At 51.8% G+C, this 143,426-nt stretch overlaps 4 protein-coding genes and 1 pseudogene across 5 annotated transcripts in view; 3 read left to right on the top strand and 2 right to left on the bottom strand.

Annotated features, from left to right (window-relative positions):
- The window catches only part of LOC136573214 (alpha/beta hydrolase domain-containing protein 17A), a 22,520-nt gene extending 9,559 nt beyond the window's left edge, over nucleotides 1–12,961 (top strand). The window contains exons 2-5 of one of the 2 annotated variants that reach the window (XM_066574495.1): nucleotides 3,179–3,373; nucleotides 6,767–6,946; nucleotides 9,823–10,052; nucleotides 12,596–12,961. In XM_066574495.1, coding sequence (XP_066430592.1) covers nucleotides 3,179–3,373; nucleotides 6,767–6,946; nucleotides 9,823–10,051 — 604 coding nt within the window. In that variant the 3' untranslated portion in view covers nucleotide 10,052; nucleotides 12,596–12,961. Of the gene's footprint in view, nucleotides 1–3,178; nucleotides 3,374–6,766; nucleotides 6,947–9,822 lie in introns of both variants that reach the window. The other variant, XM_066574494.1, reaches the window with a different exon arrangement.
- Nucleotides 12,962–35,006: 22,045 nt separating this feature from the next.
- LOC136574153 (U2 spliceosomal RNA) lies at nucleotides 35,007–35,175 on the bottom strand (annotated as a pseudogene).
- A 21,877-nt stretch (nucleotides 35,176–57,052) lies between these two features.
- LOC136573687 (zinc finger protein 892-like) lies at nucleotides 57,053–103,076 on the bottom strand. The gene is made up of 3 exons (XM_066574950.1): nucleotides 102,822–103,076; nucleotides 68,034–68,139; nucleotides 57,053–58,415 (listed from the first exon to the last, which is right to left on the bottom strand). Exons 2-3 carry the CDS (start codon nucleotides 68,083–68,085, stop codon nucleotides 57,517–57,519), a joined length of 951 nt encoding a protein of 316 aa, XP_066431047.1. The 5' UTR covers nucleotides 68,086–68,139; nucleotides 102,822–103,076; the 3' UTR covers nucleotides 57,053–57,516.
- A 6,412-nt stretch (nucleotides 103,077–109,488) lies between these two features.
- LOC136573213 (DNA polymerase epsilon subunit 4-like) lies at nucleotides 109,489–116,098 on the top strand. The gene is made up of 4 exons (XM_066574492.1): nucleotides 109,489–109,749; nucleotides 111,198–111,282; nucleotides 114,422–114,463; nucleotides 115,091–116,098. Exons 1-4 carry the CDS (start codon nucleotides 109,516–109,518, stop codon nucleotides 115,102–115,104), a joined length of 375 nt encoding a protein of 124 aa, XP_066430589.1. The 5' UTR covers nucleotides 109,489–109,515; the 3' UTR covers nucleotides 115,105–116,098.
- Nucleotides 116,099–139,915: 23,817 nt separating this feature from the next.
- LOC136573686 (uncharacterized) lies at nucleotides 139,916–143,400 on the top strand. The gene is made up of 7 exons (XM_066574949.1): nucleotides 139,916–139,979; nucleotides 140,231–140,326; nucleotides 140,453–140,595; nucleotides 140,771–141,038; nucleotides 141,231–141,409; nucleotides 142,912–142,970; nucleotides 143,240–143,400. The coding sequence occupies exons 1-7, from the start codon at nucleotides 139,916–139,918 to the stop codon at nucleotides 143,388–143,390; spliced, it is 960 nt and encodes a 319-aa protein (XP_066431046.1). The 3' UTR covers nucleotides 143,391–143,400.
- Nucleotides 143,401–143,426: the final 26 nt, after the last annotated feature.

Raw genomic sequence — 143,426 nt, 5'->3', positions numbered from 1 at the left:
GTCTAGAGAGACGTCTACTGGCCATAATGTAACCAAACTTGGTGGTAATACCATCCAGAACATGCAAAAGCAAGCCATGTGACAAACACCACGGCCACGGACTGCATGATAGTTCCATGTGGCTTATTTCATTAATCTGAACATTCTTTGCTTCCATCACATTTCACCTCCTCAGGACCAGAGATTATATATATATGTTTACATGTTTTGGTGGCTGGTATGTGGGGATTGGTGGAGTCCCCCCAGATGTCAGACGCTCCGCTATTTAAATGTTCTTCATTCTTTTGCTCTTGTAATACGGCCTGATGAAGAAGTAGCCCGAGTAAGAAGGATTCTTGATCCCCTCTGGCTCCACTGATAAGACAGCGCCGTTACGCCTATAATCTTTTCCCTACATTTACTGTTTGGATATCCTGGAGCCGCTGCGGCGCCCCGACTGGAGGTAGGCTGCCGCTGTCCGGTGGCTGCCGCTGTCCGGTGGCTGCCGCTGTCAGCACATCTGCTCGAAATATTTAATCCTCTATGCTGGTCTGTCTGCGCTTTGTTTCTAACTTGTTCTCTGGTTTCAGTCGGCTCCACACTGTCATGGTAGCTCAGTGGCACCCCGGATTGCGTTGCGAGGATTGCCAATGGGGCGGCAGGAAAGGGTCCCTCCTACTGACTATTTACATACGTGAACAAAAACTGGGGGGGGCTCAAGGGCCCATTAGGGTTAAATTGTAACCAATCCCACCACAGCCTTGGCCATAAGCTGAACCCTCAGTTGGGTCCCCTAAAAGTTCACCTTTATTGATATGTGATAAGATATATTATAGTAGCAATGAATTAAAAAGATCCGAGTCTCAACGTAGTGCAAGTGTGATACAAGAGGAACCATATCCTGCCCTGCTGATCAGGCCCAAATATCAGGGGCACGACCAACGCTGCAGCTGCCGCACGCTACCATGCAGCCGTACACCGCTATGTGCTAAAGATATGCCAAGTGATTGGATCCAGCAAGTAGGATGAAGGCTGCCACATAAACGAGCTCTGATATGGATGAGGGGCAGCCTCTCTTTGTCTTTAACTCCTTAATGACTGCCCGTACGCCTTTTGTATACCCATCACTAATGGACGGTATTCTTAAGCAGCGCCTTAATACTGGCACGTGTCTCCAGGCCCGGAAGGAACAGGGACCCGGCTGTCTAACAGCAGTGATCACCGAATACAGCGGGAACTGCCGGTTAATGCAGCGATCAGTGCAGCCGCAGAAGGCTGACTGACAGAGGCTAGGGGTTGCCTCTGGTGCCCATCAGACCCCCCAGTGTGATCATGGGGTCCCAATGAGTTGCTATGGCACCCAGAGGCTTGAAGATGGTGTCCAGGTCCGTTATCTATGGTAGCCCATGAGCCTCCTAGATCAGTATAATACACTGCAGTACTGAAGTGTTGGAGTGTATTGTCCCATGATCCCATGATCATATTTAGTGAAGTCCCAGGTTGGGTCGAATATGAAAAAAATAAACCCCACATTTCCCCCCTTTTTTATTATGTTTAAAAAAAAAAATCACAAATTTAGTATCCTCATGTTTGCCGTGACCCATGGAAAACAGTAGATTATTTTATCCGCACGGTGCATGCTATGGGTAAAAACCTGGAATAGAAAGTGATCGAAAAGTCACATGGATCACCAGATGCAGGGGATATCAAGTACAGTTTGTCCCACAGGAAAAAAACAATATTAGGAGTGACCGTACAAAAAATACATCTTTTTTAGAAAAACTGTGGGGGAAAAAAAGAAAGGTAGCTAAATACTAATAAAAATGATATAACTTTGGTATCTGGGTAATCGTAGCGGCCGGCAGAGTTGATGTCAGATATGATCTATACTGCATGGTGAATGCCACGGGAAAATATGGCCGGAACTGCAGATTCTGTTAATCCTTGCCTCTTGGGAAAAAAAACTGAATAAAAAGTGATCAAAATGTTATATGTTCCCAAAAATGGGATCAATGAAGATGAGAACTCCTTCCTAAAACCTAATCCCTCATGGAGCTCCATCGATGGAGGAATAGTAACATCAAGGCTCCTGAATGCGGCTGCACAAAAGCAAATCTTTAAAAACATAAATAATAGTTTTTAATGTAGAAAATAGCAAAACATGAAAAAACTACAAACTTGGTGTTACCGAAAATACAGCTTGTCCCACAAAAACCAAGCCCCATACAACCTCGTCAGCCGTGTGCCCAAGAGGCCTGTGTGCTGTCCGCCCGCACACACGGACAAGCGGAGGGCATGCCAGGAGTTTTTTCCGCACTCCGTGTTTGCTTGAGAAAACTGGTCAGCGTATTATGGGTCCGCATGCAGAGAGAAAGCGCCGGCGTGCCGGAGGTCCGAGGGCCCGCGTGCCGGAGGTCTGAGGGCCCGCGTACCGAGAAACCGTTCAGATTCCTGCAGTCAGCCATAAATCATACGAACTGAAGGACGGGTCGGCCTTGTGAACGGAGGAGGCGGGTGGAACGCTTCTCGGCTTCCTCCATTCACTAGTGATGCTCCTGTGTAATATATGGTTGGGCCAACTATCGGTCATACGGGTCATCCTGTGTTATCTCTGAAGACCACTTGCAGCGCCCTCACAGGACTGTGCCCCCCTCCATATAGTCTAATGCCCTGGAACCCGTCACCCCTACATGCACTAAGTTCTAATGCTGCAGGATGTAGTTTATATACTCGCCCGCTGTCACCCTACGAAGATGGCATGGCTCTGGAAGATGTGACTCTCTGAGTGCCTGCGGTCTCCTATAAAAGTCTATGAGAGAGCACAGCCTTCATAGGGCGACGGCGCTGGATTGTGAGAGCAGGCGAGTGTAACAACTACATCCCCCGACTCCGTCACCTCCCCTGCGGTGGGAACAGGACTGGTTCCCTCTATTTAGCCATCCTTTCCGTGTGTAACGTGCAGATTTTGCAGCATTCTGCGTGGATTTTCACCTGTTGCGTTGGAAGTGGTGGCCTCCCATCCGCTTGCTGCTGTAATCCGCTCAAACCCAGAGTTGTAACCCACAGCCCCCTCATGGTGTGCTGATTCACCCTGTAGATCCGCGAGGCTCGCCGTCCGATCGCCATTCGCTGTACGGCTCCTGCTAGAACACGGATTTTGCTGCGGTTCGTACTTAGACATTGTGTTCTCTTTCCGCAGGTTCACCCTCCTCTTTTCTCACGGTAATGCGGTGGATTTAGGACAGATGAGCAGTTTCTACTTGGGCCTCGGGACACGCATCAACTGTAACATCTTCTCCTATGACTACTCTGGGTACGGGGCGAGCTCAGGGCGCCCCTCGGAAAAAAACCTGTATGCAGATATTGATGCAGCTTGGCAAGCTTTACGTACAAGGTGAGGCAATAATATGTTTCATAGATAAACTTAAAGCAAAGTTCATGTAACTCTTTGGTTACTTTAATCCCTTAGCGCAACGGGACGTAAACTTACGTCCCGAGGATCTCGTAACAGATGCAATGCATCATCGCCATTATAGCGGTCAGGGTTCAAGTGCCCTACAAAATAAAAATGGTGAAAAAAACACATTAAAAAAACAACTCCCCTCCCCCTTCCTTTTTGCGCACTTTCCCCTGTTTGTACAAAAAAAATGTAAATCCTTGGGTATCATCGTATCTGTAACAACCTGTACAATACATGAAACACACGATTTATCCTTCGCAGCAAAAACCATAAAATGAAAGCCTAAAACACAGTAAAGTGATCCCAAAAGCCGTATGGTATAAAAAAAACCACAACTCGTCACGCAAAAAGCAAGTCCTCGCAGAGCTCCGTCCCTGGAAACAATAGTTATGGGACTTGGAATGTAGCGATATAAAAAGAACAATTAAAAGGGGCGTTATTGTGCTAAAAGGGGAAAAACTAAAACAATAACAAAAAAACCTCTTGGTATTGTGATCATACCGACCGAAACAATGTATCCAGTCATCTCTGCTGCATGATTAACGCTGTAAAAACGGCAGAATTGGCGCGTCTTCTCTCTCCGCCCTCCAGAACAAATGACTAACTATAAATTATAGGTGCATAAATATTGTGCCAATGAAAACTACAACCAGACGGAAAACCGGCTGACTAAGGGGTTAAATAGTTCAGTATTGTATGTAGTGTCTGGTTGTGCTCCTGTGCCCTCTGATCTGTGGAATACGTTGTCACTTTGTCATCGTTACGTTCTATCCAATATGCAGAACCTTACAGTTACCCTGAAAATAAGACCTAGCATGATTTTCCAGAATTTTGGAGGATGCAAAATGATTTTTCAGGCTTTTTGAGGATGCTTGAAATATAAGCCCTACTCCAGAATTAAGCCCTGTTAACAGTTAATTAAAAAGGTCAATTTAAATAGTGTCCAGGCAGCTATACATGTAAAACGGTTAAACCTTTTTGAACAAAAATTAATATAAGACACTGTCTTATTTTCAGGGAAACGCGGTAGCAGCGTGCCCAAACATCCAGCTGTGTAACATCCTCTTTTGTGTTAACTACTTTACATACTTTAGTATCACCTGCAAACAGTGCTATTTTCCTTTAAGATCCTTCTACAAGGTAGTAGATCTCTTAGAGGAAGTAGCGCCCCCCACTGACTCCTGCATTCGGCTGTTTTGATCAGATATTACATCTCACTGATACTTTGGCCGTGTGTTATAAACTGCCGTTTAGTTAATGCTACTGCTCTCTCAGATGCTGATCTGTAGGTAAAGGTAGAGTCCCCTGGTGCAAGCACTGAGTCAGGATTGACTCCTTGGGTGGCGTTTTTATGGGGTCGTTTGCTATTGCCTTCCCCAGTCATCTTTTACCCACCAGTAAACTGGGTGCTCATTTTACTGACCTCGGAAGGATGGAAGGCTGAGTTAACCTTGAGCGGCTACCTAAACCAGGCAGGGATTGAACCTGTAACCTTCAGGTCGTGAGTGAGCGCTTAGGACTGAACCTGTATGTTCAGGGGTCTATGCCCCAGATTAGCTCTTAATTGTACTTAATGAGGCATCCAATCCGTGTTGTGTCACAGGGCGATGAGCACATTAGTGTCATATTGACCACAAGACCTTGTTGGATGTTTGTGTGGGCCCCTCTCCCCCATTCTCTCCCTGGATCGGGGTTCTGTGATTCATCCGGCAACTCCTAAGATAAGTACTGTGGTTTATTTCATGGAGTTTGTTTGCACCCTGGTATTTATTCTTCCTTCATTTGTTATAGATTTGCAGGGTTAGTGAGTGGCTGGGGGATGAGGGTGGGTGCGTCCTCATCAGGGCGGATGCGTCCTTATCAGGGCGGGTCATCTAGTGGGAAATGTTGTCTTTACCAGGTATAACTAGTGGTCCTGGTAGTGTGGAGTGCCATAGAGATTCCTTTTTGGTTTGCCGTTGCAGGCATGAAGCAGACGTGACGTCTCTAGACCCTTGTATAGTTAGAATACCCGTCTCCTCTGTTAGGGCTGAACGAGCAGGTCTGTATTCTGGGTTATATTCTTAGGATTATCTGCATACAGCAGCAAACCCCCGGCTATAGTATTCTATAGTATTGGATCGGCCGTTTTTAGATGTTGAACTGAAACATTTTCCAATAAAAACAGTTGAAAAAAATTATAATAGCTGCTGCAGAACTGCTTGGAAAATCTGAGCTGCAGTATTCTTTACGTGTCTATTTGTTTTTCTGTTTTGGAAGCTGTTTTTGCTCCGGAGTACGACAGATGCCATGTGTTATATCCCACCGCTAGTCGGCAGTCCGAGGGGGCGTTTTCACAGGGCAGAAATGCTTCGCTTGTTCTGCAGCTGAAAATTTTTGCTGCAAAATCCGCAGCATTTATGCAAAAGGCAGAGAGTCAGAATCTGCAGCGCCGGGGGCATTTTGACTGGTAATCATCTGCACTTCTGTGGCTGAATGAAGATGATTTTCTTCCAGTAGAGAACTTCTAGTTCTTCTTGCCTGTTGTCAGCCGGCAGCACGGCTCTCTCAGGGTGATGGCCGGTAGTCCCGTCCGCCTTCTGTTACCATGAGAGGTTAGAAGAGCAGCCGGCATTACGGAGTTGATTCTGGCATTCCGGCGCTCTGCACCAAGCTCCATCTGGCTTTACAATACAAGTAAACTCCACTATGGAAAATGCAGAGTAATTCACATTATAACAGGTACTAGAAGCTGCAATCCCACCTGTGTGTGCCCCTGGCTGCCCCCCTGCTCCTCCCTGTAGATGTCTATGGGCAGTCTTCAGTAGGAGGGGTCAGTGCACAGACTACCTGCCTCCCGCAGGTCACAGAGCACGTCTAGGCCAGTCACCCGTACCAGTCGGTGTGCCCGCTCCTGACCATTGTGTGTGCCCCTGACTGCCCCCCTGCTCCTCCCTGTAGATGTCTATGGCCAGTCTTCAGTAGGAGGGTCAGTGCACAGACTATCGGCCTCCCGCAGGTCACAGAGCACGTCTGAGCCAGTCACCTGTACCAGTCAGTGTGCCCGCTCCTGACCATTGTGTGTGCCCCTGGCTGCCCCCCTGCTCCTCCCTGTAGATGTCTATGGGCAGCCTTCAGTAGGAGGGGTCAGTGCACTGACCCCATCTGCCTCCCGCAGGTCACAGAGCACGTCTAGGCCAGTCACCTGTACCAGTCAGTGTGCCCGCTCCTGACCATTGTGTGGCCTGGATAGTGTAAAGCGCTGGTGTCAGACCATTCTCGCAGCTTCTGTAGTCTTGTAGAGCTGGCAATGAGTTTACCAATCCATTTATGTTTGTTCTGCTTAAGGTACGGGATCTGCCCTGAGAACATTCTGCTTTATGGACAGAGCATTGGCACTGTGCCCACAGTGGACTTGGCATCTCGTTATGAGTGCGCTGCCGTTATTTTACATTCACCTCTGACCTCTGGAATGAGAGTGGCGTTTCCCGATACGAAGAAAACTTACTGTTTTGATGCATTTCCAAAGTAAGTAAAGTAATAACTTCCATTTGTCTTCTGCCTAATATTTCCTAGTAAGGTTCGGTTGAGGTTCCTGCACGCTGCGCCGTTCCTCTGCTGCCCCACTCCGTTCATTCTGTCGTGTTGGCATGAAAACTACAAATTAATAAATCCTAAAATCCAATGGAAACAAGTGCAATGTGATAAACGGCGGGCCGAATACAATGTACTCTTTATGAAGGGTCTCCAAGGTCTTATGAGACAGCTGCCCACAACAGAGGTCCTTCCAGAGAAGCACCCAGAATCCTCCAGTCTTCCTCCGGTGGCCCCTCGTCACGCTTTAAGGTATAATCGCCCAATTTTGGGCTTTGAAATGTATCATCACTGAGCATTGATATTACCTCCACTCCTCGCCCCGATTGTAGTTGGCGCCTGCGGGGGTCTCATTAGCGGGCTGGCTGAGACCTGTAGTTCCTTGCCCTTGTAGCACGATAATGCACTGTGTCCTAAGAGCTCCAGGTACAATGGCACGGCGGCTGCCACCTACCTGCCCTTTAAGTCCACCTCTAATTTCTCTGTCAGTGATCTTGGCTTCTTCCTCAGGCCGTTCGTTCGCCATTGATCTCCCTCCATGGGTTGTATAAAATGTATGAACTGGATTCACTAATAGGATTGTATGGCACAGCCAGAATCTGACCTGATCTGAGCATTCTGTAGGGAGCATCGGCCCAACCCAAGAAAACAAGAGTCTCCAAGAGTCCTCCACGGATCTCCCACTCAAGCACCATTTTTATTTCCCTGACTGCGTTCCCCGTGGGGGTTAATAATGCGTTTCTTTGATAGATCGGACTTTTACGGACACAGCAATACCAAATATGTGGGGTTTGTTCATTTTTTTTTTTAATTAGAAATGTGGGAAAGGGCTTTTTTTTTTTTTGGATAAAACTTTTTTAAACCTGATTTTTCTGTGTATTTTTTCTAGTTCCCTTATGGTAGATGAATGTGCGATGGTTGGATCGCTCCTGCAGTATAATATGATAACCATAGTATTACATTATACAGCAATCTGTCATGCCACGCCATAGGTATGGCTTGTTGGGCAATCTGCCGTGGCTCAGAAGGCGCACAGCTGCCATGGCAACCAAATGGCACCCGGTGATCGCATCACAACGGGCCATTCTGGACGCCCGAACTCCAATATGGAGCATTGACTTGCCACTGTCAGAATTGAGGGCGGCATTTAAAGGGTTAATATTTGTGATTAGTGAGAGCACTGAGTGCAGCTGGGCGGCTGTAGTATGGAAGAAACAGCCGGCACCCGCATTGTACGGAGCGGGATCAACCCCCGACCCCTTCCATCCAAACCCCGAGTGATGCAACTGTACATCATGGAGCGGTAAGGTGTTAAAGGGGCACTCCTACTTCAGCTAGTCGTGGCTGAGATGAGAATACCACCGGTGGACTACAGAAACTGCTTCTTGGGCTCTTCTACGCTGTTTGCCTATATGTACCATAGGAGGTAATAGGAGTGGCATACATGGCTTCACAGTGTGCGCTGCAGTGGGGTACGGGAACAGCACTGCACCGCCATGGGGGTCACAGAAATGTTGTATATGCTTAATCCTGGCCACCTCTGGCGACAGGGAGCAGAGGAGTTAAATAATTTTGGGGGGTCCCTGCATCTTTCTTGGGGGGTAATCTATGCTATTTGTACATGTGGCGCCACTTCCAGTAGACTGGTTGTGTTTCCGGCTCCCGGCCTAACATCTACGGACGCCTTACTGATGGAAGTCCGCGGCTTTTTGGAAGCGTCGTGGATTGTGTGAATATTTTTGAGGCTCCATTGAAGTTGATGGGGGGCTACTTTATGGAATCCGCGTGGATGAGCCTGCCACGGATTGTGTTTTTGCTGCGCAGGCAAAGAAGTCTTGTCTTTTTTTTTTCTTTAGAGCATGTGAAGGATTCATAGAAACCCAATTCACGTACGTTGGAGGTGGATTGGGAGATTTGATGCAGATTTTAGTGCAAAAATCCACAAGGAGCTTAGCGTAAGACGAGGCTCCCCGGAGTGTACTTCTCGTGTGGTGTATGCATGTTTGATATGCGGTAAATCGCAGCCAATCAGATACATGCATGTTCTATTCTGCAGAGCGCATTGTTCTCCATGGCCGTGCATCAACAGGCCCATACGCAATTACATTGTGTGTGGGTGGCGTGTTTATAGGCGCCGTTGCAAAGTGACAGCGTGGGAACATTTTAAAAGAAAACCTGGGAAGACTGCGCATGACGGCGTGCGTGAGATACTGTCATATGCGGCACTAGGCCGGGCCTCCGGCAGCTCCACACCAGTAATACGCTGCGTGACCCATGCAGGGTTTATGCATACAGACGTGTAGAGAAAAGGAAGAACCCCGGGCAGACTGCAGAGAAAACCCAAACCCTGCCCCGCTAAAGTACCCTATATGGCAGTGAAATAGTTAACCAGAAGACCTGAAAGTGTTTCTTGGCGCTCACACCAGAGGCATGTAGGCAGTGAATCACGTACTTGCTTCCTGCCCACAATCCCCATATACTAGTAATATGCATGAAGATGGTGCCCGCCTCAACCTTTATTGCATTTTGCGCGGTGTGACTATTGCGCGTGTATAATACGCCACCGCATCCGCTCGTGTCCAAAGTGACAGGGTGGTTTTACACTTGCGCTGGGAATTCCAGTCCGGGAGCAGGCAAGAGAATCCGTGCGGGACCAAACAGTGCCAGGCGGACCCCCTTGGCTGTAAGGGGTCCGCCAGTTTGGGCACGGAAGTGCTGCATGCGTTGCCCGCTCCTCTGGGATTCGCTGCCTTAGTTGCCTTTTATGAATGTTTGTTTCCACTTGATGTCTGAATTCGTTTATTTTGCAGTATTGAGAAGGTTTCGAAGATCACATCTCCTGTGCTGATCATCCACGGGACCGAAGATGAAGTGATTGATTTTTCCCACGGCCTGGCACTTTATGAGCGCTGTCCCAAACCCGTGGAGCCCCTGTGGGTGGAGGGCGCCGGACACAATGACATTGAATTGTACAGTCAATATTTGGAACGTCTGAGACGCTTCATTTCTCAAGAGTTGCCCTCACAGAACAGTAACTGACGTGAGTCAAGTCTCACCAACACTTCCTTGGATATTCCAAAATGAAGATTTCTCAATCCCCCCCCCCCCAAAAAGATTCAAGGGCATTTTTTAATCAGAAACCTGGATAATAATGTACAGTTGCTATTTTCTGTATGCATAATTGTCTGTGTTGTTCCTAATGGGGCTTATGGAGGTCATAGAGGTCGTCTCCTGCCATGACGCCTTTTTATTGGTTATTCAATGTGTGCCATGTAATGCCACATTTCTCCTGTAGTAGTCGCTACAGTTGAAATGTGCGGCTGCTGGTAGCTTCCTCTGGTGAGTATAGTTGATTGATGGGGTTCCTGGTGCTGGACTCATAGCAATCAAATGATCCCCAGCCAATTAATCATTTAGACAAAAGGTCTACCCCTTTAAAGTCATACATGACGTTCACAATTAAAATACTTCAAACCCACAACGCCATTTTCCTCAATTTAAGTCTTGCTGCAATGCATGTGAAAGTAGGTGACAACCAGAACGTGACCTGGTCAGTAGGTTAAACCACAAATGGCAACGGGTCACTCCATTTATCATGTAGCTACCCCTTTTCCCTTCCTGAGATACATACATACATACATACATACATACATACATACACGTGAGCAAGTCTAAACTTGTTTAGTTTCTTTCCATCTGAAACTCCTGGCCTCCTTTCTCCCCGGGTGGCCATGAGCTGTCAATTCTAACCAGCTGAGATCTGATTGGGTTTGTGTGTTCAGGTTCTAGTCAGTTTCTCAGTCTGTATGATGCTGTGACATTGACAGAAACTGCTTAGAGGTGCAGGCAGACACTTGTCACACTTGCTACTAATGATCACGTGGCTCCTACAAGACAGTTGTAATAGAGGAGATCACAGCTCATCCTCCTGACTGTATGCTTGTGGTCTGTAGCTTATTTAGGTGAATACAGAATCTCATTGCAGTGTTTTCCCTGCAGTATAGATGGCACAGTCTCTAGCTACTCATGTATTGCTGTGCTGATGCATCATGGGATTGATATGAAAGCAGAAATGTTCGCATCAAGATGGTGCCTGGTAAGCCATAGTTAGGAGTCTGCATGGCAAGGAAGTGATTGCAATAAACATAGGAGACCTTTAGATCATGACAAGCAATCACATAAGACAGAGTAGAGATGGAAAAATGTGTTTCCACCTGAGGGACCCCTAACATTTAAAGACCGGGCCATTTAGGGTAATCGCGGGTATTCACTTAAATAGTTTGTCCCACTTCTAACCATTGATGATCTGATCTCAGGATAAGTCAGCAATGTTAGATTGGTGGGACACTTCAATAGGCCTCAGCAACTCCGTACACTAAGACACTGGCCCCGGGGGCCCCAGGCAGGCAGTAACAAATGGTTGCACCATCTTTTCTGACTCCGCATTAGTATGCCCCGACACCGGCTTTGATTGACTAGTGCGGTCTACGTGAGCAGTTTTGGCCGGTCAGAGGAGCATGTAGTGTCTTAGACTACCAATGAATACTATGCACAGGAATCAGGTAGTCGGAAAAGCAATTCAGTCTTTGTTTGCCGAGGCCTGGAGGGTCGCCCTAAGGATTGAACATGATTCAGTAAAAAGCTGCTTTGCTCTATAGAGTTCTCAACCGAATAATGGAAAACTTTAATTAGTCCAGCACTTTCACTGTCCGCATTGGATAATGTGAGCGTGCGTAGGGAGAATGGATAAACAAGCTGTCAATTAATTTATACACTTCCAAGAGGAATAACAGAGGAACGGCACAAAGCAAGTCTTTAAAAAAAAACAAAAAACATTTTCCAGAGTTTCATGGAAACTTAACTTAAAAAAAAAAAGACACATTAGAAGAACTGACAGGAGTGCTGAAGAATATAGCTTAAAGAGGCTATACCTAGATAGGCTAGTATTACCTATCCATAGCATAGATTATAAATGTCTAATCAGTGGGGGTATCGCCACTTAAGGCCCATTTACACCAGCAAATGATCCCTCAAACCACAGTGACAGCTTTGAGCGATCATTTTGCATAAACTATTAAGTAGCTACTCAGCTACTTAATAGCAATTAAATGTGCAACTAAAGCCTTCACTGAATGCAGATAATAGGCCGAGGGCTCTTATCTGCGCTCAGATCCTTTGTTCTCCACAGGAAACAATGCTATGAGCACTTCCCATGGAGAACTGCTGATAAGGCTGAAAGATGATTTTTAGGTTGGACTGAATTCAACGATCAGCTAGCAGTGCCCGATAGGCGCGCCGATGATCGCTAAAACGATCGCCGATTTAGCATTTTTTTCTTAGCCATTATCGGCTGGTGTGAATAGGCCTTTGGACCTGAGAGCAAGAGTGTCGCCCCCCCCCCCCCCCTTCCTCCCACCGATCAGACTTTTATCGTCCAACCTGCAGGTAGGTTATAACGGTCTGTCTTGAGATAACCACTTCAATGTTTTGAATCTGTGTGGCACAAGCTGATGGACACTGTCTGACCTGGGGTATATTTGTTTTTCAGTTTTTAGATTTCTACATCTGCTCTTTTCATTTCAGATGCTTAAAGGGATACTCCAATATAATCCAGTGCTGGGACCCTCTCTGACCTCTAGAATAGAAGTCCCGAGCCCTCATTCCTCCTCACTTATCAACAATGTGAGGAGTCTGAATTGAGCGGCAGTTGAGCATGAGCGCTGCCACTTGTTTCAGAGTCTGTGAGACTGACCTATAGCCGAGGGGTGGGGCGCCTCAGCCATCAGACATTTATCACCTACTTTGATGACATCTTAGAAATAAGATTGCTCAAGGAATTGTATATGTTCTATGAGGAATGAAAATAAAAGAGCAATAACTACAGATCTGTGTATTTGTCTGTATGGACAAAGATCTAGAGGATCGGAGTTAATAAAGTTGTTGACCAATCCCGTGACTTAATTACTTTGAAATCAAGTTAAATTGTACCTGAGTTTTCAACAAGTTTTCTAAAATCTAACAGGTTCTCCTTTACTTCATTTGCTGCTCTTTGCACTATTTCAATGATTTTCAGGTGGTCTTCTCAATTTTTCTGTTGCCCTGCTGTTTGCAATCCGTTTTCAGACAGGCGGTCTGTAGCAAGCCTTACATTTTACCAGTAGTTCACTGTTCTGTACTTCCTTTTACTTACTTCCCATGCTGCACTCTTTTTCTGGTCCAATGAGCAGCGTAGCAGTATCTGTGTGCTCACTGCTGCTTTCCCAGGACAAGTCCTAGAGTCCCAGTCAGTAACTACAGAAGCTCAATACCTAACAACACACAGTGACTTGCAGAAGAGCTGGAAGGGAGACCCCTAAAACAACATTTGTAATGAAAGTACATTACAGGATTGCAGAGGCATACACAGGCTATTACATGAGCATAAGTTATCAGAAAAGTTAGTGCCCCCTTCAAAGGATGCCTATCAGCGCTTTTGCTTATGCAAAGATAGTGAAGTAGCACTAAAAACCTATGAGGAAAATCTAAAGTATGTAAAAAGCAGGGGTAGAGACAGTCTCATTGCCCCAAAGAGTAAAAGGGTTTCTAAGAGATGCTATCCTGGAATACCGAATTGAAAATAACTCCATATCAGAACGGGTTTATGAGGGGGTCACTCCGGTCAAACCAACCTGATCAGCTTCTACTAGGAGGTACTAGACTGGACCAGGGAGAGGCATTGACAAATGGGCCAATATTAAAGCCCCTATCAAATTAAAACATCAAAAGTTTATTAATGTCACTAAAAAAATAACTGAAGGGTATTTACAACCAGAAATGTCCTACAGTATATATAACATTAATAACGCTGCCCCAATCAAATCAAAAGTTTTGTCTCTCTCAACGGGAGCGAGACTTGTATACTACATATAATTCCCATGGGGGGCCGGAGCCAGGACATGCTAAACCATGAACCAAAAGCCAGTCAAACCATCCCGGATCCTTATCTCGCATGACTGTCCTAAAATCCTGGATATTTTTATGTGTCGATTCTGAATTATTTGTCAAATTAAAGCAATGTCTGGGAGGCGGCATTTAAAGCTTTGCCATGTCACATGCTATTCTGTCTATTACCCCACCATTGTATATGGCCAGACCCTAAACTCTCCCTATTGATGCTCCTAAGGCTATAACTTCTGTATTACTTAGTATCCCTTTTCTGTGCAACATTCTAGTCCGGTTTCTGATACATAAGAACACTGAGGCAAGATGAGGCACAGGGGCCGCCTGTCACATTAGCAGGGGTATATGGAGTAGAGAAAAGCCAACCTGTTGGCAGCTTAACATGTCTCATGTGACGGGCTTATGGCTGCAGGTCATATTATTTGTTACAATATCATTGAATTATTGCTACCTTGTATCTGCTGATCTTTTCTGATCTCAACTATTATATGTGAACCAGTAACAAACCTCTGCAAGGCCGCTTGCCTAACTTGGAATTTAGTCAGATTTGTCCATTGTGTGGATTACACTTACAGGCATCCAGAACAGAATTCATATATATTAATGTAGCTTTTTTTTTTTTTTTCAAATCCGGTTTTATTAAGATTTTCAATCAATAAAACAATGAAGTATACACATACATGTGGCTCATAAAACTGGCTCGGGTAGGACCCCCTGTGCCAATACAATCATGCCGAGGAACATCAACAAAATATTTAGACAAGTTGGACAGACCAAAGACAATAAGGAAGGGAGGGTAGGAAGTGGGGGGTATAGAGTGAGTTTGGTTAGCGAACTGAAAAGCAAATATGAGACCTTATCAAAGGGGTCTCTTATTGCCAGGGGAGCGCGCCCAGCCCTGGACAGGACACGGGCCGAAGTGAGCAGGTAAGTCCAACGGGTAGGTAGGAGGCCATCCCACTTTGTATCTAATGACCAGAATGAAGTTTATTCCAGAAATCAGTACGCAACTTACGCCAAGGACTCCATATTTCCAGGAATCTGTCATGCGTACCTTTGGACCAGCTGGAGAGTTCCTCCAGATTGCAGGCCAGATCCACTCTATCCCTCCATTGAGACAAAGGAGAGGACTTTTGAAGTCACAAAAGAAGGATAAGTGCCTTTGCTGCATCAAGTGCGTCTGCTATCAGTTTCTGTTTCAAAGGGTGAAAGCCCCCCTATGGCTTCCAAAGAAACAGGATTTCAGGGGTTAATGTAAAGTTGGGAGACAACCCCCCCCCCCCAAGGATAACCTCCACATCGTGCCAAAAGGGGTTCTGAATCGGGCACTCCCACCAAACATGAAGGTATGAACCCGTTCACACTTCACACCTCCAGCATCTACTATGTGAGGCTAATTTATGATCAAAAAGCCACGGGGGTGTCCTGTACCACCTAACTAGTAGTTTATAGTGAGCCTCTTATGAGAGAATGCAAGGGGCAGACTATAAGCCATTTTCAGAATTGATTGTATATCCCCTGAGGACAGAAATGCGGGGTTAGAGATCAGTGTGGGAGAGATGAAATGCTTCCGGAGGAAGGCAATTTTTCTGGAACTGGGCCTACTCTGCCCTAACGCTTTTTCAAACGAGGAGAGAGGCCTTATAGAGACATATGACCTAAAGAAGTCCCCAAGCACGCCTCCAACATGTGCTAGCTGTAGAAAGGAGAAAGGCTGGTTGGGCAGAAGGGTCTGTATGGCCTCCCTCGGGTTCAAGTGAGCCAAAGCGTGTAGATCTCTAAGGGTCCTGTTTTTAAATTTAGACCAAATGCCAGACAGGAGTCCGAAGGGGTTCCCATGAGGCCGGGTAGTATGTGGAGGGGAATGACTGGAGAGGGCATCCGAGCTAGAGTCTCACTTAGGGAGTCCCAGGTCTCGCAAGGGCCCCATAAGAGGGGGTTGAAGTTCTTGGCTCTGTAGGTAATTTTCCTAGGGAGCCACAGGTCCTCCAAGAAGGAAACGCCATACTTGTTATTTACTAGATGGGACAAAAATGGATCTCTCAGTGGGTTGGTCAGCTCCATCCAGTAACAGGTGAGATGCTAGATAGAAGTCATGGATGCAAGGCAAGCCAATCCCCCCCTCCGAGCCTCTCCTTATCATAAGGCTATATGCCAATCTAGGCCTTCTCTGTCTCCAAATATAGCTTGTCAATAATGAGTGAAGGGTTTTGAAAAAGCTGGCGGGGAGATGGATCGGGAGTGTTCGAATTTTGTACAGGATTAGCGGAAGGACATAGGATTTTAGTATGTTTTTCCTACCGAACCACGAGATGAAAGGCAGGTCGTAGTCACATAAGAGGGTCTTACTTTTAGCAATAAGAGGAAGGAAATTTGAGAGGTACAAGTCCCCAATTTTTGATTAACTTTTTGGTAATTTGACCCCTAGGAAGTCAATCTCTGACTTGGTCCACGAGAACAGCGAGTCGGCCACTAAGGTTCTACGACGAGCAGGAGCAATAGAGACGTTTAAAACTGTCGACTTAGTAAAGTTAATTTTAAAATTGGAGAGGTTCCCAAATTGTTCCAGGCGATAGTTAAGCTTAGGAAGGCCTATCTCTGGTGTGGTGACTAAAAGTACAATATCATCAGCGAATGCCGCAGTAGAGAGCTCCTGCCCCCCCCCCCCTCCCCTCCGTTAGGCCCTGTATCTCCTGATCCAACCTGATGCTGTGGAGCAAGAGTTCCAAGGCAAGAAGGATAAAAAGGGTAGGAGAGAGAGGGCATCCCTGGCGTCTACTATTCCGTATATCATATTAAAGTAGCTCTGAACATCTGCCTCTTTCACACCGGTGTCACTGTGGGTTAGAGAATACTGAATACTGCTTCAATACAGAGGGAGAAGTGGGTACAGCTGATTGACAAGTTTGCAATATATCCTAACCACTCTCAAAATTTGCCATACACTTATTGGTGATATTTAGCATATCTCTAGCCAAAAATTCCTACATATTAGAGTGAGCAGGTAGTGGAGCTTGACTACTGTCTGGGGGCACAATAATCAACCAAGGATTGGCGGTTCTAGACCAGATTATATAGGGTGTGCAATTAGGGAAACTGGGTGGAGCAATCTAGGAAACGGACTGGATCAACATGTAGAGCTGCTGCCTGGAACACAGGAGCTCCTGGATTCGAGCCCTGACCACTTCCTAGGATTGATGGGTTGCCCCATGCCTCAGGTGTGATATCATAGAGTAGAGCGTGCAGGGAGGCACAGGAGTTTACCCTTCCTCCAGATCTCGTCAGTCTTTTGTTCGGCTTCTTTCTTTTGCCACTCCTCCTTTTTCTTCCTTTGAGTCCGGTTTCTTAAATTTGAGCAACAGAGAGATATCCACACCCACTTCAAGTGCAACCAGGTTAACCGCCGTTATCTCATTCAAGGGAAATCGGGCTAATGCTGCTTTGGCTGCTGGGTCAGCATTCTGGATTGGCTTACCAGAAGACTGCATGAAATTTCTACTGCGCCACAAAAGGTGCGAAATCGTGTATGATTTCAAATGTGTACCTTAAGTTGGCCTAAGTATTAACAGTCTTGCCTGAAGCCAGCTTACATGCTGCAGCGAGCGCCATCACTTTAATTTCCTGAGTAAGTTTCCCTGGAGAGTGTTTTTTGTATAATTGCCTCATTCTGTTGGTTACCACTGTATAGGCGGTTCTGTGTGTCCATTTTCATAATATCTGGAACCATCTACAAAAAACTCAAAATCTGCCTTAGCAATGGGAGTCTCAACATAATTTTTAAGACGCCTAGTTTCTCTTTCAATCAATCTCCAGACAATTATCCAGTCATTTTCCTGATGCCCCTCACTCCCCCCTTTCCAAATTCAGCAGAAGAAATGAAACGGCATTTGGAACTATAGACCTCTTGATTGCAATAAGTGAGGGTGCTAGCACGGTGGTCTTACACTTAGAGAGTCTGGCTGCTGAAAGATGTTTAGTTTGTGCCCTATGCAGTATTTTTATGCCCAGTTGAAGGTACATTACATTAAGGGGCCACACCACCTCTGGTGCCGGCATAAAAACCTGCAAATAGGAGGGCATAATAATATCATTACAATTTGCAACCATAAGAGCTGCCCAAATGGTGGTTCATATAGGGACTAGTAACCCTAATACCGTTTGGGTTATATTCAATTGCTGCTTATATTGCTGCAAGGAATACACTTTAAGAAGAATCCTTGTTATTAATTGAAAACGAGATACACTTTTAATAAATCCTTGTTATTAATTTGACTAATGTACTTATCCGGCTTGTCAAGTACACAATTATCTCATTTTAGCATCATAAATCAATAGTATTCAAAAGAAGTAGAACTCAATATTTTAAATACACCATATACTTGGCTTGCATATGCATCAAGAATATATGTATAATATATATGGGGGGCGTGGCTTACCGCGGATGAAGTAAGTCGCTCCTGCCGGAAAAACAGACTCCAGTGCCGCCGCAGACCCGTGAGTCCAAGGGTATGACGAGGAGTAAGACGCCAGAGACCCCCAGCCACCCATTGAGAGCAGCCGCGACAGCCATGGAGCGATTCCTCAGCTCTCCCGACGAGACCCCAGCACCGAGCAGAAAGGGCAAGATAGCGCCGCGCCGCCTGACCTGGGAAGGGAAAGGAGAGAAGGAGGAGGCAGTGCAGATCGCCGAAGCGCCGTACCCACCGCAAGCCAGCAGCTCACCGGAGTTATCAGAGGGAGGAAAGTCGGCGGAGGCAGTCCCCAGCAGCAAACCGACAAGGCAGGCAGGTGAAGAGGGAGACGAGGAGGAAGGAGGGGGGAAGGAGTGCAGTAGCACGGCCGTCAGCAAGGGGGCAGCAGCAGTTTGCAAACTCCCCCATATACAAAAGGCTGGCTTCACTATGAATGAGGGCAATAAAGAACATGTTGTCCTCAGCCCCAAAGTACCCTCTATGCCCAGCCGACCACAAGCAGATCCCCGGGCAACACAACAGAGCCCTAGGAAGCAGGGGGACATGGAAGGGGCCCCAGAAGGCAGCACGGACCGCACCACAGATGCGCAGCGCCGGAGGAGCCCAGATTCTGCTGCCACCCCCCTCCCGCAGAGGCATGGAACGACCAGCGGCCCATAGCACGCCCACGGCTCCAGGAGGGGAAGGTTCCCCTTTGAGGAAAGGGCCAACCGCCTCCTCCCACAAGGCCAGAAAAGGAGATGTACCGAGCCCTAGCCCTGCGCACCAGCCTGGACAAGGAACAACTCTCACTCCCCAGACAAGCGATGACGAATAGGATTGGAGGGCCCATCCGAAGGCCATCCCCACAAAAGGGGAAATGTTCTGCTGCAGAAGTTGGATGCAGCTCACAAACAAGACATAGCAGTCTTGCAAAAGGACATTAGAAATATAGGCCAGAGGGTAGCGGAAGTGGAAGAGACCCAAGACAAGTTTCAAAGCACCCTGTCGGAACATGCGCACATCATGGAAATGCAAGCGCATCAAATTGCAGAATTAATCAGCCACCTGGACGACCTAGAAAACCGTCATAGACGTAATAACATCCGCATCAGAGGGCTTTCTGAAGAGATAGGCAATGGCCAACTAGAAGACTGGGTCACAGAACTATTCAACCATCTACTAGAAAGACCCTTAGACTCCGTCTTAGAGTTAGGCAGAGTACACAGGGCGTTGGACCCGAAACCGTCGGACCCCGCGAGGCCCAGAGATGTGGTTTGCCGGGTCCACTTCTACAGAGAAAAAGATCAAATACTGCAACGAACACGAACAATGGAGGAAGTGCGGTTCAAAGGTCGCTCGGTGGCTTTATATCCGGACTTATCCAAGCGCACGCTTCAACTCCGGAGAGCCCTCAAACCGCTACTGAATGTCCTAAGAGAAAGGGACATCGCATACAGATGGGGATTCTCTTTGCAACTTCAAGCCAAGAAAGATGGGAAAGCGGCGGTCTTCAGACACCTGGGAACCCTCCCCAGGTTTCTGGGGACCTTGGAGCTACCCCAAATAGCAATCCCGGACTGGCCCAAAATAGGAGGGATGTCGGTCCCTCCACCCAGAATGGAGTGGCAAGTTGCAGGCTATTCAAGAAAAAGGGCCAGAAGAGGATTGGCGAGAGAGCAAGAAGCTGAATGAAGGGCATTGGGCAACAAGAAATTTTATGCTAATGCATGTTCTCAAGGCGGCCTTCCGAGCCAAAGACCAAGAAAGAATAATCTCATCATGCCCGATATACTGATCCCCTTCACCCAAGACGTTTAAGGGTCCTGCGCCGGACACAACGGAAGTCTGCAGACAAGCAAATTCTCTCTGCTTTCTACCCCTCTACTTCCCCCCTCCCCCCCCCTTTTTTTTTCTTTTTACCTCCCATATTCATTCTCTCTCTCTCTCTCTCTCCTCTCTCTCTCCCCTTTCTCTCTCTCTCTCTCCCCCCTATCTCTCTTCTCCCCAGAAGATACAAGATCATTATTGACCAGCGGTGAAGGCGGGGGCAGACCTCCGTCTGCAGTTTCCCCTCTCCTCCACTTAGAATAGACAGCTCCTTGCTGCACTAACTGATAGTGTGTTAGTTTCTAGTTGTTTCTTTTTCTTTCTTTTGTTGGTGTAATTTGGTGAGGCCCTGCTAAGGCCAACTAATGCTAAATATGTGTTCCCCCCCCCAACCCTGCCCGGATCTCTCCCGACCCCTCTTTCCCTTCACCCAACCTTGACCTCGCTTACATGATGCTGAGAGTTCTTTTGACAGAGAGACCATGGCTAGCCTGACGATGTGCTCTTATAATGCCAAGGGGTTGAACATGCCCTCCAAAAGGGGACAGATACTTTATCATATGCAGAAAAAGGGAGGAAAGTGCTGCTCTTACAGGAGACACATTTTAAGTCTGGGGAGATCCCCTCTTGCTCTACAAAGACGTACCCATCCTGGTTCCACAGCCCGAACCCGTCCCGCAAAGCGGGCGGAGTATCCATAGCATTTCACTATTCCCTACAGGTTCAGCCCCTTGGCATAATGAGCGACCCTGAGGGCAGGTTCCTTTTTATCAAAGTTGACTTATGTGGCAGATTAATCACACTGGCTAATCTCTATTTCCCAAACCAGGGACAGACCGCCTTCGGAATCGCTGCTCTGAGACAACTATCGAAATTCGCGGACGGTACTTCCATCATCCTGGGGGGAGATTTCAACTTGACTGCGGATCCAGAACTGGATTCGTCTTCAGGTAAGTCCTCTGTCTCCCGCTCGGCCACACGATCCCTGCTGAGGAAGTTGGGGAATATGCACCTAGTGGTCCTTTGGCGGCTGCTGCACCCGGGAGTCAGGGACTACACTTTCCACTCGCTAGCCCACAATAGCTATGACAGGCTCGACTACATCTGGATTTCCCATGCCCTTCTCGACTTCCAGCCCACGAGCTTGTTCGGACCTTTTGTCTGGTCTGACCACGCCCCGGTATATGCAGACTTTGATGGCAGCCTAAAAGGCCCCCGAATACGAGGGTGGAAATTAAATGATAATATCTTGAAAGACCCTCTCTGCATCCAGGAAGTTAAACTGGCCATAAATAACTTCTTAGCCGACCATAAAAATGACCCTACACGGGCCTCACTCAAATGGGAAGCCTTAAAATGTGTCTTGAGAGGTACCCTAAATTCGCACGGGGCGAGACTAAAAAGAGAACGCTTAACGGAACTGAAAAATTTGTTGCTCTCTCTGCAGGAGAGGGAGTTAGCAAGCAAAAAGTCCCCGAACGACATCTGTTGAGCTGAAATATCGACGTTGAGGCAAAAGATCCTACTAATCCTAGATCAAAAGACAATAGCTTTCAGAGATAGGCTCCGCAGGGAATCATACGAGGTCGGGGACAAATGTGGACGTAAGCTGGCGTGAGTGCTCCACCCTAGAACTCAGCAAACGTTCGTTCCTAAGATTCAGAGGGTTAGAGGTGGGAATGCAGTCACCACTAAAGATATTCTAGAAGAATTCCGCCTATACTACGAGAAATTATACGGCATAGAACGGCCATCACAGGTAGCAGACAGGGAGAGTGTAGAGGAAAGATCCTATCTCGATGAGTATGGCCCGGGTCCCTTGGATGCGGGAGAGTCTGGGGCTTTGGAGGAAGACTTCACCTGTGAAGAGGTAGCTGAAACAATCAGAAACCTCAAGATAGGGAAAAGCCCCGGCCCTGATGGGTTCTCGGCTAGATTTTTTAAGCTCTTTACAGAAGAACTATCTCCATTCTTGCCACAAGTCTTTAATGAGATCTCCAAGGCAAGTCCCCCCCCCCAGGCCCTCCAGGCTCACATAGTGGTAGTTCCAAAACCGGGTAAAGACCCCACTTCATGCGCTAGCTACAGGCCCATATCTCTGTTAAATATCGATGTAAAAATGCTAGCAAAAATCCTGGCGAACTGGCTCAATAGCCACATCCCAAGCCTAATACATAAGGACCAGGTGGGATTTGTCCCCGGTAGATAGGCCAGGGAGAATACCATTAAAGCTATTTCCCTGATCGACCACGCGAGATCTGCTGGTAAACCCCTGTGCTTGCTGGCGGTGGACGCAGAGAAGGCGTTCGACAGGGTCAGGTGGAGATTCTTGGAGGGAATCCTCCATCGGGTGGGGTTGGGGCAGAGAATGAGAGAGTGGATAATGGCCCTGTACAATGGCCCCTCCGCAAGAGTGCGAGTAAATGATGGTCTGTCAGACACCATACAGATAAAGAACGGGACACGTGAAGATTGCTCCCTCTCACCTTTGCTATATGCCTTGTCCATGGAATCCCTGGCTAACGCCATCAGGAAAAACGGGTCAGACAGGGGTCAGACGGAGGGTCCCTCTGAGCATAAGTTGGCTCTGTTTGCAGATGATCTCCTCCTGTTCCTGTCGAACCCTAGGGTGGGGCTACCGGTGGTGATGAGGGAATTTGAAAGATAGGGTCAGGTTAGTAACTTTAAGGACCCCAAGAGTTAGAGACGTGGTTTCGCGTATCGGAATGAAATCCCTGGTGGAGATATACGGGAGCGAGACCCCTCCCCCGGGAGCCTGGCTGGGCTACCTCCAAGTGAGGGGCTTCGTGGAGTCCCTGACGCCCGTAGGTTGTGGATGTAAGCAGCTGACGCTATTTGAGTCCCTGTGCATGGCAGCGACTCGTATCGAGCACGGGATTTCCATCATCTACAAGATGTTGCTGAAAAAGGAGACAGGGGACAAACCCCCCAGATACGCGGGGCAGTGGGAGACTGAGCTGGGCGAGAGCAAAACCGAGGCTGATTGGCAGAGAGCATTCTTTATGTGTCATAAGAGCTCTAGATTTGGCAGGCTACAGGAACAGAACTTCAAAATTTTATCCCGCTGGTATTGGACGCCGTCGAGGCGGCACCAACTCGACATTCGGATCCCCCCGATATGTTGGAGGTGCCAGAATGGCCCAGGAACAAATGTTCCACATATGGTGGAACTGCCCCCCAGTCAGAGACAACGAGATGGCGAGATCGGCGGTGTCCATAACAGCGGAGATGGCCCTCCTTTTGATGCTTCCTGGGTCCATTGCTAGAATAAAGGCGGACCTTCTGAGACTGGTCATATTGGCAGTGAGGATGTCTGTCCTTGGTTTGTGGAGATCCACAACTCCTCCCTCGAGATTGCTTTGGACCGAGAAGTTAAACCTACTCATGAGATATGAGAAAGAAGGCTCTGAGAGTAAGGAGGAGAGAATGGGCACCCATGATCTATGAAGCCCATGGATCGCAATGAGAGCCTCGGATCGCTTCAAATCTTGGTTTGAGACAGGCTGCCTGGCCTAGTAGATAATGTCCGACAAGGGTAAGTGAGGTTGCTCCCATTCCCTACACACACCCCCCCCCCCCCCCGTTTTCCTATCTCCTCCACCCTCCTCCCCCCAGTCCTAATACGTTTTGTTTTGGTTTGTTTAGTTAAAATAATTTCCACCATGTGCAATTTTCATTTTTTCTTGGTTAAAAGACACAGAAGTGTTATGTGTTGTTTGAGACATGATACCTTGTACTTAGCTGTGTCAGACGCTTTCCTGTTAAGGTCATGAGAAGGTATTTCTGATGATGGTATTGTTTTTTAAGTGTATAATTGGAAATTTAATAAAATTGATTGAATTATATATATATATATGGATATTGTGGTAGCTTCAGATTATTAGCTCACACAACAGGTAGACACCAGCGGAGGTTAAAGTCCGATATTTTTTTCCTTTTTTTCTCCATCTTTATTATACTTCCAAAGTAACCTCAGCTTGCATCAGCAAGGGAAGAATGTGGATCCTGGAAACTACAGGCCTGTGAGCCTGACTTCTATACCGGGAAGATCTTTGAATAAATTATTAAACAGCATGTATGCAAGTACTTGGATAAAAATGGAGTAATTAACCAGAGCCAGCATGGGTTTGTCACAAACAAGTCATGCCAGACGAATCTAATTTCCTTCTATGACAGAATCACCGACTGGGTTGATCAGGCAAATGCGGTGGATATAGTATATCTTGACTTTAGTAAAGCAGTTGACAAAGTATCTAATACCATACTTCTTGAAAAAATGACGAAATCTGGGATTGACAAGGCAACTGTTAGGTGGATTCACAACTGGCTGAGTGATCGTACTCAAAGAGTGGTCATCAATGGCTGCACATCTAAATGAAAGAATGTATCAAGATGGGTACCATAAGGCTGTGACCTAAGCCCACTGTTGTTCAACATTTTTATAAATGATCTGGAGGAGGGAATTAATGGAAAACTGATCAAATTTGCCGGTGACACAAAGCTAGGACGGATAGCTAACACTAGGGAAGAGAGAGAGGATTCAAAAAGAGCTTGAAAAGCTTGCACAGTGGGCGGCGACTAACAGAATGGTATTTAACAAGGAGAAATGTAAAGTCCTACATCTGGGCAAGAAAAATGAAGAAAGCACATACAGAATGGGAGGAATTGGCCAAGCAGCACATGTGAGAAAGGCTTGGGTATACTAATAGATCATAGACTGAACATGAGTCAACAGTGTGATGCAGCAGCCAAAAAGGCAAACACAATTCTGGGATGTATTAAGAGAAGCATAGAGTCTAGATCATGTGAGGTCATTATCCCCTCTACTCTCCCTTAGTCAGACCTCATCTGGAATACTGGGTCCAGTTCTGAGGACCCCACTTTAAAAACGTAATCGACAAACTAGAGCAAGTTTAGAGAAGAGTTACCAAGATGGTGAGCGGTCTGCAAATCATGTCTTATGAGAAACTTAAAGGATCTGGGAATGTTTAGCAGAAGAGAAGGCTGAGAGGAGACTTAATAGCGGTCTACAAATATCTGAAGGGCTGTCACAGTGCAGAGGGATCAGCCCTATTCTCATCTGTACAAGGAAAGACTAGAAGCAATGGGATGAAACTGAAAGGGAGGGGAGACAGATTAGATATTAGACAGTGAGGGGGATCAATGAGTGGGACAGGTTACCATGGGAGGTGGGGAGATGTATTGCAATGGAAGTGTTCAAGTAAAGGCTGGACAAATATCTGTCTGGGATGATTTAGTGAATCCTGCACTGAGCAGAGGGTTGGACCCGATGACCCCGGAGGACCCTTCCAAACTCTACCATTCTATGATGCTACTTTCTGAGAGAAAACATACAAAATGAGAATTTAAGAGTTCCGCCTTCTCAACATCATTCTTAACCAATTCACCATTGTCATCTTGTAAGTACCTAATGGCATCTTTGACTTTTCTTTTGCTTTGACCCCCCAAAATCCTGTTTTATTGCTTTTGGCTTTTGTTTTAAGCCTCAATTCATTATTACCTTTAGCTTTTCTGACCCTTGCCCTACAGTTTCTGCAGACCGCATTATATTCTTCTTTAGATATTCCCCCTCTTTCCATTTGATAAACATTTTTCTGTGTTCATCCATCCGGGTCTCTTTAAATGCTTCCCATTCTTCCTTCTTTTAGGGATTGGTAACGATTGTGCTTTGAGAATCTCATTTCACAATATTTCCCAACCTTCTTGGACATTTCTGTCCTTAAGAACATCCAGCCATTGGATTCTTCCTTCCCTCTTTCTGAGTTCATTAAAATCTGCCTTTCTGAAATCCATCCTTGAGGTCTGAGTCTTCTCAGGTCTTCCTCCCCTTGTTATCCAACATCCAAGGATATCATGATCACTGTCTCCTAAGGTCCCAGCCACCCTTACTTCCTCAACCATTCCCTCCCTGTTGGTAAGAATTAGGGCCAAGATATCAGATCCCCTTGTTTTTTCTTCTACCTTCTGGAAGATAAAGTTGTCACAAGAGCGGATAAGAATCTGTTGGATCCATCAGAGAGATTCCCAACAAATGTCTGGATGGGTAAAATCTCCCATGATCACTATGTTGGGCTTCTTTGAGAGCTTGGCCATCTGATGTAGAAAGAGTTCCTCCATATCTTCTGCTTGTCCAGGTGACCTATAGTAAACGCCTACAATGGTGTCCTTCTGTTGTTCTCTCCTTGTATTCTTACCCAAACAGTTTCTACAGAACTCCCAGCTCTGAAGCTTGAATCTCTGTGGAGATGAATGTTTTCCTAACATACAACACAACACCTCCTCCCCTTTTTTGTGATCAGTGTCTCTTGCTCTTCTACTTTCCTTCTAATAGCGAGGTTTTCAAATGTATTAAGTAGCTGTATATTTTGACCTGGCCTTTCACTTCCCTTCCCTTTGTGTTTTGCCAACTTGTAAACAACAAGTTTGGATCCGGCTTTAAAGAAGGACAGGCGGGAGGATACAACACAATTTATTAATACAAATGAATAAATGATAAAAATGAAACAAAGTTACAAAAAAATAGGTGATATTGTGTATAAGTTCTGTAAACAATTCTTAAACAATGGTTACAGCAATACTTACATAACCAAGAGCCTTAGGTATACTTCATCAGCTTTGTGCATCAACCGGAGAAGCGGCAGTGAAAAGTCATAGAACAGGGGGCCTCTTGGGAACCACACTGTGAGAGGCCATTCCCCATCACAGGTCCAAAATACTTCTAACTCTCCAAAACACTCTCCTGTCTTTTATACTTAAAGCCCATTTTGACACAACGATTATCGCTCAAAAGATGTCTTTTGAGTGATAATTGTTGTAATTTAAGCGCAAGGTGATCACTTAAATGTTGAGCGATCACCTTGCGCTCCCAGTGGAGGATGCAGAGGACAAACAGGGTGGCGCTTGTTCTCTGCATCCAGCTGTTCCCCACTGGGAGCTCCCTGCTGTCATACAGCCGAGCGCTCCCAGCAGAGGATGCAGAAGAGAAGTGGGGGGGCCCCAGCTGTTTTATGCACAGAGTGCTCAGCTGTTATACAGCCGAGCTCTCCGTCCGGGGTACGGAGAACGCAGCTGGACAGCTGTGTTCTTCATACTCAGCCTGAAACAATAGTATCAGCTGTATCCCGCTGTGAATCCCTGATAAGGCTGATCGTTGTCTTTCAGTATGCTGAAAGACAACCATGAGGAATGGCTTAACAAAAACTGCAGGATGTCCGTGCAGTTAGACACAACGATTATCGCTCAAAAGACGGCTTTGAGCATATTTTCAGCGATAATCGTTGTGTCTAGATGGGCCTTTAGTTTGATCTATTGCTTGAATATTTGTATTGCAAATATCAATGCTTAGAGTTATGTGTTTGAAAAAGATCACAATCTGAAGTGACCATTTCTCAAATAGAACCGGATCAGACCAACAAAACTGATCCTTAAAACAATGGCAGCACTAAGCTTCAAATATGACATCACGAGCTCCTAACAATTACATTATGACATCATAATGGTGTTATTCATTCTATTCTCTTGCTATAAATACATTATGACATCATAATGGAGTTCAACATTGTATTGTTTTTCTATGGATACATTAAGACATCGTAATGGAGGTCTACAGTCTATCACTTGCTATGAATACATTATGACATGATGAAAATCTACATTGCATTTTGACATCATAATAGAGTTCAACATTCTATTCTCTTGCTTTGAATAAATTGTGATATCATAATGGAGATCGACATTCCATCTCTTGCTATGAATACATTATGACATCATAAAGGAGTTCTACAAAACTATCTTTTATCTTTGAATACATTATGACACGATAATTGAGTTCTATATTTTATTTCTAGCTATTAATACATTATGACATCATAATAGAAATCTACTTTACATTATGACACCATAATGGAGTTCTACATTGTATCTCTTGCTCCTACAAGATTATGACATAATGGATTTTTATGTTACTTACTGACATCATGATATCGTAATACTACTCCTACGAGTTCTACATTCTACCCACTTACTTTTGATACATAATGACATCATAATTGAGTTCTGTATTACATTGTAAAATTATATTGGAGTTCTACATTCTGTTTTCATCTTATGAATACATTATGACATCACAATGGAGTTCTACATTCTATCTATTGCTATAAATGCATTATGACATCTCAATAGGGTTCTACATTCTATCTATTGCTATGAATACATTATGACATCGTAATGGAGTTCCCTAAATTTTATGACATCATAATTGAGTCTTACATTACATTGTGACATCAGACTGGAATTTAACATTCTGTACTCTTGCTATGAATACATTACGGCATCATTAAAGTGTTCAACATTGTGTTCTCTTGCTATGAATACATTACGACAGAATTATGCAGTTCCACATTCTATCTCTTGCTATTAATACATTATGACATCACACTGCAGTTCTACATTACATTATGACATCATAATGGAGTTCAACATTCTATTCTCTTACTATGAATACATTATGACATCATAATGGAGTTTTACATTCTATTCTCTTACTATGAATTCATTATGACATCATAATGTAGTTCTACATATCATCTCTTGCTATGAATACATTATGACACCATAATGGAGTTCTACATTCTATCTATTGCTATGACATCGTAATGGAGTTCAATGTACGATTTCTTACTTTTAAAACATTAAGACATCATAATGGAGTTCTACATACTATCTCTTGCTATTAAAACAGTATGACATCATAATGAAGTTCTACATTACATTGTGACATCATAAGGGAGTTTTACATTTGTTCTTGCTATTAATACATTATGATATCATAATAGAATTCCACATTCTATATCTTGCTATGAATACATTATGACCTCATAATAGAGTTCAACATTCTATTCTCTTACTATAAATACATTATGACCTCATAATAGAGTTCAACATTCTATTCTCTTACTATGAATACATTATGACATTATAATGCAATTGTACATTATTTTATGACATCATAATGGAGTTCTACATTCTATCTCTTGCTTTTAATATATTATGACATCATGATGGAGATCTACATTACATTATGACATAATGGAGTTCCACATTCTATATCTTGCTATTAATACATTGTGACTAGAGTTGAGCGAACATACTCTGCCGAGCTTGATGCTCGTTCGAGTATTAGCGTACTCGATGGTGCTCGTTACTCGAACGAGCATCACGCCATGTTTGGCCCTGCTCCAGTTTTTGGCTCCTCCCCGCTGTGACGTGCCTGTTTTGGCCCCTCCCCACCGCGACGCAGCACGCACGTCAATGGCAAATTTTTGGACTGGCAGGCAGGGGGAGAGACAAAGAGAGAGAGAAAGAACATGAACCAAGAAAAAAAAAAAGCTTGGGACCCGGCGTCCCACATACAAAAATGCTCGAGTCTCTCATTGTAGTCAATGGGGCTTGTTACTTGAATAGAGCTCTCGAATTTACCAAAAAGCTCAACTCGAATAATGCGGACCCGAGCATTTGGGTGCTCGCTCATCTATAATTGTGACATCATTAATGACTTCTGCATTATAATATGCAATAATGAAGTTCTATATTATGTCTCTTGAAATTAATACATTATGACATCATAATGGAAATTTAGATTATATTATGACATCATAATGGAGTTCTACATACTATCTCTTGCTCTTAAAACATTATGTCATCATAATAAATATTTAATGAACCTAATTACATCATAGAGTTCTACATTCCTTCCCTTGCTATGAATACATTATGACATCAAATTGGAGTATTACATTCTGTTTCTTGCTATTAAAACATTATGACATCATAATGTTCTACATTACATTATGACATCATAACGGAGTTCTACATTCTATTTCTGCTATTGGTACATTATGACATACTAATGGAGTTCCACAATTTATCTCCTGCTATGAATACATTATGATAAAATGGAGTTCTACATTCTATTCTCTTACTATGAATACATTATGACATCATAATGTAGTTCTACATTCTATTCTTTTTGTTTTAATATATTATGACATCATGTTGTAGTTCTACATTCTATGTATTGTGATGAACACATTATGACATCATAATGGCGTTCTACATTATATATTTTGCTAGGAATGCATTATGACATCATAATGCAGTTCCACTTTCTATCTCTTCCTTTAAATTTACTATGACACCATAATGCAGTTCTACAATACATTATGGCATCATTGGTGCTTAAACAAACAGGGGGGCTGGCTGGGCTTTGGGCACAAGGTAGGGAGCCCTCAGAGGAGTTTGTATCACTAGGTGCAGTTTTCATCCTTTTGGGTTTGCTTCTTTGCACCAACGCCCAAGAGTCCTCCTCCCCCTCCTGCCTCTTAGGTGCAAGTCCTGGCATAATGCCAGCAGTAGGGGAGCACACAGTTCCTGGAATAACAGAGTTTGTAGAGGAAGGCAGAGACAGTTCCATACTCACAGTACCTGTGTCAGGGGTGATGGTGGAGCTGTCATCTGTATCCTCATCATGCTGGGGTTGGGCAGCTGCAGACACTTGTAGCTGGGAGGCTGAGGCTGCCTGATGATCAGCTGTAGTAACTCCCAGGGGGCAGCAGGGGGGGCACTCTGTGCAGCAGGCTCAGCGCTGGAGACCTCAGAGGGCAAACTCTGGGGTACAGGAGCTCCCATCGGGTTTACCTCTGCTGCAGTTGCTGTAATCCCTGGCTGTTCTGGCTGGAGTCCTGAGGTGGGCGCTTGATTTTGCGCAGTTGACCGAAACAGCGGCGGCAAGTGACAGAGGGCCTCAACCATAGGCATCAAATCTTCTGGTTCAGGAACCCCAGTGTCCAGACCACTTTCAAAGAAAACGGGTCCTCTTCCAGTGCGAGCCGCATCAGCATAACTGCGGCTCGTCATTAGTCCCTCGGGGGAGTTCCTTGCCAGGGGCACAGTGGAGCCACACAGGTCACATTTGCGAGGCTTAGGGCATTGTCCAGCCTCATGGCCGGGTACTCCACAATTCCTGCAGCAGCGGCCATTAGGACAGAAGTCTTGTGTGTGTCCAAACTGCAAACAGCCTGCAGTAGCGGGGCTGGCCTGGGTAGGTCAAGTATCCTCTGTTGCCTCCCAGGGAGAAGGAGGATGGTGGGTGCTTTACTCCTCTGATGCCATTAGGGTCTGTGCGAAAACGCACCCAGAAACGCAGCTTGTCATTAGGGATCCCAAAAGCATTCTTCAGCTTCACTCCTCCACGCACATTGCTGCAGTATCTCTGTAGAAAGGCCACCACATGAGAGAGCTCAGTGAAGGGGTTAAATAGATGCAGAGTCACTGGCTTCTCATCCATCTGGAACAGTGGCAGCAGGATGAAGTCGCTCAGCTTCCCTTCTTCTTTCAGCAGCTTGCAGCGTTCAAAGATGTTCAGGCAGAAGCTGTTTGTCTCAAAAGAGACATCAAACAGTCCTTGGCCGGTGTGGTCTTGTAGGCAGAAGATGTCTTCAGCTTCAGTGCTTCAAAGAGGACTTCCTGGACGAAGGTTCCCAGCTCCACTCTTCTGCAGGAATCTGGCTTAGGCCGGCTTCACACGAGCGTGACGGGCTCCGCCGCGTAATATTCCGCAGTGAAGCCCGTCACGGCGCCCCCCAGAGACCCCATACTTGCCAGCGGAAGATAGCGTGAAGACGCTTCCCCGCCCACCGCCGTCGCGTCATGTGACACGCCCACCGCGGCGGTAGGCGGGGAAGCGTTTTTTCACGCTATCTTCCGCTGGTTGCAGCGGGAGATAGTGTGAACGGACGGCTTCCATTGACTGCAATGGAAGCTGTCAGCGCGTACACCCGCGGCAAATAGAACATGCTGCGGGTGAGGACGGGAGATTTCACGGTGCGAAATTCCGCGGTGGAATTCCGCATCATGAGCATTGTGCTATTAGGTTCAATAGAACCTAATAGCAGGGGGCAACGCAGCGGATTTTTGCCGCGAATTTACGCGGCGTAAATCCGTTCGTGGGAAGGAGGCCTTAACCAGAAAGCGGATGGTGTTCCGTATGCCCTGAGGCTCCATTTCACCACTCCAGACGATCCTCTTCTCCGATCCACACGTGATCTTAGCCAAAAGGCCGAGAAGCGATAACCCGAAATAGGTTTCACCTGCAGCCCGGCCCGCCCAACTCCACTTCCAAGACTTGAGGCAACACGCTCAGCCGGCACTCCGGGCGCACCCACAATGCACCCAGGCAGCCGGAAGAGTTTTAAAACTTTGCATAGCCCCGCCCCACGCCTTCTCAACCGCGCCCAGCCTCACACCCTCAGTCCTTCCTCTTGCACCGTGCTCACGCATCCTAGGCTTGCAGAGCCTGCTGCTGCAGGACTCGTCAGCTCCCTACACAGGATGGTTAAGCCGGCGATGACACTAGAATCAAGCACTAGTTTGTCTCTGAAGGTGCAGCGGCCGGTCGGTTTGAGGAATCTCTTCGGCTGGCCGCATTTCGAGTGGGGACGGATGGAAACTTTTTACCCAAAATCAGGGAAATTGGCTTCGGCCCCATAGGGCTTTATTGCCTTCCCCTGGGCCGGCATTAGTAGACCCTAGTAAGGAGAATAATAGAACGGCATGGTCATCCAAAGAACTTAAAAACATACAGCAGGCCTTTTTTTCCCGCCATACATACATAACTACAGATTTTATATTTTTTTACATACATATATAAAAAGAAACAATCTTAAATCTATATCTACAAAATCTATAATTCAGAAATAATCTATATTCTACATAATAAAGATAGATAGACTCACATACATATACACTGTATGCAAATGAGCCAGGTGTTTGGAAGGCTGACGATGTCACTCCATTGTGATGTCATGAGCCAGGTGTTCTCCAGGCTGATGTCACTCCCTTGTGATGTCATCAATTTAGAAGCATAAATACCGGGCTTGGCATCCATGTTAGTCAGTCTCTGCTGCAGCTGGGAGACGGGAGATGGTCTTATCTCCACCAAGAAGCTGCAGAACTACCGGTAACTGCAGAACTACCGGCAACTGCAAAACTACCGGCAACTGCAAAACTACCGGCAACTGCAGAACTAACTACCGGCAACTGCATCATGTTTATTTTATTCAATATAGGTTTTATTGGTTTCATGGAGGGGGGGGGAAACTTTTGCCTTATCTCAAAGCAATGTAAAAATAACTTTGACAATGAAACTTAATAAATAAATTTCGAGTTGAACTATATAATGTTTGTCTGTGATATTTTATAAGGTCTACAAACAGGGGAAGGGGGGGGGAGCGGTAAGGGAGGGTAGGTATCTATGACACGGGAGAAAGAGAAAATAAAAAGGGGGAGGGGGGGCGGGCTCCGGGATTGTTGTTTCTCTTTACGATTGTGGTTTAAACGTGTTACTCACATGCCCCTGTCTGTAACCACCCAGTAAATAGGGGTGAGCTCCGGGCATCTATCCATATCGCCCAGGTGTGATACAATTTATCATAGCCTGACGGCTCATCTAGAAGCCTCATTCTCTCCATATGCTCTATTTCGTGGATCATTGTTATTTTTAGCGGAGTGCATTTTTAATGCAGCCCACAAGGGGGAGACAGCGGCCTACCAAAATCTAGTTGGCTGCTGCTGCGGCTTTTTTAAAATTATTTTTCTACAAAAGGTAAGTTCCGTTCTTCCACGGTGAGGAATAGGCAGGGAGGTTCCGTTTTTGCCAGCTGGGGAATGCTTATAGGCAAGGCCTTATTCCTGGTGGTGCATGTAACGTCAGACCACGTTTCAGACATGCAGCAGCGGCGGCAGCAGCAGCATTCAGTCAGTCAGTGGCTCACAAACGAGCTCCGTGCAAGTTTACATTAAACAGACATTTCTTTCTTTACTGTATTGACTGCGGTCTGTAATCGAGCGGTTGAACTGTTTCTGTGTCCATGCATTGAATAAAGCAATACATCCTTGTAAAGTAGACGTCCGTCCGTTGGAGTTCTTTGCTCCCCGGGTGTTGCTCCATCTGTAAGCGTTGGCCTGGATCCTCATGGACGAATACTGCACATCCCACGTGGAGCGTGTATCTCAGCCCGCGTGGAGCGTGTATCTCAGCCCGCGTGGAGCGTGTATCTCAGCCCGCGTGGAGTGCTGCAGTCCAATGAGGTATTCCGTGCTGCATAGCAAGCCTCGGGCCTGTGTGATTGGGGGTCCGCTGCTGTCTGTCCACTCTGAAGCGCGCATCCGGGGCCGGCCGGGCGGCCGCTTTTCGACTACCAGCGACTGCAGGTCACTCACACAGGCTGGTTGGAATGGCCTAGCATTATCCTGATCCGGAGGAGTCACTTGAAGCTGCGGGGCCCCAGTACAAAGTCTGGGACTGGGCCCCCAAACTATAAAGCTTCTTTGATCGCATTGGTTTACAATGTGGGGAAGAGAGACTTTATGGGCCCCCAAGGGCTCCGGGCCCCAGGTGCGACCGCACCCCCTGCACATACACCCATGACCCGAATACGTGGCGCATACAGACACAGGCTGCCATATGAACTGGTGTGTGTATGGTGTTTTGCTTTCAGTTGTACCTGTGCTGTGCACACTCTGGCAGACGCAGCTGCTCAGTGGATACAATGTTGCGAGCTCCACGGCAGACGGGCTGAGTGTCAATCAAAGTGCTTGGTTGTTAGCAGCCACAGCTGCGCTGCACCTCTTGCACGTCAGTTTTGTTTTTCTGCTTTTGGTAACTGCTGTAGGAAAGGGGGTGCACCGGTCCTGGAGGTACTGCAATACCAGGTCAATGCGCGGAGTGGACAGAGCAAGCTCTTTTTCCAGCTCCCTGTTCTAAAAATCCATTTAATATATGGTCCCCAGATAGGGGACGTATCAGATATTAAACTGAGAAGAACAGATTTTTTTTTAAGTTAACATCCCCATTGCTGGGGTGACTTTATTTTACACAAAGAGTTTTACAATAATCATCAAAAGGAAACATTTCTGAGAACATTTTAAAACATAAAATGCTCTAAAAAAAACCCAACTTTAATATTTACAGATATACATATAAAATGGGCCCTTGGTGGCATCACAAGATGGAACTCCACTCACTTAAAAGCCAGTTCTGGATAAAATAGGAAAGTTTTTCTTATCTATTAAAAAGTAATCATATAATTCACTAAGACAGATAGATAAAACGTCCTGCACTGATAAAATATCATGTTTAACCCCTTAATGACGCGGGCATTTTTCTTTTTCCATTTTCGTTTTTTCCTCCCCCCTTTAAAAAAATCGGAACTCCTTTATTTCTCCATCGCCGTCGCTGTATGAGGGCTTGTTTTTTGCGGGACGAGTTGTATTTTTCAATGGTGCTATTTAAAGTACCATATAATGTACTGAAAAACTTTTAAAAAATTCTAAGTGGAGTAAAATGAAAAAAAAACGACATTTTGCCATCTTTTAGTGCGTCTTGCTTCTACGGCGCACAAATGGCAACAAAAACGACATGATAACTTTATTCTATGGGTCGGTACGATTACTACGATGCCAAACTTGTATAGGGTTTTTTTTACTATACTCCTCTTTTTTTTTTTAAAAGACATAAAATTTTTTTCAATTATTTTCTGCGGTCATTTTGTGCGCGCGATAACTTTTATTTTTCCGTCGACGTAGTTGAGCAAGGTTTCATTTTTTGCGGGATGTCCTGTAGTTTCTGATAGTACCGTTTTGGAATACATACGACTTTTTGATCGCTTTTTATTGCGTTTTTTCTGGGAGACAGGGTAACTAAAAAAATGCATTCCTGGCGTTCTTCATTTCTTTTTTCGAACGACGTTCACCGTGCGGGAAAAATTATGTGGCACTTTGATAGTTCAGACTTTTACAGACGCGGTGATACCAAATACATATTTTTAATTTATTATTTAGATTTTTTAATAATAGATATGGCAAAAGGGGGGTGATTTAAACTTTTACAACTTTTTTTTTTTTTCAATTAAAAAAAAACTTTATTGATTTTTTTTTTTACTTTACTTTGAAGTCCCCCTGGGGGACTTTAAGATGCGATGCTTTGATCGCTCCTGCAGTATGACGTAATGCTATAGCATTACGTCATATTGCTTTTTGACAGGCAACCTATGAAGCCACCCCATGGGGACGGCTTGATAGGCAGTCTGCTAAGGCAGCCCTGGGGCCTTTCATTAGGCCCCCGGCTGCCATGACACATGCACGGCTCTCCCGATCTCACCGCGGGGGGGCCGTGCGGGACCCCCGAACATTGTTCGGGGCATTTAAATGGTTAATAGCCGCGATCGGCCGCGCGGCCGCTCGCGGCTATTGCCCACGGATGTCAGCTGTTATAAACAGCTGATGCCCGCACTGTATGAAGAGAGGTTGCATCGCAACCTCTCTTGATACATACCCCGACGCTCCATGACGTACCAGGTACGTCATTGGTCGTTAAGGGGTTAAACAATAAAATATTTTGGGCCTTCCACAGAGCCGCCTTCACGCAGTTTATGGTCTTCCATGCCATTATCTTCTCGGTCCGCGTGGGGCACTCCAGGCATCCGTACAGCACGGTCTCCATCTTTATTCCTTTGATCCGGGTGATTTTCTTTACCAGAGGGCTTATTTCAGTCCATATGATTTTAGTAAAATAACAAGTCCACATCAGATGTTGTACGGTCTCCTCTTGACATCCTGGTCTTGGGCAAGCGGCAGAGTTGGTCAGCCCTCTTCGATGCTGGAATGCCCGGCATGGAAGACACTCGTGAACGCAGCACCAGGCAAGATCCTTCTGGGGATTAAAAAGAGAGTCGTCATTTACAAGCTTCCATATTTCTTTTGTTTTCTCTTCATTAAAATCCCCTGCAGGCGCCATAAAACCACTTTCCTTTATATCTTTGTATGTTTTTTTACTATTTAAAAGGTTTTGCACAGTCTTATCACTAAAATCATATAAAATCACTATCTTGGCTAAAATCGTGTACTCACTCGCCAGGTTAAAGGAATAGGGGGAATTTAAAACCGTGGAAAACCACCCATGTCTTCTCATAAAATAACCTGTGTTAAAACGAATAAAATACGACCAATAGTGATTCTTAAAAACAGCGCTAAGACACATGCTAAAATATTTCGTTAAAAGAAAAGCTCTAAAATCAGGGAAATCCCCCCCCCCCCCCCCCCTTCCGGTATACCCATCTTCTCTAAAACCTTAAAAAGATAAAAAAAGGCGACACTTTGTCAAAGGCCATTTTGCCATGCCTTGACTTCGTGTCGCTGATGCAGTCCTTTAAAAGGTTTAAGTTATCGTGAATCGCCCTCCCAGGGACGCCACAGACTTGGTTTTGGTGTATAATTTTGTGTATTATCTGCTTCAGTCTGTTGGCGCATATTTTGGCCATGATTTTGTAATCGGCGTTTAGAAGGGTGATGGGTCTCCAGTTTCTGATATCTGTCTTGTCACCTTTCTTGTACAACAGAGACACCTCACCCTTCCGCCATGACCCTGGGAGGCTTTTGGAATTAAAAACTTCTGTAAAAAGAGAATAAAAATCCTCTTTTAAAATTCCATAAAACGTAACATAAAACTCGATGGGTATACCGTCCGGACCAGGCACCTTGCCTGGTTTAAAACTACGGATGGTGTCTAAAATCTCCTGCTCCGAGATATCACGTAATAAAAAATTCTGTGAGACAGGGTCTAAAACATCCGTGATCTCCTCTAATGAGTCCTTCATAAAACTTACATCCACACTCTTGGTGCTAAAAAGATCCGCATAAAAACCATGTACCTTTCCTAAAAGACCCTGTACATCTGTGACTCCGTCCAGGTCATTTAAAACACATTTTTTATCGGTGACTTTCTTAAAACAAATACCTGGAGCAGGTCTCGTTCTCCTCAAGGTGTTTAACTCGGGAACGGAATATGATTTCTTTACCCTTCTGCTCCAGGCATTTGGCGATATCTTTCTTTGCATCTAAAATCTCTTTTGTCACATCAATGTCATGCTCTCTCATCTTGTACAGGGTCTGCAGACGGGTGTTTAGAGTGGAATAAAAGGCCCGTTTCTCTTTGGCTGGTGGGAATGTTGGGATCTCTTGCCCGTCTGCACTCTTTAAAAAAGGTAATAAAATCCGATAAAACCTGCGGATCTTGTAGAAGGGACACGTTCATCTTCCAGGCATTTCTGGTTCTCCTTCTTGCGCCAAGGTTTGCTTTAAAAAATAAAACCTTGTGGTCAGAGAAGGTATTGGTAAAAACATCAGATCTAAAAGGTTGTACCTGGTGAGAGCAGAAGATAAAATCAATCCTGGAGCTGCAGGTGGTGTTGCTCCAGGTCACTCCGGCCTCTTCAGATAAAAGCGGGTTGCATTTTTTAAAAACATCCGTAAGCAGGTGATCTGATACGATGTTCTTCAGCATGTTGGAGGTTTTATCGTAGTTCCTGCTTACGGAGTTAGAGAACCGGCGCTCCCCCCTTAAAACACAATTAAAGTCACCAGCTAAAATAAGGGGATAAGAACTGTTAATAAAAAGGGGTAAAATCTCCAACATTTCTGCTCTCACCTTCTTTTCTGGAGAACCATAAAAATTTAAAAACTGCCATTTAATACCGTTAATTAAAACTGACCAATAAAATTCTGCCTGGTAAAATTTCATAAAAATTTTCAATAAAAATGTTCCCTTTAAAAGAATGGCGACCCCTGCTGATCTGGACTCGTTAGATCCAGACCAGACCGATGGACCGTGCACCCAATCTTTTTCGTATTTCTTATATTGGATTTGTGCGGGATGCCGCATTCCTGCAGGAAGAACACGGAAGCAGCGAAAATGGTTAGATAGTTGAACAGGGCAGCCCGTCTCACTTTGCTCTCGAGGCTTCTTACGTTAAAAGTGAGACATGAAAGGTCTGCCATCATGGAGTGCGTTTAAGGATGGTAACGTATCCTTCCACGGTGCTCAACTTAAAAACCACACTCTCCGGCTAAACCAGAGACCCCGCTGGAGCTCTCATACCCCCCCGCATCCGAATCCACAGTGAACAAAGATGATGCTGGAGAAGAACTCCCATCACTTAGCTGACCCCCCCGGGACACCCGAGGCAGGAATGTTCGACAAATCCCAGATGGATGCCATAGGTAGCGTGTCCACCCCAGGGGTCGGCAAGTCGGCTTCTTGTTGCTCATGTTTCCTCTGCAGGGGTGGGTACTCGGCTCGTGGCCTTTCCTATTTAAAGGCCTTTTGGGACTTTTTCTAGAACTGCTGAAGTCAGAAAAAAAGAAGCAACCATTAAATTGTAAAAGACACTCAGAGTTGCAGCAGATACATCTGATTACTCTAAGAATTACTGGGGCTGGTGCCTGAACAACTTGCTCTGCTCTTAGACCCAATAGAGGGCGCTGTGCACCATTAGCTATTGAACCCATGCCATCCAGCATGATGTGACACAGTGTGCGGCTCCTGTTAGAAATAGAAACTGTAGAACTAGTGTGAACACAGCCTGCAGTGCGGATCACTAAACCCTGGAGCGCTCGCATGTCTTATAGGCGCATCAGGCTCAGCTCACACCAGCAGGTTTGCTTTCAGTTCCTCAGAACAGTCATAGGAAGCAAATGAGGGGGGGGGGGGGGGGGGGGGAAATTAATGGTGCCAGGTACGGCACATAGCAGACAGCGGTACTGTTGTATTTTGACGCCACCGGAAGCTAGGAGTTTGACTGGTCTTAGATAGAGGAACACCAGACACACTCCTAGCTCCTGATTGGCTGGCGACCCAACAAAGCTCAAAGGCCGAGAGCAGTGCTGAAGGAGTTTGTGTTGGGAATGGAGGGTTAGTTTAGAAGTGTGGGCGCTCATACCTTTGGTCCTGCATTTTGGCTGGCCCAAGTGGCTGCTATCTGGCGTGGAGGGGACCGTACATGTCTGTGGGCCGTGAAGCACTGTGGTCGCAGTAATACCGATGCACTGTGACACCGCACGCCCGGGAGCGCAGATAGGAATAGCCGGCAGCCGCAATACCAGACACCCAGTAGGGCAACGTCAGTCCGATGGAGGGAGATGTGCGCCGACAGTGCAACACACGGCGCTAGACCAAGCTGTCAGGCGGCTGCAGCAGTAGCCAGCAGCGGAGATGTGAGGGCCGAATGTTTAAGAAACACAGCAGACCATGAGCCAATGGGAAGCTGGGGGTGTGACAAGGGGCGTCTACTGCAGCTAAGGCGGTCAGCCCCTACCTTCCGGTGTCAACAAAGTACAATAGTACCACAGGCACAAGGGAAAAACACATTGGGAAAATGCAGAAAAAAAAACAAAAAACATAAAAATGTATGGATTCTATTCTCTGCGTCGTGTACAGAAATTTTATGTGCGCAAATACGTGAAGAAGCCCTTTGTCATTCTATCCACATTTTCTAATAGCTGGATAACTAATATCCATCCAATGCTTCGTGCTTGCAATGCTTCTGTTAATCCAATAGAGGGCGTATTTTCTATAACCAGAGTGAAGGGTTATAATAGAATGACAGAAAAGGTAAAAGCGATAGATGGCGCTGTGCATCCCTGTAGCTGAATCAGGGCGTGAGTGTCCTCTGTAAGAGAAACCAAGTAATCTTGTAGATAGAATACCTAAATTATGTTAATGCGAGCTTCTGGACCTCATAGGGTCCTTCATCAAGGCGTAATGACGCAGATCTGAAGAGACATACGTACACTTATGACAAGGCACAGATAAGGTGGGATTAATTTGCACTTCAAAGAATAACAGAAATAAGGTGTGATTGTTCTCAGTGAGAGAAGCCAAGTAATCATGTAGATATGAGACCTTTTAATGTTAATGCGAGCTTCTGGACAACAGAAATGAAAACATAGTTTATGGTCCCTGAATTAGTGTTGGGGGTCACCAGGTCAGCAGTGTTATAGATATGTCATAGTCCCAGTCACACATGAATCCTCTTGATGAATTTAACCCTCTGTTGAAGAGGTCAAAAGTTGTTATAAATTTGTATTCCCAAATTCTTCTATGGCTTTGTGATCTGAAGTTGCCTTTCAGTATAATAACTTCCTTGTCTTCCAAGTTGTGTCCGTGACCAGAACAATGCTCGGCCGCAGGGAATTCTGTCTTTCTCTGTTTAATTGTGTGACGATGAGATCTCATCCTTGCTTTAAAGGGGTTCTCCCGCGAAACAAAGTGGGGTTATACACTTCTGTATGGCCATATTAATGCACTTTGTAATGTACATTGTGCATTAATTATGAGCCATACAGAAGTTTTTCACTTACCTGCTCCATTGCTAGCGTCCTCGTCTCCATGGTGCCGTCTAATTTTCAGCGTCTAATCGCCAGATTAGATGCACTTGCGCAGTCCGGTCTTCTTCTTTTCTGAATGAGGCCGCTCGTGCCGGAGAGCGGCTCCTCGTAGCTCCGCCCCGTCACGTGCCGATTCCAGCCAATCAGGAGGCTGGAATCGGCAATGGACCGCACAGAAGCCCTGCGGTCCACCGAGGGTGAAGATCCCGGCGGCCATCTTCACCAGGTAAGTAAGAAGTCACCGGAGCGCGGGGATTCAGGTAAGCGCTGTGCGGTTTTCTTTTTTAACCCCTGCATCGGGTTTGTCTCGCGCCGAACAGGGGGGCTATTGAAAAAAAAAAAAACCCGTTTCGGACAACCCCTTTAAGTTTCCGTCCTGTTTTTCCAAAGTAAAGGCCCCCGACAGGACATTCACTGCACATGATCAGATGTGGAACATGTAAATGTCCCCGGGATCTTATAGTCCTGCTGTGTGTTGGGGAGTTTCCGTACATGTGAAGTTTGGAGCAGATCCGGTTATACCTGATGGCCTGGCTGTAGACGATGGACTTTTTGATGTGTTTAGAATGGTAACTGTCCCATCTGAGGTATGCCGGCCGATCAATCGGTTTTCGGTACAGGGATGTCTGCATTGAGTTGTTTGGAATCTTTATGGTGGTGTCCAAAAAGTAGATTTTTGTATACGAGTAACTAATGTGAGGTTTATGGTGGTGGAAGGCATTGAATCTCTAATGGAATTTTATTAGTTCTTGTTCGGTGTTGGTCTAGATGATCATGATGTCATCAATGTAGCAGAAGTAGGCCAATGATGTGCTGGGGCAGGAGGCCAGAAAGTCACTCTCCAGTTTTGCCATGAAAAGGTTGGCACATTGTGGTGCCATTTTACTGCCCATGGAGGTCCCAGTGAGTATCTCTTTGCCAAAGGAGAACTAATTGTATGTGAGGATGTATCTTGTGAGTTAAAACATCAATTCAGAGGTAACCCCATTGGCCTCAAGGTGTGCCTGGCTGGCCGTCAGTTCATCTTTGTGTGGGATGTTGGAGTATAAGGACTCCACATCCATGGTGGCCAGGATTGTGCCATCTGGGAGGGGACCTATGGTTGACAGTTTGTTCAGTAGGTCCGTGGTGTCCTGCAAGTAGCTGGTTGTGTTCCTCACCAGTGGTTTGAGGACACCTTCCACCCGTCCTGAAATTCCTTCAGTGAGGGATCCCACATGTGAGATAATTGGCCTTCCTGGGTTGTCAGCTTTGTGTAGTTTGGGAAGCATATAGAATACTCCAACCCCGGGGTTCTCTGGTAACAAGTCCAGAAGTCTTTTGGAGCCCCCAGACAGGTTTCTGATGATCCTTAAAGGGGTTGTCCCGCGGCAGCAAGTGGGGGTATACACTTCTGTATGGCCATATTAATGCACTTTGTAATGTACATTGTGCATTAATTATGAGCCATACAGAAGTTATCAGAAGTTTTTCACTTACCTGCTCCGTTGCTAGCGTCCTCGTTTCCATGGAGCCATCTAATTTTCCGCGTCTAATCGCCGGATTAGACGCGCTTGCGCAGTCCGGTCTTCTTGTTTTCTGAATGGGGCCGCTCGTGCCGGAGACCGGCTCCTGGTAGCTCCGCCCCGTCACGTGCCGATTCCAGCCAATCAGGAGGCTGGAATCGGCAATGGACCGCACAGAAGCCCTGCGGTCCACAGAGAGACAGGATCCCGGCGGCCATCTTCAGCAGGTAAGTAAGAAGTCACCGGAGCGCGGGGATTCAGGTAAGCACTGTCCGGTGTTCTTTTTTAACCCCTGCATCGGGTTTGTCTCGCGTCGAACGGGGGGGCTGTTGAAAAAAAAAAAAAAACCCGTTTCGGCGCGGGACAACCCCTTTAATTCCCTCCCATATTTCTGAGTCGTGTCTTGACCCAGTCTTGTGTAGTATCTGGTGTCCGCCAGCTGTCTGTCTGCTTCTTCCATGTAGTCTGATGTATTCATGTGGACTATAACACCACTCTTATCCGCACCCTTATTGGTGATCTCATTGTGGTCTTTGAGAGCATAGATGGCCCTTCTTTCCTGCATATTCATATTGAATGCTTCCCTTTCCTGCTTGTCCAGTCTAGTAGATTGCATCCCATGTCTAAAGGAGTCTGTATATTTGTCCGAAGTGGGGTTTCCTGACATCTAGTTTCTGCTGTGCTTGAGTGCTTGGAGGTCCTGTGTCCTCTTTGTCATGAAAGAACTTTGAGTGTTAGGCCCCCTGCACACGGGCAGAAATTCCGCGGCAGGATTTCTGCCGCTGGAAGCCTGCATAGGATTGCATTAACAAACGCACTCCTATGCAGACAGCTGCAGTTTGGTCGCGCGGGAAACAAACCACAGCATGCCCTGTTTCTGTACGGGGCTCGCAGATACGTCACCCACCCGCCGCCGGCTCCGGTCTGCACATGCTTGGGTCGGATCCTACAGCGGGAATTCTCGCTGCCGGTTCCGACCCGCCCGTCTGAAGGCAGCCTAAGGCCTCCTTCCCACGAACAAATTTACGCCGCGTAAATTTGCGGCAAAAATCCGCTGCGTTGCCCCCTGCTATTAGGTTCTATTGAACCTAATAGCACAATGCTCACGATGCGTAATTCCACCGCGGAATTACGCACCGCGATTTCTCCCGTCCTCACCCGCAGCATGCTCTATTTTCTGCGGGTGAGGACGGGCTGTACGCGCTGACGGCTTCAATTGCAGTCAATGGAAGCCGTCCGTTCACGCTATCTCCCGCTGTAACCAGCGGGAGATAGCGTGAAAAAACGCTTTCCCGCCCACCGCCGCGCGTCATATGACGCCATATGACGCGCACGGCCGCGTCACGTGACACGGCCGGCCGTGCACGTGACACGGCCGGTGACGCGGCGGCGTTGGGCGGTGACGCGGCGGCGGTGGGCGGGGAAGCGATTTCACGCTATCTCCCGCAGGTAAGTATAGGGGCTCTGGGGGGCGCCGTGACGGGCTTCACTGCGTAATATTACGCGGCGGAGCCCGTCACGCTCGTGGGAAGGAGGCCTAAGTCTCCTGAAATATTCTTCCAAGTCAAGCGTTTTGGTAGGACAGAATGAAAGTTCCCTGGAGAGGACACTGCTGGTTCTACCTGTGTCCGGGTACTATTGGGAATTCTGCTCCTTGCTTCCAGACTCGGGGTGTTCCTGATCACTGTTTGGGGACAGGCCTGCTTGCAGTTAAAGTTTCTTTTCCTTGTTCTGTATTAGACACAACCACAGTGTTGTATAGTAGTGTTGCATTTCAAGTCCTCCATAGCGGCTTCTAGTCAGTAGTTTGGTTTTTTTGTATAAACGCTGCAATATCACTGCATTTTTTTTAATGGAACCTTCAAAAAAAAAAAAAAAAATCGCATCACACGAAAATTACAAAGCATTAGAAAGTCCCACTGGGGGAAAAAAAAAAACAAAAAACCTGCAGTGATGTCACAGTGTTATTAAGGTTTGCATCTCCATAAGGGCTCCTGCACTCTTGCGTTTTTTCATGCGATATCGCTGTGATTTTTAAACCTGATTGTTGATGGGACTTCCTAATGTTAAACACGCTTCACAAGTTTCTGCTCTGCGATTTTTGTACGATGCATTTTTAACATTCGAAAGTCCCATTGACAATCACGTGAAAAAAAAAATCGTGCAAGAAAAACGCAAGGGTCTTATTCTTGCTGTTGTAGAAGACGCGGGTGAGGTGGTCCCGCAGTCTCTCGTGTGGCATAGACTTTGTGCATTAGGCCTCATGTCCACGGGGAAAATCAGATCCGCTGCAGATTCTCCATGTAGAATCTGCAGCGGGTCCCTCCTGCCCCGCGGACATGAGGGCTGAAAATGCAAATAAATGAGAATAAACTCACCTCCCATCCGCTCCGTTTCTTCTCTTCGCGGCGGCGTCATCTTCTCTCGTCGCGGCCGGACCTTCATTCTTCGGCTCGGCGGATGTGCACGATGACGTCGGTGACGTGCCCCGCGCATGCGCCGGGCCGAAGCAAAATGATCCGGCCGCGGCTGAGAGAAGATGGCGCCGCGGAGAAGAGAAGAACCGGAGCGGGTGAGTAAAATATGATTTTTGTGTCCCGCGGATCCGGACGGCTTCCATAGGCTTCAATAGAAGCCCGCGGGAGCCGTCCCCGCGGGAGACCCGCATGAAAATGGAGCATGGTCCAGATTTTTTCATGCTCCATTTTTTTTAAAATCACTTTTATTGACGATCCGCGGGTATTTATCTACCCGCGGGTGGTCAATGCATCCCTATGGGGTGCGGATCCGCATGCAGGAAATCCGCTGCGGATCCTAAATCCTATTTTCCCCGTGGACATGAGCCCTTAGGGGTATTATAGGTGTGTAGAATGGGATTCTTCAGGCAGAGCCCTTTTGAGAATTAAATGTTCCTTCTTGCATCTGCTTACAAAGACAAGGTCGCCGCCAGGGTCTTCAGATGTTTCGGTTCCATTTGTGTGCATTCTGGTATCCTCCATTGGGTGTAAGAAAACAGGTTTGGTCCAGTGTCACCAGTAGAGCACAGTGTGATTGTTCCCAGTGAGCTGAGATCCGTAACCTTTATTTATAACCAATAGAGGGCGCCGTACTTTCATAAAGAGAACATCTACATGAGAAAAAAAAAAGCTGTAAAACCAATAGATGGCGCTGTGCATCCCTCGCGCTCATGCCTTTCAGGCTGATATGCTTGACCATACAGCATAGGAAGCAGTGCCGTCAGGGTCCGCTGTAGACCCGGGGGACACTTGTGTAATAATCTTGCATTGAACGCCTCAGTTCTTCTGGCTGACGGTACTTTTGCTGTACGTGCAAATAGAAAATATGAAGCTCCTAGACCGCGCTCTTGGGTCCCACCATGGGCTGCAGTGGCATGCAGCTCCATCCTTTGGACTTTAACAGTCATGTTATTTAAAACTGCGCCCTCTATTGGATTCTGCACGCAATAGAGAAACAAGACCCGTCGGGGAGCCAGACGATGTTACTGGCATGGGAGAGGCAAGTGTCACTTCTCCTGGTAGATATTTTCTCTAAGGCATTGCTAATGCAGCCTTTTTATTACCTGTTTATGTAGGCAAGTAGCCCATCTGTATGCTGGTATTAATTGTTCCACTACTTTAAGGAGGGATCTATTGAGTTCCTAAGCCCCGCCCTTAATTAACAAAGGCCACACCTACCTAATGGTATCCAAGAGTGATCAGCGGAGACCCCCTGGTAACACTGCTGTACAGGTTGTTCTCCATAATGCTTCACAAAAGTCAATAGAATTCTCGCTACCAGCAGCAGCCACTTGGGGGAGCTCACTGCATACATTGCTATATAGTTAGGTATATAACACCCCTCCTAGGGACAGTTTCCAGCATCATTTTATGGTACTTGTTCCACTAAGGCCGCCTGCAGACGGGCGGGTCGGATCCGGCGCCGAGAATTCTCACAGCGGGACCAGACCCGAGCGCCTGCAGGGAGGAGAGCGTACTCACCCGCGCCCGGCTGCCAGCGCATGCGCAGACCGGAGCCGCCGGCCGGGTGAGTGACGTTTCTGTGCGAGGTTCTGCGAGCACAGAAATAAGACATGCCGCAGTTTGTTTGCCACGCGACATTTCGGGCGGCCGTCTGCATAGGAGTGTGTATTGTAATGCACTCCTATGCAGGCTTTCAGTGGCGGAAATCCCGCCGCGGGATTTCCGCCCGTCTGCAGGCAGCCTAAGGCGGGGGGGGGGGGGGGGGGGGGGAGAGGAGAATTACCACTGGGGTTTAATATTACTGAGGGGGTTATTACTGGGACTACTGTTGGGTCACTATTACTACTGAGGGCCACTATTAATATTGGGGCCACAATACTGGGCCTCAAGCATGCTTGAGAAAGGTCACAATTGTGACCGAAACGTCGCAGGTTTTACCTTTGTTGGATGAATAAAGATTGGAAAATTGTTTTGAAGACCCATCTGATGCTGCCCGGTCTTTGCTGCATATGTCTACTGATTAGTTGGTCGTGATCCTGACTAAGCTGGGCTGCTGCATCCACCTGCTCCTCACCTGCATTGTTTGCAGTGGAATGACCGGGACTGGTCTGGAGTGAATCCATGTGATTGCTGCTGTTGCCTTTATTATTCACTTGCAGAATGATGTTCTGGGACACGACACATGAGCAGGATCACTCCATTAATTGTCAACGGGACCGCCGGAGTCGGCCATCTACAAGCGATTGGCTATTTCCATCAGCCCAATTGCAATGAATTGAGCAGCTGCTGTGTAAAGTCTTACCGGCGCTGGATTGGAGCCCAGGTGTAGTAGCCAATCTGGACTCGAGAGTAGTCAAGTGATAGCCGGGTTGTAAGCAGGTGATCTGAGTTGCAGTATAGAGGATGAGGTGGCTGTGGCGCTGATTACAGGCTGAGAGCTCAATAATCACACACTGAAGGAGGGGCAGGGCTTATATAGGAGGAGCAATCAGGAACAGGGGCGGGGTCAGGACCAGGAGGGAGGAGCTACGGAACTGGCAACTAGGTAACTAGAACAAGGCTAGGTTTCAGCAAGGGCCCTGTCCAAATCCTGATAGCCTAGCAGAGAAAGCTCTTGACTAGCATGCAAGAGGTTGTGGGTTTGAGCCCGGACACGCTGTGTATGAGCAGCCATCATTCCATGCAATGTGATAGAAGTATTTTCTGTTACGACCCCCTTGAGTCTCTGATGCACACAGCTTAAAATTCCTGATAATAATGCTCTTTCTTAGCATTAGTGGGGCTCACGTTGTGTATCAGTGTTTACAGGGATGTTTGTAAAATAGACAAGTGGTGGAATCACTTGGTAAATGAGTCACATGGACTGTGAATCCCTGCCCTCTTCTTCAGACAAAGTGGCACCCAAGCTACAAACAAATGGCGTTTACTACAGTCTTATAGATCCTTTTATTTTCAGCGAGCAGGAAATTCTGAAAGAGAGAGACTACCTGCAACATGAAACCATGGCAGAATAGCCTCCATGTTACTGGCTTGGAGTGGATTGGAAGAGTGGACCCGTCCTATCCGAAAGAAGATGGTACTAGTGCCTGCACCCCTCTTATTGTACTGAGCTACCCAGATCTGGAGGTAAATGTCACTGCAAAGACAAGCAAATATGGATTATCCAGTTTAGAACTCTTAGCGCCCATTCACCAGGCCATATTTCCGGGCGGTGTGCTGTTCGCATATTCCACAGACAGCTCATGGCCCTATAGTAGTGCAGCTTCCAAGGAGCGGGACACGGCCTAGGAGACAGCGGGGTAGAGTTTGGGGCCTTGTCACAGTGGCTCTACTGTCTCCCACCCGGAGCGTAACCGGAGATATGTCCAAGAGCCGAGGGCACATTAATAAACGGGAAACCCACTGCTGGATTGCCTTAGTCCTGTTTTGTGTCACTCGTGACGCCAGTGTTTTTTTCTGCCGCGGGGGAATTACTGGATGGTAGAGTAAACGCACCCTCACGCGGCCTTGGTGGGGGAATTCCTAGTTGTTGGAGTAAATCCACACACACGCATGATGCTTATAAGACACAGCCTCCAGAAACGGACGGGCAACTGGTCACTTTACTTGAGGCAACTTGATTACAACTTCAAAATACACGCCAGTAGGAAAACAGGGCAAAAAAGTGGTGTGACAGGGAGGACTCACGGGTGAACAGGAGAAACCACAGTCTTGTTATCTGTAGGCCCTGATCCCGGTAACATGCTCTCTTCTCTACCGGTCAATACTCACATTTGGTAAAACAGGGTACGCTGCTTGGCGGTTTCTCACCCTCTCTCTTAGTATGGAAGGCGTCCTTTTATATCTCCTGGGTACAGCATGCCCAGGGTAGGCTGTAGATTCCTTTCAGTCTCTTCCATTCTGGGCCACACAGGCTGAAGGTGCCTGTGTGGTCCTCTTGCACTCTCCAGAACTCCAGACTAGACCCAAATTTTGGCAATTCAGGACTACCCCAAGTGCAGGATATATGATGACACCTTAAGGCCTCCCTCACACAGGGCGTTTGCAGAAACGCAGCGTTTTTCAACGCAGCGTTTACTGCAGATCCCGCCCCGTTTCAGCAGCACTGGCATACTTTATGCCAGCGTTTTGGCTGTGTTTTCAGCTCGGCTGAAAATGCAGCCAAGGATGCTGAAAAGAAAAAAAAAAGTAATTCTCACCTAGCCGCTGCAGTCCGGTTTGCGGCCGCTGGTCTCTGTCGCTGATCCGGGCTTCCTCTGCACTCCCAAGTCTATTGCCGTAGGCCAGGTTTGAGAACCCCGCCTCCAGCAATAGAGTGCTGTGATTGGTTGTCGGCGCTGGCTCGATGCCCAATTATAGCCCTTCATTGACTGTCTCAGCCAATCAGAGCTTGCCAGCCCTGTGTGAGCAGCCCCATTGAAATGAATGGGAGTGTTGTACAGCCAGTGCCTAATGGGGAGGAGATGTCATTTGTGTCACTTTTATAATTTTTGTCCCCATAGGGCACAAAATTTGGAGCAGCAAAGGCAGCCCAAGAAACCAGCAGACCCAACCGCAGCTCCCCTAAGGAGAGGAACTAGACAAGATGGAAGTTTCCAATGAACTCACTTAAGAAGATGAAGGCATCCCTAAGAAGCAGAGGCATAACAAGAGGAGGGTTAGTGATCGGTCAATGGGTGTACCCTCCCAGAAACGTGGATCAGAGGGGAAGCCCAGTGAAACCAATCCAGGCCCTCGGGAGATGTCAGATCCGGAGGTACCTGAGGCAGACGATCCAAGGGGAGCTGTTGCCACTATTAAAAGGTAGAAAGGCAAAGTTGTACTCAGAGGTGGTACAGGGGGTACAAAAGTAAGTACCTGCAGTGGCAGTGAAACCGGACGTTCCCCATGAGGTGCCATCTAAAATTGCCCCTCCCCCTCTTTGGCAGGTGGAAGACTCAGTGACTGCCTTCGGATCAGTAGCCAGGAGCCGGGTGGCCACCTCTGCGGAGGGGATAAGAGATGGACAAGAAGCTGATTTGCACACTATGTCATCGATATGGGACATCTCAGGGATTCCGGCCTCAGGTGCTACGAGAGGTCAGATGCAAAAAACTGGAGACCCAGCTCCCTGCTAAACAGTGACTATAAAATCATGTAAAATATGCGCCAACAGACTAGAAACAGTTAAACACAAGATCATCCATCCCATCAAGTCTGCGGCGTCCCTGGGAGGAGTATAGGGGAGAATGTGAACCTTTTAAGAGATGCTATTAGTGACACTAAGAAAAGCAAGAATGGCCATTTATCTGCGGACTTCAATAAAAAGGCCTTCGATAGAATGTCGCATTCTTAACTGTTTACGGTTTTAGAGAGAATGGGAGTTTTTTTTATAAGCCTTTATGTTCCACTATTTCACAGTTCTTGATCTATTCTGCTATTTCTGCAGTGTGATGAATGGGCAGTGGTTCCATTCCTTTCAATAGCACAGACAGATAGGCGTTCGTCAGTCCCATTGAAATGAATGGAGCTGCAGCCACGCATGCGCCCAGCCTCTCCATTTATAGCAATAGGGCAGACAGAGATAGCTGAGCACAGCACATAGCTAATTCTGTCAGTCCCATTGAAGCAGCACTGACAAAAGTCTCATGTGGTGCAGAGTGTAAGCTCTCACCTACAACCTGAAGGTTGCAAGTTCAATCCCTCCATGATTCAGGTAGCAGGCTCAAGGTTGACTCAGCCTTCCATCCTTCTGAGGTCGGTAAAATGAGAACCCAGCTTGGTGGGGGGTAATAATTACCTGAAAGCGCTGTGGAATAAGTTGGCGCTATACAAATAAAGATTATTATTATTAGTATGTACTTTGATATGAAAGTAGAAAACAATATTAAGTTAAAATGAGTAAAAGTAATGGATTCCCTTTGTTTCACTAAATAAATCCAGATTTGTGATGCTTCCCTGGCGCCCCTCCAGCTGATAGAACAGCTTCACACCATCGAGGCATTCTTTCTACAACTGCATTCAGATATTTCTTCCCAACATTGTTGCAGAAGTTCCCACAATTCTGCTGCACTTGTAGGTTGTCCAGTTCATCCCAAAGAAGCTCAATGAGGTTTAAGTCTGGGGACTGTGCCGGCCATTCCATTCTGTGAAGTCCACCAGCTTCTTCTGACATAACCTAGAAGCATGTTTTGGTTTATTGTCTTGTTGTAATATGAACCCCTGACCAACTAGGCGTACACCAGAGGGTATTGCATGATATATCAAAAAGCTGTTATCCATTTTTGTCCGGTGTGCTAATCACCCTGTGCAGGCTGCCAACTCTGATCTGGCAGGAGAGCCCCAAAACTTCCTGTTTCCTCCTCCATGTTTCTACAGTTGGTGTCGCACACTCAGGATCCATCCTTTCACCTACCCGACAGAATACAAAAACCCTGCGTGATGTGCCAAAGATGACAACTTTCGATTCGTCAGTCCATACAACCTTCTTCTACTCTTCAGTCCACTGGAGGTTCCGCTCGGCCCAGGCAAGACTTTATTTTCTTTTGTGGTCTCAGCATGGGCTTTCTTACTGATTCTCTACCCGTCAGACCTGCAGATAGAAGTCTTGTCTTTACGGCTGAAATGGAAACTAGTTTATTTTTTTCTGCATTAAGGTGTGCTTCCAGATTTTGTACTATGAGATGCCCATCATGCAAACTGTTGACTTTTAACCCCTTAGTGACCAAGCCTGTTTGCGCTTTAGTGACGGACCCAAAGTTTGGAAATCTGACATGTGTCACTTAACATAGAATAACTCCGTAAAGGCTTTGCATATCCCAGTGATTCTGACATTGTTTTTTCGCCACATGTTGTACTTCACTTAGGTGGTAAAAGTAGACCGATAGAATTTATGTATATTTATTAAAACTGCCCAAATAGGGAAAATTTTGAAAAAATCATTTTTTCACATTTTTAACTGTAATATCTCAAATATGTGCAAACATACGGTACAAATCTTTGCTATATATTTGATATATATTTCCATCTGTTTACTTTATTCTGGACACACGTTTGAAAAACTTTTTTTTTAACCATTTAGGAGACGTACAAATTTAACATTACTTTTCAGCATTTTGAGGAGCACTTTGTTTTCCTACACCAAGCCAAGATTGGAAAGGCTCACGAGTGTCAGAATTATAGATACCCCCACAAATGACCCCATTTTATAAACTACACCCCTTAATGTACTCACTGAGGGGGTCAGGAGGATTTTGACCCCACAGTTTCTTGTCAGGAATTAATGCAGTTTAGAGAACAAATAAAATTTCATATTTTTGCAAATATGTCATTTTAAAGACATATTTTTTTTCCCATAGTGCCCATGAAAATGAGGATTGGCACCCCGAAATGGATCCCCCTGTTTGTCCCGTGTTCAGAAATATACCCATTGTGGCCCTAATCGTATGTCTGGATGCACAACGGGGCCCAAAATGAAAGCAGTAGTCGGTGGCTTTCAGAACAGAAATTTTACATGAAGGTGTTTTAGGCCCCATTGCACACTTTTAGAGCCCTTGAGCGGCCAAAACGATGGAGGACCCCCACAAATGACCCCATTTTAAAAGCTAGACCTCCTAATGAATTCATCTAGGGGTGTACTGTGTATTTTTACCCTACAATTTTTGAATAAATCTAAGCAAAGCAGAAGGAAAAAATGACGATTTTCATTTTTTGGGCAATTGTGTCAATTTAAAAACAGATTTTTTTGTACAGTGTACACAGGAATGAAGACTTTCACCCCAAAATGGATCCCCCCGTTTGTCCCGTGTTTAGAAACATACCCCTTGTGGCCCTAATCTACTTACAGGGCCTATGGCAAGGCCCATAATGGAGGGAACACCCGTTGGATTGCACAGCACAACTAAATTAATTCTTGGCCCCATTGATCACTTGACTCCCTAAAAATAATCCCTCCCTCCGCGCCCTTTTCGGGGTTCCCCAAATCTTAGATAAAAGTAATAATGTAAACTGTGTTTTTTTTTTCGAAGACAGGGGTAATTACGGGGGGTGGTTGGGATGGGTACATGGAGCAATAAAACCGGGTATCCCCCCTCCTCTCATGCTTTTTGGGGGTATTTCGTGACCTCAGTGGCGGGGATGGGGTGTAGAAAGTGGCGCTCTGCGGTCCCACACAGAAGGCGCTCAACAAGCTGCTCCTGGAACTGCAGGAAGGCGAACGTTCCCGGGGCTTCTTGTAAATTACGTATAAGAGGTAGCGGTCTGAATAACGCCGGGCTCACATGGCCAGATGTGGAATACGCTTGCGGAGGCCCGCAGTGGATCCCAGCTGTAAGCCCGGCCGTGGCGCTGCATACGGCCGCATAATGTACTGCGCATAACTGCCTACTCACACGGGCGGTCATGCGCAGTACACTGTTTTTTTGTTTGTATTTCCCGCACCGTCGCTTAGCGATGACACGGGTACCTGCAGCCCGTATACAATATAGATGTCAAAGCATCCCACATATGCATGACTCTTATTCATGCTCAATAGAGGAAGGGGGCTCCCTCTGTTTCCCGAAGCCCTCCCACCATGAAATCATGAGGTGCTATTGGGGTGTCATAAGAACCTGGGGCCTGAGAGTCACATTTGAAACAAACTTTCCGTCTGACAGCCAAAATTGCAAGTGTATGGCTGTGTTCCCACATGGCGTATTCCCGGTGGAAATCTTGCGGTTTGGCCGCAGCGAAAAAACGTGAGATTTCTGCCAGGAAAGCACTGCTTCAAAACCCATGGCTACGTGCCGCATGCTTTTCCGTTGTGGCTGGCGCTCCCATAGAGGACGCAGCGGAAAAAAAAAAAAGAATCGACATGCTTTGGCCGGGAAATCTGCGCCACAACGCCGGTTTTGCCATAACGGATTCACAGTCTTGTGTGGACGCGATTTCTGAAAAATCTCGTCCGCATGGCTGGCTATTCCCAGGATTAGCTTCCGCAGGCAGATTTGCCGCAGAAAAATGCAAGATGAGAAGGTTGTGCAGAAACGTCACTGCTAACAAAATGCACAAGTGGTTGTATACATTGACAATAGTGCGAAAACAGAGGAGACACGGAAGCAAAATACACATATTAGACAGACACCTTATAGTCACATTCTCATATATATTACTTAACATTGCTGAAATGGGAAGACCACCTTGAGGCTTAAATTCATATACTTGGAGACCCCTCTGTACTCCGCCTGGTATCATCCTCTATCCTACTGATCGCAATCCCTGCCAGCCGCAGTCAACCACCCCCTGCAGTCATAATTTGACCATTGTCTATCTCTATAGCATCCCTCACTCTCCACCCCACCATACCACGCAGATCTCCACCCCGCCATACCATGCAGATCTCCACCCCACCATACCATGCAGATCTCCACCCCACCATACCGTGCCCATCTCCACCCCACCATACCATGCAGATCTCCACCCCACCATACCGTGCCCATCTCCACCCCGCCATACCGTGCACATCTCTACCCCACCATACCGTGCAGATCTCCACCCCGCCATACCGTGCCCATCTCCACCCCGCCATACCGTGCCCATCTCCACCCCACCATACCGTGCACATCTCCACCATACCATGCACATCTCCACCATACCGTGCACATCTCCACCTCGCCATACCGTGCACATCTCCACCCCGCCATACCGGGCCCATCTCCACCTCTCCATACCGTGCACATCTCCACCCCGCCATACCGGGCCCATCTCCACCTCTCCATACCGTGCACATCTCCACCCCGCCATACCGTGCACATCTCCACCCCGCCATACCGTGCAGATCTCCACCCCACCATACCGGGCACATCTCCACCCCACCATACCGGGCACATCTCCACCCCACCATACCGGGCACATCTCCACCCCACCATACCGTGCAGATCTCCACCCCGCCATACCGTGCACATCTCCACCCCGCCATACCGTGCACATCTCCACCCCGCCATACCGTGCACATCTCCACCCCGCCATACCGTGCAGATCTCCACCCCACCATACCGGGCACATCTCCACCCCACCATACCGGGCACATCTCCACCCCACCATACCGGGCACATCTCCACCCCACCATACCGTGCAGATCTCCACCCCGCCATACCGTGCACATCTCCACCCCGCCATACCGTGCACATCTCCACCCCACCATACCGGGCACATCTCCACCCCACCATACCGTGCAGATCTCCACCCCGCCATACCGTGCACATCTCCACCATACCGTGCACATCTCCACCTCGCCATACCGTGCACATCTCCACCCCGCCATACCGTGCACATCTCTACCCCACCATACCGTGCACATCTCCAGCCCGCCATACCGTGCCCATCTCCACCCTGCCATACCGGGCACATCTCCACCTCACCATACCGTGCACATCTCCACCCTGCCATACCTGGCCCATCTCCACCCCACCATACCGTGCACATCTCCACCCCACCATACCGTGCACATCTCCAGCCCGCCATACCGTGCCCATCTCCACCCTGCCATACCGGGCACATCTCCACCTCACCATACCGTGCACATCTCCACCCTGCCATACCTGGCACATCTCCACCCCACCATACCATGCACATCTCCATCCCGCCATACCGTGCAGATCTCCATCCCACCATACCGTGCACATCTCCACCCCTTTACCTTCTGTATCCCCCCATTACTTATAGTATGTAAGCCCGTTGGAGCCGGACCCGCACCCCTATTGTCTCCATCAGCTGATTACTATGTAACTGCGGTTTTTGTATCTTTGTTTCTTGTATCTGTTCTCCCTGTCTTGTACGCGCTGCGGAATATGTTGGCGCTATACAAATAAAGGTTATTAACAGATGAGCCCTCTAATTAGAAGGGTTACTTTAGCATAGGCTTTTTTTTTAAACATCTTTGTGATTTTTCTTCTGTATGTCAACTTGCTGTATGTTTAAACAAATAACAGAGCGCACCGTTGTCATTGAGGCAGCTGGTGACCGTATGTACTATAGGAAGCGTACGCCACAGTTTGCTCTCCGCAGTGTATGCAGTTCTTATACAGTAAAAGAAACAGGTTATGCAGCTACATTTAGGCCTCATGTCTACGGGCAAAAGAAGAATTAAAATCTGCAGCGGATCACCAGCATGCGGATCCGCACCCCATAGGGATGCATTGACCACCCGCGGGGTAGATAAATACCCGCGGATCGTCAATAAAAGGGATTTTAAAAAAAATGGAGCATGAAAAAATCTGGACCATGCTCCATTTTCGTGCGGGTCTCCCGCGGGGACGGCTCCTGCGGGCTTTTATTGAAGCCTATGGAAGCCGTCCGGATCCGCAGGAGACCAAAAATAGGAATTTACTCACCTGCTCCGGATCTTCCCTTCGCCACGGCTTCATCTTCTCTCCGTCGCGGCCGGATTTTTTTGCTTCGGGCCGGCGCATGCGCGGGGCACGCACCGACGTGTCCTGCACATCCGCCAGGCCGAAGAAAGAAGATCCGGCCGCGAGGGAGAGAAGATGAAGCCACAGCGAAGGGAAGATCCGGAGCGGGCGAGAGGTGAGTTAATTCTTATTTTAAGCGCTCATGTCCGCGGGGCAGGAGGGACCCGCTGCGGATGCTCCATGGAGAATCCGTAGCGGGCCTGATTTTCCCCGTGGACATGAGGCCTTAGACTCACATTGACGTTTTGACATCACACGATGTTAACAGAAGTTTTCCGCAATAAATCATTACTTTTTATATTCTCCTGATGTTAATAAAATAATAACTAAACCTAGACCTGCTTTTCCCATTTCCCCAACACACCAGGGCCAATGCTGTGCTTCCAGGCAGCAGGCAGGGCTGTCGCTCGGGGACCCAGGAGAGGTGAGCATAGGAGCAATTGTTAACATGGGCAGAATGAAAAGAAGTAGTAACTTAATGTGGAAACCCCTTTCATATTGTGGGATGGGGTCAAACATGTACCCCCACTGTTTCTGGCAGAGTGACTTCGGCTATGACCTACAAGAGTCTGCTGATTGCTCAGTTTTCTGATGCTCAACAAGCGAGGAATAGTGAAGGAAGCTTCTGCCACACGCAGAGCAGATGTAGAGCCGCCGAGTGTCGTGGGTCTTCTTGTGCTTAGCGAGAGAAGAGCTGTCCGTAAACCCTTTCCCACACTCTGTACACACATACGGCCTCTCCCCGGTGTGGGTCCTGTGGTGGACGATAAGGTTGGAGCGATCAGAGAATCCTTTGGCGCAGGTTGCGCAGGAATACGGTTTTTCACCGGTGTGGACTCTCATATGCCTAACAAGTGCAGAATAGTCTGTAAAGCTTCTGGCACATTCTGTGCATGTAAATGGCCGCTCTCCTGTATGGGTCCGTTGGTGGGTTACCAGATTGGAGCTTTGGTTGAAGCCTTTCCCGCAGGCTGCACAGATATATGGCTTCGCTCCTGTGTGGACCCTTTTATGTCTCACAAGGTGTGAGCGATGAGTAAAGCTTTTCTCACATGTACTACATGCATACGGTTTCTCCCCCGTGTGTATGATCTGATGCATGACCAGATTAGAACTGCGAGCGAATGTTTTACCACAAGTGTTACACTTGTATTGTTTGCCTTCTTTACATGATATGTTTTGTAAGACTTTATACGACTTCATAAGACTTGATGTATAAGAAAGACTTTCTGGCTTCTCTGCGCCTCTGTAAGGGGTTACAAGGTTTTCAGGGGTTCTGTGCTGTTCCTTAGCGGCTAGTCTTTTGTCAGTCCCCACTGCTGAACCACAGTTACTCGGGATCCTTTTTGATATACTGGATGCATCAGAAATGTCTTTATTCGTATGCATGGTGGGACTGGTGGGCTCATCTTGAAGACTGCAGTGAATGACAATGTCTTCCAAAGCCCAATCTATGGAAACATAAAAAATGAATGTAAGTAACCGAATTCAAACCTCTTGGCTATACTCACAGAATAGAAGAGATGGTTAAGGCTAGCTATAAAGGTGACATGTCTCACCGGCATCTAATGTACTGCAGGTCTCCCGGGGTGCTCATCTCCTGGGACATGTTGACTATTTGTGGCCCCTTTAAGGCAGAAGGGTGTTTCTCCCCTTTTCTGCCCTGAATCTGCCTCAAGAAAAGGCTGATCCCGGAGGCCAAGAAGGATCCCATACAAAGTTATAAGCTAGCTGTGGAGTCCATCTGTCTTCTTCTACTCCCCAGCCAAAGGTCTTACCAGCAGCATCTGTACTGGCAGCAATATATCCGACACAATGCTTATCATGCCCTTCAAAGAGAAAACAGCTTGAAGGTTATTCCTGGCCGACTCCCCTCCTGGCCGACTCCCCTCCTGGCTCACTCCCCTTCTGGCCGACTCCCCTCCTGGCCGACTCCCCTCCTGGCCGACTCCCCTTCTGGCTCACTCCCCTTCTGGCTCACTCCCCTTCTGGCTGACTCCCCTCCTGGCCGACTCCCCTCCTGGCCGACTCCCCTCCTGGCCGACTCCCCTTCTGGCCGACTCCCCTCCTGGCCGACTCCCCTCCTGGCCGACTCCCCTCCTGGCCGACTCCCCTTCTGGCTGACTCCCCTCCTGGCCGACTCCCCTCCTGGCTGCCTCTCTTGTGCCACTCGCTTTAGTTTGTCACCTCCAGCTGCCCAGGGGTGGTTTCGAGCTTCTGTTTGGCTGCCTATGAGAAGCAGTAACACCTATGGCAGGGCTTGTAGAACAGCGCAGTTTGGAGACGCCTCTGACAATCTGTAATTAACACTGTTCAGGGGGAACAAGCAGCGGGTGGGTTGCTTAACCGTCAAATTAAATAAGACAAAAAGAATGTTACAATGGTTCAAGAAAAATGAGGCAGAGAGAAGTCAGATGGCTGGGAGCTTTAATGGGGGCAGGCTCCACAGAATGTCGCCCCTTAGTGTGGTACCAAATAAGAAAGCTGTTAAGCTCAGACACAGTCATCATTAGTCTAACCAATCAGCTGAGTCGATCAACGATGAGATCTCAGGAGGAAATAGCAGCTTCATATACCACTTTCAACAAAGCAGATCATTCGGTAGTTCGTGGTGACCATGGTGCCTTGCCAACAAAATTATACTTTGAGTCAGTCTCCTCCCGGTGTATCTTGATTGCTTCCATCTCCTCCAGAGTCACCTGAATTATTTAGCAGTTCTTTTGATTTAGCGTTTCTTTAGAATGGGTTGTCCAGTAGGAGTCAGGCACTTCATTGGTAATACGCTATCTATGGGCCTGTGTAACTCCAGGGTGGTTATACCCGGGCACGTTGGCCATTTTTAGGTATCACAGTTGATGCTGACCACCAAAGTCCATTTGACTTCAAACAAATCTCTGAAAACGAAGACTGATGTTTTCTTACCAGTCAAAAACGTTACTAATTGGCTGCCATCTCTATTGGGCCAGCTCAGGTTTGCTTCCTTAATATTGCCAATGACTAGATTATTTTTTTAATGTTGTTTGCCCAAGGCGATGGCCGGTGTCAGAAAAAGGCATCATTTCATTGTACAACAGGGGAATTAGGGGAGAGCTTTCAGTGTGATAGGCATTCCCGATTGGTTACAATGGCAGATCTTGTTTATGGAAAAGGGAACTTTTTCAGATGGGACGGATTCCATCGGCTATAGCGCCATCCAGTGGTTGGTCGTATGTTAGTAGAGCATTAAGAAAGAATGCGGGTTTCCTAAAAACATGATGCTTCTCGGCGACTACCAAACTATGGGGGCAGGAAATGTACAAGAAACATTGTGACAAGAGAGCAGTTTCATTTTCATTACTATGTATTAACTATTTAGCGTCTAGTTACTTACACTTACTTGGCGTTGGCCTTTTTCAGACATTTTGTTTAGTTGTGTTTAGAGAAAATGACGTTCTTCGTGAACTAAACACTCTTTATTTTTTTGCAGTTTCAGGGATTTCCATCCTCTGGCAGACCTCTGTCCTCCTTCCCTGTGGGACCTACCATTGCTCCACAGACGTTGCAGATACAAAGCTCCCTGTCTTGTGCCATCTGGATGTCATTTTAAGTCATGGAAAGAGTGATTAGCTTGCTCTAGACCTCGGGAGGTGCTGAATGTGGGGACAGCTGACAAGCATAACTCTAAGGTTAAAAAAGGTATTGCAGCTTTTCCATCTGCTGCATTATCATTCCATATGACGATGATGTCATCTATGTACCGAGCCTACCACGTGGCCAAAAAGGGATTATTGTCCGAAAAAATGAAGAACTTCTCCCACCAACTCATGACAAGATTGGCGATTGTTGGTGAGAATGTGGAGCCTATCGGGGCTCGTGCCATCTGTAAATAATAACTTGCATCAAACTGAAAAAAACACCCCTTACAGTGGACAATGGACTGGTATCAAAGGCTTTTACAAGGGCGGGAAGCGGCGCTGGGGAACTTGCATTAAAGCACTCAAAACACAGTTTTAGTAACAGGGACAACACAAGAAGATAAAAAGTTACATTAATTGTGAATCCTCTAACGTGATTTATGTCATTATTTGCACTAAGTGAACCTCAAATATGTTGGACCCGCTATTCACAAGCATTACGGCACATCCGCGACATATAAAGAACGGTAACATCAGCAGCCCGGCTGCAGTTTGTGGAGGAACACAAAGGGAATGGGCAGCGTTTCTCCTTTTATGGGATGGAAAAGGTAAAAAACAACAGGAGAGAATCAGGCTTTAAGGCGCGAGGCTTTCTGGATTCTCACACTTATCACACGGCCTCCAGAAGGGTTGAACATGAGATACGATTTACTGCATATCTATTGAAACTTCTCCAAAAAAATATTTTGTTTTTGTGTTTTTTTTTGCTATTAATATAGATATCATTTTTTCACGCCTCTGATAGATTTATATTCCACCTAGGGCTAATGCGCTAATGTCCACGGCCGTATTTCCACCGAGTGAAACTTTGGGGGGGGGGGGGGGGGGGCGTGACAGACTTCGCTGCGCTTTTCCACTTGCGGAGCCCGTCACGGCCGCGGACACGAGCCCTTATGGTGAACTGTTCATGTTATTTTGAATGTTTATTGTCTGAAACATTTATTTATTAGTTTTTTTTATATAGGAATTATTATATTTAGTTTATTATATGCAGATATTTATACATTCCTTATAACCTATTAGTACGGAATAAAACTTAATATGATTATATATTTATATCAGATAAAGTGAGGAATATATGTGTTTATACTCCATTTATTATATATGATATTTTTTATATCAGATGTCAATATTATCATAGATATAGTATGTATCATTATACACACTTTTTACATAAGGGGTGAAATCGGCATTAAAGGTGGAGCTATAAAAGGTTTTTACATCTTAGATAGCAAAGCCGGCATTATTAAATGTGGTCAATCATCCAATGGAGGTTCAGGAAAGCAAGAGTTAATCATCAGCCGTTTCTTTGTTTTTAATTATGTGCATTTCTTAAGGAAGTGACGCTTATTGTAACATTAAGGTGACCAAGTTTCCCACGGGAACCGAAACGCGTCCCATTTTGTTTGAAGCTTGATATGTAGAGGCGCAGTCTGAATAAGGTAAGGCCGATCTCTGCTCACTACCGGCTCCATCTTTATCCTCTGGACTTATTCTACTTGTATAACACTAAGGCCTCCAGTCCACGGGCGATATATCATTGTTATCTGCGGCAATAATCCGGACGCGGGTAACGCAATGAACGCTTTCCATAGGATAACTATGGGAAGTGCAGCGCGATGTACACAAGCGGAAAATCAGGGTCATCGCGGAAAATAGCTGACTTTAGTGTTTAGTGTGGCTCATGTGGATTCGGCTGCTGAATCCCACAGTCAAATCCGTGCGTGCCCGCAGAAATAGACATTAAAAGTCATTGTCTCACCTCTCCAGATCCTGCGCGGATCTCCTCTGTTGCAGCCGGATCTTCTTTCTTCAGCACGGCGGATGCATCCTGGCACACTGACTGACATGCCCGGCGCATGTGCAGTATACCTTTTTTTTTGGATTCCCTGCTTTCCTGCAGATCCACGGCACGTCCATAGTGACAGCTACAAGCGGGCCGCAGGGGGGATGGCTTCAACTGACGTTAATGGAAGCCGTCCCTGCAGGATCCGCAGGAAAATAGAGCATGCTGCGATTACTTCCTGCGCGTGCGACCCGCACACTGGGTAAAATATCACATCCGCATGCTAAAGACCAGCTATGCGGGCGTCCATGTATCCCTATGGGCGGCTCGATTTGCAGATTTCCCGCACGGGTGCCCCTACATGGGTTCCACAAATCAATCCACCCATGTGAGCCGGGTCACGCTATCTTCCGCCGTAGCACAGTGGAAGATAGCATGTAACCGTTTCCCCGCCCACCGCGTCATATGCTGCGGCCGACGCCATGCACTCTATTGCACATGCGCGCCAAAGTGTCATGCGAGACGTCGGATTCGGAGGCAAGTATGGGGTCTTTGGGGGGGGGGGGCGCCGTGACAGGCTACACTATGGAATTCCACTTGCAGAGCCCATCACGGCCGTGTGAAGCCGGCCTAAATCTTGGGTTTACGCCTCTTACATCGTACAGATGTCCTCTCGGATACAGTACAAACTGTCATTTTATTTCGGGTTCCTCGCCCCTTCAACTGTTGCAACTGAGACTCCCGTAAATATACTTAAAGATTTGGAATTGCCCCCCCTCAGACCTTTTATACTTTTGCAGAATCCAATTTAATTCTTGCAGATTTCTTATTCCATAATTACCTGCTAAATATCATAAAAAAGATTGTGATGGAATCCAAACCGAAGAATCTGATGTAAGAAGCTGCGGCATCAAAAGCATTAGGATAAGATTCCCTGCCAATTATCGACAATGGGAGACAACCCCAGACCTTCAGCGCATCCTCAAACCTTTGTATCACTGCAAGCAAAATCACTGAAATGTGGTAACTGCTCGGCCTTAAGACTGCGAGGGTAACGAACTCCCAAATATTGGGATTCCTTCACTATTTGTAGTTGCATATGTTCCAATGAGTAGCCCACCGCCAAGGGATCGAAAGGAAGAATGACGAAACCTGTTATCTTACCAAATATATCAAGAATAGGACTCATTAATCCCCTCATATCCCGTATCCAACAGTAGATCCTCTGCATATAGTGAGACCCGTTCTTAAATACATTTCACAAGGATGCACAAGTCCCCACAGGCCCTCCTCCATTCTAGCATTGCTATAAGGCATGTAACTGTATCCGGACCAAACATAACCACCAACTAATGCCGTGGGCCGTGATCACACAGTTCATGGTAAATACCCCACCCTACGAACACGAGGAAACAGATGGATTACCGAATGGGAGATCTATTGGAGAAGGTCTATGATGTGCGCTGGAATAACAAGAGGATTGGCGGACTTATCACATAAACCGAATACCTTTAATCAGCACACAAAAGCAGTTGGGGAAGGAAAAGCCACTATTGGGTCTCTATTAAATCAGGGATCCAAGCAAAACTTGGACACAATTAACCCTTTCCAACCCACTGTCTGACGTCTGAAGACATTCTGATTGAAGGCTGTACAGCTTCCGATGTCGGAGGACATCCAGCAGGGTATTCTTACTGTAGATTACTGGCCGCTCTGTTGTTGGGGGCCTCTCCAGCATGTCCCATACCGCAGTACTGGTTCTAGCCAGCAGACGGTGCCATTGTATAATCGCAGAAAGAGAAAACCCCCTAGGAAACCCTGAATCCAAAATTGGATTGCAAAGGGTTAGTATAGAAACAGCAGGGGATATGGCTATAAATTCCATCAGCTTTTTAATACATTCACTGGAATACAGAAGTGATATATATATACACAACTGGCTTGTTACCTGCGACTTCGTCCGCATAGAATTCATATTTTTTTATTTCATGCGTTTTGCTGTATATTGAAACGTTAAAAGTTGAATTTGTGAAAGGAATGTAACTGTAATCTGCTGTCAGCCGCTCTGTACGTTTTTGGTCTTGTCATCTTTTGCTAGGTGTGGCAAGTTGGGGTACACTTGCCTGCGGACCGCCCACCTTTCTAGCTGCAGTGACAGCCACAGGCAAAGAAGCAGCTCCGGAGCGGTGCATTTATCAGGCTCCTGCCAGCCTTGATTTACAGTACAAACAATGTAAACCTAGTTGAGGTTAGGGTGGTCAGGTCACCCCTATCAACCTCTGGCCTTTGCTAGGCCACCAGCCTGCAGCATGTCAGCTCTGCTGTACTGGTCCTCTCTGGCTCTCTCAGCCAACATCTCTCTGGGTGTAGCGGGAATGTACTCTTATATCCAACTCGCTGACCACAACTATGGGCGTTTTCCCTTTTCTCAGGCACCAGAATGCCTGTTGCCCCCTACAGGCCATTCTCTGTAGTGCACCTCTACATAGGATATAGAGGTTTTGTGCACTTTATACACAGGAGCCGACACATACAGCTGCCCATGAGAAAAACATGTTTTTTGTAAATGTACACCTGCTGCCCTAAGTGTTTGCCCTTGAGCCTTATTGATCGTCATTGCAAATGCTATTTTTAGAGGGAATTGCAATCTTTTGAATTGAAAAGGCAAATCCGTCATATTATCGGAATGCGTGGAATTAAGACACTTTCTCCTTTTGCTATTCCGGTCATATTAATGGCTCTGACAATATTTCACCCCAGGTGTGTAATTTGTAACCATATGGTTAGTATCTGTTGCGATACGATCTTTGCTGATTTTCAAAAGAAAAGCCACATATTACCCCGACTTTGTGTTGTTGTGCAGTTGGACTTGCATATTTATAGTTAGGCTAAACTTCTTACCATGCTGCCATGACGTAGATAAACACAAGAGTGTACCAGAGTTTTCATAATTTTATTTTTTTTATCTAAAAACACCCCAATCCTCATTTCCTGCTTCTTTGTTGCCGTTTGCACCCAGCTCAAGCTCTAGCTATAAAGTTTTCTATGTAACGTTTCTCTTTTTCTGCTGCGCTGCTGTTTGCAATCCACTTACAGGCTCGGGTGGGTCCTAAGCAGTCATTCTGCTGTTACTGTCACGGCCAGGACATTTTCTCCTACACTTCCTATACTGCCTTACATTGCTCAGCTTCAATCAGCTGCTAGGCATCATCTGAATACCTGCCCCTCTGTTGCATCTAGCGTCCCCATGTCTCTGCTCCTAAAGAAGCCAAATGCGTAACAACAGGCAGTGGATTGCAACGCCGCTGGAAGGGATGCACTTCACACTTGATTTTTCATGGTAAAAAAAGTTTTTTAATGTAAGTATATTACAAGATTGAAGATATACACAGAGGCTGCTAGATGAGCAGGAAATGTGCATTTAAGGCTAATAGAGAGGAGCATACCGAGCAGGACTCGGGGGTCCCCCTGTGCACTTTGCATAGCATATCCGCAGGGACATTCCGGTCTTGGGCAGTGAATAAAACGCTATCATTAAAGCTACATGCAAGGACACATTCACATTTGTGTCCGTGATTTCCGTTATTCAGGTCCGTTCTGGGTTGAACTACAAACGTACCAGAAGCGCACTGATATAGTGGGATCTGGACAGAATTCATATAATGGCAGACATTCTTTGGGTCCCAGGTGTGACCGGCGTCACCTATGTGCAGGTAGAATCCTCAGCAGCCCCAGTATGAATCCTTGGCACCATCACTCAGGATTCTGCGCCACCTCCCATCCCGTCTGTATCTGCGCTTCCCCTGTATATCAGGGTGGGCTGTTCACATCAGCATCGCCGGTTCTGTTCGGAGCCTCCGCCTGATCATCTCCAATAAAATACAGGAAGAAACAGCACTGCTGTAAAATACCGGACCGACAAAAATCGAACGGAGTCCGTAAGTCAACGGGGTGAGTATGGTGAGTATGGTGGGTATGGTGGGTATGGTGGGTATGGTGAGTATGGTGAGTATGGTGAGTATGGCGGGTATGGCGGGTATGGCGAGTTTGGTTCTGTTCGGTTTGGTCATGTGACAAGTTTCGTTCTTCTACTACCTTAACAAAGCAGGAAAAACAGAAACCAAAGTACTAGTGTGAACATGACCCAAGTACGGCCTCGTCAGTGCTGGTGGGACGCCGGGCTTCAGTAGCATCATGCATCACTTCGCTACGCGTCCCACAGTGACAATGTTTCGACCGCAGCCTGTGGTCTTTATCAAAGACAACCCGGTTCCTCTCTGCGGTGTCCAGTCTCATCGTTCATGACATTACTGTAAACGGAGGTGTGGGCGGGTGTCAGAGGCCGTATATGGAATGGGGGCGACGGCAGGTGTCAAAGGCCGTACATGTAATGGGGGCGACGGCGGGTGTCAGAGGCCGTACATGTAATGGGGGCGACGGCGGGTGTCAGAGGCCGTACATGTAATGGGGGCGACGGCGGGTGTCAGAGGCCGTATATGTAATGGGGGCGACGGCGGGTGTCAGAGGCCGTACATGTAATGGGGGTGACGGCGGGTGTCAGAGGCCGTATATGTAATGGGGGCGACGGCGGGTGTCAGAGGCCGTACATGTAACGGGGGTCGTGAGACCAAATGTCCTGCAGCCAAGCGCCTGGTTCCCAATGCCATTGGTGTGGCGATGGCGGAGACGCTCATGTTGTATCACGCAGGTACATACTGGGTGTTTGATGTAGATGAACAGGGAATTGTACAACGCGCTACAATCTGCAGGTTTGGGGCGTTTTTATTCCCTTTTTAGTGTCCTTTTTGAGTCATTGGCATTTTTTGTAAATTGCAGCACGTCCTAGCTTTCTACGTTTTGCGATTTCTTCGTTGTTTTATCTCATGTTTCCCTCCTTTTTATCGATAAGCAGACTTGCGATTTTCGTGCAATGCATTTTTAACATTAGAAAGTCCTATTAACTTTCACGTGAGAAAATGGCGGGCGGCGGCGATACGAGATTATTGTACGGAAAAAGCATCAGCGGAACAAAGAGGCAAAACCGTGACGCCAGCGTGATGGCGCCATGGGGAAAAATACTACATGAAGGAAGCCGGACGGCCACTCCAGTCGGCTCCGCTCGGCCATTCCACGCCGGCAGCTACTAGAGGAGGTGCATCTTCTTCAGGCCGGCTCCACACGGCCAATCCAGAAAACTGCACCCCGATTCACTGCGATCTGTCAGCGCCGGCGATGCCCCTCCCCCTTAATAATCTGGCACGCACCGCTGCCGCCCGGACAAAAGTCTGCAACAGATTTGTGCAATTTTTTTATCACATAACTTTGTTAAAATCGCAACGCGTGTTTCTAGCGCTGCTATGTGATTAACAGAGGCCCCCATAGGAATCCATGGGAGATTTAGTAAAGAAACACGCAGAAAAATAGAGCAGATCCCCTTAACGTGGCTGCAGTGAAAACATGGCAGATGGAGTGAGACCCTTGTAAGTAATTGGTTTCATATTCTGCTTTTTAACTATCGCAGCAGGCGAACATTGTGTGATTTTGTCGCCCGTGTGGAGCCCCCCGAGGCCTCCCCCACACCGGATGTTGTCACTTTAACACATACTTACCCAAAAGATGGAGGCCGCCTCGATCCGCCTTCAGCTCAGCAATGCAATCCATTATTTCTCCCGCAAATGTTTTTCAGGGTAATTAACCGCTTCTCGTTTGGTGAATCTGAAAAACAGGAATGAACCCAGAGGGGGGGGGGGGGGGTGAGCCGAGAACCAGCACAGCCGAGGCCTCGAAGCACAGATTGGTATAAACTAGTACACGCAGCTTTTACAGGCGTCTCTTCTCCATTCGCACATTTTAAGGCTCCGCCCACATTTGCGCTGGCACTTCCATTGGTTCTAATGGCTTCCATCAGGTAAGGTAGCGCAGCATGTTGTGCCGTTTTGTCTTGGATGTTTGACCAGAGCTATCCGGCCGGCTGCACACGACTGGGTTGTATTCAGCAAGTAGGGGCTCGCAGCAGAATCCGACCCGGCGCTCAACGGCATCCGCACGTAGCGGTCATTTCTCTCCTTTTTCTGTACTGCGGATGGTCCGCACGGCTCGCTGTCAGACATGCGCTGTACGGTTTTTTGGGGGGGTGTTAACCCCTGCCTCTCCTGCGCCGTTGCTAGGGAAGGACGCAGGTACCCATAACCTTTACACAACGCCATTGCAGAAGGGCCGCGGGTCGGGCGGCTTCCATTGAGTTCACTGGAAGCCGTCTGTGCAGAATCCGCACTATAATGGAGCTGCAAGGTTCCCTCCACGAGCGGAAAATCACAAATAATTTCTGCTCGTGGACAGGAAAAAACGCATTTCCGCAGCGTGCATGGGCGGTATTTGCTGCGGAATCCGGAGGCAGACGCCCCCACTTCAGATTCCGCAATGCAAATCCAACCGCGTGCCTTAAAGCAGTGCATTACTTATCTCGCACGGATAAGTACGCAACATCACATGTAGACAACCCGCAGCGAGTACGCAACGTCACATGTAGACAAGCCACAGCGAGTACACAACGTCACATGTGGAGGATCCGCAGCGAGTACGCAACGTCACATGCGGAGGATCCGCAGCGAGTACGCAACGTCACATGTAGACAAGCCGCAGCGAGTACGCAATGTCACATGTAGACAAGCCGCAGCGAGTACGCAACGTCACATGTAGACAAGCCGCAGCGAATACGCAACGTCACATGTAGACAAGCCGCAGCGAGTACGCAACGTCACATGTAGACAAGCCGCAGCGAGTACACAACGTCACATGTAGACAAGCCGCAGCGAGTACGCAACGTCACATGTAGACAAGCCGCAGCGAGTACGCAACGTCACATGCGGACGACCCGCAGCGAGTACGCAACATCACATGTAGACAAGCCGCAGCAAGTACGCAACGTCACATGTAGACAAGCAGCAGCGAGTACGCAACGTCACATGTAGACAAGCCGCAGCAAGTACGCAACGTCACATGTAGACAAGCCGCAGCGAGTACGCAACGTCACATGTAGACAAGCCACAGCGAGTACGCAACGTCACATGCGGACGACCCGCAGCGAGTACGCAATTTCACATGTAGACAAGCCACAGCGAGTACGCAACGTCACATGCGGAGGATCCGCAGCGAGTACGCAACATCACATGTAGACAAGCCACAGCGAGTACGCAACGTCACATGCGGAGGATCCGCAGCGAGTACGCAACATCACATGTAGACAAGCCACAGCGAGTACGCAACGTCACATGCGGAGGATCCGCAGCGAGTACGCAACGTCACATGTAGACAAGCCGCAGCGAGTACGCAACGTCACATGCGGACGACCCGCAGCGAGTACGCAACATCACATGTAGACAAGCCGCAGCAAGTACGCAACGTCACATGTAGACAAGCCGCAGCGAGTACGCAACGTCACATGTAGACAAGCCGCAGCAAGTACGCAACGTCACATGTAGACAAGCCGCAGAGAGTACGCAACGTCACATGTAGACAAGCCACAGCGAGTACGCAACGTCACATGCGGAGGATCCGCAGCGAGTACGCAACATCACATGTAGACAAGCCACAGCGAGTACGCAACGTCACATGCGGAGGATCCGCAGCGAGTACGCAACGTCACATGTAGACAAGCCGCAGCGAGTACGCAACGTCACATGCGGACGACCCGCAGCGAGTACGCAACATCACATGTAGACAAGCCGCAGCAAGTACGCAATGTCACAAGTAGACAAGCCGCAGCGACTACGCAACGTCACATGTAGACAAGCCGCAGCGAGTACGCAATGTCACATGTAGACAAGCCGCAGCGAGTACGCAACGTCACATGTAGACAAGCCGCAGCGAGTACGCAACATCACATGTAGACAAGCCGCAGCAAGTACGCAACGTCACATGTAGACAAGCCGCAGCGAGTACGCAAAGTCGTGTCACATATGGAGGGCCCGCAGCGTGTACGCAGTCGTTTCACATATGGGGGCCCGCAGCGTGTACACAAAGTCACATGTGGATGACCCGCAACGAGTATAAAACGTCACATGTGAACAACCCGCAGCGAGTACGCAAAGTCGTGTCACATATGGAGGGCCCGCAGCGTGTACGCAACGTCACATGTGGGCGGCCCGCAGCGAGTAAATACGTCACATGTGGGCGGCCCGCAGCGACTACGTAACGTCACATGTGGGCGGCCCGCAGCGAGTAAATACGTCACATGTGGGCGGCCCGCAGCGAGTACGTAACGTCACATGTGGACGACTGGCAGCGAGTACATAACGTCACATGTGGACGACCCGCAGCGAGTTCGCAATGTCACATGAGGACGACCCCCAGCGAGTACGTAACGTCACATGGGGACGACACGCAGCGAGTACATAACGTCATATGGGGACGACCCGCAGCGAGTACGCAACGTCACATGTGGGCGGCCTGCAGCGAGTACGCAACGTCATGTCACATGTGGATGACCCGCAGCGAGTACACAAAGTCACATGCAGACCACCCGCAGCAAGTATGCAACGTCACATGCGGATGACCCGCAGCGAGTACGCAACATCACATGCGGACGACCAGCAGCGAGTACGCAAAGTCACATGTTGGCGGCCTGCAGCAAGTGCGCAACATCACATGTGGACGACCAGCAACGAGTATGTATAGTGGTGTCACACGTGGACGACCCGCAGGGGGTACTCAACGTCACATGTGGACAGCCGGCAGCGAGTGTACATGTCATATGTGGACAACCCGCAGCGAGTATGTATAGTGGTGTCAAATGTGAACAGCCTGTATCGAGTACGCAATGTCACATGTAGGCGGCCCGCAGCGAGTACTCAAAGTCACATGCGGACGACCCGCAGCGAGTATGCTGCATGGTACTAACGGATGTCTGCGCTCCCCTTGCTGCTAAGGTACTAACGGATGTCTGCGCTCCGCCTTCCCCTGCTGCTGCGGTACTAACGGATGTCTGCACTCCGTCTCCCCTCGCTTCTGGGTGGTAATAACAGAAGTCTGCACTCCGCCTCCCTTCGCTGCTGCGGTACTAATGGATGTCTGCACTCTGCTACCCTTGCTGCTGCGGTACTAACGGATGCCTGCTCTCCGCCTCCCTTCGCTGCTGCGGCACTTACAAATGTCTGCGCTCCGCTTCTCCTCGCTGCGGTACTAACGGATGTCTGCGCTCCCCTTGCTGCTGCGGTACTAACGGATGTCTGCGCTCCGCCTTCCCCTGCTGCTGCGGTACTAACGGATGTCTGCGCTCCCATCGCTGCGATACTAACGGATGTCTGCGCTCCGCCTCCCCTCGCTGCTGCGGTAATATCAGATGTCTGCGCTCCGCCTCCCCTTGCTGCTGCGCGGTACTAACGGATGTCTGCGCTCCGCCTCCTCCCGCTTCGATACTAACGGATGTCTGCGCTCCGTCCCCCGGTCATTGCTGCGGTACTAACGGATGTCTGTGCTCCCCCTCCCCTCGCTGCTGCAGTAATAACGGATGTCTGCGCTCCCCTCGCTTCGATACTAACGGATGTCTGCGCTCCCCTCGCTTCGATACTAACGGATGTCTGCGCTCCCCTCGCTTCGATACTAACGGATGTCTGCGCTCCCCTCGCTTCGATACTAACGGATGTCTGCGCTCCCCTCGCTTCGATACTAACGGATGTCTGCGCTCCCCTCGCTTCGATACTAACTGATGTCTGCGCTCCCCTCGCTGCAGTAATAACGGATGTCTGCGCTCCGCCCCCGGTCATTGCTGCGGTACTAACGGATGTCTGCACTCCGCCTCCCCTCGCTGCAGCAGTACTAATGGATGTCTGCGCTCCGCCCCCCCTCGCTGCGGCGGTACTAACGGATGTCTGCACTCCGCCTCCCCTCGCTGCGGCAGTACTAACGGATGTCTGTGCTCCGCCCCCTCTCGCTGCAGCGGTATTAAAGGATGTCTGCGCTCCGCCTCCCCTTGCTGCTGCGTGGTACTAACGGATGTCTGTGCTCTGCCTCCCCTCGCTGCAGTACAAACGGATGTCTGCGCTCCGCCTCCCCTCGCTGTTGGGTGGTACTAACCGATGTCTGCGCTCCGCCTCCCCTCGCTGCGGTAGTAACGGATATCTGCGCTTCGCCTCCCCTCGCTGCGGTACTAACGGATGTCTGCGCTCCGCCTCCCCTCGCTGTTGTACTAACGGATGTCTGCGCTCTGCCTCCCCTCGCTGCGTTCCTAACAGATGTCTGCGCTCCGCCTCCCCTCACTGCGGTACTAACGGATGTCTGCGCTCCGCCTCCCCTCGCTGCGGTACTAACGGATGTCTGCGCTCTGCCTCCCCTCGCTGCGGTACTAACGGATGTCTGCGCTCCGCCTTCCCTTGCTGCGGTACTAATGGATATCTGCGCTCCGCCTCCCCTCGCTGCGGTACTAACGGATGTCTGCGCTCTGCCTCCCCTCGCTGCGGTACTAACGGATGACTGCGCTCCGCCTTCCCTCGCTGAGGTACTAATGGATATCTGCGCTACGCCTCCCCTCGCTGCGGTACTAACGGATGTCTGCGCTCCGCCTCCCCTGGCTGTGGTAGTAACGGATGTCTGTGCTCCCCCTCCCCTTGCTGCGGTAATAACCGATGTCTGCGCTCCGCCTCCCCTCGCTGCGGTAGTAACGGATATCTGCGCTTCGCCTCCCCTCGCTGCGGTACTAACGGATGTCTGCGCTCCGCCTCCCCTCGCTGCGGTACTAACGGATGTCTGCGCTCCGCCTCCCCTCGCTGTTGCGGTACTAACAGACATCTACGCTCCGCCTCCCCTTGCTGCGGTACTAACGGATGTCTGCGCTACGCCTCCCCTCGCTGCGGTACTAACGGATGTCTGCGCTCCGCCTCCCCTCGCTGCGGTACTAACGGATGTCTGCGCTCCGCCTCCCCTCGCTGCGGTACTAATGGATGTCTGCGCTCCGCCTCCCCTCGCTGCGGTACTAACGGATGTCTGCGCTCCGCCTCCCCTCGCTGGGGCAGTACTAACGGATGTCTGCGCTCCGCCTCCCCTCACTGCTGGGCGGTACTAACGGATGTCTGCGCTCCGCCTCCTCTCGCTGCTGGGCGGTACTAACGGATGTCTGCGCTCCGCCTTCCCTCGCTGCGGTACAAATGGATGTCTGCGCTCCGCCTCCCCTCACTGCTGGGCGGTACTAACGGATGTCTGCGCTCCGCCTCCCCTCGCTGCGGTACTAACGGATGTCTGCGCTCCGCCTCGCTGCGGTACTAACGGATGTCTGCGCTCCGCCTCCCCTCGCTGCAGTACTAACGGATGTCTGCGCTCCGCCTCCCCTTGCTGGGGCGGTACTAATGGATGTCTGCGCTCCGCCTCCCCTCACTGCGGTACTAATGGATGTCTGCGCTCCGCCTCCCCTCACTGCGGTACTAACGGATGTCTGCGCTCCGCCTCCCCTCGCTGGGGCGGTACTAATGGATGTCTGCGCTCCGCCTCCCCTCGCTGCGGTACTAACGGATGTCTGCGCTCCGCCTCCCCTCGCTGCGGTACTAACGGATGTCTGCGCTCCGCCTCCCCTCGCTGCGGTACTAACGGATGTCTGCGCTCCGCCTCCCCTCGCTGCGGTACTAACGGATGTCTGCGCTCCGCCTCCCCTCGCTGCGGTACTAACGGATGTCTGCGCTCCGCCTCCCCTCGCTGCGGTACTAACGGATGTCTGCGCTCCGCCTCCCCTCGCTGCGGTACTAACGGATGTCTGCGCTCCGCCTCCCCTCGCTGCGGTACTAACGGATGTCTGCGCTCCGCCTCCCCTCGCTGGGGCAGTACTAACGGATGTCTGCGCTCCGCCTCCCCTCACTGCTGGGCGGTACTAACGGATGTCTGCGCTCTGCCTCCTCTCGCTGCTGGGCGGTACTAACGGATGTCTGCGCTCCGCCTTCCCTCGCTGCGGTACAAATGGATGTCTGCGCTCCGCCTCCCCTCACTGCTGGGCGGTACTAACGGATGTCTGCGCTCCGCCTCGCTGCGGTACTAACGGATGTCTGCGCTCCGCCTCGCTGCGGTACTAACGGATGTCTGCGCTCCGCCTCCCCTCGCTGCAGTACTAACGGATGTCTGCGCTCCGCCTCCCCTTGCTGGGGCGGTACTAATGGATGTCTGCGCTCCGCCTCCCCTCACTGCGGTACTAATGGATGTCTGCGCTCCGCCTCCCCTCACTGCGGTACTAACGGATGTCTGCGCTCCGCCTCCCCTCGCTGGGGCGGTACTAATGGATGTCTGCGCTCCGCCTCCCCTCGCTGCGGTACTAACGGATGTCTGCGCTCCGCCTCCCCTCACTGCTGGGCGGTACTAACGGATGTCTGCGCTCCGCCTCCCCTCGCTGCGGTACTAACGGATGTCTGCGCTCCGCCTCGCTGCGGTACTAACGGATGTCTGCGCTCCGCCTCCCCTCGCTGCAGTACTAACGGATGTCTGCGCTCCGCCTCCCCTTGCTGGGGCGGTACTAATGGATGTCTGCGCTCCGCCTCCCCTCACTGCGGTACTAATGGATGTCTGCGCTCCGCCTCCCCTCACTGCGGTACTAACGGATGTCTGCGCTCCGCCTCCCCTCGCTGGGGCGGTACTAATGGATGTCTGCGCTCCGCCTCCCCTCGCTGCAGTACTAACGGATGTCTGCGCTCCGCCTCCCCTCGCTGCGGTACTAACGGATGTCTGCGCTCTGCCTCCCCTCGCTGCGGTACTAACGGATGTCTGCGCTCCGCCTCCCCTCGCTGCGGTACTAACGGATGTCTGCGCTCCGCCTCCCCTCGCTGCGGTACTAACGGATGTCTGCGCTCCGCCTCCCCTCGCTGCGGTACTAACGGATGTCTGCGCTCCGCCTCCCCTCGCTGGGGCAGTACTAACGGATGTCTGCGCTCCGCCTCCCCTCGCTGCTGGGCGGTACTAACGGATGTCTGCGCTCCGCCTCCCCTCGCTGCTGGGCGGTACTAACGGATGTCTGCGCTCCGCCTTCCCTCACTGCGGTACAAATGGATGTCTGCGCTCCGCCTCCCCTCACTGCTGGGCGGTACTAACGGATGTCTGCGCTCCGCCTTCCCTCGCTGCAGTACTAACGGATGTCTGCGCTCCGCCTCCCTTCGCTGCTGGGCGGTACTAACGGATGTCTGCGCTCCGCCTCCCCTCGCTGCGGTACTAATGGATGTCTGCGCTCCGCCTCCCCTTGCTGCGGTACTCACGGATGTCTGCGCTCCGCCTCCCCTCGCTGCTGGGCGGTACTAACGGATGTCTGTGCTCCGCTTCCCCTCGCTGCTGGGCGGTACTAACGGATGTCTGCGCTCCGCCTCCCCTCGCTGCGGTACTAACGGATGTCTGCGCTCCGCCTCCCCTCGCTGCTGGGTGGTACTAACGGATGTCTGCGCTCTACCTCCCCTCGCTGCGGTACTAACGGATGTCTGCACTCCGCTTCCCCTCGCTGCTGGGTGGTACTAACGGATGTCTGCGCTCCGCCTCCCCTCGCTGCGGTACTAACGGATGTCTGCGCTCCGCCTCCCCTCACTGCAATACTAACGGATGTCTGCGCTCCGCCTCCCCTCACTGCAGTACTAACGGATGTCTGCGCTCCGCCTCCCCTCACTGCAGTACTAACGGATGTCTGCGCTCCGCCTCCCCTCACTGCAGTACTAACGGATGTCTGCGCTCCGCCTCCCCTCGCTGCGGTACTAACGGATGTCTGCGCTCCGCCTCCCCTCACTGCAGTACTAACGGATGTCTGCGCTCCGCCTCCCCTCACTGCAGTACTAACGGATGTCTGCGCTCCGCTTCCCCTCGCTGCAGTACTAACGGATGTCTGCACTCCGCTTCCCCTCACTGCAGTACTAACGGATGTCTGCACTCCGCTTCCCCTCGCTGCAGTACTAACGGATGTCTGCACTCCGCTTCCCCTCGCTGCGGTACTAACGGATGTCTGCGCTCCGCCTCCCCTCGCTGCAGTACTAACGGATGTCTGCGCTCCGCCTCCCCTCGCTGCAGTACTAACGGATGTCTGCACTCCGCTTCCCCTCGCTGTGGTACTAACGGATGTCTGAGCTCCGCCTCCCCTCACTGCAGTACTAACGGATGTCTGCGCTCCGCCTCCCCTCACTGCAGTACTAACGGATGTCTGCGCTCCGCCTCCCCTCGCTGCTGGGTGGTACTAACGGATGTCTGCGCTCCGCCTCCCCTCGCTGCGGTACTAACGGATGTCTGCGCTCCGCCTCCCCTCACTGCAGTACTAACGGACGTCTGCGCTCCGCCTCCCCTCACTGCAGTACTAACGGATGTCTGCGCTCCGCCTCCCCTCACTGCAGTACTAACGGATGTCTGCGCTCCGCCTCCCCTCACTGCAGTACTAACGGATGTCTGCGCTCCGCCTCCCCTCACTGCTGGGCGGTACTAACGGATGTCTGCGCTCCGCCTCCCCTCGCTGCGGTACTAATGGATATCTGCGCTCCGCCTCCCCTCGCTGCGGTACTAACGGATGTCTGCGCTCTGCCTCCCCTCGCTGCGGTACTAACGGATGTCTGCGCTCCGCCTTCCCTCGCTGCGGTACTAATGGATATCTGCGCTACGCCTCCCCTCGCTGCGGTACTAACGGATGTCTGCGCTCCGCCTCCCCTGGCTGTGGTAGTAACGGATGTCTGTGCTCCCCCTCCCCTCGCTGCGGTAATAACCGATGTCTGCGCTCCGCCTCCCCTCGCTGCGGTAGTAACGGATATCTGCGCTTCGCCTCCCCTCGCTGCGGTACTAACGGATGTCTGCGCTCCGCCTCCCCTCGCTGCGGTACTAACGGATGTCTGCGCTCCGCCTCCCCTCGCTGTTGCGGTACTAACAGACATCTACGCTCCGCCTCCCCTTGCTGCGGTACTAACGGATGTCTGCGCTACGCCTCCCCTCGCTGCGGTACTAACGGATGTCTGCGCTCCGCCTCCCCTCGCTGCGGTACTAACGGATGTCTGCGCTCCGCCTCCCCTCCCTGCGGTACTAACGGATGTCTGCGCTCCGCCTCCCCTCGCTGCGGTACTAACGGATGTCTGCGCTCCGCCTCCCCTCGCTGGGGCAGTACTAACGGATGTCTGCGCTCCGCCTCCCCTCACTGCTGGGCGGTACTAACGGATGTCTGCGCTCCGCCTCCTCTCGCTGCTGGGCGGTACTAACGGATGTCTGCGCTCCGCCTTCCCTCGCTGCGGTACAAATGGATGTCTGCGCTCCGCCTCCCCTCACTGCTGGGCGGTACTAACGGATGTCTGCGCTCCGCCTCCCCTCGCTGCGGTACTAACGGATGTCTGCGCTCCGCCTCGCTGCGGTACTAACGGATGTCTGCGCTCCGCCTCCCCTCGCTGCAGTACTAACGGATGTCTGCGCTCCGCCTCCCCTTGCTGGGGCGGTACTAATGGATGTCTGCGCTCCGCCTCCCCTCACTGCGGTACTAATGGATGTCTGCGCTCCGCCTCCCCTCACTGCGGTACTAACGGATGTCTGCGCTCCGCCTCCCCTCGCTGGGGCGGTACTAATGGATGTCTGCGCTCCGCCTCCCCTCGCTGCGGTACTAACGGATGTCTGCGCTCCGCCTCCCCTTGCTGCGGTACTAACGGATGTCTGTGCTCCGCCTCCCCTCGCTGCGGTACTAACGGATGTCTGCGCTCCGCCTCCCCTCGCTGCGGTACTAACGGATGTCTGCGCTCCGCCTCCCCTCGCTGCGGTACTAACGGATGTCTGCGCTCCGCCTCCCCTCGCTGCGGTACTAACGGATGTCTGCGCTCCGCCTCCCCTCGCTGCGGTACTAACGGATGTCTGCGCTCCGCCTCCCCTCGCTGGGGCAGTACTAACGGATGTCTGCGCTCCGCCTCCCCTCACTGCTGGGCGGTACTAACGGATGTCTGCGCTCCGCCTCCCCTCGCTGCGGTACTAACGGATGTCTGCGCTCCGCCTCGCTGCGGTACTAACGGATGTCTGCGCTCCGCCTCCCCTCGCTGCAGTACTAACGGATGTCTGCGCTCCGCCTCCCCTTGCTGGGGCGGTACTAATGGATGTCTGCGCTCCGCCTCCCCTCACTGCGGTACTAATGGATGTCTGCGCTCCGCCTCCCCTCACTGCGGTACTAACGGATGTCTGCGCTCCGCCTCCCCTCGCTGGGGCGGTACTAATGGATGTCTGCGCTCCGCCTCCCCTCGCTGCAGTACTAACGGATGTCTGCGCTCCGCCTCCCCTCGCTGCGGTACTAACGGATGTCTGCGCTCTGCCTCCCCTGGCTGCGGTACTAACGGATGTCTGCGCTCCGCCTCCCCTCGCTGCGGTACTAACGGATGTCTGCGCTCCGCCTCCCCTCGCTGTGGTACTAACGGATGTCTGCGCTCCGCCTCCCCTCGCTGCGGTACTAACGGATGTCTGCGCTCCGCCTCCCCTCGCTGGGGCAGTACTAACGGATGTCTGCGCTCCGCCTCCCCTCACTGCTGGGCGGTACTAACGGATGTCTGCGCTCCGCCTTCCGTCGCTGCGGTACAAATGGATGTCTGCGCTCCGCCTCGCTGCGGTACTAACGGATGTCTGCGCTCCGCCTCCCCTCGCTGCAGTACTAACGGATGTCTGCGCTCCGCCTCCCCTTGCTGGGGCGGTACTAATGGATGTCTGCGCTCCGCCTCCCCTCACTGCGGTACTAATGGATGTCTGCGCTCCGCCTCCCCTCACTGCGGTACTAACGGATGTCTGCGCTCCGCCTCCCCTCGCTGGGGCGGTACTAATGGATGTCTGCGCTCCGCCTCCCCTCGCTGCGGTACTAACGGATGTCTGCGCTCCGCCTCCCCTCGCTGCGGTACTAACGGATGTCTGCGCTCCGCCTCCCCTCGCTGCGGTACTAACGGATGTCTGCGCTCCGCCTCCCCTCGCTGCGGTACTAACGGATGTCTGCGCTCCGCCTCCCCTCGCTGCGGTACTAACGGATGTCTGCGCTCCGCCTCCCCTCGCTGCGGTACTAACGGATGTCTGCGCTCCGCCTCCCCTCGCTGCGGTACTAACGGATGTCTGCGCTCCGCCTCCCCTCGCTGCGGTACTAACGGATGTCTGCGCTCCGCCTCCCCTCGCTGGGGCAGTACTAACGGATGTCTGCGCTCCGCCTCCCCTCACTGCTGGGCGGTACTAACGGATGTCTGCGCTCTGCCTCCTCTCGCTGCTGGGCGGTACTAACGGATGTCTGCGCTCCGCCTTCCCTCGCTGCGGTACAAATGGATGTCTGCGCTCCGCCTCCCCTCACTGCTGGGCGGTACTAACGGATGTCTGCGCTCCGCCTCGCTGCGGTACTAACGGATGTCTGCGCTCCGCCTCGCTGCGGTACTAACGGATGTCTGCGCTCCGCCTCCCCTCGCTGCAGTACTAACGGATGTCTGCGCTCCGCCTCCCCTTGCTGGGGCGGTACTAATGGATGTCTGCGCTCCGCCTCCCCTCACTGCGGTACTAATGGATGTCTGCGCTCCGCCTCCCCTCACTGCGGTACTAACGGATGTCTGCGCTCCGCCTCCCCTCGCTGGGGCGGTACTAATGGATGTCTGCGCTCCGCCTCCCCTCGCTGCGGTACTAACGGATGTCTGCGCTCCGCCTCCCCTCACTGCTGGGCGGTACTAACGGATGTCTGCGCTCCGCCTCCCCTCGCTGCGGTACTAACGGATGTCTGCGCTCCGCCTCGCTGCGGTACTAACGGATGTCTGCGCTCCGCCTCCCCTCGCTGCAGTACTAACGGATGTCTGCGCTCCGCCTCCCCTTGCTGGGGCGGTACTAATGGATGTCTGCGCTCCGCCTCCCCTCACTGCGGTACTAATGGATGTCTGCGCTCCGCCTCCCCTCACTGCGGTACTAACGGATGTCTGCGCTCCGCCTCCCCTCGCTGGGGCGGTACTAATGGATGTCTGCGCTCCGCCTCCCCTCGCTGCAGTACTAACGGATGTCTGCGCTCCGCCTCCCCTCGCTGCGGTACTAACGGATGTCTGCGCTCTGCCTCCCCTCGCTGCGGTACTAACGGATGTCTGCGCTCCGCCTCCCCTCGCTGCGGTACTAACGGATGTCTGCGCTCCGCCTCCCCTCGCTGCGGTACTAACGGATGTCTGCGCTCCGCCTCCCCTCGCTGCGGTACTAACGGATGTCTGCGCTCCGCCTCCCCTCGCTGGGGCAGTACTAACGGATGTCTGCGCTCCGCCTCCCCTCGCTGCTGGGCGGTACTAACGGATGTCTGCGCTCCGCCTCCCCTCGCTGCTGGGCGGTACTAACGGATGTCTGCGCTCCGCCTTCCCTCACTGCGGTACAAATGGATGTCTGCGCTCCGCCTCCCCTCACTGCTGGGCGGTACTAACGGATGTCTGCGCTCCGCCTTCCCTCGCTGCAGTACTAACGGATGTCTGCGCTCCGCCTCCCTTCGCTGCTGGGCGGTACTAACGGATGTCTGCGCTCCGCCTCCCCTCGCTGCGGTACTAATGGATGTCTGCGCTCCGCCTCCCCTTGCTGCGGTACTCACGGATGTCTGCGCTCCGCCTCCCCTCGCTGCTGGGCGGTACTAACGGATGTCTGTGCTCCGCTTCCCCTCGCTGCTGGGCGGTACTAACGGATGTCTGCGCTCCGCCTCCCCTCGCTGCGGTACTAACGGATGTCTGCGCTCCGCCTCCCCTCGCTGCTGGGTGGTACTAACGGATGTCTGCGCTCTACCTCCCCTCGCTGCGGTACTAACGGATGTCTGCACTCCGCTTCCCCTCGCTGCTGGGTGGTACTAACGGATGTCTGCGCTCCGCCTCCCCTCGCTGCGGTACTAACGGATGTCTGCGCTCCGCCTCCCCTCACTGCAATACTAACGGATGTCTGCGCTCCGCCTCCCCTCACTGCAGTACTAACGGATGTCTGCGCTCCGCCTCCCCTCACTGCAGTACTAACGGATGTCTGCGCTCCGCCTCCCCTCACTGCAGTACTAACGGATGTCTGCGCTCCGCCTCCCCTCGCTGCGGTACTAACGGATGTCTGCGCTCCGCCTCCCCTCACTGCAGTACTAACGGATGTCTGCGCTCCGCCTCCCCTCACTGCAGTACTAACGGATGTCTGCGCTCCGCTTCCCCTCGCTGCAGTACTAACGGATGTCTGCACTCCGCTTCCCCTCACTGCAGTACTAACGGATGTCTGCACTCCGCTTCCCCTCGCTGCAGTACTAACGGATGTCTGCACTCCGCTTCCCCTCGCTGCGGTACTAACGGATGTCTGCGCTCCGCCTCCCCTCGCTGCAGTACTAACGGATGTCTGCGCTCCGCCTCCCCTCGCTGCAGTACTAACGGATGTCTGCACTCCGCTTCCCCTCGCTGTGGTACTAACGGATGTCTGAGCTCCGCCTCCCCTCACTGCAGTACTAACGGATGTCTGCGCTCCGCCTCCCCTCACTGCAGTACTAACGGATGTCTGCGCTCCGCCTCCCCTCGCTGCTGGGTGGTACTAACGGATGTCTGCGCTCCGCCTCCCCTCGCTGCGGTACTAACGGATGTCTGCGCTCCGCCTCCCCTCACTGCAGTACTAACGGACGTCTGCGCTCCGCCTCCCCTCACTGCAGTACTAACGGATGTCTGCGCTCCGCCTCCCCTCACTGCAGTACTAACGGATGTCTGCGCTCCGCCTCCCCTCACTGCAGTACTAACGGATGTCTGCGCTCCGCCTCCCCTCACTGCTGGGCGGTACTAACGGATGTCTGCGCTCCGCCTCCCCTCGCTGCGGTACTAATGGATATCTGCGCTCCGCCTCCCCTCGCTGCGGTACTAACGGATGTCTGCGCTCTGCCTCCCCTCGCTGCGGTACTAACGGATGTCTGCGCTCCGCCTTCCCTCGCTGCGGTACTAATGGATATCTGCGCTACGCCTCCCCTCGCTGCGGTACTAACGGATGTCTGCGCTCCGCCTCCCCTGGCTGTGGTAGTAACGGATGTCTGTGCTCCCCCTCCCCTCGCTGCGGTAATAACCGATGTCTGCGCTCCGCCTCCCCTCGCTGCGGTAGTAACGGATATCTGCGCTTCGCCTCCCCTCGCTGCGGTACTAACGGATGTCTGCGCTCCGCCTCCCCTCGCTGCGGTACTAACGGATGTCTGCGCTCCGCCTCCCCTCGCTGTTGCGGTACTAACAGACATCTACGCTCCGCCTCCCCTTGCTGCGGTACTAACGGATGTCTGCGCTACGCCTCCCCTCGCTGCGGTACTAACGGATGTCTGCGCTCCGCCTCCCCTCGCTGCGGTACTAACGGATGTCTGCGCTCCGCCTCCCCTCCCTGCGGTACTAACGGATGTCTGCGCTCCGCCTCCCCTCGCTGCGGTACTAACGGATGTCTGCGCTCCGCCTCCCCTCGCTGGGGCAGTACTAACGGATGTCTGCGCTCCGCCTCCCCTCACTGCTGGGCGGTACTAACGGATGTCTGCGCTCCGCCTCCTCTCGCTGCTGGGCGGTACTAACGGATGTCTGCGCTCCGCCTTCCCTCGCTGCGGTACAAATGGATGTCTGCGCTCCGCCTCCCCTCACTGCTGGGCGGTACTAACGGATGTCTGCGCTCCGCCTCCCCTCGCTGCGGTACTAACGGATGTCTGCGCTCCGCCTCGCTGCGGTACTAACGGATGTCTGCGCTCCGCCTCCCCTCGCTGCAGTACTAACGGATGTCTGCGCTCCGCCTCCCCTTGCTGGGGCGGTACTAATGGATGTCTGCGCTCCGCCTCCCCTCACTGCGGTACTAATGGATGTCTGCGCTCCGCCTCCCCTCACTGCGGTACTAACGGATGTCTGCGCTCCGCCTCCCCTCGCTGGGGCGGTACTAATGGATGTCTGCGCTCCGCCTCCCCTCGCTGCGGTACTAACGGATGTCTGCGCTCCGCCTCCCCTTGCTGCGGTACTAACGGATGTCTGTGCTCCGCCTCCCCTCGCTGCGGTACTAACGGATGTCTGCGCTCCGCCTCCCCTCGCTGCGGTACTAACGGATGTCTGCGCTCCGCCTCCCCTCGCTGCGGTACTAACGGATGTCTGCGCTCCGCCTCCCCTCGCTGCGGTACTAACGGATGTCTGCGCTCCGCCTCCCCTCGCTGCGGTACTAACGGATGTCTGCGCTCCGCCTCCCCTCGCTGGGGCAGTACTAACGGATGTCTGCGCTCCGCCTCCCCTCACTGCTGGGCGGTACTAACGGATGTCTGCGCTCCGCCTCCCCTCGCTGCGGTACTAACGGATGTCTGCGCTCCGCCTCGCTGCGGTACTAACGGATGTCTGCGCTCCGCCTCCCCTCGCTGCAGTACTAACGGATGTCTGCGCTCCGCCTCCCCTTGCTGGGGCGGTACTAATGGATGTCTGCGCTCCGCCTCCCCTCACTGCGGTACTAATGGATGTCTGCGCTCCGCCTCCCCTCACTGCGGTACTAACGGATGTCTGCGCTCCGCCTCCCCTCGCTGGGGCGGTACTAATGGATGTCTGCGCTCCGCCTCCCCTCGCTGCAGTACTAACGGATGTCTGCGCTCCGCCTCCCCTCGCTGCGGTACTAACGGATGTCTGCGCTCTGCCTCCCCTGGCTGCGGTACTAACGGATGTCTGCGCTCCGCCTCCCCTCGCTGCGGTACTAACGGATGTCTGCGCTCCGCCTCCCCTCGCTGTGGTACTAACGGATGTCTGCGCTCCGCCTCCCCTCGCTGCGGTACTAACGGATGTCTGCGCTCCGCCTCCCCTCGCTGGGGCAGTACTAACGGATGTCTGCGCTCCGCCTCCCCTCACTGCTGGGCGGTACTAACGGATGTCTGCGCTCCGCCTCCCCTCGCTGCTGGGCGGTACTAACGGATGTCTGCGCTCCGCCTTCCGTCGCTGCGGTACAAATGGATGTCTGCGCTCCGCCTCCCCTCACTGCTGGGCGGTACTAACGGATGTCTGCGCTCCGCCTTCCCTCGCTGCAGTACTAACGGATGTCTGCGCTCCGCCTCCCTTCGCTGCTGGGCGGTACTAACGGATGTCTGCGCTCCGCCTCCCCTCGCTGCGGTACTAACGGATGTCTGCGCTCCGCCTCCCCTTGCTGCGGTACTAACGGATGTCTGCGCTCCGCCTCCCCTTGCTGCGGTACTAACGGATGTCTGCGCTCCGCCTCCCCTCACTGCAGTACTAACGGATGTCTGCGCTCCGCTTCCCCTCGCTGCAGTACTAACGGATGTCTGCACTCCGCTTCCCCTCACTGCAGTACTAACGGATGTCTGCACTCCGCTTCCCCTCGCTGCAGTACTAACGGATGTCTGCACTCCGCTTCCCCTTGCTGCGGTACTAACGGATGTCTGCGCTCCGCCTCCCTTTGCTGCGGTACTAACGGATGTCTGCGCTCCGCCTCCCCTTGCTGCGGTACTAACGGATGTCTGCGCTCCGCCTCCCCTCGCTGCTGGGCGGTACTAAAGGATGTCTGCGCTCCGCTTCCCCTCGCTGCTGGGCGGTACTAACGGATGTCTGCGCTCCGCCTCCCCTCGCTGCGGTACTAACGGATGTCTGCGCTCCGCCTCCCCTCGCTGCTGGGTGGTACTAACGGATGTCTGCGCTCTACCTCCCCTCGCTGCGGTACTAACGGATGTCTGCACTCCGCTTCCCCTCGCTGCTGGGTGGTACTAACGGATGTCTGCGCTCCGCCTCCCCTCGCTGCAATACTAACGGATGTCTGCGCTCAGCCTCCCCTCACTGCAGTACTAACGGATGTCTGCGCTCCGCCTCCCCTCACTGCAGTACTAACGGATGTCTGCGCTCCGCCTCCCCTCACTGCAGTACTAACGGATGTCTGCGCTCCGCCTCCCCTCACTGCAGTACTAACGGATGTCTGCGCTCCGCCTCCCCTCGCTGCGGTACTAACGGATGTCTGCGCTCCGCCTCCCCTCGCTGCAGTACTAACGGATGTCTGCGCTCCGCCTCCCCTCGCTGGGGCGGTACTAATGGATGTCTGCGCTCCGCCTCCCCTCGCTGCAGTACTAACGGATGTCTGCGCTCCGCCTCCCCTCGCTGCGGTACTAACGGATGTCTGCGCTCTGCCTCCCCTCGCTGCGGTACTAACGGATGTCTGCGCTCCGCCTCCCCTCGCTGCGGTACTAACGGATGTCTGCGCTCCGCCTCCCCTCGCTGTGGTACTAACGGATGTCTGCGCTCCGCCTCCCCTCGCTGCGGTACTAACGGATGTCTGCGCTCCGCCTCCCCTCGCTGGGGCAGTACTAACGGATGTCTGCGCTCCGCCTCCCCTCACTGCTGGGCGGTACTAACGGATGTCTGCGCTCCGCCTCCCCTCGCTGCTGGGCGGTACTAACGGATGTCTGCGCTCCGCCTTCCCTCGCTGCGGTACAAATGGATGTCTGCGCTCCGCCTCCCCTCACTGCTGGGCGGTACTAACGGATGTCTGCGCTCCGCCTTCCCTCGCTGCAGTACTAACGGATGTCTGCGCTCCGCCTCCCTTTGCTGCTGGGCGGTACTAACGGATGTCTGCGCTCCGCCTCCCCTCGCTGCGGTACTAACGGATGTCTGCGCTCCGCCTCCCCTTGCTGCGGTACTAACGGATGTCTGCGCTCCGCCTCCCCTTGCTGCGGTACTAACGGATGTCTGCGCTCCGCCTCCCCTCGCTGCTGGGCGGTACTAACGGATGTCTGTGCTCCGCTTCCCCTCGCTGCTGGGCGGTACTAACGGATGTCTGCGCTCCGCCTCCCCTCGCTGCTGGGCGGTACTAACGGATGTCTGCGCTCCGCCTTCCCTCGCTGCGGTACAAATGGATGTCTGCGCTCCGCCTCCCCTCACTGCTGGGCGGTACTAACGGATGTCTGCGCTCCGCCTTCCCTCGCTGCAGTACTAACGGATGTCTGCGCTCCGCCTCCCTTTGCTGCTGGGCGGTACTAACGGATGTCTGCGCTCCGCCTCCCCTCGCTGCGGTACTAACGGATGTCTGCGCTCCGCCTCCCCTTGCTGCGGTACTAACGGATGTCTGCGCTCCGCCTCCCCTTGCTGCGGTACTAACGGATGTCTGCGCTCCGCCTCCCCTCGCTGCTGGGCGGTACTAACGGATGTCTGTGCTCCGCTTCCCCTCGCTGCTGGGCGGTACTAACGGATGTCTGCGCTCCGCCTCCCCTCGCTGCGGTACTAACGGATGTCTGCGCTCCGCCTCCCCTCGCTGCTGGGTGGTACTAACGGATGTCTGCGCTCTACCTCCCCTCGCTGCGGTACTAACGGATGTCTGCACTCCGCTTCCCCTCGCTGCTGGGTGGTACTAACGGATGTCTGCGCTCCGCCTCCCCTCGCTGCGGTACTAACGGATGTCTGCGCTCCGCCTCCCCTCACTGCAATACTAACGGATGTCTGCGCTCCGCCTCCCCTCACTGCAGTACTAACGGATGTCTGCGCTCCGCCTCCCCTCACTGCAGTACTAACGGATGTCTGCGCTCCGCCTCCCCTCACTGCAGTACTAACGGATGTCTGCGCTCCGCCTCCCCTCGCTGCGGTACTAACGGATGTCTGCGCTCCGCCTCCCCTCACTGCAGTACTAACGGATGTCTGCGCTCCGCCTCCCCTCACTGCAGTACTAACGGATGTCTGCGCTCCGCTTCCCCTCGCTGCAGTACTAACGGATGTCTGCACTCCGCTTCCCCTCACTGCAGTACTAACGGATGTCTGCACTCCGCTTCCCCTCGCTGCAGTACTAACGGATGTCTGCACTCCGCTTCCCCTTGCTGCGGTACTAACGGATGTCTGCGCTCCGCCTCCCCTTGCTGCGGTACTAACGGATGTCTGCGCTCCGCCTCCCCTTGCTGCGGTACTAACGGATGTCTGCGCTCCGCCTCCCCTCGCTGCTGGGCGGTACTAAAGGATGTCTGTGCTCCGCTTCCCCTCGCTGCTGGGCGGTACTAACGGATGTCTGCGCTCCGCCTCCCCTCGCTGCGGTACTAACGGATGTCTGCGCTCCGCCTCCCCTCGCTGCTGGGTGGTACTAACGGATGTCTGCGCTCTACCTCCCCTCGCTGCGGTACTAACGGATGTCTGCACTCCGCTTCCCCTCGCTGCTGGGTGGTACTAACGGATGTCTGCGCTCCGCCTCCCCTCGCTGCAATACTAACGGATGTCTGCGCTCCGCCTCCCCTCACTGCAGTACTAACGGATGTCTGCGCTCCGCCTCCCCTCACTGCAGTACTAACGGATGTCTGCACTCCGCCTCCCCTCACTGCAGTACTAACGGATGTCTGCGCTCCGCCTCCCCTCACTGCAGTACTAACGGATGTCTGCGCTCCGCCTCCCCTCGCTGCGGTACTAACGGATGTCTGCGCTCCGCCTCCCCTCACTGCAGTACTAACGGATGTCTGCGCTCCGCCTCCCCTCACTGCAGTACTAACGGATGTCTGCGCTCCGCTTCCCCTCGCTGCAGTACTAACGGATGTCTGCACTCCGCTTCCCCTCACTGCAGTACTAACGGATGTCTGCACTCCGCTTCCCCTCGCTGCAGTACTAACGGATGTCTGCACTCCGCTTCCCCTCGCTGCGGTACTAACGGATGTCTGCGCTCCGCCTCCCCTCGCTGCAGTACTAACGGATGTCTGCGCTCCGCCTCCCCTCGCTGCAGTACTAACGGATGTCTGCACTCCGCTTCCCCTCGCTGTGGTACTAACGGATGTCTGAGCTCCGCCTCCCCTCACTGCAGTACTAACGGATGTCTGCGCTCCGCCTCCCCTCACTGCAGTACTAACGGATGTCTGCGCTCCGCCTCCCCTCGCTGCTGGGTGGTACTAACGGATGTCTGCGCTCCGCCTCCCCTCGCTGCGGTACTAACGGATGTCTGCGCTCCGCCTCCCCTCACTGCAGTACTAACGGACGTCTGCGCTCCGCCTCCCCTCACTGCAGTACTAACGGATGTCTGCGCTCCGCCTCCCCTCACTGCAGTACTAACGGATGTCTGCGCTCCGCCTCCCCTCACTGCAGTACTAACGGATGTCTGCGCTCCGCCTCCCCTCACTGCTGGGCGGTAATAACGGATGTCTGCGCTCCGCCTCCCCTCGCTGCAGTACTAACGGATGTCTGCGCTCCGCCTCCCCTTGCTGGGGCGGTACTAATGGATGTCTGCGCTCCGCCTCCCCTCACTTGCGGTACTAATGGATGTCTGCGCTCCGCCTCCCCTCACTGCGGTACTAACGGATGTCTGCGCTCCGCCTCCCCTCGCTGGGGCGGTACTAATGGATGTCTGCGCTCCGCCTCCCCTCGCTGCAGTACTAACGGATGTCTGCGCTCCGCCTCCCCTCGCTGCGGTACTAACGGATGTCTGCGCTCTGCCTCCCCTCGCTGCGGTACTAACGGATGTCTGCGCTCCGCCTCCCCTCGCTGCGGTACTAACGGATGTCTGCGCTCCGCCTCCCCTCGCTGCGGTACTAACGGATGTCTGCGCTCCGCCTCCCCTCGCTGCGGTACTAACGGATGTCTGCGCTCCGCCTCCCCTCGCTGGGGCAGTACTAACGGATGTCTGCGCTCCGCCTCCTCTCACTGCTGGGCGGTACTAACGGATGTCTGCGCTCCGCCTCCCCTCGCTGCTGGGCGGTACTAACGGATGTCTGCGCTCCGCCTTCCCTCGCTGCGGTACTAATGGATGTCTGCGCTCCGCCTCCCCTCACTGCTGGGCGGTACTAACGGATGTCTGCGCTCCGCCTTCCCTCGCTGCAGTACTAACGGATGTCTGCGCTCCGCCTCCCCTCGCTGCTGGGCGGTACTAACGGATGTCTGCGCTCCGCCTCCCCTCGCTGCGGTACTAACGGATGTCTGCGCTCCGCCTCCCCTCGCTGCTGGGCGGTACTAACGGATGTCTGCGCTCCGCTTCCCCTCGCTGCTGGGCGGTACTAACGGATGTCTGCGCTCCGCCTCCCCTCGCTGCGGTACTAACGGATGTCTGCGCTCCGCCTCCCCTCGCTGCTGGGCGGTACTAACGGATGTCTGCGCTCCGCTTCCCCTCGCTGCTGGATGGTACTAACGGATGTCTGCGCTCCGACTCCCCTCGCTGCGGTACTAACGGATGTCTGCGCTCCGCCTCCCCTCACTGCAGTACTAACGGATGTCTGTGGTCCGCCTCCCCTCACTGCATTACTAACGGATGTCTGCGCTCCGCCTCCCCTCACTGCAGTAGTAACGGATGTCTGCGCTCCGCCTCCCCTCACTGCAGTACTAACGGATGTCTGCGCTCCGCCTCCCCTCACTGCAGTACTAACGGATGTCTGCGCTCCGCCTCCCCTCGCTGCGGTACTAACGGATGTCTGCGCTCCGCCTCCCCTCACTGCAGTACTAACGGATGTCTGCGCTCCGCCTCCCCTCGCTGCGGTACTAACGGATGTCTGCACTCCGCTTCCCCTTGCTGTGGTACTAACGGATGTCTGCGCTCCTCTTCCCCTCACTGCAGTACTAACGGATGTCTGCGCTCCGCCTCCCCTCGCTGCGGTACTAACGGATGTCTGCGCTCCGCCTCCCCTCGCTGCGGTACTAACGGATGTCTGCACTCCGCTTCCCCTCGCTGTGGTACTAACGGATGTCTGCACTCCGCTTCCCCTCGCTGCGGTACTAACGGATGTCTGCGCTCCGCTTCCCCTCGCTGCGGTACTAACGGATGTCTGCGCTCCGCCTCCCCTCGCTGCGGTACTAACGGATGTCTGCACTCCGCCTCCCCTCGCTGCGGTAATAACGGATGTCTGCGCTCCGCCTCCCCTCGCTGCGGTACTAACGGATGTCTGCGCTCCTCTTCCCCTCACTGCAGTACTAACGGATGTCTGCGCTCCGCCTCCCCTCGCTGCGGTACTAACGGATGTCTGCGCTCCGCCTCCCCTCGCTGCGGTACTAACGGATGTCTGCACTCCGCTTCCCCTCGCTGCGGTACTAACGGATGTCTGCACTCCGCTTCCCCTCGCTGCGGTACTAACGGATGTCTGCGCTCCGCTTCCCCTCGCTGCGGTACTAACGGATGTCTGCGCTCCGCCTCCCCTCGCTGCGGTACTAACGGATGTCTGCACTCCGCTTCCCCTCGCTGTGGTACTAACGGATGTCTGAGCTCCGCCTCCCCTCACTGCAGTACTAACGGATGTCTGCGCTCCGCCTCCCCTCACTGCAGTACTAACGGATGTCTGCGCTCCGCCTCCCCTCGCTGCTGGGTGGTACTAACGGATGTCTGCGCTCCGCCTCCCCTCGCTGCGGTACTAACGGATGTCTGCGCTCCGCCTCCCCTCACTGCAGTACTAACGGACGTCTGCGCTCCGCCTCCCCTCACTGCAGTACTAACGGATGTCTGCGCTCCGCCTCCCCTCACTGCAGTACTAACGGATGTCTGCGCTCCGCCTCCCCTCACTGCAGTACTAACGGATGTCTGCGCTCCGCCTCCCCTCACTGCTGGGCGGTAATAACGGATGTCTGCGCTCCGCCTCCCCTCGCTGCAGTACTAACGGATGTCTGCGCTCCGCCTCCCCTTGCTGGGGCGGTACTAATGGATGTCTGCGCTCCGCCTCCCCTCACTTGCGGTACTAATGGATGTCTGCGCTCCGCCTCCCCTCACTGCGGTACTAACGGATGTCTGCGCTCCGCCTCCCCTCGCTGGGGCGGTACTAATGGATGTCTGCGCTCCGCCTCCCCTCGCTGCAGTACTAACGGATGTCTGCGCTCCGCCTCCCCTCGCTGCGGTACTAACGGATGTCTGCGCTCTGCCTCCCCTCGCTGCGGTACTAACGGATGTCTGCGCTCCGCCTCCCCTCGCTGCGGTACTAACGGATGTCTGCGCTCCGCCTCCCCTCGCTGCGGTACTAACGGATGTCTGCGCTCCGCCTCCCCTCGCTGCGGTACTAACGGATGTCTGCGCTCCGCCTCCCCTCGCTGGGGCAGTACTAACGGATGTCTGCGCTCCGCCTCCTCTCACTGCTGGGCGGTACTAACGGATGTCTGCGCTCCGCCTCCCCTCGCTGCTGGGCGGTACTAACGGATGTCTGCGCTCCGCCTTCCCTCGCTGCGGTACTAATGGATGTCTGCGCTCCGCCTCCCCTCACTGCTGGGCGGTACTAACGGATGTCTGCGCTCCGCCTTCCCTCGCTGCAGTACTAACGGATGTCTGCGCTCCGCCTCCCCTCGCTGCTGGGCGGTACTAACGGATGTCTGCGCTCCGCCTCCCCTCGCTGCGGTACTAACGGATGTCTGCGCTCCGCCTCCCCTCGCTGCTGGGCGGTACTAACGGATGTCTGCGCTCCGCTTCCCCTCGCTGCTGGGCGGTACTAACGGATGTCTGCGCTCCGCCTCCCCTCGCTGCGGTACTAACGGATGTCTGCGCTCCGCCTCCCCTCGCTGCTGGGCGGTACTAACGGATGTCTGCGCTCCGCTTCCCCTCGCTGCTGGATGGTACTAACGGATGTCTGCGCTCCGACTCCCCTCGCTGCGGTACTAACGGATGTCTGCGCTCCGCCTCCCCTCACTGCAGTACTAACGGATGTCTGTGGTCCGCCTCCCCTCACTGCATTACTAACGGATGTCTGCGCTCCGCCTCCCCTCACTGCAGTAGTAACGGATGTCTGCGCTCCGCCTCCCCTCACTGCAGTACTAACGGATGTCTGCGCTCCGCCTCCCCTCACTGCAGTACTAACGGATGTCTGCGCTCCGCCTCCCCTCGCTGCGGTACTAACGGATGTCTGCGCTCCGCCTCCCCTCACTGCAGTACTAACGGATGTCTGCGCTCCGCCTCCCCTCGCTGCGGTACTAACGGATGTCTGCACTCCGCTTCCCCTTGCTGTGGTACTAACGGATGTCTGCGCTCCTCTTCCCCTCACTGCAGTACTAACGGATGTCTGCGCTCCGCCTCCCCTCGCTGCGGTACTAACGGATGTCTGCGCTCCGCCTCCCCTCGCTGCGGTACTAACGGATGTCTGCACTCCGCTTCCCCTCGCTGTGGTACTAACGGATGTCTGCACTCCGCTTCCCCTCGCTGCGGTACTAACGGATGTCTGCGCTCCGCTTCCCCTCGCTGCGGTACTAACGGATGTCTGCGCTCCGCCTCCCCTCGCTGCGGTACTAACGGATGTCTGCACTCCGCCTCCCCTCGCTGCGGTAATAACGGATGTCTGCGCTCCGCCTCCCCTCGCTGCGGTACTAACGGATGTCTGCGCTCCTCTTCCCCTCACTGCAGTACTAACGGATGTCTGCGCTCCGCCTCCCCTCGCTGCGGTACTAACGGATGTCTGCGCTCCGCCTCCCCTCGCTGCGGTACTAACGGATGTCTGCACTCCGCTTCCCCTCGCTGCGGTACTAACGGATGTCTGCACTCCGCTTCCCCTCGCTGCGGTACTAACGGATGTCTGCGCTCCGCTTCCCCTCGCTGCGGTACTAACGGATGTCTGCGCTCCGCCTCCCCTCGCTGCGGTACTAACGGATGTCTGCACTCCGCTTCCCCTCGCTGTGGTACTAACGGATGTCTGCACTCCGCTTCCCCTCGCTGCGGTACTAACGGATGTCTGCACTCCGCTTCCCCTCACTGCAGTACTAACGGATGTCTGCACTCCGCTTCCCCTCGCTGTGGTACTAACGGATGTCTGCGCTCCGCCTCCCCTCGCTGCGGTACTAACGGATGTCTGCACTCCGCTTCCCCTTGCTGTGGTACTAACGGATGTCTGCGCTCCTCTTCCCCTCACTGCAGTACTAACGGATGTCTGCGCTCCGCCTCCCCTCGCTGCGGTACTAACGGATGTCTGCACTCCGCCTCCCCTCGCTGCTGGGCGGTACTAACGGATGTCTGCGCTCCGCCTCCCCTCGCTGCGGTACTAACGGATGTCTGCACTCCGCTTCCCCTCGCTGCGGTACTAACGGATGTCTGCGCTCCGCCTCCCCTCGCTGCGGTACTAACGGATGTCTGCGCTCCGCCTCCCCTCGCTGCTGGGCGGTACTAACGGATGTCTGAGCTCCGCCTCCCCTCGCTGCTGGGCGGTACTAACGGATGTCTGCGCTCCGCCTCCCCTCGCTGCGGTACTAACGGATGTCTGCGCTCCGCCTCCCCTCGCTGCTGGGCGGTACTAACGGATGTCTGAGCTCCGCCTCCCCTCGCTGCGGTACTAACAGATGTCTGCGCTCCGCCTCCCCTCGCTGCGGTACTAACGGATGTCTGCGCTCCGCCTCCCCTCGCTGCTGGGCGGTACTAACGGATGTCTGCGCTCCGCCTCCCCTCGCTGCTGGGCGGTACTAACGGATGTCTGCGCTCCGCCTCCCCTCACTGCGGTACTAATGGATGTCTGCGCTCCGCCTCCCCTCACTGCGGTACTAACGGATGTCTGCGCTCCGCCTCCCCTCGCTGGGGCGGTACTAATGGATGTCTGCGCTCCGCCTCCCCTCGCTGCAGTACTAACGGATGTCTGCGCTCCGCCTCCCCTCGCTGCGGTACTAACGGATGTCTGCGCTCTGCCTCCCCTCGCTGCGGTACTAACGGATGTCTGCGCTCCGCCTCCCCTCGCTGCGGTACTAACGGATGTCTGCGCTCCGCCTCCCCTCGCTGTGGTACTAACGGATGTCTGCGCTCCGCCTCCCCTCGCTGCGGTACTAACGGATGTCTGCGCTCCGCCTCCCCTCGCTGCGGTACTAACGGATGTCTGCGCTCCGCCTCCCCTCGCTGCGGTACTAACGGATGTCTGCACTCCGCTTCCCCTCGCTGTGGTACTAACGGATGTCTGCACTCCGCTTCCCCTCGCTGCGGTACTAACGGATGTCTGCGCTCCGCTTCCCCTCGCTGCGGTACTAACGGATGTCTGCGCTCCGCCTCCCCTCGCTGCGGTACTAACGGATGTCTGCACTCCGCTTCCCCTCGCTGTGGTACTAACGGATGTCTGCACTCCGCTTCCCCTCGCTGCGGTACTAACGGATGTCTGCACTCCGCTTCCCCTCACTGCAGTACTAACGGATGTCTGCACTCCGCTTCCCCTCGCTGTGGTACTAACGGATGTCTGCGCTCCGCCTCCCCTCGCTGCGGTACTAACGGATGTCTGCACTCCGCTTCCCCTTGCTGTGGTACTAACGGATGTCTGCGCTCCTCTTCCCCTCACTGCAGTACTAACGGATGTCTGCGCTCCGCCTCCCCTCGCTGCGGTACTAACGGATGTCTGCACTCCGCCTCCCCTCGCTGCTGGGCGGTACTAACGGATGTCTGCGCTCCGCCTCCCCTCGCTGCGGTACTAACGGATGTCTGCACTCCGCTTCCCCTCGCTGCGGTACTAACGGATGTCTGCGCTCCGCCTCCCCTCGCTGCGGTACTAACGGATGTCTGCGCTCCGCCTCCCCTCGCTGCTGGGCGGTACTAACGGATGTCTGAGCTCCGCCTCCCCTCGCTGCTGGGCGGTACTAACGGATGTCTGCGCTCCGCCTCCCCTCGCTGCGGTACTAACGGATGTCTGCGCTCCGCCTCCCCTCGCTGCTGGGCGGTACTAACGGATGTCTGAGCTCCGCCTCCCCTCGCTGCGGTACTAACAGATGTCTGCGCTCCGCCTCCCCTCGCTGCGGTACTAACGGATGTCTGCGCTCCGCCTCCCCTCGCTGCTGGGCGGTACTAACGGATGTCTGCGCTCCGCCTCCCCTCGCTGCTGGGCGGTACTAACGGATGTCTGCGCTCCGCCTCCCCTCACTGCGGTACTAATGGATGTCTGCGCTCCGCCTCCCCTCACTGCGGTACTAACGGATGTCTGCGCTCCGCCTCCCCTCGCTGGGGCGGTACTAATGGATGTCTGCGCTCCGCCTCCCCTCGCTGCAGTACTAACGGATGTCTGCGCTCCGCCTCCCCTCGCTGCGGTACTAACGGATGTCTGCGCTCTGCCTCCCCTCGCTGCGGTACTAACGGATGTCTGCGCTCCGCCTCCCCTCGCTGCGGTACTAACGGATGTCTGCGCTCCGCCTCCCCTCGCTGTGGTACTAACGGATGTCTGCGCTCCGCCTCCCCTCGCTGCGGTACTAACGGATGTCTGCGCTCCGCCTCCCCTCGCTGGGGCAGTACTAACGGATGTCTGCGCTCCGCCTCCCCTCGCTGCTGGGCGGTACTAACGGATGTCTGCGCTCCGCCTTCCCTCGCTGCGGTACAAATGGATGTCTGCGCTCCGCCTCCCCTCACTGCTGGGCGGTACTAACGGATGTCTGCGCTCCGCCTTCCCTCGCTGCAGTACTAACGGATGTCTGCGCTCCGCCTCCCTTCGCTGCTGGGCGGTACTAACGGATGTCTGCGCTCCGCCTCCCCTCGCTGCGGTACTAACGGATGTCTGCGCTCCGCCTCCCCTTGCTGCGGTACTAACGGATGTCTGCGCTCCGCCTCCCCTTGCTGCGGTACTAACGGATGTCTGCGCTCCGCCTCCCCTCGCTGCTGGGCGGTACTAACGGATGTCTGTGCTCCGCTTCCCCTCGCTGCTGGGCGGTACTAACGGATGTCTGCGCTCCGCCTCCCCTCGCTGCGGTACTAACGGATGTCTGCGCTCCGCCTCCCCTCGCTGCTGGGTGGTACTAACGGATGTCTGCGCTCTACCTCCCCTCGCTGCGGTACTAACGGATGTCTGCACTCCGCTTCCCCTCGCTGCTGGGTGGTACTAACGGATGTCTGCGCTCCGCCTCCCCTCGCTGCGGTACTAACGGATGTCTGCGCTCCGCTTCCCCTCACTGCAATACTAACGGATGTCTGCGCTCCGCCTCCCCTCACTGCAGTACTAACGGATGTCTGCGCTCCGCCTCCCCTCACTGCAGTACTAACGGATGTCTGCGCTCCGCCTCCCCTCGCTGCGGTACTAACGGATGTCTGCGCTCCGCCTCCCCTCACTGCAGTACTAACGGATGTCTGCGCTCCGCCTCCCCTCACTGCAGTACTAACGGATGTCTGCGCTCCGCTTCCCCTCGCTGCAGTACTAACGGATGTCTGCACTCCGCTTCCCCTCACTGCAGTACTAACGGATGTCTGCACTCCGCTTCCCCTCGCTGCAGTACTAACGGATGTCTGCACTCCGCTTCCCCTTGCTGCGGTACTAACGGATGTCTGCGCTCCGCCTCCCCTTGCTGCGGTACTAACGGATGTCTGCGCTCCGCCTCCCCTTGCTGCGGTACTAACGGATGTCTGCGCTCCGCCTCCCCTCGCTGCTGGGCGGTACTAAAGGATGCCTGTGCTCCGCTTCCCCTCGCTGCTGGGCGGTACTAACGGATGTCTGCGCTCCGCCTCCCCTCGCTGCGGTACTAACGGATGTCTGCGCTCCGCCTCCCCTCGCTGCTGGGTGGTACTAACGGATGTCTGCGCTCTACCTCCCCTCGCTGCGGTACTAACGGATGTCTGCACTCCGCTTCCCCTCGCTGCTGGGTGGTACTAACGGATGTCTGCGCTCCGCCTCCCCTCGCTGCGGTACTAACGGATGTCTGCGCTCCGCCTCCCCTCACTGCAATACTAACGGATGTCTGCGCTCAGCCTCCCCTCACTGCAGTACTAACGGATATCTGCGCTCCGCCTCCCCTCACTGCAGTACTAACGGATGTCTGCGCTCCGCCTCCCCTCACTGCAGTACTAACGGATGTCTGCGCTCCGCCTCCCCTCACTGCAGTACTAACGGATGTCTGCGCTCAGCCTCCCCTCGCTGCGGTACTAACGGATGTCTGCGCTCCGCCTCCCCTCACTGCAGTACTAACGGATGTCTGCGCTCCGCCTCCCCTCACTGCAGTACTAACGGATGTCTGCGCTCCGCTTCCCCTCGCTGCAGTACTAACGGATGTCTGCACTCCGCTTCCCCTCACTGCAGTACTAACGGATGTCTGCACTCCGCTTCCCCTCGCTGCAGTACTAACGGATGTCTGCACTCCGCTTCCCCTCGCTGCGGTACTAACGGATGTCTGCGCTCCGCCTCCCCTCGCTGCAGTACTAACGGATGTCTGCGCTCCGCCTCCCCTCGCTGCAGTACTAACGGATGTCTGCACTCCGCTTCCCCTCGCTGTGGTACTAACGGATGTCTGAGCTCCGCCTCCCCTCACTGCAGTACTAACGGATGTCTGCGCTCCGCCTCCCCTCACTGCAGTACTAACGGATGTCTGCGCTCCGCCTCCCCTCGCTGCTGGGTGGTACTAACGGATGTCTGCGCTCCGCCTCCCCTCGCTGCGGTACTAACGGATGTCTGCGCTCCGCCTCCCCTCACTGCAGTACTAATGGACGTCTGCGCTCCGCCTCCCCTCACTGCAGTACTAACGGATGTCTGCGCTCCGCCTCCCCTCACTGCAGTACTAACGGATGTCTGCGCTCCGCCTCCCCTCACTGCAGTACTAACGGATGTCTGCGCTCCGCCTCCCCTCACTGCTGGGCGGTACTAACGGATGTCTGCGCTCCGCCTCCCCTCGCTGCAGTACTAACGGATGTCTGCGCTCCGCCTCCCCTTGCTGGGGCGGTACTAATGGATGTCTGCGCTCCGCCTCCCCTCACTTGCGGTACTAATGGATGTCTGCGCTCCGCCTCCCCTCACTGCGGTACTAACGGATGTCTGCGCTCCGCCTCCCCTCGCTGGGGCGGTACTAATGGATGTCTGCGCTCCGCCTCCCCTCGCTGCAGTACTAACGGATGTCTGCGCTCCGCCTCCCCTCGCTGCGGTACTAACGGATGTCTGCGCTCTGCCTCCCCTCGCTGCGGTACTAACGGATGTCTGCGCTCCGCCTCCCCTCGCTGCGGTACTAACGGATGTCTGCGCTCCGCCTCCCCTCGCTGCGGTACTAACGGATGTCTGCGCTCCGCCTCCCCTCGCTGCGGTACTAACGGATGTCTGCGCTCCGCCTCCCCTCGCTGGGGCAGTACTAACGGATGTCTGCGCTCCGCCTCCTCTCACTGCTGGGCGGTACTAACGGATGTCTGCGCTCCGCCTCCCCTCGCTGCTGGGCGGTACTAACGGATGTCTGCGCTCCGCCTTCCCTCGCTGCGGTACTAATGGATGTCTGCGCTCCGCCTCCCCTCACTGCTGGGCGGTACTAACGGATGTCTGCGCTCCGCCTTCCCTCGCTGCAGTACTAACGGATGTCTGCGCTCCGCCTCCCCTCGCTGCTGGGCGGTACTAACGGATGTCTGCGCTCCGCCTCCCCTCGCTGCGGTACTAACGGATGTCTGCGCTCCGCCTCCCCTCGCTGCTGGGCGGTACTAACGGATGTCTGCGCTCCGCTTCCCCTCGCTGCTGGGCGGTACTAACGGATGTCTGCGCTCCGCCTCCCCTCGCTGCGGTACTAACGGATGTCTGCGCTCCGCCTCCCCTCGCTGCTGGGCGGTACTAACGGATGTCTGCGCTCCGCTTCCCCTCGCTGCTGGATGGTACTAACGGATGTCTGCGCTCCGCCTCCCCTCGCTGCGGTACTAACGGATGTCTGCGCTCCGCCTCCCCTCACTGCAGTACTAACGGATGTCTGCGGTCCGCCTCCCCTCACTGCATTACTAACGGATGTCTGCGCTCCGCCTCCCCTCACTGCAGTAGTAACGGATGTCTGCGCTCCGCCTCCCCTCACTGCAGTACTAACGGATGTCTGCGCTCCGCCTCCCCTCGCTGCGGTACTAACGGATGTCTGCGCTCCGCCTCCCCTCACTGCAGTACTAACGGATGTCTGCGCTCCGCCTCCCCTCGCTGCGGTACTAACGGATGTCTGCACTCCGCTTCCCCTTGCTGTGGTACTAACGGATGTCTGCGCTCCTCTTCCCCTCACTGCAGTACTAACGGATGTCTGCGCTCCGCCTCCCCTCGCTGCGGTACTAACGGATGTCTGCGCTCCGCCTCCCCTCGCTGCGGTACTAACGGATGTCTGCACTCCGCTTCCCCTCGCTGTGGTACTAACGGATGTCTGCACTCCGCTTCCCCTCGCTGCGGTACTAACGGATGTCTGCGCTCCGCTTCCCCTCGCTGCGGTACTAACGGATGTCTGCGCTCCGCCTCCCCTCGCTGCGGTACTAACGGATGTCTGCACTCCGCCTCCCCTCGCTGCGGTAATAACGGATGTCTGCGCTCCGCCTCCCCTCGCTGCGGTACTAACGGATGTCTGCGCTCCTCTTCCCCTCACTGCAGTACTAACGGATGTCTGCGCTCCGCCTCCCCTCGCTGCGGTACTAACGGATGTCTGCGCTCCGCCTCCCCTCGCTGCGGTACTAACGGATGTCTGCACTCCGCTTCCCCTCGCTGTGGTACTAACGGATGTCTGCACTCCGCTTCCCCTCGCTGCGGTACTAACGGATGTCTGCGCTCCGCTTCCCCTCGCTGCGGTACTAACGGATGTCTGCGCTCCGCCTCCCCTCGCTGCGGTACTAACGGATGTCTGCACTCCGCTTCCCCTCGCTGTGGTACTAACGGATGTCTGCACTCCGCTTCCCCTCGCTGCGGTACTAACGGATGTCTGCACTCCGCTTCCCCTCACTGCAGTACTAACGGATGTCTGCACTCCGCTTCCCCTCGCTGTGGTACTAACGGATGTCTGCGCTCCGCCTCCCCTCGCTGCGGTACTAACGGATGTCTGCGCTCCGCCTCCCCTCGCTGGGGCAGTACTAACGGATGTCTGCGCTCCGCCTCCTCTCACTGCTGGGCGGTACTAACGGATGTCTGCGCTCCGCCTCCCCTCGCTGCTGGGCGGTACTAACGGATGTCTGCGCTCCGCCTTCCCTCGTTGCGGTACTAATGGATGTCTGCGCTCCGCCTCCCCTCACTGCTGGGCGGTACTAACGGATGTCTGCGCTCCGCCTTCCCTCGCTGCAGTACTAACGGATGTCTGCGCTCCGCCTCCCCTCGCTGCTGGGCGGTACTAACGGATGTCTGCGCTCCGCCTCCCCTCGCTGCGGTACTAACGGATGTCTGCGCTCCGCCTCCCCTCGCTGCTGGGCGGTACTAACGGATGTCTGCGCTCCGCTTCCCCTCGCTGCTGGGCGGTACTAACGGATGTCTGCGCTCCGCCTCCCCTCGCTGCGGTACTAACGGATGTCTGCGCTCCGCCTCCCCTCGCTGCTGGGCGGTACTAACGGATGTCTGCGCTCCGCTTCCCCTCGCTGCTGGATGGTACTAACGGATGTCTGCGCTCCGCCTCCCCTCACTGCAGTACTAACGGATGTCTGCGGTCCGCCTCCCCTCACTGCATTACTAACGGATGTCTGCGCTCCGCCTCCCCTCACTGCAGTAGTAACGGATGTCTGCGCTCCGCCTCCCCTCACTGCAGTACTAACGGATGTCTGCGCTCCGCCTCCCCTCGCTGCGGTACTAACGGATGTCTGCGCTCCGCCTCCCCTCACTGCAGTACTAACGGATGTCTGCGCTCCGCCTCCCCTCGCTGCGGTACTAACGGATGTCTGCACTCCGCTTCCCCTTGCTGTGGTACTAACGGATGTCTGCGCTCCTCTTCCCCTCACTGCAGTACTAACGGATGTCTGCGCTCCGCCTCCCCTCGCTGCGGTACTAACGGATGTCTGCGCTCCGCCTCCCCTCGCTGCTGGGCGGTACTAACGGATGTCTGCGCTCCGCTTCCCCTCGCTGCTGGGCGGTACTAACGGATGTCTGCGCTCCGCCTCCCCTCGCTGCGGTACTAACGGATGTCTGCGCTCCGCCTCCCCTCGCTGCTGGGCGGTACTAACGGATGTCTGCGCTCCGCTTCCCCTCGCTGCTGGATGGTACTAACGGATGTCTGCGCTCCGCCTCCCCTCACTGCAGTACTAACGGATGTCTGCGGTCCGCCTCCCCTCACTGCATTACTAACGGATGTCTGCGCTCCGCCTCCCCTCACTGCAGTAGTAACGGATGTCTGCGCTCCGCCTCCCCTCACTGCAGTACTAACGGATGTCTGCGCTCCGCCTCCCCTCGCTGCGGTACTAACGGATGTCTGCGCTCCGCCTCCCCTCACTGCAGTACTAACGGATGTCTGCGCTCCGCCTCCCCTCGCTGCGGTACTAACGGATGTCTGCACTCCGCTTCCCCTTGCTGTGGTACTAACGGATGTCTGCGCTCCTCTTCCCCTCACTGCAGTACTAACGGATGTCTGCGCTCCGCCTCCCCTCGCTGCGGTACTAACGGATGTCTGCGCTCCGCCTCCCCTCGCTGCGGTACTAACGGATGTCTGCACTCCGCTTCCCCTCGCTGTGGTACTAACGGATGTCTGCACTCCGCTTCCCCTCGCTGCGGTACTAACGGATGTCTGCGCTCCGCTTCCCCTCGCTGCGGTACTAACGGATGTCTGCGCTCCGCCTCCCCTCGCTGCGGTACTAACGGATGTCTGCACTCCGCCTCCCCTCGCTGCGGTAATAACGGATGTCTGCGCTCCGCCTCCCCTCGCTGCGGTACTAACGGATGTCTGCGCTCCTCTTCCCCTCACTGCAGTACTAACGGATGTCTGCGCTCCGCCTCCCCTCGCTGCGGTACTAACGGATGTCTGCGCTCCGCCTCCCCTCGCTGCGGTACTAACGGATGTCTGCACTCCGCTTCCCCTCGCTGTGGTACTAACGGATGTCTGCGCTCCGCCTCCCCTCGCTGCGGTACTAACGGATGTCTGCGCTCCGCCTCCCCTCGCTGCGGTACTAACGGATGTCTGCACTCCGCTTCCCCTCGCTGTGGTACTAACGGATGTCTGCACTCCGCTTCCCCTCGCTGCGGTACTAACGGATGTCTGCACTCCGCTTCCCCTCACTGCAGTACTAACGGATGTCTGCACTCCGCTTCCCCTCGCTGTGGTACTAACGGATGTCTGCGCTCCGCCTCCCCTCGCTGCGGTACTAACGGATGTCTGCACTCCGCTTCCCCTTGCTGTGGTACTAACGGATGTCTGCGCTCCTCTTCCCCTCACTGCAGTACTAACGGATGTCTGCGCTCCGCCTCCCCTCGCTGCGGTACTAACGGATGTCTGCACTCCGCCTCCCCTCGCTGCTGGGCGGTACTAACGGATGTCTGCGCTCCGCCTCCCCTCGCTGCGGTACTAACGGATGTCTGCACTCCGCTTCCCCTCGCTGCGGTACTAACGGATGTCTGCGCTCCGCCTCCCCTCGCTGCGGTACTAACGGATGTCTGCGCTCCGCCTCCCCTCGCTGCTGGGCGGTACTAACGGATGTCTGAGCTCCGCCTCCCCTCGCTGCTGGGCGGTACTAACGGATGTCTGCGCTCCGCCTCCCCTCGCTGCGGTACTAACGGATGTCTGCGCTCCGCCTCCCCTCGCTGCTGGGCGGTACTAACGGATGTCTGAGCTCCGCCTCCCCTCGCTGCGGTACTAACGGATGTCTGCGCTCCGCCTCGTTACGTATATGACTTTCTGCAAGGCATGGGAAGGATAACGTTACCACGCCCCCCGGAGGAAGTAAACGTGGGGGGGGGGGGGGGGTCAGACACGTGACTGTATCCATGGAAACAGCCCGCTACATACATGCTGTACCTGTGCGGCCGCTCATACTGATGCCCCTCCTCCTGCTGTGCTCCCTGTTTATCGTCCCCGCGGTCCGCCGCTCCTTCTTGTTCCCCCGGCCAACAAGGAGGCTACAAACAGTTCCAGGCTGCAGCGCCCCCTCTGGTATCGGGTGATGTCCGCGGCTGCCGGCGGTGACGTCACCCGGGCTCGGCGCTCCACCGGCTGACACTCCGTATACACCGCATATCTGCATCTCCCATCAACCGACACAGGGCTGGCCACGCCCCCTGGCACAAAGCCACGCCCTCTGCATGCTGTAATAACTGTAATAGACATCCCCGTAGCGGCATCACTTGTAATAGTGACCCCAGTAGAATAGGGACTCCCATAGTGGCCCCTCTAATAATACTGCTCCCATATTGTCCCTAGTAGAAATACTGATCCCCATTAGTGGCCCTGGTAGTAATAGTGACCCCAGTAGTAATAGTGACCCCCACAGTGACCCCAGTACTAATAGTGACCCCATTAGTAATAGTGACCCCATTAGTGGCCCCAGTAGTAATAGTGACCCCATTAGTGGCCCCAGCAGTAATAGTGACCCCATTAGTGAAAGTGACCCCATTAGTGGCCCCAGTAGTAATAGTGACCCCCACAGTGGCCCCAGTAGTAATAGTGGCCCCATTAGTAATAGTGACCCATTAGTGGCCCCATTAGTAATAGTGACCCCATTAGTGGCCCCAGCAGTAATAGTGACCCCATTAGTGAAAGTGACCACAATAGTGGCCCTAGTAGTAATAGTGACCCCCACAGTGGCCCCAGTAGTAATAGTGACCCCCACGGTGGCCCCAGTAGTAATAGTGACCCCCACAGTGGCCCCAGTAGTAATAGTGACCCCCACTATGGCCTCGGTAGTAATAGTGACCCTATTAGTGGCCCTAGTAGTAATAGTGACCCCCACAGTGGCCCCAGTAGTAATAGTGACCCCCACAGTGGTCTCAGTAGTAATAGTGACCCCATTAGTGGCCCCAGCAGTAATAGTGACCCCATTAGTGAAAGTGACCACATTAGTGGCCCCAGTAGTAATAGTGGCCCCATTAGTAATAGTGACCCCATTAGTGGCCCCAGCAGTAATAGTGACCCCATTAGTAGCCCCAGCAGTAATAGTGACCCCATTAGTAGCCCCAGCAGTAATAGTGACCGCATTAGTGAAAGTGACCACAATAGTGGCCCCAGTAGTAATAGTGACCCCCACAGTGGCCCTAGTAGTAATAGTGACCCCCACAGTGGCCTCAGTAGTAATAGTGACCCCATTAGTGGCCCCAGCAGTAATAGTGACCCCATTAGTGAAAGTGACCACATTAGTGGCCCCAGCAGTAATAGTGACCCCATTAGTGAAAGTGACCACATTAGTGGCCCCAGTAGTAATAGTGACCCCCACAGTGGCCCCAGTAGTAATAGTGACCCCCCACGGTGGCCTCGGTAGTAATAGTGACCCCATTAGTGGCCCCAGTAGTAATAGTGACCCCATTAGTGAAAGTGACCACATTAGTGGCCCTAATAGTAAGTGACCCCCACAGTGGCCCCAGTAGTAATAGTGACCCCATTAGTGGCCCCAGTAGTAATAGTGACCCCATTAGTGAAAGTGAGCACATTAGTGGCCCCATTAGTAATAGTGACCCCCACAGTGGCCCCAGTAGTAATAGTGACCCCATTAGTGGCCCCAGTAGTAATAGTGACCCCATTAGTGAAAGTGACATTAGTGGTGCCAGTAATAGTGACCCCCACAGTGGCCCCAGTAGTAATAGTTACCCCATTAGTGGCCCCAGTAGTAATAGTGACCCCATTAGTGAAAGTGACCACATTAGTGGCCCCAGTAATAATAGTGACTCCATTAGTGAAAGTGACCACATTAGTGGTGCCAGTAATAATGACCCCTCCACAGTGGCCTCAGTAGCAATAGTGACCCCAGTAGTAATAATGACTCCCATATTGGCCCCACTAGTAATAGTGTCCCCCACAGTGGTCCCAGTAGTAATAGTGACTCCCACAGTGGCCCCAGTAGTAATAGTAGAACCCGCAGTGGCCCCAGTAGTAATAGTAGAACCCGCAGTGGCCCCAGTAGTAAGAGTGAGCCACATCAGTGGCCCCAGTAGTAATAGTAGAACCCGCAGTGGCCCCAGTAGTAAGAGTGAGCCACATCAGTGGCCCCAGTAGTAAGAGTGAGTCGCTGCACCTGACCAGAACTACAAGGAGTTAAAGGGGTTGTCCCGAGGCAGCAAGTGGGTCTGTACACTTCTGCATGGCCATAATAATGCACTTTGTAATGTACATTGTGCATTAATTATGAGCCATGCAGAAGTTATAAAAAGTTTTATACTTACCTGCTCCGTTGCTGGCGTCCTCGTCTCCATGGTGCCGACTAATTTTCGCCCTCCGATGGCCAAATTAGCCGCGCTTGCGCAGTCCGGGTCTTCTGCAGTCTTCTATGGGGCTCCGTGTAGCTCCGTGTAGCTCCGCCCCGTCACGTGCCGATTCCAGCCAATCAGGAGGCTGGAATCGGCAGTGGACCGCACAGAAGAGCTGCGGTCCACGGAGGAAGAGGCCATCTTCAGCGGTGAGTAGAGAAGTCACCGGAGCGCGGGGATTCAGGTAAGCGCTCCGGTGAGCTTTCTTTACCTCCCTGCATCGGGGTTGTCTCGCGCCGAACGGGGGGGGGGTTGAAAAAAAAAAAAACCCGTTTCGGCGCGGGACAACCCCTTTAAGTTCTTGTTGTGGGAGGGGAGGTGGGACATGCCTTCAGCTGCCTAGGACCACAGGGCAGTGTCCCAAATCCGGGACAGTGAGGAGGCATGCAGTGTTGCCCCACTGGCCTCCTTTTGTTGAGGCTGGTGGTATTTTTCAGAAGCCTCCGCAGGCCTCTCTCTTATTCTAAGGGCATCTAATTAAAATATTTCCTGGGAACAAACATTCCAATTTGTTGTGCAGGAAGCCCCGGGCCCCTGAGCCCCGCACCTCCCTGCTATGAAGGCTAAGAGAAAACCAATCACAGCGCAGCTTTCATCTTACCGCAGCAGCACAGGCTTTCTCTTGGACAGTTTTCATAAGACTGTGGTGCCGGACTACTTTTCCGTGGCCCCTGTAGATGCTATGGTGAAGAGGAGTGCGTATGAGGCACAGCGTGTAGTTACAGAAGGCATCCACAGGAGGGCAGAGTTGTTTAGATACAAACTGCAGCACATCAGTCTAAGGTTTCCTACAAACTTGGCCCGATCTCACGCTCAAAACAATGGCCTCCATATTCGTGTGAGATTTCTGGGTCTCGCAGCGCACCAATCCCACCCGGTTTCCTCGGCTGTATACTATATATTAATATCTTTTAGGACAACTCGTCCCGAGGTCCTACATGTTACATCACTGATCACGCTGAGGGGTCGGTGGTCCGGGGATTATTCTGCTTGGAGTCGGGAGGGAATTCTTCCCCCTTAGGGTGCCGACCCACTAGCAGTTTTTATCTGCTGCAAATTCGCAGTTTTTTCCCCCAGATTTCAGTGGGATTTTCTAATGTTAAAATTGCAACGCAGCAAAAACGGCCAGTGGGCGGGCGACCTAAATGAGGAGAAGGGTCTACCCCATTGTGGGTTTGCCTTCTTCTGGATCCACGTTGGGGGGTAACAGGCTGAACTGGAGGCACATGTCTTACACACTATGTGTTATTCTTACCTTAAAGGGGTTTTGCCAGCAGAATCATTGATCCCCTATCCACACAATCAGTGACTGATCTCTGAGGGTCCGACCGCTGCGATTTCCAGGGATCCAGAGACTGATGTTCCCCGAGCCGCACTTAGTAAATGAAGTGGTAGTTACTAATTGTTGCCTACATTAAGCTGGTAACTATGCCTTAATTACCCCGTGGGGCGCAGAGTTCTTGTTAAGGGACTGGGTGATGCTGAAAACAATGGGGACTGTGATGTGAGCGCGCGATGGCGGGACGGAACGGGATTTGTTTCCCACATTGCATCGCAGTCTGATGTGATACAACATCCCTCATGTGTTTGACCCATTCATATGCGTGCGTCTTACAACACACAAATCTCGCCCGTGTGACGCCAACCTGAGGGATGGCAAGAATTGTCCATGTGGTATTTATGGTAGGAATGGACAGGTACTCAAAGAGAAGTGCGTAAAACCGTTAGGTCTCATGTCCACGGGGAAAATCAGGCCCGCTACGGATTCCCCATGGAGAATCCGCAGCGGGTCCCTCCTGCCCCGCGGACATGAGCGCTGAAAAGAAGAATAACTTACCCGCAGCGGACCGGGCAGATCTTCTCTTCTTCGCGGCCAGATCTTCTTTCTTCGGCCGGCGGATGTACTCGGCACGTCGGCGGCGTGCGCATGCACCGGGCACATCCGCCGGGCTGAAGCAAGAAGATCCGGCCGTGAGGAAGAGAAGACCTGCCCTGCCCGCTGCACGTAAGTTATTCCTATTTTGGTCTCCCGCGGATCCGGACGGCTTCCATAGAAGCCTGCGGGGAGCCGTCCCTGCGGGAGACCCGCACCTACATGGAGCATGTCACGTTTTTTTTTCATGCTCCATTTTTTTAAAATCCCTTTTATTGACCATCCGCGGGTATTTATCTACCCCGCGGGGGGTCAATGCATCCCTATGGGGTGCGGATCCGCAGCAGATTTTAATTCTTCTTTTGCCCGTGGACATGAGGCCTAAGAGGCGCAGTCCAGCTCCGCCGCACGTCTCCCAAAGCTCCCCGTCACTCTTTGAAGTTCTCCGGCAGAGCTTCCTGGTCAGGAGTTTGAAAATCCCCGCCTCCAGGAAGCGCTGCCTGGTTGGTTCTCCAGCGCCGCGGCTCAGCGGTACATGGGTCAAGTTGGCACACATGGGTGGTACATGGGTCAGCTGGGCACATATGGGCAGTACATGAGATCAGGTGAGCACACACGAGTGGTACATGAGGTGAGGTGGGCACACAGGAGCGGTACATGGCGACAGGAGGGCACACACAGATAGTACATGGGGTTAGGTGGGCACACATGGGCAGTACATGAGGTTAGGTGGGAACGGGGGTACAGGGGTGAGGTGGGCACACAGGTGTACAGGGGTGAGATGGGCACACAAGGGAGTATGGTGGGAAGTTGGGCACACACCGGGTGTACATGAGGTGAGGTGGGCACACACAGGGATACAGGTGTGCGCACACACGGGGGTACAGGGGTGAGGTGATTACAGGGGTAAAGTGAGCACACACGGGATACAGTGGTGAGGTGGGCACACACAGGGGTACAGGAGTGAAGTTGGTACATGGGGTGAGGTGGGCACACACAGGGGTACATGGGGTAAGTTAGGCACACACGGGGGGACATGTGTGAGGTGGGCACACACGGGGGTACAGGGGTGAGGTGGGCAGACATGGATGTACAGGGGTAAGGTGGGCATACATGGGGAGTACATGGGGTGATGTGGGCACACACGGGGTGTACATGGGGTGATGTGGATACAGGGGTGAGGTGGGCACACAGGGTGTACATAGGGTAAGGCCAGCTGCACACGGCCGTGATGGGCTCCGCCGCGAAATTCCACGGCGGAGCCTGTCACGGCGCCCCCAGTAGACCCCATACTTACCTGCGGATCCGCGTCCTTGCTCCCACATGACACTTCCCCGCTGCTACAGTGGAAGATAGCGCGTACACCTGCGGCAAATAGAGCATGCCACGGGTGAGGACGGGTGAGTTCACGGTGCGGAGCGCTGAGCCCTGAGCTATTAGGTTCAATAGAGCCGGGCAGTGAATTACGCGGCGGAAATCCGTTCGTGGGAAGGAGCCCTAAGTTAGGCGCACACGGGTTGTACATGGTGTGAGGTGGGCACACACGGGGTGTACATGGTGTGAGGTGGGCACACACGGGGGTACAGGGGTGAGCTGGGCACACATGGGGTGTACATGGGGTGAGCTGGGCACACATGGGGTGTACATGGGGTGAGGTGGGCACACACGGGGGTACAGGGGAGAGGTGGGCACAGGGGTGAGCTGGGCACACATGGGGTGAGCTGGGCACACATGAGGTGTACATGGGGTGAGCTGGGCACAGGAGTGAGCTGGGCACAGGGGTGAGCTGGGCACATGGGTGAGCTGGGCACATGGGTGAGGTGGGCACACACGGGGGTACAGGGGTGAGCTGGGCACACATGGGGTGTACATGGGGTGAGCTGGGCACACATGGGGGTACAGGGGTGAGCTGGGCACAGATGGGGTGTACATGGGGTGAGCTGGGCACACACGGGGGTACAGGGGTGAGCTGGGCACACATGGGGTGTACATGGGGTGAGGTGGGCACACACGGGGTGTACATGGGGTGAGGTGGGCACAGGGGTGAGCTGGGCACACATGGGGTGTACATGGGGTGAACTGGGCACACATGGGGTGTACATGGGGTGAGGTGGGCACAGGGGTGAGCTGGGCACACATGGAGTGTACATGGGGTGAGGTGGGCACACATGGGGTGTACATGGGGTGAGGTGGGCACAGGGGTGAGCTGGGCACACATGGAGTGTACATGGGGTGAGGTGGGCACACACGGGGGTACAGGGGTGAGGTGGGCACACATGGGGTGTACATGGGGTACAGGCGCTCTGATGCCCCTGCAGCCCGCACTGATATCGGCTCGCTCTCCGGTCACGTGACATTTCCCGCTCTGCTCTGGCGCCGCCTCATGGCCGCTGAGGAGATGAGTGCGGGCGGCGCGGCGGGACCGGAGACCGGGGAGAGCGACGGGGACAACAAGACCGCTGGCGAAGAAGCGGGGAGCACCGCGGCCCCGCCGCCCCCGGGGGCCTCCCAGAAGCTCGTCCGGCTGCCCATCTCCCGGGTGAAGGCGCTGATGAAGTCGGATCCGGACGTGTCTCTGGCCAGCCAGGAGGCCGTGTTCACCGTCAGCAAGGCAGCGGTGAGGCCGGGGGAGCCGCGGGTCTGTGCGGGAGCTGTGGGCGGGATGTGCTGCGGAATTAGGCCGCCGGCGGGTCAGGGCAGCAGAGTCCGCCACAGCGCCGCCGCCAAATCATCCCATCTCCGCTCCGGATCCGCAGCTAGCGCCGGCGGCGTCACATGGCGGACTGACGCTATAGATACCTTGTGCTGCAGCGGCGGCTGATGTGAATGGAATCTGTCCGCGTGTTCCTGCAGCACATGGGACGGCTGCGGGTTGTGTCACGCTGCGGAATTCCGCGCAATCGCCTTGTGCTGCCAGCGGGGGGTGCAGAAAACAAGCAGGGGATGCAGAAAACAAGCGGGGCCGCTGATCTCCTGCATCCAGCTGTTCTCTGCTCGGAGCGCCCGGCTGTTATACAGCGAAGCGCTCCATGTGGGGGATGAAGAACACAGCTGGACCGCTCTGTTCTTCATACCCCGCCGTGCGGTATACTGCGCAGAGGGACGGCGATGCTGGGAGGAGCGCCCGCCGCGCGGTATACTGCCCAGAGGGACAGCAATGCTGAGAGGCGCGCCCGCCGCGCGGTATACTGCCCAGAGGGATGGCGATGCTGGGAGGGGCGCCCGCCGCGCGGTATAGTGCCCAGAGGGACGGCGATGCTGGGAGGAGCGCCCGCCGCGCGGTATAGTGCCCAGAGGGGCGGCGATGCTGGGAGGAGCGCCCGCCGCGCGGTATAGTGCCCAGAGGGGCGGCGATGCTGGGAGGAGCGCCCGCCGCGCGGTATAGTGCCCAGAGGGACGGCGATGCTGGGAGGAGCGCCCGCCGCGCGGTATAGTGCCCAGAGGGACGGCGATGCTGGGGGGAGCGCCCGCCGCGCGGTATACTGCCCAGAGGGACGGCGATGCTGGGAGGAGCGCCCGCCACGCGGTATACTGCCCAGAGGGACGGCGATGCCGGGAGGAGCGCCCGCCGCGCGGTATACTGCCCAGGGGGACGGCGATGCCGGGAGGAGCGCCCGCCGCGCGGTATACTGCCCAGGGGGACGGCGATGCCGGGAGGAGCGCCTGCCGCGCGGTATACTGCCCAGGGGGACGGCGATGCCGGGAGGAGCGCCCGCCGCGCGGTATAGTGCCCAGAGGGACGGCGATGCAGGGAGGAGCGCCCGCCGCGCGGTATAGTGCCCAGAGGGACGGCGATGCTGGGAGGAGCGCCCGCCGCGCGGTATACTGCCCAGAGGGACAGCAATGCTGAGAGGCGCGCCCGCCGCGCGGTATACTGCCCAGAGGGATGGCGATGCTGGGAGGGGCGCCCGCCGCGCGGTATAGTGCCCAGAGGGACGGCGATGCTGGGAGGAGCGCCCGCCGCGCGGTATAGTGCCCAGAGGGGCGGCGATGCTGGGAGGAGCGCCCGCCGCGCGGTATACTGCCCAGAGGGACGTATGGCAATAAGATGCTTTGTTTTTACAGGAATTATTCATTGAGACGATTGCCAGAGACGCCTACGTGTACGCCCAGCGGGGGAAGAGGAAGACCCTGCAGCGCCGAGACCTAGGTATGGTGCATGCATTTACATAGTTACACTGGCATCCTGACGAGCTCCTCGCTGCGGGCGAGGCTGGGCTCTTACCCTCCTGGCCGCTCCTCGCTGCGGGCGAGGCTGGGCTCTTACCCTCCTGGCCGCTCCTCGCTGCGGGCGAGGCTGGGCCCTTACCCTCCGGGCCGCTCCTCGCTGCGGGCGAGGCTGGGCCCTTACCCTCCGGGCCGCTCCTCGCTGCTGGCGAGGCTGGGCCCTTACCCTCCGGGCCGCTCCTCGCTGCGGGCGAGGCTGGGCCCTTACCCTCCGGGCCGCTCCTCGCTGCGGGCGAGGCTGGGCCCTTACCCTCCGGGCCGCTCCTCGCTGCGGGCGAGGCTGGGCCCTTACCCTCCGGGCCGCTCCTCGCTGCGGGCGAGGCTGGGCCCTTACCCTCCGGGCCGCTCCTCGCTGCGGGCGAGGCTGGGCCCTTACCCTCCGGGCCGCTGCGGGCGAGCCTGGGCCCTTACCCTCCGGGCCGCTCCTCGCTGCGGGCGAGGCTGGGCCCTTACCCTCCGGGCCGCTGCGGGCGAGGCTGGGCCCTTACCCTCCGGGCCGCTCCTCGCTGCGGGCGAGGCTGGGCCCTTACCCTCCGGGCCGCTCCTCGCTGCTGGCGAGGCTGGGCCCTTACCCTCCGGGCCGCTCCTCGCTGCTGGCGAGGCTGGGCCCTTACCCTCCGGGCCGCTCCTCGCTGCGGGCGAGGCTGGGCCCTTACCCTCCGGGCCGCTCCTCGCTGCGGGCGAGGCTGGGCCCTTACCCTCCGGGCCGCTCCTCGCTGCGGGCGAGGCTGGGCCCTTACCCTCCGGGCCGCTCCTCGCTGCGGGCGAGGCTGGGCCCTTACCCTCCGGGCCGCTGCGGGCGAGCCTGGGCCCTTACCCTCCGGGCCGCTCCTCGCTGCGGGCGAGCCTGGGCCCTTACCCTCCGGGCCGCTCCTCGCTGCGGGCGAGCCTGGGCCCTTACCCTCCGGGCCGCTCCTCGCTGCGGGCGAGGCTGGGCCCTTACCCCCCGGGCCGCTCCTCAGGCCGTGCAGTCAGTTCATACATCGCTCATGTGTAATTACTGTCATAATGGAGCTCGGTCCCATCCGTGCCGCGCCGGTCCTTCATGCAGGTCCTTATTGTTGGTCCAGTAAATATGCTGGACAGATGCAGGAAGCGAACAGACCCGTTACAGTCAGCGGCGTGCGGTCGTTACGGATCTGTTCACCCAGGGGATACCTTATGGGTGTGACTAGAGCCTTAAAGGGGTTGTCCCGCGGCAGCAAGTGGGTCTATACACTTCTGTATGGCCATATTAATGCACTTTGTAATGTACATCGTGCATTAAATATGAGCCATACAGAAGTTATTCACTTACCTGTTCCGGTGCTGGCGTCCCCGTCTCCATGGCTCCGTCTAATTTCGGTGTCTTCTTGCTTTTTTAGACGCGCTTGCGCAGATGGGTCTTCTCCCTTCGGCTCGGAAGCAGCAGCGTTTGGCTCCGCCCCCTTGTACGCGTCACCGCGTAGCTCCGCCCCCGTCGCATGTGCTGATTCCAGCCTCCTGATTGGCTCCATTCAATTTAATGGGATGGAAGGGGATTGCCAAGAGCATTGTTCTCTGCCCATAGAAGTCAATGCAGCAGCAGTCAGGTGTGAGCGCCGCTGCTCCTAGTCACATGAGACATTTGGACCCCCCAGCAATCAGACCCTTATTCCCCATCCACAGGAAAGCAGACACATGTCTTTAATGCGAGGCTCTGTTCACATTGGGATTTCATTATAAATGGTACACAAATAACAGACGGAACCCGACAGATCCTAATGGTTCTCTTATACGGCACGAGCTTCGGGGTAAAGATGCCTTGTCCCAGGGATACCCGCACAGGAGCGGGTATAGCTCACAGTGCTGCCAGCATGGAGGCGGAGCGGCCAGGGAGGTCATCAGTGGTTGATGGACGGGGGTCTGCTACTCAGGACCCCTGTCTGTCATCAGATCGTCTGGTCTGTTGTCCAGAGCAGTGCCCCCCCCCCGTCCACCAGCTGATGGTTTGGTCCAGTGCAGTGGCCGGACATTGTCCTAGGTGGACAGGGGACAGAGTGCCAGCAGCGGCTTCACTTGCATTGAAATCAATCGGAGAGCCACATTGTTGCTACGGCACTTTCTGCTTCTCTGGTGGGCAAGATTGGATGTGACATCCTGACCACCACAGAAGCAGGAAGGGCCGCAGCAGCAGGGTGCTATCCCATTGATTTCAACAGAAAAGGAGAACACAGAAGAAGTCCTTTCTGTTTGTGCTCTTCAGGGGAAGGACACAATGTAAAAGATCCAAGCAGAGAAGTAGGAGCTCAGCGGTCCCAAAGAAAATAAATGCAAGAGTCTGTACAGATCACACGGTCCTATGTGGGGCGGAGTGTTGGGCTGAACCGCAGTCGGCCTCCTAAACTGCCTGTGACAACCTGCATGCTGCGCCTCCAATCCCCGCTTGGTTCAGTTAGCTGGCTGAAGAGTAACTCAGCGGCCTCCTATCCTTTCTGAGGTCGGTAATGTGAGCGCCCAGCTTGGGGGGGTAAAAGATGACTGGGGAGGCGATGTAGTGTTAGAGCAAAGCGTGATCCTGCAGATGTGAGACCTTAATGGCTGACCGATACATGATGTTACAGCGAGCTCTCCAACCTCCCGGGGGCCTTCATCAGGCACACTGACATGTCTCTACTCCTCCTGTAATCCCACCATGTCTGTGCCGGGGCCAGTGATTGTCTCCTCACACGGACGAGTCTCACACTATGGGGACAGATAGCATAGTATTCTAATCAGTACACACATTATATATATATATATTTCACACCCTTTTTCTCCACTTTTGCATTGTGACTTATAACCATATAATGTTGGCCCTTTAGCTGCACTGTGACCGGAGTGAGAACAAACCCCCCATTATTTTCCCGCCTTATTTAGAGATTAGGTTTACTAATACAGATGTCCCCTTTGAGTGCGCCTCGCTCTGCTGAGGACGGCCTCGCTTCAGGTGTCGCACCACAAAAATAAGCTGTTTCATTTGAAGGTGGGGGTGACAGTAAGAATGGGCGGTGGCGTGAAGGGGTTAACAGTTTGTTTACAATACGGTCTTCTTTACATTTCAGATAACGCAATAGATGCTTTTGATGAATTTGCGTTTTTGGAAGGTAAGTCGTTCCGGAGCTTTTATTAACCCTTTACAGCCTGATTCCTCAATGTCTGACTATTCTAGCACTGTAGGGGTTTGTAGACGAAATATCAAGTTGGGTTAGATCTCGGCACAAGGGAGATGGGATGGGCCAGTGCTTGCTTACGGTAGTCACCTGTTTTCTTCTACAAAAGTCCAGTTGAACCATTAAGGTGCTTTATAGATGGAACGCTAATTATCGTTTATATACGATTATGTAACCGTCTACCCGTGAGCCGACGACCGAACAGAGTCCTGCGCTTCTCGTTCAGCTGCTGCAGGACTATAAATCCTTGTTGGCTCGTTCACTTGGCGTCCGTCTGAACCCTTCTCTTCAGTGTTACATCTTCCCTACATAAAACCCTAAACAAGAAGTGAATGATTGTGGACAATGAACGCGCGGCCGATCCGGTGAGGACGTCACTCACCTGTGCTCGTCTGCGACGTCCCCTCTACCAGATGTGGGTGCAGCACCTCTGCCAGCCATGGGGCGGTTTGTCTGCCCCCAATATAGCAGCCTGCAGGGATAAAGTACAGCAGAATATGGCTATTTTCATCGTCTTTTTAACTAAACGTGTATAATATATATATTCTTTTCTTTCACCAGGCGCATTGGACTGACTCCACTGACAAGAATAATAAAGGACTTGCAATGTCTACAACCGTTGGGTCTCCTGTGTCTCGAGGCTTCGGGCGTGTGCTGTCATGTCAACCAACATCAAGCTGATTTGTGGCTTTCAAATGATGTCCTTGATTTTCGTTATTTTTTGCAGTCCCCTACAATAACCACACGGTCATTTCAGCACCAATTACCAGTAAAACCACTCGGTGACCTCGGCTTGTAGTCTGTAGAATAGAAGTGATTGACCCCTTAGCAATTACATCAGCATTATGGGAGCAGGAAAACAGAGTGCCCCGGCCAAATGTATCCATCGTACGATGGAGCCGCAGCGGGCGGACGGCATAGCTTATATCTGGGTGGGAGCGGCTTCTGTCATGGTGGGCAACAGTCTTCAGGATGCAATGACCCTCCATTCACTGCAATGTTGTCCTGGATTTTAATAGAAGTCTATGACAAAAGCTCCGAGCTATACCCCCGTGGCCGATAGGAACAAGCCCTACGGAGCTCTTGAGGGGGAAAGAAACATTGTGTATTATTGTAAAGGGGCTGTCCGGTTACCAGCCACCCCTCAGTAGGCATGCCTGTATGAAAATAATAAACTCAGCAATACTTGCCCTTCCCCCGCTATCCAGCACTGCAGGCCGGCTGTAATCCTGTTTGTAGTTGTGATAGCGGCCGTTACCGCAAGTCAAGTGACCGCTGCAGCTAATGGGCGGCTGCAGCACTGCCGCTAGCTCTCCTGGCATCAGCACTCGCTTCCTGAGCGCCGTGACGCTGCAGCGGTCACCTGACTTCTGGTGACTCCAGATATCACGATACCGCAGAGGATGCAGCTCCAATCCGGAGGGCAGCGAGGGGTTAAGTGCAGCTCCATTTCTTATTTTAATAGCGGCAGCCCTATTACAGAGGACTGTCCAGTAACGAACCACTTTGTGTTCATTGGTTAATAAACCTTATTGTAATTGTTCATATATTAAATTATTTTTAAAACTGTTTCTTATCAACGATCATTTAACAATCTGTAAAACCTGATGCCGTGAGCCGGGGTGGAAAACCTGACGCCGTGAGCTGCGGTGTAAAACCTGACGCCGTGAGCCGGGGTGGAAAACCTGACGCCGTGAGCCGGGGTGTAAAACCTGACGCCGTGAGCCGGGGTGTAAAACCTGACGCCGTGAGCCGGGGTGTAAAACCTGACGCCGTGAGCCGGGGTGTAAAACCTGACGCCGTGAGCCGGGGTGTAAAACCTGACGCCGTGAGCCGGGGTGTAAAACCTGACGCCGTGAGCCGGGGTGTAAAACCTGACGCCGTGAGCCGGGGTGTAAAACCTGACGCCGTGAGCCGGGGTGTAAAACCTGACGCCGTGAGCCGGGGTGTAAAACCTGACGCCGTGAGCCGCGGTGGAAAACCTGACGCCGTGAGCCGCGGTGGAAAACCTGACGCCGTGAGCCGCGGTGGAAAACCTGACGCCGTGAGCCGCGGTGGAAAACCTGACGCCGTGAGCCGCGGTGGAAAACCTGACGCCGTGAGCCGCGGTGGAAAACCTGACGCCGTGAGCCGCGGTGGAAAACCTGACGCCGTGAGCCGCGGTGTTGTGTAACTTCTGAAAGCTCCAACGCGTGAACTGACAGCCGAGTAATGTTCATGGAAGCTGCTGAGCCAAGTCCCCCTGTACGCGGTTCACATAATACGATGCTTAACCCCCACAATTACCGGACCACCGCCTGACTGCTTTTTGTTCCTGTGGTGACTTGCTGGTCAGATGTCAATTAGGAAAGATCTGTTCCAGGTTGCCTCTTTACCTCTGAAGGTACAGCAACACGGAGGTTAAAAGGCCCCTCGCCCCCCGTGCACCTTCCAGCCGATTCCTGTACCTTTACAGGCAAGCATGCAGAGAGCCTCCTGGGTATCATGGGCAATGCTGGAGCTAGAATTGAGTTTCTGTGCCTCCTTCCTACTCCTGACGCCAGGCTAGCACCTCTTAGAAAGGGATCCCCAAACCATTCCACAAATCGTTGGTCAGAGCTCTTACCCGACGAATACTCTGCAGTCAGCAGCTTGTTGCCTTGGAGCAGAGCCGGACCTGCTGTCATGCAGTCCTGTTACATATCAGGATAGACGCATGAATACAGCGGGCTGGATATCAGGACAGGCCCCTTACCCAGGGCACGGCTATTGGGGAAGACATTCTCTATGTATCTTAAATCAGACAATTGTAAGATCTGATGGGGAAATGTAAAACTTAAGACAATAAGTCTAACTTCTATTGTGGGTAAAATGTGTGAAGGGGTTCTAAGAGATGCCATCCTGGAGGACCTGAAGGTAAATAGCTGTATGACTCCCTATCAGGATGGGTTTGTGAGGGGTCGCTGCTGTCAGACCAACCTGATCGGCTTCTACGGGGAGGTAAGCTCTAGGCTGGAGAGAGTCATTGGATCTTCTGTATCTGGACTGCATAAAAGGTTGGCATATAAGATGGGAATGCTTGGATTGAGGGAGAATGTGGGTAACTGGTCAGCTATAGCAAGCGGAGGGGGTTATTAATGATACATAATAGGGTCACCATTACTAGTGGGGGGGCTCGGGGTTGTTTTGGGCCTATTTTTAATACATTAATGACCCGGTAGAAGGAATGTGCAGCAAAATAGCAATATTAGCAGAGGATGCAAAACTTTCAAGAAATTAACACTAAGGCCTCCTTCCCACGAGCGTGACGGGCTCCGCAGCGTAATATTCCGCTGTGAAGCCCGTCACGGCGCCCCCCAGAGCCCCTATACTTACCTGCGGGAGATAGCGTGAAATCGCTTCCCCGCCCACCACCGCCGCGTCACCGCTCGTCACCGCCCACCGCTCTCGCGTCACCAGCCGTGTCACGTGACGCGGCCGGACCGCGTCATTTGGCGTCATATGACGCTCGGCGGTGGGCGGGAAAGCGTTTTTTCACGCTATCTCCCGCTGGTTACAGCGGGAGATAGCGTGAACGGACGGCTTCCATTGACTGCAATGGAAGCCGTCAGTGCGTACAGCCCGTCCTCACCCGCAGAAAATAGAGCATGCTGCGGGTGAGGACGGGAGAAATCGCGGTGCGTAATTCCGCGGTGGAATTACGCATCGTGAGCATGGAGCTATTAGGTTCAATAGAACCTAATAGCTGCGTGCAACGCAGCGGATTTTCGCCGCGAGTTACGCGGCGGAAATCCGTTCGTGGGAAGGAGGCCTAAGGAAAGAATGCGGTCACAAGCAGAACTGGACAAGTAGGGGGCAGAAAAGTGGAAAATGAGGTGTCGCACTGATAAATGTGAGGTTCTGCACACGGGCAGGAAATACATGTCACCATTACACACTAAAGGCTCATTCACACAAGCGTGTTTTTTGCGCACCTATGTGTGCAAAAAAAAATGCACTCCCTTATGTGGAAAACTCATGAACGGGCAAAGCTTACACATGAAACTGCCCGTTTACTGGGAATCAGTGATGATTGGACCTCCCGCCGGGATGAATGAATCCCCTGCGACAGCTGTGGCAGAGGACCGTGATGCTATCCTATTGCTTTTAATGGGGCTGACGGTGCTGCTGCCCCATTGAAAGCAATGGGATGAAGGCAACCCCTGCAGGGATTTTCAGGGTAGGACTTGAAATATAAACTCTACCCCAAAAATAACCCCTAGCTGCTGGAAAAAAACAAAAACCCTTAACCCTGTGCTGTTACAGTGTTCTTTAATGAGGGGACTTCCTGCTGAGGTTAACGGAGTTTCCACTAACTCCGGCTCCCATAGGAGTCAATGAAAACTCCAGCAAAACGCGCACCGAAGATAGTGGATGTCCAATCTTTTTTAGGTGTGCCCTGTGCTTCATATTCTGTGCATATGAACGCTCCTATAGGAACCCATTGGCTCGTGTGAATGAGGCCTGCAGCAGAATCTGACCCGGTGACCCTTGCGGATCTGTATTGCAGATGTGCCGGCCAGTACATGGCAATACAAATGACGCTGCACCATTGCTAGGCGATGAAACAGATTCCGCGGATCGGAGGGCTTCCATTGACTTCAATAGAAACCGTCCGCATGGAATCCGGTTCAAAATATAGCATGCTGCAATTTTCGTCCGCCTCCAGATTCCGCAGCGAATACCGCCCATAACGTGCGGTTGGAAAACACTTTTTCTTCCATGAGTGGAAATCAATTGCGATTTTTCTGCTCGTGGAGGACAAATCGCAGCATGTTTTTTTTTTTTGCACGGACTGCCTCCATTGAAGTCAATCAGAGGCGGCACTTCCTGGAGGTGAGATTATTCAAAATCCTGACCAGGAAGAGTTGCCTGAAGACAAGTGCCGGGAGCTGGAGGTGGGATTCCATTGTCTGGACTTTCCTTGTCTGAACTCCATCTGATGTTCTTGTTTGTGTCTGAATTATGTCCGCTGTCTGTTCCACACGTCCGCTGGTTGTCGGATGCCTGGTTCTTGTTTGGTTGTTCTACCCATCCATTGGTGGATGGTAGCCCAAGCCTTCTCCTGTCCCCTTGCTCTGTTGGTGGGTGAATCCTAGGGCTTTGTTCTGCCCATCTGTAGATGTGCAGATGCCTTGTGTGAAGAATGTCTTGTTTGTATTTGCTCTGTCCCTGCCTGTTACCTTCTATGGTGAGTCAGGCACCTAGGTTCCAGTGTGGAGCCATCCCTATTGGGACAATTGCCTTGCTTATATGCTGCACTCCTGGGGTTGAGTTGTCTTGTTAGAGTAGGGACTCATGATTTGAGGACCCTTGTCGTGGGCTCGTGAGGTTATGTACTTTGGCCAAATTATTAACTGATTCCTCATATTTGGTACCACCAGGTCTTATTTTTGGAGGATGTCTTATTATACTTACCTAGCAGGCTCGGTCCAGGTCCCTCCCGCTGCTCTCCGGAGCTTCGACGCACTTCTTGCAATCCTCAACCGCCCACAGAAGATCACTTCCTGGTTACAGGATTCATAAATCCCGCCTCTACTAAGCGATGGTTCTCGAGCGCTGCTCAGTCAATCAATGCAACACTTGATGAACCAATGAGATGGCTGTGATTGGTTCATAGAGCTCTGCATTGATTGGCTGAGCAGCGGTCGAAGAACCAATCACAGCTATCGCGTTGTGGAGGGGGGATTTATGAATTGGCTGAGCCGTGGCATTGATTCATAAATCCCACCTCCACAACGCGATGGCTGTGATTGGCTGAGCAGCGGTCAAAGAACCAATCAATGCAGAGTCGGGATTATTCTGATTGCCAGATTTGGAGTCAGTAAATTTTTTCCTAAAATGAGGAACGTTGCCCTCCATCTCATGGGGGTTTCTTGCATTTACATTACTGAAAATTCTCGATTAGAAACCCCTCAGCAATGTAGATCTGTCCACCTGGCGAATACCTCAAAACGCGGATACGAGTGGCTTTAATAAATAATTTATGGCAATATCAAAGGTCAGCTCATTGTAGCCACTTCCACTCCTTTTTAAAAAGTTTTTCTTCCCTTCTTTGTTGTTCAGTGTTTACCCCTTGGGTCTAACATCATATAGGGTGGACTGGGAGTTCGGTCGGGATCTTCAGGCCTCTTCCCCCTCTGTGCAGGAGTCCCTTGGTGGTTGTGCCCACTCCCGCCACTTGCTTTGTTGGAGTGGCACATATTGGGCTGTTTGTGGCTCTTCCAGGCTTTGCCTGCTCTATTTGGGTGCTGGGTGCCCCAGTTCTGCCCCCACCGTAAGTCGTCATGATGCTGCAGGCTACATTGGGGTTGGCGTTAGTGTCCTTTTCGATGTCTTGTCTTAAGTCAGCCGTCAGATGTGCGGCGAGGCCCTGCCCCTTGACGTCATGATGGGGTGCTGGTATCTATCGTGTCTTGCTCCAATGATGTGGGCAGAAGGGGCAATTACAGATGGTGTCAGGAGGTTTTGAGGCTGTCTTTTCTAAGGTTACTCTTGGAATTTAGCTTCCTTTAAGATCCTGCACTTCTATCAGGATGGATGCCCCATCTTCTGCATGTTCTGCATCTATGCAGCCCCAAGGGTGTCTCTCGGTAATGCGAGGAGGCCAGTGGCTTAAATACCCTCTTTCGCTGTCCATGGGCACGCACGGTTTCCCAGTGCAGAATCCCGCAGCGGATTCCACCCGTGCCCGCAGACATGAAGCCAAAAATTATATTCACTGACCTGTCGGGACACGGCGTGGGTCTCCTCAGTCACGGCCGAATCTTCTTTTCTTCTGCTCGGCAGATGCGCTTTGGCCCCGGCGTGCCACGCACATGTGCCATGTTTTTTTTAAAGTTTTTTTTAAACTCCTGCTTTCGCGCGGATCCGCGACACAGCCACAGTGTTATCCGCAGCTGCGGCGAAGATCGGACGACCTCCATTGGCTTCAGTGGAAGCTGTCTGTGCGGGAAAACCCCAGAAAATGGAGCACGCTGAGGGTGTTTTCCCGCACGAGCCTATACACGCATCGGGGGAAAATGATATCCCAGGGGTGCCCAGTGATTCCCTATGGGCATGGATCGCACGCAGATTTTCTAATTCCATTTTTGCCATGGACATAAGGCCTTAAGTGTATAGGGTTAATAAAGGGGCTAATAAATTCAGAAGATGCAGTGTAAGTAATGATCATTTAGAAGAATAAGAAAATGCTGTGGGGTGTAAGAGGACTCGCCTAGCATCGCTCGAACACCTGGCTGGAGCCTTATGGACCTGGCATACCTCTCCCCAGGTGCTGGTGGCATGGCCAAGCTCCAAGGTGGGCACTGATAATGGGCACCGTCTTGGATACGTGAGGCCAAGCTGTGACCGGAGGATCCACAGGACCAGGTGAGCCTTCTTCTGGGCGACAGCACAATTTTCTACCTGTCGGTAATCTGCTGCTGGACCCCCTACCAGGCTGTCTGCAGGAGCTCCCCTCCATGTGATCAGTATTACCAGGAGCCTGCACTGGGGGGTGAATCACTGGCCCAGATACCGGGTGAGTGCTTCATTATTCAGAGACCCCGCTGCCCTACTTCGGCACACTCATGGAGGCCGGGCCCTGATACCCACTCCTCACTGCTACCAGCGCTTACAGAGGGCCGGCCTCAATTTTTACAGGATCTCTTCAACAATAGATCTGAAACTGCATTTATGGAAGCGGCTTGTTTTTATCTATAATGGGCTGTTCCCATATTAAACCTGCAGCCCAGGGAATGGCACATGAATAGTTAACAACGGGAAAGTTTCTTTATTCTTTGTCTCCCTCTTGTGGCCGCTGCTCCTCGCTGCACCTCGTTGTAACAGGTTCTCACTGGAAAAACAAAATGTATTGAGTCTTTGCCTGCAGGTCACTTCAAAAAGGGAACAAACGAAAGTAAGATCTTGGGGCTGCTATTCCTGAGGTCTGTTTTAAGGAGAACTCTCTAATTCTGATAATATAGCATCTTGTGCCACAGATAAGGCTCTTAGGGCTCACACACACTTGCGTTTTCTTTCATGCATTTGTCAATGGGACTTTCTAATGTTAAAAACTCATCAAAACTCATCACAAGTTTGTGCTTTTTGCGATTTTTGTGTGATGCGTTTTTAATATTAGAAAGTCCCATTGAAAAATGCATGAAAGAAAACGCAAGTGTGCCGGAGCCCTTACTTGTGTGCCGAGATGAGAAAACAACTGCATGACCATCAGATCTGCCACTGGCATGTGCTAATTAATGGTACAGTGCTCTAGAAGAGAAAACCGCACTCCAATGTGCAGAGTATTGCAGTATAGTATGACTATACGCACTCCCCTGGTGGGCTTGAGAAGAGAGTCGGTACGACTCAGAAACACATTGCCATTAAGTTTTCTTCAATACATCGTGATTTCAGAGTTCCTTTCAGCAGCACCAATCTCTCCTCCAGATTAACGACTACTGTACAAGAGTCCCTTAATCTTTTATAGGAGAAGCACAACAAGGAGAACGCTGGACTGAAACAGAACGGCATATGTGCAATGCAGAACAATATCTAATTGTTGCACAAAACAAAATTAAGGCCATGCAGAAAACAACACAAACCCTATTGGATGGGATAGATCCAGGAGGAGCAGCCCTAGAATGGTTGAGTAACCTGACGACATCCAATCAAAAAACCTGAGCTGAAGCTGCAGCATCCCATAGGGTGACCCCGGACACAGGGTGTATGTTTAGGAGCTGGGAGGGCAAGATGCTGGTTCATCACGGCGGCACTTAACAGGCTCCCGCCCGGAGAGACGCATGTAACCTCGGCCAGAGCAGCGCTGGGCCTCTTCTGGACACCCCGCGAGAGGGATGCCCAATTAACATGAGAACAGGGATAGCGGATGTCACAGGTGACGCCACCGTTCCTTTACCCACCGGAAAGACCCTTGGTGGTAAATAAATGAGCCGCAGAAGTAACATACCTCAGGTCCCTGGGAATGGTCAAAGCCTGGCAAAACCTTACTTGCAGAAAACTGGAACAACTTCTTGTATACAAGGCACAAGTGACAATGATTTGCAGTGCAGGTATTAGACAGGCTTAAGAGTACCTCCATCTGGTGATCCCAGACTGCAGGATGGCCGGATGTGACAAATAAAGAAGCGTACCTCTATGCGGTGATCCACTAGATCTGGATGGCCATGTAGGAAAATATGAATAATAAGTATCTCTGCATTGGGCCTTAGAAGTAGCACCTGCTTCTTGCTCACGTTCTCTGTCTTCAATGGGGTTTCACTTCTCTCTCATCTCTAGAACATACACTCTCAGGGAACCTCTCCTCTTCCTCCATTCTTCAGCACATGAGAGTTGATGGTACCCCCATGTGGCTGGCACTGTCAATCAGGAACACAGAAGAACAGAATCTCCTTCCTCGCTCTCTCACACTCACATTTATAGCCTCACTCATACCACATGACAGGACATAAATCGATACATTTACAGACAATCTCCAGGCTTTTCCAAACATTTAATCTATCACACGCTGCAGCTGTGCAATACATATAACAGAATGAATAGATTTGTACAGAGCACCTACATAAGACATGACACGTATGGCATTATAGAGCGGGCCAGGAAAGTATGTACTGAGCTACTACAAATCTGTGAAAGCCCCAGAAAAGTAGAACGGGCACAAAGGGTGGGCTCACAAAACCCAATATTTAAATCCTCTAATGGTCCATGGAATATCTTCATGAAGTTTCTAGACTATAAAGAAATGCCAGAACTAAAGCCCACCGGACTGTAAGGGAAGGCAGACATGACAGGGTTAGCGGGGAGAGAAGGGGTTAACTTGGTAAGGTCAAATCTGGGTAACGAGGGGAGGGAGGTCAAAGAAGAGAAAGAGTGCGAAAGAGAGGAGGAGGAGTCAGTTCCAGGAGCAGAAAGTAGAGCCCCATTTACACGGAATGAATGTCGAGCAAACGATGACCGAAACCCGTCCCTACACATACTCGTTCTCCTGCTGCTTCACGGGAGCTTGTATCGCTGGCTCACAGCAGGGCGGCTGCAGGAGATTTCTCTCCTCGCTCTCCCACCCCTCTCCATTCACTTAGAATAGTGGCCGTTCAGTACTGAACAGCTGCTATTTACACGGAATGATTATCGTTTAGCTCATCGTACATCGTTTATGCAGCATAACCCATGGATGATGAGCTGATCGCTGACCGTTCAGTGTAAACAGCAGTCGGTCAGTATTGAACGACCGCTATGTTAAGTCAATGAAGAGGGGCAGGGGAAAGCGAGGACAGACATCTACAGCCGTCCCACCCCCCTGCTGGCCGCTCTGTGAGCGAGCCAGCGCTACTAGCTCCCATGCAACAGCACAAGAGCGAGTATGTTCGGGGACGAGTGTCGGAAATCGTTTGCCCGTCATTTGTCCCGTCTAAATGGACCTTAAGCACTCTAATGAAATACAGTGAGTTATGGAGACCTTGGATTGAAATGATGGACATCCCAGGCCTTAGACATAACTTACTCTCAACCTAAATCCCCCCCGATAACCACACAAATCCTAAAAGAGCTAAGCAAAAGAATTACCCAAAGTTGGTAGCGAATGGAAAACAAGTGAAGACCTACTTTTCCATGTTCTTTCATGTTTTTATGTTTCCTTTATAACTTTGTATTTGCTGAAGCCTGAATACCCAGAATTCACCGAAAAGGTCAGAAACAGGCGATACAATAGAATTCAGCTCGTTAAAAGAAAGGTTATGTAAGAAATGTACAAAATTGTCTGAAAATACACCTTTGTCATTCCTTCTATTAGTCTCCCCGCCCCCTGCGTGGGGAAATAAGAAGGCATGAATGACCACTGTCTTAACTTTCTGAACTTTAATAAAATCTGTTGAAACTAAATGGACCTTAAGAAGAAGCAAGAAGAAGGACGTCCAGCAAGATGGAGAAGAGTCCCACCTGCTCGCCCTACGGGAGAGAATGTGGGAGAATCGTCATGGCAGCGGTTAGGGGGAGGAGTTCTCGGAGTCAGCATAAAAGTGTGGTGGGGTGGAAGGCAGGGGCTGGATACCTACCTTCCCCCATTTTTGATTGATTAGTAGGTGGATCTGTCGCCTCTTGGCTTTCATAGGGGGTGCCCTGCAAAGATGGTTGGAGTGACTAGCCTGGCTATGGCTAGCTGGCCTCGGTGTCGGGAAGTCGGCGACTAGAGGCTAGTTGGTCAGTGGTGGGTCTCCCGAGTCAGTTGACTTGCAGAGGGAGACGTGGTTTGGGAAATAGGGTCTCCCGAGTCGGTTGGTATGCAGGAGGCAGTTACAAATATTTCCCTGGTTGGTGAGGCGGCAGAATTTTGGGGGGCTCCAAGGATCTCTCCCTATTTTTCCTATTGAGTTGGAATGTTTTATATATTTAATGTTATGTTTATAATAAAATGGCTGCTGTGGCCAAATTAATCCAAAGAAAAAATTGTCTGTGGATAATTAGGTAAGATTGGGTTTTGAGGGGTGGCAGCAGCAGAGACGACTCCGGTATTAGTGTATCTTGATGCCACCAGGAAGTCCTGGTGGAGTCAAGATTGACAGGGTGGTCACACCCCCTGTAGCTGATAGGCTGCTCAGCATCCAGCCACACTAGGTCCTGGAAGATCACTGCAATGTGCAGGAACATACATCCAGCGGTCCGTGGTGCAAAGGCACGCTGTTCTACCTGCCTGCTGGCCACCGTGAATACAGCTGTGGAGGTGGGGGTGGGCCGCTTCACCCCCCCCCCCCCGTGCCCTCCATCATCCCGACCCCGCTGTGCGCTTCAACACTGATCAGGGTGGGTGGTTTCTGCACGCCCGTCGGAGAAGGGGTTTCTACATCCACAGTGGCTGCCTGCAGCGGCCGCCGGGGCCAACAGACCGTGGCCCGTGGGAGAAGGGGTTAGAGTTGGCAGAATGCCCGACTGCAGCAGTCGCCGGCAGGCAACGGAGCGCGGGCCGTCTGGGAATGCATTTTGGGCTGCCAGAATGGCCGTCTGCAGTGGCTGCCAGGTGTCAACGACGCACGCCTGGAGCAGGGGCCGGGAGCCTACGGAGGTGCAGGCCGGTCTGACTGTGGCAGGCTACGGAGATTCCCTAAGCCGTGGAAAGGTGTTTGGCCCAGGAGCGCACGGAGGTGCCGGAAGCACTGCATTCCAGCAGCAGCATCAGTGTTGTGGGCTGCCAGGACCTGAGGCAAACCCAAATTTTCAGCCAATCAGCTACAGGGAGCGTCAACCCCCTGTCAATCTTGACTCCAACACTTGTTCATAGTGGTGTCAAGATACACTAATACCGACGACTCCTTTATGCCCGGGTCATGATAAAGAGGAAGTAGAAAAGACTTTTTGTTACTATTAGGCTATAAGGTTTTACTGTTTAGGGATTATTCAGCTAAGGTCACAAAGAAAAGAAGAGCTTTCAGCAGTGTATGCTCATCCTTATATAACAGGAACATCAAATTCAGTTGGTCTCTCCGTCAATCCTTATTGTAGCAAACAGATAGGAGATTCAGAATCCAACAGAAGCCAAAGCTCTGGTTGATGTCTCCTCTATGGATGGCAACGTCCAAAATAGGTCTCCACAACAGCTCCACCAGGTGGGCAGCTCGCCGCAAGAAGCTTGGTCTGAGGTGGTCGTGGCAAGTTTGCCTAAAACTCTACCTAAACCAAAGGTGCAAAGTGCTATGCAAGGGAAGCATAATTATGGGTTACAGAGGAGTTCCTTCTGAGCAAGGAGGACTTCAGACCTCTTGTTGGTAGTTTGTGGATAGGCCTACACAGTTGAAGGTAGTAAGCCCTTGTCCCAATATAGAGCTCACCACACTGGGCTATACCTCAGCCAGGGTATAGGTGGAGTGCACAAGACCACTGTGAACGATCAGCTTGACAAACACAGGCAGATGAAGAACGTCCGGCACATCCAAACTACCATAAAACCTCTAGCTTTATTATACCCTGGTAGAATCCATACAAAAGAGGCGCCGCCGGACCGAGAGCAACGCGTACGTGTTACGGACCAACAGGGGCCTTCCTCACAGCATAAATGGCCAACAGCGCAGTACAAGGCTGACCAATCACAATGTAAGGAGTTACATATGAAACAATGTTTACATATGAATTAGCAAAGTAATTAGCATACCAAATCAGCCAGAAACATGCATTAACCCTTTCATATACCTAGTGAGTATACAAAAGCTCATTTTTGTGGCTTTTCTCTAATGGAAATCATCTTCGTAAACTGAGTATCCAAAATGCCTCCCTGAAAACTCGTCTCCTCCAATTACCTCTGTTTGATGGGTTTTTAACTATTTCAATGCCTTGAAACAGAAGGCTTGAAGGCACCGGCCATGTTTTCTATAAGATGCTTTGCAGCGCCCGACCTGTGTGCATGCTTCCTCTGTATAGCAGCTATGGTAAGTGTGCATCCTATATAAGTCCGCTTACAAGATCTACATACAGACAGCATGATGGGCGTCACAAGCTATAAAATGTGTAATATTATAAGTCTGCTTCATATCACTAGAGTGAAATCACTGTGATTTATCCCCATATACACATACATTACACCGTGCGAGGCCGCATGGAAAAAAGGCTTTCAATCTTTACCTGGTATTAGTGGTTGTGTGGTAACTTCACTGGGAGAGAGTACATTGCCAAGGGTTAGGTCGGCTTCACACAAGCGTATTTGCAGAGAACAGAACCCATTGATTTCAATGAGTTTGTTCACATTTCTCTATTTTCATAGAATGGTAAAGTTGAAAGGGTCCTCCAGGGTCATTGGGTCCAACCCCCTGCTCAGTGCAGGATCACTAAATCATCCCAGAAAGATGTCTGTCCAGCCTTTGTTTGAACACTTCCATTGTAGGAGAACTCCCCACCTCCCGTGGCAACCTGTTCCACTCATTGATCCCCCTCACTGTCTAATATCTAATCTGTGTCTCCCCCCTTTCAGTTTCATCCCATTGCTTCTAGTCTTTCCTTGTACAGATGAGAATAGGGCTGATCCCTCTGCACTGTGACAGCCCTTCAGATATTTGTAGGCAGCTATTAAGTCTCCTCTCAGCCTTCTCTTCTGCTAAACATTCCCAGATCCTTTAACCGTTCCTCATAGGACATGATTTGCAGACCGCTCACCATCTTGGAGAAGTAACTCTTCTCTGAATTTGCTCCAGTTTCTGTCTTTTATAAAGTGGGGTGCCCAGAACTGGACCCAGTATTCCAGATAAGGTCTGACTAAGAAAGAGTAGAGGGGATAATGACCTCACGTGATCTAGAATCTATGCTTTTCTTAACCCTTTCCAATCCACTGTCTGACCTCTGAAGACATTATGATTTAAGGCTGTACAGCTCCGATGTTGGAAGACATCCATCGAGGGTTCTCTTACTCTATATTGCCAGCCTCTCTGCTGTCGGAGCCTATCCAACGTGTCACCTCATGCAGTACTGGCTTTAGTCAGCATATAGTGCTGTTTAACGGCAGAAAAAGAGTAAGCCCCCTATGAAAACCAGGATACAAATTGGATTGGAAAGGGTTAATACACCCCAGAATTGTCTTTGCCTTTTTGGCTACTGCATCACACCGTTGACTCATGTTCAGTCTATGATCTATTAGTATACCCAAGTCTTTTTCACATGTGCTGCTGCTTAGCCCAATTCCTCCCATTCTGTATGCTTCTTTCATTTTTCTTGCCCAAATGTAGGACTTTGCATTTCTCCTTGTTAAATACCATTCCCTAGTGTTAGCTATCCCTCCTAGTTTTGTATCGTCTGCAAATTTGATCAGTTTTCCATCAATTCCCATCTTCTAGATTATTTAAAAAATGTTGACCAACATCGGGCCCAGGACAGAGCCTTGTGGTGCCCACTTGGTACATTCTTCCACTTGGATGTGCAGCCATTTATGACCACTCTTTGAGTACGATCACTCAGCCAGTTGTGAATCCACCTAACAGTTGCCTTGTCAATCCCAGATTTGGTCATTTTTTCAATAAGGATAGTATGAGATACTAAGTCAAGATATACTATATCCACCGCATTTCCCTGATCAACCCCGTCAGTAAATCTGTCATAGAAGGAAATTAGATTTGTTTGGCATGACTTGTTTGTTACAAACCCATGCTGCACATGGATTATAAAATAGATAGATAGATAATGTTTAGAGATGAGCGTACATACTCGTTTAGGGCTATTTTGCAATCGAGCATCGCTTTTTTCGAGTAACTGCCTACTCGGGCGAAAAGATTCGGGGGCGCCGGGGGTGAGCGGGGGGGTTGCAGAGGGGAGTGGGGGGGAGGGGAGAGCTCCCCCCTATTTCCAACTGCTACCCCCCGCTCCACCATGCCGCCCCCCGCCCCCCAGCACCCCCGAATCTTTTCACCCGAGTAGGCAGTTACTCGAAAAAAAGCGATGCTCGATTGCGAAATAGCCCTAATCGAGTACATACGCTCATCACTAATAATGTTGATTTTAGATATACATTATACCTAGATGATAGACTTAATGGATATAGATTAAAGATAGATTTTAGATTATATATGTATATGTAGGTTCTATAATCTATATTGATTATATAATAGATCTATTGATATGGCTCTGGTTAATTACTCCATTTTTATCCAAGTACTTGCATACATGCTATATAATAATTTGTTCAAAGATCTTTCCCAGTATAGAAGTCAGGCTCACAGGCCTGTAGTTTCCTGGATCCACCTTCTTCCCTTTTTTTGAAGATGGGGACAACTTTTACTTTTTTCCTATCTTCTGGGACGTCTCCTGTTCTCCAGGAATTGTCACAGATTATGGCGAGTGGTTCAGAAATTACCTCCGCTGCTTCCTTTAGTATCCTAGGATGTAATTCATCTGGACCTTGAGACTTGGATTCATGTAAGTTAGCTAAGTGTTCCCTCACCATCTCTCTGCTTACAGAAAGCCTGCATTCTTTTATGCCCCCAAAATCACAGGGAAGATCAGCTGATGTTTCATCTACTGTTTGTGTGCATATTTTGGTCATGTGAAAAAAATAAATAAAACATGCTGTATTTTTCCGCATATTTGCGCAGCAAAGGCCCTCATAGAAGTTATTTGGAGGGTCCGCAAATGTGTGCGCAATACGTTATGAGATGCGTGAAACACTGCATAATTGCACAGGAAAAAGAACACATCTGGAATTCATTAAGAGTAATTAGCCATTTCAATTGGTGAGTCTTTGTTTGCCATGCATGTTTTGCTCTCATTGGCTCTCCCACTGGAATCAACTGTGCAGTGTGGTGAGGATGGCAACTATCAGACCTCAGTATGGTGCTGCTGTAGACGTTTTGCAATACAGATTAGTATCAACTGTGACCAGTTGGGGTCTGCTTGCCATGGGATCGACCACCTTTGGTACCGGAAAGAGCAGAAATGCTCCAGAGACGTGGATTCTCTTTACATTTGGCTCCTGCCAGCATTTATTTAAGGCACATAACAATGTAAACATACAGTCCAAAAATAAGTATTAGGGTTCACAACCCCCAGGGTTCTGTCACTAACCCCTCCTGGGGCGTCTTCCTCCGTCCGACCGAGTGACAGACCCAACTGGTCCACACTGGACCTCAGCTTGCAGCCTGTCCTGCACTGCCAAGCTGTAACTTTCCTTTGCTTCTGGCAGGAACTAGCTTAAATGCAACCACTTCCTGCTACACCAATCAGGTGTTAACCCTTACTTCTACAGGTATCAGACTGCCTAACTAGCCCCCTCTGCAGGTCATTTTGATACTGCACCACTACACAACCAATCCAGAAATTGGATTCCTATTAAGTACTGTAACCAGAAACACTATATAAAAAGAATGTGCAATATCTGTAAACTATAGATTGCAGGAATTATCATTAGTAATAATAATAAGAATCTGTATTTGTATAGCGCCAACATATCCCGCAGCGCTTACATAGACGGGGTATACAGAAAGACAAAATACAAACATTACAGAACCACGGTTATATAGTAATCAGCTGATGGAAACAATAGGGGTGCGGGTCCAGCTCCAACGAGCTTACATACTACAAGTAATGGGGGGATACAGAAGGTAAAGGGCTGGAGATGTGCACGGTATGGCGGGGTGGAGATGTGCCCGGTATGGCGGGGTGGAGAGTGAGGGATGCTATACACATAAACAATGGTCAGACATTTAGCCGTGTGACGGCAGAATCAGTATGACTGCAGGGGCGATTTATGATGGCTAGCAGGGATTGCAGTCAGTAGGTCAGGGAGCATGTTTTCAGGCGGAGTACAAAGGGTTTGTTTATTCAAAAGCTGACACAAGCAAGTGTGAACATCCTCGCAGGATGGGGCCACATCGTGACTCCAAACAAGTAGGAGATCACTGGCATAGTGCCTGTACCAAAGGATTTGAGAGGAAAAATGATTAGTGGCTGAAAAGATATAATTTACCCCACACCCTGCCACATAGAGATTGGCGAGAGGGTGAGAATTCAGAGCACATAAGCGCTCCATAAATCTGCCAAAAAATTGATTCTTTATACATAAAAAATTATATTTCAGAAGATAATCGATAGATTCAATACGCATCAAAATGAGTTATTGGGCAAGAAGTTTTACATCTACAGACAATAGCGATATGTGCCAGGAGAAATTGGGGGGAAACAGATCCTTCCAAGGTTTTAATAGGATTACAATAACAGCCTGCTGCATAGGAGCAAGACTAGTAATTATCAGGAAATTATAGTACCAGTGTTTCTGGTGGCGCAGCGTACCACTTACTAATATAATATAGTGAAAGGGAGTGGAGTTGGTCAAACTATTTCAGTGCAAAGAGTAAGCTAGGAATTACAACCAGCACAGCAGAGCGCTGCACACACCGATCACCCCTGATCATGTGACCTCAGACTCCTCCTACACAGGTAACTGATCACATGACGGTGACATCATCATAGGTCCTATAAGCACACGGCTGCTGTTCGGCTCTGCAAGTTATTAATAAAGTGAAGGACTTGTGATGAAGTCACTGGCATGTGATCAAGGGCGGAGGTCAAAGCCCAGCTGACTTATCACATGATGGTGACATCATCACAGGTCCTGTAAGCACACGGCTGCTGTTAGGCTCGCATAATAACTTTTTCCATAACACTTCTGCCCTATTCAGCAATTCCAGCAACCTGATTGGTTGCTTGGGTTGGCTGATTCCCAATTACAGCAACCTGATTGGTTGTTTGGTTTGGCTGATTCACACCGATTGGTTGTTTGGGTTGGCTGATTCACCAAACAACCAATCAGGTTGCTGGAATTGCTGAATAGGGCAGAAGTGGGGAAGAAAAAGGTAATACGCGTCAGGCTCTGCATGTTTTATGTTTTAGGACCTGTGATGATGTCACATCATGTGATCAGGCACAGAGCAAGTAACCCACTCACTCACACACGGACTGGTGGTTGTTAGTATTGTGATAACCTCCATGAGTCGTGGGAGTAAGACCTCTCTAAATTTCTTATCCATCTCCACTGGTAACCCATCTATGCCTGCTGACGTATTAGAAAGGCTATCCACAGCTTCTTGTACTTTGTCTTGTTAACAGAGAGATTACCATACCCCTTCATCACTTTCCAATCCATACTCACAGAAGTGGATCCATGATTAATGGTAAAAAGCTCTGCTAAAGATTGTGGAACCATTTGCAATCAATTACATTAAGCCAAAATGGATGGAGTCACCATTGCCTAACTCCACGGCAGGAGCTGCATCAAGGGGGATGATCAGAAACTGTGCAGGATGAAAACCCAGCATCGAAAAACTACATAGCAGGTCATTACCTACTGCTAAGCCTATTCTAGATACCGCTTAGAAAGTTGTAGAATGGCATGAGAATCGCCAAACTCTCAGGTTTTTGGCTTTTCAAATGTCTATCAGGACAGTTTACTGTAAGAGTTGCCCAGTGAAGAAAGTCTATTTTCCCCAGTAGTGGCCTACTATCCCAGCGAGGGTCTAAAATCTCCCATCACCAGTAGTGGAGTGATAGGGAATACAGCCACATAATCCAGGATTTGTCCCAAACCCCACTATTGTATGACAGAGGGATACACAGAGCAACCGGAACACAGAGGAAACTATACATTGTACAGTGTAAGCAAATATATGGGCTGTCCAAATCTATTTTCTTATAAAACATTGAAAAGGTATTGCCCCAAGCACCAGAACACCGCCCCCATGGGAACTAGTATGACAAGCATGGTAACTAACCCCTGCCCACTGCTTATTTAAATAATGGGCAGGTCACATGTAACATGGGTCTCCTGCAAGCAGAGGGCCAGAGGGCCATATCGAGTCAGATGGTGGAAGGCTGCACCGCTCCCAGTGAGATCCCCAATCCAGGACATGATAGTCCCCGCACTAGCCATGACCCCATACATTTACATAACCATTAAAGATAAGCAGTCGTCAGCACACCCATGAATAGTATTATTGAGGAAATAAAACCTCCATAACAGTTTATACCTATATCCAGGGTGTCGCTATAGGGGGTGAAGAGATAGAAGTCGCTACCGGGCCTTGGAACCTTCGGAACCCAAAGGTCCCTCTATCGCATGAGAAAGCACCAGTATTACAAAAGTCACATTCATGGGTGACGGGCAACGTTACGGATTTTGCATTGGAACTCCCTACATTTAGCCGCTGTCTAATCTTTGAAGATTCTAGCAATGTCCCGCCTGCTAGTGTTGCTTCAATCAGCTTCTTAAGAGACTCAACGATGCGGAGGAATGTTGTGGGTGTCCCCCATCCTGACCTTTTGCATCCGGGCCTCGGAGACTTTAGCCATGGCTCTGCCTATATCGGAGGCAAAACTTCCATCTCCTGAAGAGGAAAGTCCTCCACAAATAGAAAAGTAGTTCAAAAACAAAAGTAATGGTCAGAACAATAGAATAACCCATACTGGTCTACTGCAAAACAGTCCGGGGCAGCAGTCCTCCCATGTGACTCGGCTGGTGGTGCAGCACGCACATCTCCATCAGGCTTGTTGTGGCTTACATAGAAGTCCTCCTGCTACTTGTGTATCTTGTAAACTGTCCTTTGGACAACAGTAAGAGGTGATCGGGATCTCGGACCTGTCAAAAAAGATGGGACTAAGACAAACAGGAGAAGGAACTGTCTGGGCATAGAGTCTGTGCCCGTTATCTTCTGTAGACATCCCTCATTGTGGTCCATCCTGCTCATGGCATCTTTCAGACTCTTGAAGAAGTGTTTCTTGACATTAGCGACCATCCACAGCCGGGATTGGTTTCCGTTTGGTTGAGAAGGCTTGCAACCATCGGCCGTGTCTGCGGCTGTCCCGCTGCACAGGGACAAACCAATCGTCTAGATACAGTTCATATATCTTTATAAATCATGTTAAATAAGCCCCACATTCTCCTTCATGGAGGCAACTTGCATACTAAGTGCAGAGAGCGCAGAACTCCATTCCATAGTTTGATGGGACGATCCTCGTTTGATTTATATGCCTGTCCGCCGTTCAGTCGCTGCCGGCATTTACACTCAATGATAATTGTTCAGATTCCAAGATCCAGCGGAATCATTATCATTCAGTGCGAAAGAGTCGTAAGCGGAGGAGATCTCACTCGCAGCTACCGCTTACATCCCCGGCCAGGCAACGCCCCCTACTGGGTGGTTTTATTAAGCAGTGTCATTTTATTCCATTGCCTCAGTTACCTAATTCACAAACGCTTCCCAAAGTGCTTCAACACCCAACCAGGCCTATAAAACACTCGCTGCATTCATGACCCTCCAGGCTGGGAAACAATATTCAGCCTGCATGATGATCACTGTAAGAAAAAAAATGAAAAGACGATGACAAAATTTGCTGTTTTTGTTAATTTTGTTATTCAAACAACACTGTAGCAAATGTTCAAAAACCACCGAGGAGAAACAGATTATCGTTCAGTCGCTGCCGGCATGTACACTGCAGATTGTCATTCAGATGCCCGCAATCAGCGGGATAGTGCAGTTTGGTTTCCATGTTGCACTCAGGCCACTCCTCCCTTTCCTTGAAGCCGCTCACCTTTTTCGTACGTTGCAAAATCTGTCTAATTACACCGGTCAACAAATCAAAACATTTTTTTTCTGTATCTGGTTTGGAAACGGGTTGATTCAACTAATTTTGGGGTGCTGAATTCAGAGGAAGCATCGGATTCCATCACGTCACATGTCTGAGATACTCAGCACTATTACACGGACAATAATACAGGACTGACAAATATTGTCTGGTTTAAAGGGGTTGTCCCGCGAAAGCAAGTGGGGGTATACACTTCTGTATGGCCATATTAATGCACTTTGTAATGTACATCGTGCATTAATTATGAGCCATACAGAAGTTATTCACTTACCTGCTCCGTTGCTGGCGTCCTCGTCTCCATGGTGCCGTCTAATTTTCAGCGTCTAATCGCCGGATTAGACGCGCTTGCACAGTCCGGTCTTCTTCTTTTCTGAATGGGGCCGCTTGTGCCGGAGAGCGGCTCCTCGTAGCTCCGCCCCGTCACGTGCCGATTCCAGCCAATCAGGAGGCTGGAATCGGCAATGGACCACACAGAAGACCTGCGGTCCACCGAGGGTGAAGATCCCGGCGTCCATCTTCACCAGGTAAGTAAGAAGTCACCGGAGCGCGGGGATTCAGGTAAGCACTATCCGGTTTTCTTTTTTAAGGCCTCATGTCCACGGGCAAAATAAGAATTAAAATCCGCAGCAGATTTTAACTCTTCTCCTGCCCGCGGATCCGCACCCCATAGGGATGCATTGACCACCCGCGGGGTAGATAAATACCCGCGGATGGTCAATAAAAGGGATTTAAAAAAAAATGGAGCATGAAAAAATCTGGACCATGCTCCATTTTCGTGCGGGTCTCCCGCGGGCTTCTATTGAAGCCTATGGAAGCCGTCCGGATCCGCGGGAGACAAAATTCGGAATTTACTCACACGCTCCGTTTCTTCTCTTCGCCGCGGCGCCATCTGCTCTCCGTCGCAGCTGGATCTTTTTTCTTCGGGCCGGCGCATGCGCGGGGCACGTCACCGACGTCATCATGCGCATCCGCCGAGCCGAAGAAAGAAGATCCGGCCGCGACGCAGAGAAGATGACGCCGCGGCGAAGAGATGAAACGGAGCAGATGGGAGGTGGGTTTATTCTCATTTATTCCTATTTTAAGCGCTCATGTCCGCGGGGCAGGAGGGACCCGCTGCAGATTCTCCATGGAGAATCCGGAGCGGGCCTGATTTTCCCCGTGGACATGAGGCCTAACCCCTGCATCGGGTTTGTCTCGCGCCGAACGGGGTGGCTATTGAAAAAAACAAAAACCCGTTTCGGCGCGAGACAACCCCTTTAAATACAAGAAAAAAATAACACCCAGAACTCAATCATGTTTTTCTGGTGATGTATTTGTGAATGAAACTCAAAAAGTACCGATCTGCTGAGGTAAGAATGAAGAGAAGGGCTTCATGCAGGTTACAGCAAACACTAAACAGCAGTACAGATCGGCTCATGTCGGTAACCTTCCTGCTCAACTACATTGTTCTGCCATCTAGTGACCATTTTTAGAACTTCATCCACTGTGTGCTACATTCTAATAAAGAGTTTAGTTAGTCACTGATTTAGGGTGCATTCCCACAAACATATATCGGCTCGGTTTTCACGCCCAGCCGATATATGTTGTCCTCGTGTGCAGGGGGGGGAGGATGGAAGAGCCAGGAGCAGGAACTGAGCTCTCGCCCCCTCTCTGCCTCCTCTCCACCCCTCTGTACTATTTGCAATGGGGAGAGGCGGGGCTAATTCTCTGGACTTAGCCCCGCCCCACCTCCTTTCATTGCAAATAGTGCAGAGGGGCGGAGAGGAGGCAGAGAGGGGGGTGGGAGCTCAGTTCCTGCTCCTGGCTCTTCCATCCCCCCCCCCCCTGCACATGAGGACGACGTATATAGGCTCGGCGTGAAAACCGAGCCGATATATGTTTGTGGGAATGCAGCCTTAATTTTATATAAATAATTCACCAGAAAATGAGCACAAACTCAAAAACTTAAAAAATTGAAAAAATCTAAATTACATAAAAACCTTACGTGATACATCATTTCTAAAGGTAAATTCGGATTCTACACCCAAAAATCCGCAAGAATTGATATATTGCACACCAGATGCAAAAATGCTGTTGGGTAGTGTTATTTAACACACATCATACAGAAAACTGGCCCATTTTCAATAATAAATCTGCCCCCCTGTGTACAATTTTGGGCACCTGTGTGTAAGAAGGGCATAGCTGAACTAAAACGAGTACAGAGCAGCTCCACATCCGGTCCTGACCCTTTCATAGAATGCTGGTTGAACTGCGCATACGCCCCCTTCAGGGCACTACATGCGGTCCTCACCCTGCACCCTGCAGATTGGCATCTCTGCTCTTCACAGCCACAAATAGGAGTGGAAGAAAAATGGGTATGGACGTCAGTGGACGATTCAAAAACCTGATCCCAGCGCACCATGTGAATGGCTTCATAGACGCGGGTCCAGGCAAGTAAAGTTATACAAATTAATTGTGAAGTTCAGTAATCTGAGATTCTGGCAGTTGATCAATGGGGATCCGTCATTCAGGATTCCCGTCCATCAGCTGACATCGGGCCCGCTGTCAGTGCAATGGAGCCGGACGCCGTCATCAGTGTTTTGGGATGGAAAGTGTAATAGCCAGCTTCACTCTCATTGAACTTAATGAAGCACTGTGCTTCTATTACACTTCCTGCTCCTCTCATGGTCAGGAGCAGACATCCAATGCTGACCATAAGAGGCGCAGGAAGTGTATTAGAAGTGCAGCGCTCCTATTGATTTAAGTGGAGTGAAGCCGATGCTCTCACTTCCTGCCCTAACCACTGATGACAATGTCCGGCCCCAATGCACTAACAGCGGGCCGGGTGATCAGCTGATGGACAGCGATCTCGAATGGCAGATCCCCATTGACCAACTACTGCTGGCCTATCCTGATTGTAAAAGGCCGGAATACTCCTTTAATGTTGGCATCATTGTGTCGTATGTTACTTTCAGCTTGCACAGAGTATAGCATGAGCCCAACTGTGTGAAAAGGATGGAGGCAAATCGCTACAATGTTGGTGTCTTTACTCTTCAGGAAGATGACAGATACACAACGGGAAATGAAATACTTGCATTGAATTAATGCAACTCAATGATTTTGTGAAACAGATGATTAACCCCGAGGCCGCCGGCCGAGCGAGCGAGGGCGCCTTCATAGAGTGACAACAGAAGTAGTTGGTCCTTTTTCAAGTCGTTTCTCGCCTATTGTTTGCAAGGTAATTGTTTTCAAATCCAATTGGACAACGGAACTAACGGCCCATCGACATGGGACGATTATCACTCAAAATTAGTTTAAACGAGCAAATGTGAGGGATAATCGTTTAGCGTGAATGCGAAAAACCCCGTTGGCTCGCTGGCTTCTCATCCGGTGTAACGCTCGGCGCTCCCCATAGGAGTTGTTTAAACCAGGGGTGTGACTATAGAGGGTGCAGGGGATGCGGTGGCACCCGGGCCCAGAAGCCTTAGGGGGCCCATAAGGCCTCTCTTCTCCATATAGGGAACCCAGTACTATAAGTAAAGCATTATAGTTGGGGGCCCCGTTACAGGTTTTGCATCGGGGCCCGGGAGCTTCAAGTTACGCCTCTGGTTTAAACGACTGTTGGCCCGTGTAAAAGAGACATAAGGACTTGACATATTTTATACAAATTTTAAAACAAAAGGTCCAATTCTAATTATATTGATGTCTCTCATCTGTTTATGGGTAATAGCCGGGTCCCCTTGCAGCCATTACTCATATAGTCCCTAGATCCCTTGTTACAGCAGGTACCTCCCTTGTAGTCCCAGTTTATCAGATGACTGCTGTGAACTTAAACACTGAGGTGTCATGAAAGCTCTTTAACCACAGATAAAAGACAACTGAGAAGGAGAGAAGAATGGCGTTTAAGAATAGCTTTTCTTCCTTTTCAAATGGAGGAGACTGAAAGCTACTTAAGGCTTCATTTGGCCGGCATAAGTCTTGGAGTCACACCTCAAGCTGAGCTGGTAAATACAACCAAAAGATGACAGACCCTTAGGGGGTCATTTGGTCTTTGAAACGACCCTTTGATGTGGACCTTAACTTCTGTCTCAGAGACATTTAAGTGGGGAAATTCAATTAGTTTAGGGGTTTTGACACCACTTTTGTGTTGCATTAAGATTGCAATCTTACTGGCCTCTTATTGTAGCCTTGGCACCAATATACATGTAAGATCTGTCTCCCTAAGGATATAAAATCTGGTCTGCAAGGATAGAAAACCATCCAGTATCTTGGAGACAATATTGGGAATCGGACATGGATTACTTACTGCTAGTGAGACTCCACATCTGCAGTTTACTTTGCTTCCTCTGTGCGGCTTGTAAGTATTCCCATTGCCCCTACTTGTTCCCTTGGAGTTTGGTTCTTTGATTCGGTTCTCTTCTTCCTTCTGGTTTTGTAAAGCTCTGTGGAATATGTTGGGCTAGATCCCATTACTATCTGCCTAGGATGACCTGCTCCGTCGCGGGTCCTATAGTCTAGTGAGAATGTTCCGCTAAGCACTGCCATATACATGTGTGCCGTACGATCCTGAGTGTTTGCTGTGAAGTAACCTAGCTGACTGTTCTGCAGATGATGGCGCCATCAACAAGCCGACCGACAGAAGGAACGTATTTACAGAGCGAGGATGTTGTAGACGACAAAGCAATGTTGTCTATATTGGACGAGGTAGGTACATCTGCCTGAGTGACCAACCTCTAGGACTTGTGGGCATCTCATAAAGCTTGCTGATATAGAGATGGTACATATTAGGACTTGTCTGCCTGCAGTAATATTGTTCATGTCTCCCCATAGATATAGCGGGCAGCCCTGTAAGCGTGGATGTTGGCTTGTGCAGGTCCCACTGTGGAAGCCCCCAAAGACTGAATTCGTACAATGTAGGGTTTCCTGGGCTTCCCAAGCATTCATCAATGCTGGATTTCCTGAAGAATAAAAAGGTTCATATTATTCTTCTGCATTATTTTAGTTCTTTTTTGACATTTGTAACTTTTAGATACTCTTTGCAGTCTGGGTCCTCAAACTCCATTTTCTTTTGAAGCAACTTAATGTACTTGATCTTAATTGCCTCCATCATGTACTTGTTCTTCATGTATTTCTATCCTATTGTTATAGTTGCGAGATAGAATGCCTGACGCAGCGCTGCCATCCGCCTCGGAGCCATCGTGCCCCCGAGAGACCAGCTGCCACCCAACAAAGGTTGGACTAGAGCGGGTTCTGCTATTCCAGGGAATTCAAGAAGTGGAGGTGATCGAAGACTGCCAGTGCAATTCCACCCCGCAGGAATGCCTCCGAATGCCATTTCTTAAGACCTTCTTCCCAGACACACCCTTTGAGTCAACGGTGGATACTGGGAAATGTTCAAGTCCTACAATTAGTTCAGGTATTCCTAAGATGTGGCAGTCTATATGTGATGAAGTATGAAGATACTTCCTATGTATGTTCCTATGTACGGCTAGTTGTGTCAGGCACTGCTATGGTTACAGGATTGGGTTGCACTAGTTGATGCCAGTATTGCCCACTGACCTCTGACCTGTAATCTGCAGTAAGTAACTTGCACTCTACACCTTTGCAGGACTTAAGTGCGCCCCAACTAAATTTGACACCGTAGTTGTTGAGAGTCCAAATGGAGCAGAAGTAGTGCAGACTGTGGAGACATGTGAAATGAAGGAGAACTGCTACAGGGTCTGCTATCTGGAATATTACTATGAAGTTATATATAATGCCAAGGCTGTCAAAGAGGAGAGACTTAAGGTAATGGATCTGTGCAACACATATCTGTTCATTATGGCTCATTGTCATTTTTTTTAGTTGGAAGAGTAAAAGGCTATTGCTTGTTAAGTACTATATACATATTATATACACTGTGTATAATGTGTGTCTTTGTTTAATGAGTATATATGCCTGTGTATATTTAAAGGGGTTATCCAAGCAGCGTCTGCAGTGACACATCGGGGTTGGAGAGGAAGCGTTGCTCCGACCCTTGTGTAGTGGTCAGTGCTTGTAATTGCAGGCTGGAGTCCCATTAACCTGCAATTATGAGCACCGGCCACTACACAGGGGTTAGAGCCCTGCTTCCTCTCCGACCCTAGCGTATCTCGGCGGGCGCTGCCTGGATAACTCCTTTAAGGCCTTTTAGGTGGTCCAATTCTGACATGAACATGGCTCTGTGAGGGTCTATTGGGACCAACAATTGTAATGGTGATCGTTCATCGCCATACCAGGGATTGTTGGCCCACCTAACAATGTAATCACATGCCTATTGACATACTTCAGCCTCTGTACAAGGACCCTCAATGTGCTTTCACACGTACCGGAATATTCTGCCACGTGGAAAAGTCTACACTAGAGATGAGCGAGTAGTGCCTTAGTCGAGTATCTCCCCGCTTGTCTCTAAAGATTCGGGGGCCAACGGGGGGCGGGGGAGAGTGGGGAGGAACGGAGGGGAGATCTCTCTCTCCCTCTCTACCCCCCACTCCCCGCCGCAACTCACCTGTCACCCGCGGCGGCCCCCGAATCTTTAGGACACGAGCGGGGAGATACTCGGCCAAGGCACTACTCGCTCATCTCTGGTCTACACCAAAATTCCCATCTAACGTGCAGATTTTGATGCGGATTTCTAAATGGCTTTATTTCACACAAATCTGTATCAAAATCTGCACGTTAGACTTGTGGGTTTTGGTGTAGATTTCCGCGGCAGAATATTCCGGTCTGTGTCAAATCCGTCACAATACTGTAAGGGTACTTTTACACGTAGCGATAAATTGTCTGCCCGAGCGAATGAGCAAACGATGACGCAGTTCATCAGACGGCCAGCTTAAGACAAAGATACATTGTTTATTCCTTTTTTAACCGGATCTTTCTGCTTTCTGTTCCAATGAATGAGAACTATTGAATGATCAGTGTTCAAGCCGAACGATTAGCGAATGAGACAACACTGATTTTCATGCTTGCATGAAATGAATGATAAGCAAATGAATTATCATTCGATCGTTGGCCGTGCTTCCACTGAATGATGATCGTTCAATTTCAAACGACATAGCGGTTTATTTTTATGCTAACCGTTCCGTGTAAACGCAGGTTAATGGATCATTTATTGGACGCGGCCCTCCGGCCCCCCGCAGCTGTGTGTGAGGGATTCTGGGGTGTAGGAACGCTTGTTGAGATGCTAAAGCAGATGAGAGCCGTTCATTCTCTTTTGTATTGTATGCGGAGAGGGATGTGATTTGCATCTCTTTATCTTGTAAATCTTCTAGGAAATTGATGTTGGCCGCTGCATGGGGGGCTGCTCATCGGGAAGCCATTGTCTGCTCAGGTAAGCACAGCTGTCTTGACTCTTCCCCACTATCTCATTTCATTGTATTATCAGTACTAATTAAAATGGTCCTTCAATGGTCCATAGACATTTGTGGACAGCCGGAGAAGTACAATAATGATTCTATACTGTTTAAGCCACAATGTAACTTTTTACTTACTTCTGATCTTATTTCTGCGCTGTTGTTTCAGTGTTATGTTGCACTTGTATGTAGCCCACAGCTCCATCTGTCACGGAGCCGCTAACGATTTAATATCTGCTTCATTCAGGGATTCTCGGAATCGGGATCACTGCTTGGTTTGGGCGGAAGGATCAGGCAATGGCTGCATACCTCACGAATATGAAACACATACTTTTAGAAGCAAAAATGGACACGTGCGTTCTGTTTTAGCCATTAAGACGTGCAAATGCCAGATGTAACAGTGCCGGAACCTGCTGGGCACCTTCCATCTATAA

This window comes from Eleutherodactylus coqui, chromosome 7 (assembly GCF_035609145.1).
Source record: "Eleutherodactylus coqui strain aEleCoq1 chromosome 7, aEleCoq1.hap1, whole genome shotgun sequence".
NCBI lineage: Eukaryota > Metazoa > Chordata > Amphibia > Anura > Eleutherodactylidae > Eleutherodactylus > Eleutherodactylus coqui.
Note: the sequence above shows the minus strand (reverse complement) of the source record. Positions and strands in the feature narration are given on the sequence as shown.

Excerpts from the sequence above, each read along its gene's own strand:
- LOC136573687 (XM_066574950.1), bottom strand. The coding sequence starts at position 68,085 with ATGGATTGCATTGCTGAGCTGAAGGCGGATCGAGGCGGCCTCCATCTT. Across the intron at positions 58,416-68,033 it reads AGGCGGCCTCCATCTTTTGG|ATTGGGCTTTGGAAGACATT; the intron begins GTAAGTATGTGT and ends ATGTTTCCATAG.
- LOC136573213 (XM_066574492.1), top strand. The coding sequence starts at position 109,516 with ATGGCCGCTGAGGAGATGAGTGCGGGCGGCGCGGCGGGACCGGAGACC. Across the intron at positions 109,750-111,197 it reads TCACCGTCAGCAAGGCAGCG|GAATTATTCATTGAGACGAT; the intron begins GTGAGGCCGGGG and ends TTGTTTTTACAG. Across the intron at positions 111,283-114,421 it reads CCTGCAGCGCCGAGACCTAG|ATAACGCAATAGATGCTTTT; the intron begins GTATGGTGCATG and ends TTTACATTTCAG.
- LOC136573686 (XM_066574949.1), top strand. The coding sequence starts at position 139,916 with ATGGATTACTTACTGCTAGTGAGACTCCACATCTGCAGTTTACTTTGC. Across the intron at positions 140,596-140,770 it reads ATTTCCTGAAGAATAAAAAG|TTGCGAGATAGAATGCCTGA; the intron begins GTTCATATTATT and ends CTATTGTTATAG. Across the intron at positions 141,410-142,911 it reads TCAAAGAGGAGAGACTTAAG|GAAATTGATGTTGGCCGCTG; the intron begins GTAATGGATCTG and ends TAAATCTTCTAG.